Source organism: Bombina bombina, chromosome 4 (genome assembly GCF_027579735.1).
Source record: "Bombina bombina isolate aBomBom1 chromosome 4, aBomBom1.pri, whole genome shotgun sequence".
Lineage (NCBI taxonomy): Eukaryota > Metazoa > Chordata > Amphibia > Anura > Bombinatoridae > Bombina > Bombina bombina.
The window spans coordinates 610,153,939-610,298,117 of NC_069502.1; the positions used below are offsets into that span (position 1 = coordinate 610,153,939).

At 38.2% G+C, this 144,179-nt stretch overlaps 1 protein-coding gene across 1 annotated transcript; it reads right to left on the bottom strand.

The window, feature by feature from the left end:
• Window positions 1–11,597: 11,597 nt before the first annotated feature.
• On the bottom strand, window positions 11,598–71,064 carry OSTM1 (osteoclastogenesis associated transmembrane protein 1). Its single transcript, XM_053710607.1, has 6 exons — window positions 69,988–71,064; window positions 63,242–63,350; window positions 55,527–55,624; window positions 52,275–52,409; window positions 22,590–22,755; window positions 11,598–12,819 (listed from the first exon to the last, which is right to left on the bottom strand). Exons 1-6 carry the CDS (start codon window positions 70,321–70,323, stop codon window positions 12,767–12,769), a joined length of 897 nt encoding a protein of 298 aa, XP_053566582.1. The 5' UTR covers window positions 70,324–71,064; the 3' UTR covers window positions 11,598–12,766.
• Window positions 71,065–144,179: the final 73,115 nt, after the last annotated feature.

A 144,179-nucleotide genomic window follows, 5' to 3' on the forward strand; every position in this document is an offset into this window, starting at 1 on the left:
GATAGTGATCTGGATGAATCGGAATATGCAGATATGCATCCTGTAAATCTATTGTGGACATATAATGCCCTTGCTGAACAAAAGGCAGGATAGTCCTTATAGTTACCATTTTGAATGTTGGTTTCCTTACATAACGATTCAATATTTTTAGATCCAGAACTGGTCTGAAAGAATTCTCCTTCTTTGGTACAATGAAGAGATTTGAATAAAACCCCAGCCCCTGTTCCAGAACTGGAACTGGCATAATTACTCCAGCCAACTCTAGATCTGAAACACATTTCAGAAATGCTTGAGCTTTCGCTGGATTTACTGGGACACGGGAAAGAAAAAATCTCTTTGCAGGAGGCCTTATCTTGAAGCCAATTCTGTACCCTTCTGAAACAATGTTCTGAATCCAAAGATTGTGAATTGAATTGATCCAAATTTCTTTGAAAAATCGTAATCTGCCCCCTACTAGCTGGGCTGGAATGAGGGCCGCACCTTCATGTGGACTTGGGAGCTGGCTTTGGTTTTCTAAAAGGCTTGGATTTATTCCAGACTGGAGATGGTTTCCAAACTGATACCGCTCCTGTGGGTGAAGGATCAGGCTTTTGTTCCTTATTGTGACGAAAGGAACGAAAACGATTATTAGACCTAAATTTACCTTTAGATTTTTTATCCTGTGGTAAAAAAGTTCCTTTCCCTCCAGTAACAGTTGAGATAATAGAATCCAACTGAGAACCAAATAATTTATTACCCTGGAAAGAAAGGGAAAGCAAAGTTGACTTAGAAGACATATCAGCATTCCACGTTTTAAGCCATAAAGCTCTTCTAGCTAAAATAGCTAGAGACATATACCTGACATCAACTCTAATGATATCAAAGATGGCATCACAAATAAAGTTATTAGCATGTTGAAGAAGATTAACAATGCTATGAGAATTATGATCTGTTACTTGTTGCGCTAAAGCTTCTAACCAAAAAGTTGAAGCTGCAGCAACATCCGCTAAAGATATAGCAGGTCTAAGAAGATTACCTGAACATAAGTAAGCTTTTCTTAGAAAAGATTCAATCTTCCTATCTAAAGGATCCTTAAAGGAAGTACTATCTGCCGTAGGAATAGTAGTACGTTTAGCAAGAGTAGAGATAGCCCCATCAACTTTAGGGATTTTGTCCCAAATCTCTAATCTGTCAGGTGGTACAGGATATAATTGCTTAAAACGTTTAGAAGGAGTAAATGAATTACCCAAATTATTCCATTCCCTGGAGATTACTTCAGAAATAGCATCAGGGACAGGAAAAACTTCTGGAATAACTACAGGAGATTTAAAAACCTTATTTAAACGTTTAGATTTAGTATCAAGGAGGACCAGAATCCTCTATTTCTAATGCAATTAAGACTTCTTTAAGTAAAGAACGAATAAATTCCATTTTGAATAAATATGAAGATTTATCAGCATCAACCACTGAGACAGAATCCTCTGAACCAGAGGAACCATTATCAGAATCAGAATGATGATGTTCATTTAAAAATTAATCTGAAAAATGAGAAGTTTTAAAAGACCTTTTACGTTTACTAGAAGGAGGAATAACAGACATAGCCTTCTTAATGGATTTAGAAACAAAATCTCTTATGTTAACAGGAACACTCTGAGTATTAGATGTTGACTGAACAGCAACAGGTAATGTAACATTACTAAAGGAAATATTATCTGCATTAACAAGATTGTCATGACATTCATTACAAACAACAGCTGGAGGAACAGATACCACAAGTTTACAGCAGATACACTTAACTTTGGTAGATCCAGCACCAGGCAGCGTTTTTCCAGAAGTATCTTCTGACTCAGGGTCAATCTGGGACATCTTGCAATATGTAATAGAAAAAACATATAAAGCAAAATTGATCAAATTCCTTAAATGACAGTTTCAGGAATGGGAAAAAATGCCAGTGAACAAGCTTCTAGCAACCAGAAGCAATAAATAATGAGACTTAAATAATGTGGAGACAATAGTGACGCCCATATTTTTTAGCGCCAAAAAAGACGCCCACATTATTTGGCGCCTAAATGCTTTTGGCGCCAAAAATGACGCCACATCCGGAACGCCGACACTTTTGGCGCAAAAAAACTTCAAAAATGACGCAACTTCCGGCGACACGTATGAAGCCGGAAACAGAAAAAAAAATTTGCGCCAAAAAAGTCTGCGCCAAGAATGACGCAATAAAATGAAGCATTTTCAGCCCCCGCGAGCCTAACAGCCCACAGGGAAAAAAGTCAAATTTTAAGGTAAGAAAAAAATTGATTTATTCATATGCATTATCCCAAATATGAAACTGACTGTCTGAAATAAGGAATGTTTGAACATCCTGAGTCAAGGCAAATAAATGTTTAGACACATATATTTAGAACTTTATATAAAAGTGCCCAACCATAGCTTAGAGTGTCACAGAAAATAAGACTTACTTACCCCAGGACACTCATCTACATGTAGTAGAAAGCCAAACCAGTACTAAAACAAGAATCAGCAGAGGTAATGGTATATATAAGAGTATATCGTCGATCTGAAAAGGGAGGTAAGAGATGAATCTCTACGACCGATAACAGAGAACCTATGAAATAGACCCCGTAGAAGGAGATCATTGAATTCAAATAGGCAATACTCTCCTCACATCCCTCTGACATTCACTGCACGCTGAGAGGAAAACCGGGCTCCAACCTGCTGCGGAGCGCATATCAACGTAGAATCTAGCACAAACTTACTTCACCACCTCCATAGGAGGCAAAGTTTGTAAAACTGATTTGTGGGTGTGGTGAGGGGTGTATTTATAGGCATTTTGAGGTTTGAGAAACTTTGCCCCTCCTGGTAGGAATGTATATCCCATACGTCACTAGCTCATGGACTCTTGCTAATTACATGAAATATATATATATATATATATATATATATATATACACACACACACACACATATATATATATATATATATATATATATATATATATATATATATATATATATATATATATACACACACACAGATATATATATATATATATACACATACAGATATATATATATATATATATATATATATACACACACACACACATATATATATATATATATACACACACACACATATATATATATATATATATACACACACACACATATATATATATATATATATATATATATACACACACACACACACACATATATATATATATATATATACACACACACACATATATATATATATATACACACACACATATATATATATATATATATATATATATATATATATATATACACACACACACACACACATACCTTTCTGTTACATATATATATATATATATATATGTGTTAAAATTTCTATACACACACACCTGTAAACTATATATGTATATATTCATAAATATTTAAATTTTGCTGCGCGACTTACCCCCCTTTGCATGAAAACAAGGCTCCATTGAAGCCTATGGAAGTGGGTTCTTGTGAGCGCAAAGCTTTCCTGCAATGTGAACGCGAAGTCACTTTCGCATTGTGCTCAAATTGGTGGCTATGCAAACAAGACTCTTGCTATAGGCTAACCAGCTATGTTCAGCTAAGATCCAGTAGTGCATTGCGGGTTTAGGTATTTAACCCCCTTTGTAGGGTTTAAACACAGATCATTTTCTTATTATACTATTGCTTGCATGAAACGAACAAATGACATCTTCTTAGTGCAGAGATTGGTAAACATAGGTTTGTTACCAAGAGCCCACTTATTGTCATGAAAAGGTTAAAAACAGAATTTATGTTTACCTGATAAATTTCTTTCTCCAACGGTGTGTCCAGTCCACGGCTTCATCCTTACTTGTGGGATATTCTCTTCCCCTACAGGAAATGCAAAGAGAGCACCCAGCAAGAGCTGTCCATATAGCTCCCCCTCTGGCTCCGCCCCCCAGTCATTCGACCGACGGTTAGGAGAAAAAGGAGAAACTATAGGGTGCCGTGGTGACTGTAGTGTATAAAGAAAGAAATTTTTCAAACCTGATTAAAAACCAGGGCGGGCCGTGGACCGGACACACCGTTGGAGAAAGAAATTTATCAGGTAAACATAAATTCTGTTTTCTCCAACATTGGTGTGTCCGGTCCACGGCTTCATCCTTACTTGTGGGAACCAATACCAAAGCTTTAGGACACGGATGAAGGGAGGGAGCAAACCAGGTTACCTAAACGAAAGGCACCACGGCTTGCAAAACCTTTCTCCCAAAAACAGCCTCCGAAGAAGCATAAGTATCGAATTTGTAAAATTTGGCAAAAGTATGCAGAGAAGACCAAGTCGCTGCCTTACAGATCTGATCAACAGAAGCCTCGTTTTTGAAAGCCCATGTGGAAGCCACAGCTCTAGTAGAATGAGCTGTAATTCGTTCAGGAGGCTGCCGTCCGGCAGTCTCATAAGCCAATTGGATGATGCTTTTCAGCCAAAAAGAAAGAGGTAGCAGTAGCTTTCTGCCCTCTCCTCTTACCAGAATACACAACAAACAAAGATGATGTCTGTCTGAAATCCTTTTTTTGCTTCTAAATAGAACTTTAAAGCACGGACCACATCTAGATTGTGTAACAATCGTTCCTTCTTTGAAACTGGATTCGGAACAGAGAAGGAACAACAATTTCCTGGTTAATATTCCTGTTGGAAACGACCTTTGGAAGAAAACCAGGCTTGGTACGTAAAACTACCTTATCTGTATGGAATACCAGATAGGGAGAAGTACACTGCAAAGCAGATAATTCAGAAACTCTTCTAGCAGAAGAAATAGCAACCAAAAACAAAACTTTCCAAGATAGTAACTTAATATCTATGGAATGCATGGGTTCAAACGGAACCCCCTGAAGAACTGAAAGAACTAACTTTAGACTCCAAGGAGGAGTCATGGGTCTGTAAACAGGCTTGATTCTAACTAACGCCTGTACATCTGGCACTGCTGCCAGACGTTTGTGTAACAAAACAGACAGCTAGTTCCTTAAAAGGACAGATATCTGCTCTGACAAACCTTTATCCAGACCTTCTTGGAGAAAGGAAAGTATCCTAGGAATTTTAATTTTACTCCAAGGGAATCCCTTGGATTCACACCAACGGATATATTTTTGCCATATCTTATGGTAAATCTTCCTAGTTACAGGTTTTCTGGCTTGAACCAGAGTATCTATGACTGTATCTGAAAACCCATGCTTAGATAGAATCAAGCGTTCAATTTCCAAGCAGTCAGTTGGAGAGAGACTAGATTTGGATGTTCGAACTGACCTTGTACTAGAAGATACTGCCTCAAAGGTAGCTTCCATGGTGGAGCCGATGACATATTCACCAGGTCTGCATACCAAGTCCTGCATGGCCACGCAGGGGCTATTAGAATCACAGAGGCCTGCTCCTGTTTGATCCTGGCTACAAGCCTGGGAAGGAGCGGGAACGGTGGGAATACATAAGCTAGGTTGAACGACCAAGGCGCCACTAATGCATCCAGCAGTGTCGCCTTGGGATCCCTGGATCTGGACCCGTATCGAAGAACCTTTGCGTTCTGGCGAGACGCCATCAGATCCATATCTGGAATGCCCCATAGTTGAGTTAACTGGGCAAAAACCTCCGGGTGGAGTTCCCACTCCCCCGGATGAAAAGTCTGACGACTCAAATAATCCGCCTCCCAGTTGTCCACTCCTGGGATGTCAATTGCAGATAGGTGGCAGGAGTGATCCTCCGCCCATTTGATGATCTTGGATACCTCTCTCATCGCTAAGGAACTCTTTGTTCCCCCCTGATGATTGATGTACGCTACAGTCGTCATGTTGTCCGACTGAAACCTTATGAATTTGGCCTTTGCTAGGTGAGGCCACGCCAGGAGCGCATTGAATATCGCTCTCAGTTCTAAAATGTTTATCGGAAGAAGAGACTCTTCTCGAGACCATAGACCTTGAGCTTTCAGACAATCCCAGACCGCACCCCAGCCTAAGAGACTGGCGTCGGTCGTGACAATGACCCATTCTGGTCTGTGGAAACTCATTCCCTGAGACAGGTGATCGTGAGACAACCACCAGCGGAGAGAATCCCTGGTTACCTGGTCTACTTGAATCTGGGGAGACAAGTCTGCATAGTCCCCATTCCACTGATTGAGCATGCACAGTTGTAATGGTCTTAGATGAATTCGAGCAAAAGGAACTATGTCCATTGCTGCAACCATCAATCCTACTACTTCCATGCACTGAGCTATGGAAGGCTGAAGAATAGAGTGAAGAACTTGACAAGCGTTTAGAAGCTTTGACTTTCTGACCTCTGTCAGGAAGATCTTCATTTCTAAAGAATCTATTATTGTTCCCAAAAAGGGAACTCTTGTTGACGGAGACAGGGAACTCTTTTCTACGTTCACCTTCCACCCGTGAGATCTGAGAAAGGCTAGAACAATGTCTGTATGAGCCTTTGCTTTGGAAAGAGACGACGCTTGGATTAGAATGTCGTCTAGGTAAGGTGCTACAGCAATGCCCCTCGGTCGTAGAACCGCTAGAAGGGACCCTAGCACCTTTGTGAAGATTCTGGGAGCAGTGGCTAAACCGAACAGAAGAGCCACGAACTGGTAATGTTTGTCCATGAAGGCGAACCTCAGGAACTGATGATGATCTTTGTGGATAGGAATATGCAGGTACGCATCCTTTAAGTCCACAGTAATCATATATTGACCCTCCTGGATTGTTGGTAAAATTGTCCGAATGGTTTCCATTTTGAATGATGGAACTCTGAGGAATTTGTTTAGAATTTTTAGATCCAGAATTGGCCTGAAAGTTCCCTCTTTTTTGGGAACTACAAACAGGTTGGAGTAAAAACCCAGACCTTGTTCCGCTGTTGGAACTGGGTTCATCACTCCCATTTTTAAAAGGTCTCCTACGCAATGTAAGAATGCCTGTCTCTTTATCTGGTCTGAAGATAAGTGAGACATGTGGAACCTTCCCCTTGGAGGAAGTTCCTTGAACTCTAGAAGATACCCCTGAGAGACTATTTCTAGTGCCCAGGGATCCTGAACGTCTCTTGCCCAAGCCTGAGCGAAGAGAGAAAGTCTGCCCCCTACTAGATCCGGTCCCGGATCGGGGGCTACTCCTTCATGCTGTCTTGGTAGCAGCAGCAGGCTTCTTGGCCTATTTACCCTTGTTCCAGCCTTGCAATGGTTTCCATGCTGGCTTAGGCTGGGAAGAGTTGCCTTCTTGTCTGGAGGCCGCAGAGTTAGGATTCGGTCCGTTCCTGAAATTGCGAAAGGAACGAAAATTAGATTTGTTCTTAGTCTTGAAAGGCCTATCCTGTGGGAGGGCATGTCCCTTTCCACTAGTAATGTCTGAAATAATCTCTTTCAATTCCGGCCCGAAAAGGGTCGACCAGGATTTTAGCCAAAGCGCTCTGCGCGCCACTATTGCAAACCCTGAATTTTTCGCCGCTAACTTAGCCAATTGGAAAGCGGCATCCAAAATAAAGGAATTAGCCAACTTTAGTGCGTGAATTCTGTCCATGACTTCATCATATGGAGTCTCTTTTTGGAGCGAATTTTCTAGTTCCTTGAACCAAAAATACGCTGCCGAGGTGACAGGAATAATGCACGAGATTGGTTGAAGCAGGAAACCCTGCTGAACAAATATCTTTTTTAGCAATCCTTCCAATTTTTTATCCATAGGATCTTTAAAAGCGTAACTGTCCTCAATAGGAATAGTTGTGCGCTTAGCTAACGTTGACACTGCCCCCTCAACCTTAGGAACCGTTTGCCATGCGTCCCTTCTGGGGTCAACAATGGGCAACATTTTCTTGAATATAGGAGGTGGAACAAAAGGTATACCTGGCTTTTCCCACTCCTTAGTCACTATATCAGCCACCCGCTTGGGTATTGGAAAGGCATCAGCGTGCACTGGGACCTCTAAGAATTTGTCCATCTTGCACAATTTCTCTGGAATTACCAAAGAATCACAGTCATCAAGAGTAGTTAGGACCTCCTGAAGCAGGGCGCGGAGATGTTCTAACATAAATTTAAATTTTACGACATCAGTGTCTGCCTGCTGAGAAACTTTTCCTGAATCAGAAATTTCCCCCTCAGACAGGCCCTCCCTCACTGCCAATTCAGATTGATGTGAGGGTATAACTGATAAATTGTCCTCAGCGCCAACCTGCTCATCTTCTGTATTTAAAACTGAGCTGTCACGCTTTCTAGGGTAGGATGGCAGTTTGGATAACAGATTTGCTATAGAATTATCCATTACTGCTGTTAACTGTTGCATAGTAACAAGCATTGGCGCGCTAGATGTACTAGGTATCGTCTGCGCGGGCAAAACTGGTGTTGACACAGAAGGAGAGGATGAGGAACTATCCCCACTACCTTCATTAGAAGAATCATCTTGGGCAATCTTATTCAATGTGGCAGTACGCTATGTTTGGACGCTATGACACAATTTGCACAAACATTAATTGGGGGAACCACCTTGGCTTTCATACACACAGAACATAAGCCATCTGAAGGTATAGACATGTTAGACAGAATTTGGCAGGCTAATAATGCAATAAAAGCGTTTTTAAAGAAAAGCGTTACTGTCCCTTTAAATAATAAACAGGCACACTTTGTTTCTGATATATTGAAAAACAATAAAGACAATGTCCGATTTTTACAAAATTTTTACCCCAGAGTCCTAATGACCTGAAAGTATTGCACACCAAGTTTCAAGACTTTAACCCTTAAAATGAGCAAACCGGAGCTATTTGTTCAATTAGACAATTTTAGTACACTACAATCACAGCCACAGCCTTGCTGCGGCTTTTTACCTTCCCTGAGAGTTATTCAGCAATGAAATAAACCTTCCAGAGTCCGTTTTAGTATGCCACAGGACCCCTCACATGAAGCTGCATGCACTGCCATGGAAGTAAACTGCGCAATTGATGCGCGAAAACGGGGCCTCCTTCCTCTGCATACCAGAGTGAAGGGGCCTTCCTGACTGAAATAGCCGTCTAACTCAATGCCAGGCGATAAAAAACGTTCCCAAAGTGCTTTTAAGTGCACAAAACACTCTAAATGCCATTAAAATATGAAATAAAACAATCGATTTAGCCCACAATAGTGTCAACCAGTGTATAGCCCATTTGTAAGCCTTAATCTGTTATGAGTCTAAGAAAATGGCTTACTTACCCCTTAAGGGAAAACTGACAGTCTTCTACTATTAACATGTCTTGTTAGAAATATGACTGATCATACCTTGAGCAGAAAAGTCTGCAAACTGTTCCCCCCAACTGAAGTTCTCTGGGCTCAACAGTCCTGCGTGGGAACAGCAATTGATTTTAGTTACTGCTGCTAAAATCATACTCCTCTTTAAACAGAACTCTTCATCCTTTTCTGTTTTAGAGTAAATAGTACAAACCGGCACTATTTTAAAATAACAAACTCTTGATAGAAGAATAAAAAACTACAACTAACACCACATACTCTTTACCATCCCCGTGGAGATGCTACTTGTTCAGAGCGGCAAAGAGAATGACTGGGGGGGTGGAGCCAGAGGGGGAGCTATATGGACAGCTCTTGCTGGGTGCTCTCTTTGCCATTTCCTGTAGGGGAAGAGAATATCCCACAAGTAAGGATGAAGCCGTGGACCGGACACACCAATGTTGGACAAATATATTGAAATGGGATCCCCGTTTTATTTATTGTATTTGTTAATTTATTCAGAGATTTCCACCATCAAAGTCACAAAACATGAATTGAAAATGTTTTATTACACTTTTGCTCTTCTGTTACAAAATAGGTATCGTACAACATTTTTTTTTTTTTAAATTCACTAGAATCAAAAAGTGTACTAAAATTATAAAACAGTTTAAAGGGTATTCAATTAAGAGAGTTTGCATGCTGATTCAGTTGAAAAGCATTTATTATAAGGGGCAAGAGAGAAAGAAAGAGAGAGAAGAAAGAAAGAAAAAGAGAGAAAGAAAGAGAGAGAGAAAAAGAGAAAGAGAGAAAAAGAGAGAAAGAAAGAAAAAAGAGAGAGAGAAAGAAAGAAAGAAAGAGGAGGAGGGGGGAGAAGAAAGAAAGAGGAGGAGGGGGGAGAAGAAAGAAAGAGGAGGAGGGGGGAGAAGAAAGAAAGAGGAGGAGGGGGGAGAAGAGAGAGAAAGAGGAGGAGAGGGGAGAAGAAAGAAAGAGGAGGAGAGGGGAGAAGAAAGAAAGAGGAGGAGAGGGGAGAAGAGAGAGAGAGGAGGAGGGGGGAGAAGAGAGAGAGAGAGGAGGAGGGGGGAGAAGAGAGAGAGAGAGGAGGAGGGGGGAGAAGAGAGGGAGAGGAGGAGGGGGGAGAAGAAAGAGAGAGGAGGAGGAGGGGGGGAGAAGAAAGAGAGAGGAGGAGGGGGGAGAAGAAAGAGGAGGAGGGGGGAGAAGAGAGAGAGAGAGGAGGAGGGGGGAGAAGAAAGAAAGAGGAGGAGGGGGGGAGAAGAAAGAGAGGAGGAGGGGGGGAGAAGAAAGAGAGGAGGAGGGGGGAGAAGAAAGAGAGAGGAGGAGGGGGGAGAAGAAAGAGAGAGGAGGAGGGGGGAGAAGAAAGAGAGAGGAGGAGGGAGGAGAAGAAAGAGAGAGGAGGAGGGAGGAGAAGAAATAGAGGAGGAGGGGGGAGAAGAAAGAGAGAGGAGGAGGGGGGAGAAGAAAGAGAGAGGAGGAGGGGGAGAAGAAAGAGAGAGAGGAGGAGGGGGGAGAAGAAAGAGAGAGAGAAGGAGGGGGGAGAAGAGAGAGGAGGAGGGGGGAGAAGAAAGAGAGAGAGAGGAGGAGGGAGAGGAGGAGAAAGAGAAGAGAGATACTAGGGATGGGCGTTTGCAACACACTAAGATCTGTGAAAACCAGGAGGAATCTGTCTTCAAAAAGAGCTGAATTCCAAAAGTGACCGCCTTCTTCTGCATTCGGATGCTAACAAAGCATCTGAATGACCATGTCTAATATATCTCATTAATTTGAAAACACTTCATGGGGTTGATTCACAGTCAAATCAGTGCAAATATGCTACAATATATACACATTATAATATATTTGTTCCCTAAATGTTGTTTTCTCAACACAACTGGTCAGTTATTCACGCTAGCAAAACAATGGACCCTAAACTCATCTGTCATGTATTTATATTTAATTTGTACAGGGGACTGAGACAAAAAATACATGCTTTTTTATTGTCTCTGAAACACTTAAAAACCTAAATCTAATAGAAAAAAATCTAGCTGTGTCTTGCACAGAAATAACATTAAATGAATATAAAAGTCCAAAACTAAAAGGTACATGGTTCAGACAGATTGTGCAATTTTAAGAGATTTTTCAATTTACTTTTATTGTCAAATTTACTTTGTCCTATTGGTATTCTTTCGTAAACAGCATACATAGGTAGGCTAATAAGCAACAACGCATAACTGGGAGCTATCTGGTAATTGGTAGCAACACACATATACTTCTTGTCATTGGCTCACCAGATGTGTTTAGCTAGCTCCCAGTAGTGCATTGCTGTTCTGGAGATTATGTAACTATGTGTTTAATCCCTGCAAAAGGATTAAACACATATGTATATACAACCAACAGAGCAATAATCACATGCTCGAACACATTTTAACATTTTTATTGAGGATTTCACAAAGTTTTATATATTAAATAATTTGATATGTTTCAAAACAATTTTGCTTAGCTGAATAACAGAATATCAAATGTAAAAACGATAATACTTTTGCAGATCTTATTGAATAAAAAAAAAATTGGAATACACAAATTGGAATAATAAAAAAAAAGCATCTGGGAACAAACCCAGCAAAGTAAAGGAAAGCAGCTTCACTTGCAAAGCTCTTAACTGGGATATCCTGTAGTAATGACTTTCAGACCTACTTAGTCTGAATGTGCTCAAAAAGCCACTGATTACGGTATGAAAGCTGTCATTCTGTAGCTTGGCACGTATAAACTAGCTATTTATTAGCATAAATGAAAGATTGCTTTGAACAGCTCTCAATCATATGATTCGCCAGATCAAGGTAATGCTTTCAGAGTCTACATGGCAGACGGCTGCTGATCTAATCCAAATGAGTTTAAACTGGAGCACTAGGAACGTCAAAACAAAAGCCTCCAATTCACCTTCTCAATGAGATCACAAACACAAGACAAAAACCTTTATGTCAAAATGAACCATTTCTTCCAATGCCTAACATTTATGGGGTAAAATGGCAGAATATATACAAATCAGGGCTTTACATTACATGGACTTTACTTGTGGCTCTAAATGCTTTGGATTATTCTACATATATCTAATAAAAACACATTTTTCTCCCAAAAATAATATACACATTTGTCTCAATAAACATTGTGTGCGTTTTATATTATTATTTTAATAGATCATTACAGTGCAACATGTATTCAGTGTACCTAGTTATAAAATAAAATAAAAATGTCTTAATACTTTTGTAACTAATAAATTGTTTAAAAAAAAAAAAAAAAAAAAAAAAAAAAAGGATTACTCAATGAATTCCTCCAGAAGATTATTAGTAAAATAAAATGATTTCTAACTTTTTCAGTTCTGTGCTCTGTGTGGAAATATGGAATTCTATATTTGCTGCAAAAATGAATAGCAAGTCATACGCAGACAAGTGAGTATGTACAACAGAATCGGACAAGTTGTCAATAGTCGTTATTTCATCCGACTGCAGGGTCCTCATACAGGAGGGAACAGGGGCATCTGACAAAATACCATAATTTCAGTGTAAGACCGTTAGTCCAAAGTAAAAAGTTCAGCTACTTTTGTCTTGTATGTTTATCGCAGCATTCGATTTTATACGTTTGGCTGAAAAAAATAAAAATAAAAGTAAGATTACTGCTTCATAACATTTTTAACTTATTGAACTTACAATATAGAGGCAAGGGAATCGTAAAGGGACAGTGTTAGAAGGTCTCTAAGTGCCAGGGTACCACTTCATAATCTTCATAATAACAATCAGTATTCTACACTTATCACTGGAATTGAGTATTTCACATACAAGGCCACCTTGGAGAGCAAGAATCAGACATTCACACACAATAGAATTGAAGTCTGCTCTGGTTTATTCTTAGCAGGGCTGGGTTATATATTATACATCACATACATGTAACGACACAGAGGGTCTTCATACACGCCCCACTTTACAAGTTAGTTAATACAACTTAACAGACATAAGATCCTTTGCATAAGACTGGAGACATTCATACTAGTGAGGAAGATAACCAGGAATGTAAAAATGCTCTTAATTGCATGGTTACCCCTTAGTAATTAGATAAGGATGTAACTCCACAAAGAACAGATGTCATAACAAAATTAAGAAAAAACAGTTCAATATTAGTTCATCATTGGCTTCATAGATACAATATATATATATATATATATATATATATTTACATATTCTATATATTCTTACAGACAGCAAACACCTTGAGATTTTAATATAAAAGGTTTACTTAGTAAAACAAAATGCTTAGGATTATTCTAGGTAAGTGCCATAATGCTTTTAAAGGGATAGGAAAGTCAAAATTAAACTTGCATGATTCAGATAGGGCATGTAATTTTAAGACACTTTTAAATTCACTTCTATTTTTAAACATACTTTGTTCTCTTGGTATCCATTGTTGAAAAAGAATACCCACATATCCTACACTAGCGGGAGCTGCTGCTAATTGGTGCCTGCACACTTCTGTCTTTTGTGATTGGCTGACTAGATGTGTTCATCTTGCTGTCAGTAATGCAATGTTGTACCTTCAGCAAAGGATAACAAGAGAACGAAGCAAATTTGATCATGGAAGTAAATTGGAAAGTTGTTTAAAAACATAATTTATGTAAGAACTTACCTGATAAATTCATTTCTTTCATATTAGCAAGAGTCCATGAGCTAGTGACGTATGGGATATACATTCCTACCAGGAGGGGCAAAGTTTCCCAAACCTTAAAATGCCTATAAATACACCCCTCACCACACCCACAATTCAGTTTAACGAATAGCCAAGAAGTGGGGTGATAAGAAAAAAGTGCGAAAGCATATAAAATAAGGAATTGGAATAATTGTGCTTTATACAAAAAAATCAAAACCACCACAAAAAAGGGCGGGCCTCATGGACTCTTGCTAATATGAAAGAAATGAATTTATCAGGTAAGTTCTTACATAAATTATGTTTTCTTTCATGTAATTAGCAAGAGTCCATGAGCTAGTGACGTATGGGATAATGATTACCCAAGATGTGGATCTTTCCACACAAGAGTCACTAGAGAGGGAGGGATAAAATAAAGACAGCCAATTCCTGCTGAAAATAATCCACACCCAGAATAAAATTTTAATGAAAAAACATAAGCAGAAGATTCAAACTGAAACCACTGCCTGAAGTACGTTTCTACCAAAAACTGCTTCAGAAGAAGAAAACACATCAAAATGGTAGAATTTAGTAAAAGTATGCAAAGAGGACCAAGTTGCTGTTTTGCAAATCTGATCAACCGAAGCTTCATTCTTAAACGCCCAGGAAGTAGAAACTGACCTAGTAGAATGAGCTGTAATCCTTTGAGGCGGAGTGTTACCCGACTCAACATAGGCATGATGAAATAAAGATTTCAACCAAGATGCCAAAGAAATGGCAGAAGCTTTCTGGTCTTTTCTAGAACCGGAAAAGATGACAAATAGACTAGAAGTCTTTCGGAAAGACTTAGTAGCTTCAACATAATATTACAAAGCTCTAACAGCATCCAAAGAATGCAATGATTTCTCCTTAGAATTCATAGGATTAGGACATAATGAAGGAACCACAATTTCTCTACTAATGTTGTTAGAATTCACAACCTTAGGTAAAAAATTCAAAAGAAGTTCGCAGCACCGCCTTATCCTGATGCAAAATCAGAAAAGGAGACTCACAAAAAAGAGTAGATAATTCAGAGACTCTTCTGGCAGAAGAGATGGCCAAAAGAAACAAAACTTTCCAAGAAAGTAATATAACGACCAAAGAATGCATGGGTTCAAAAGGAGAAGCTTGAAGAGCCCCCAGAACCAAATTCAAACTCCAAAGAGGAGAAATTGACTTAATGACAGGTTTTATACGAACCAAAGCTTGTACAAAACAATGAATATCAGGAAGATTAGCAATCCTTCTGTGAAAAAGAACAGAAAGAGCAGAGATTTGTCTTTCAAGAAACTTGCGGACAAACCTTTATCTAAACTATCCTGAAGAAATATAAGTCTTCCAGACTCTATAATATATCTCTCTAGATACAGATTTACGAGCCTGTCACATAGTATCAATCACAGAGTCAGAGAAACCTCTTTGACCAAGAATCAAGCGTTCAAACTCCACACCTTAAAATTAAGGTTTTGAGATCCTGATGGAAAAAAGAACCTTGAGACAGAAAGACTGGTCTTAACGGAAGAGTCCACAGCTGGCAAGAGGCCATCCGGACAAGATCCGCATACCAAAAGCTGTGAGGCCATGCTGGAGCTACCAGCAGGACAAACGAGCATTCCTTTAGAATATTAGAGAATACCCTTGGAAGAAGAACTAGAGGCGGAAAGATATAGGCAGGATGACACTTGTAAGGAAGAGATAATGCATCCACTGCCTCCGCCCGAGGATCCCTGGATCCGGACAGATACCAGGGAAGTTTCTTGTTTAGATGAGAAGCCATCAGATCTATTTCTGAGAGTTCCCACATTTGAACAATCTGAGGAAATACCTCTGGGTGAAGACCATTTGCCCAGGTGCAACGTTTGGCGACTGAGATAATCCGCTTTCCAATTGTCCATACCTGGGATATGAACCGCAGAGATTAGACAGGAGCTGGATTCCGCCCAAACCAAAATTCGAGATACTTCTTTCATAGCCAGAGGACTGTGAGTCCCTCCTTGATGATTGATGTATGCCACAGTTGTGACATTGTCTGTCTGAAAACAAATGAACAACTCTCTCTTCAGAAGAGGCCAAGACTGAAGAGCTCTGAAATTGCACGGAGTTCCAAAATATTGATCGGAAATCTCACCTCCTGAGATTCCCAAACCCCTTGTGCCGTCAGATACCCCCACACAGCTCCCCAACCTGTAAGACTTGCATCTGTTGAGATTATAGTCCAGGTCGGAAGAACAAAGAAGCCCCCTGAACTAAACGATGGTGATCTGCCCACCATGTCAGAGAGTGTCGTATAATCGGTTTAAAGATATTAATGAGATATCTTTGAGTAATCCCTGCACCATTGGTTCAGCATACAGAGCTGAAGAGGTCGCATGTGAAAACGAGCAAAGGAGATCGCATCTGATGCGGCAGTCCTAAGACCTAAAATTTCCATGCATAAGGCTACCAAAGGGAATGATTGTGACTGAAGGTTTTGACAAGCTGATATCAATGTTAAACTTCTCTTGTCTGACAAGGACAGAGTCATAGACACTGAATCTATTCTAGAAACCTAAAAAGGTTACACTTGTCTGAGGAATCAATGAACTGATTGGTAAATTGATCCTCCAACCATGAACTTGAAGAAACAACACAAGTCGATTCGTATGAGATTCTTCGAAAATGAGAAGACTGAGCAAGTACCCAGATATTGTCCAATAAGGAAATACCAAAAAAACCCTGTTCTCTGATTACAGAAAGAAGGGCACCGAGAACCTTTGAAAAAAATTCTTGGAACTGAGGCTAGGCCAAACGGTAGAGCCACAAAACTGGTAATGCTTGTCTAAAAAGAGAATCTCAGACACTAAAAGTGATCTGGATGAATCGGAATATGTAGATACACATCCTGTAAATCTATTGTAGACATATAATGCTCTTGCTAAACAAAAGGCAGGACAGTCCTACAGTAACCATCTTGAATGTTGGTATCCTTACATAACGATTCAATATTGATAGATCCGGAACTGGTCTGAAGGAATTGACCTTCTTTGGTACAATGAAGAGATAAAATAAAACCCCAGCCCCTGTTCCAGAACTGGAACTGGCATAATTACTCCAGCCAACTCTAGATCTGAAACACATTTCAGAAATGCTGAGCCTTTGCTGTGTTAACTGGGACATGGGAAAGAAAAAAATCTCTTAGCAGGAGGCCTTAACTGAAGCCAATTCTGTACCTTTCTGAAACAATGTTCTGAAACCAGAAATTGAGAACGGAATTGATCAAAATTTCTTTGAAGAAAACGTAATCTGCCCCATACCAGCTGAGCTGGAATAAGGTCCGCACCTTCATGGGTACTTAGGAGCTGGCTATAGGTTTTCTAAAAGGCTTGGATATATTCCAAACTGGAAATAGTTTCCAAACTGATACCGCTCCTGAGAATGAAGGATCAGGCTTTAGTTCCTTATTGTGAGGAAAGGAACGAAATGATTATTAGACCTAAATTTACCTTAGATTTTTTATCCTTTGGAAAAAAAGTTCCCTTCCTTCCAGAAACAGTTGAAATAATAATTTATTACCCTGGAAAGAAAGGGAAAGCAAAGTTGACTTAGAAGACATATCAGTATTCCAAGTTTAATCCATAAAGCTTTTCTAGCTAAAATAGCTAGAGACATATACCTGACATCAACTCTAATGATATCAAAAGATGGTATCACCAATAAAATTATTAGCATGTTATAGAATAATAATAATGCTATAAAATTATGATCTGTTACTTGTTGCGCTAAAGCTTCTAACCAAAAAGTTGAAGCTGCAGCAACATCCGCTAAAAATATAGCAAGTCTAAGAAGATTACCTGAACATAAGTAAGCTTTTCTTAGAAGGATTCAATTTTCCTATCTAAAGGATCCTTAAATGAATTACTATCTGCCGTAGGAATAGTAGCACATTTAGCAGGAGTAGAGACAGCCCCATAACCTTAGGGATTTTGTCCCAAAAAAACTCTAATCTGTCAGATGGCACAGGATATAATTGCTTAAACGTTTAGAAGGAGTAAAAGAATTACCCAAATTATTCCATTCCCTGGAAATTACTTCAGAAATAGCATCAGGGAGATTAAACACTTCTGGAATAACTACAGGAGATTTAAAAACCTTATTTAAACATTTCGATTTAGAATCAAGAGGACCAGAATCCTCTATTTCTAATGCAATTAATACTTCTTTAAATAAAGAACGAATAAATTCCATCTTGAACAAATACAAAGATTTATCAGCATCAACCACTGAGACAGAAACCTCTGAACCAGAAGAACCATTATCAGTATCAGAATGATGATGTTCATTTAAAAATTCATCTGAAAAAAGAGAAGTTTTAAAAGACTTTTATGTAAACTAGAAGGAGAAATAACAGACATAGCCTTCTTAATGGATTTAAAAAATAAAATCTCTTATGTTTATCAGGAACACTCTGAAAATTAGATGTTGACGGAACAGCAACAGGTAATGTAACAGTACTAAAGGAAATTTTATCTGCATTAATAAGTTTGTCATGACATGCAATACAAACAACAGCTGGAGAAACAGATACCAAAAATTATAGCAGATACACTTAGCTTGGTAGCTCCAGCAGTAGACAGCGATTTTCCTGTAGTATCTTCTGACTCAGATGCAACGTGAGACATCTTGCAATATGTAAGAGAAAAAACAACATATAAAGCAAAATTGATCAAATTCCTTAAATGACAGTTTCAGGAATGGGAAAAAATGCCAAAGAACAAGCTTCTAGCAACCAGAAGCACTGAAAAAATAAGACTTAAATAATGTGGAGACAAAAGCGACGCCCTTATTTTTTAGCGCCAAATAAGACGCCCACATTATTTGGCGCCTAAATGCTTTTGGCGCCAAAAATGACGCCACATCCGGAACGCCGACATTTTTGGCGCAAAATAACATCAAAAAATGACACAACTTCCGGCGACACGTATGACGCCGGAAACAGAAAAGAATTTTTGCGCCAAAAAAGTCCGCGCCAAGAATGACGCAATAAAATGAAGCATTTTCAGCCCCCGCGAGCCTAACAGCTCACAGGAAAAAAAAAAGAGTCAAATTTTTGAAGGTAAGAAAAAATGATTAATTCAAATGCATTATCCCAAATATGAAACTGACTGTCTGAAAAATAAGGAAAGTTGAACATTCTGAGTCAAGGCAAATAAATGTTTGAATACATATATTTAGAACTTTATAAACAAAGTGCCCAACCATAGCTTAGAGTGTCACAGAAAATAAGATTTACTTACCCCAGGACACTCATCTACATGTTGTAGAAAGCCAAACCAGTACTGAAACGAGAATCAGCAGAGGTAATGGTATATATAAGAGTATATCGTCGATCTGAAAAGGGAGGTAAGAGATGAATCTCTACGACCGATAACAGAGAACCTATGAAATAGACCCCGTAGAAGGAGATCACTGCATTCAAATAGGCAATACTCTCCTCACATCCCTCTGACATTCACTGCACGCTGAGAGGAAAACCGGGCTCCAACTTGCTGCGGAGCGCATATCAACGTAGAATCTAGCACAAACTTACTTCACCACCTCCATCGGAGGCAAAGTTTGTAAAAACTGAATTGTGGGTGTGGTGAGGGGTGTATTTATAGGCATTTTGAGGTTTGGGAAACTTTGCCCCTCCTGGTAGGAATGTATATCCCATACGTCACTAGCTCATGGACTCTTGCTAATTACATGAAAGAAATTGCATGTTCTATCCAAATCATGAAAGAAAATTTTGGGGGTTTCTGTCCCTTTAACTTTAAAATAAATCCCTGCGAACAGAAGCATATTTCTGGCTTCCTTTTTTGCTCTTTGATTCAAAGCATATCTGCCATGATCTTAGATATAGAATTGTTTAACATTTTTCCAACTATATTGAAAATTTAAAATCAATAATATTTGTGCTCTGGTACCACTTTGGGGTACTCACTATTAAAATAAATAAATATATATATATATATATATATATAATATAATTATTTTCTATATTTGTTGCAGTTCATATATTCTAACACTAGGACAAGCATGAGCTACTACAGTGAAAGGGATGGGTTTTCTTTAGTTCAATAAAAGTTCTTGAAGTTGAACAATGGTGGATTTGTGAGTTCTGTGCATTCTAAAACATAAGTTTATTAGTTTATCTATGACCTAAAAAACATCTGTGAAATAAAGTCACTGGGGTTAATTTACATGCATATTTCTTAAAAGAATAATGGACAGATTAAATGAGCTTTCTATATATATTTGCTGCAAAAAATAAAATAAAATCAGTTTTCTTCCCTTTTCGAAATTTTTTTTTTTATATTGTATATAAAGTGTGTGTGTGTGTGTATATATATATATATATATATATATTATGAAATATATATATTATGAAAGAAAGTCTAGTAAACCTTTAAATGGTAGGAATGTGAGATAGTTACACTGATGCCCCATTTAAAAATCTCCTCTGTGACTTATTATTGAAAGAGATTTTACTTTTTCTAGTGGTGGAACTGCAGGGGCGTATATTGGCCAAGGCAAACAAGGCACCAGCCTAGGGAAGCAGATTAGGAGGGGGCAGCACTTTTTTGTGGCTATATTAGTAAGAAGCTTACAGTTATTTTAGAAGTATTATACAGGTATGTAAGGGAGATTTTGCCCAAAGAGCTCACATTCTAGGGGGCATAAGAGACTGCCCATGGAGCTTACAGTTTAGTGGTAGCTCTGAACCTTCCTTTTATTCAGCTAGTTATTGACTTTAGTTCTGTTGGCTACCAGCACTTAGTATTGTGTTTGGGGAAGAATTGTTTCAAGAAATCTGTGTTTGTTTTTTGTATATTGCAGCGATAGGTGTGTTTGTGTATATGTGTATATGTGTGTATGTGTAATATCTCTGTGTGTATCTGTGACTGTGTGAACATTTGATTTGAAAATGCCATAAAAAAAATCACTTTACTCCCTGACCAAAAAAAAAAAAATCACAGCTAAAAAAGGCCTAAAACCTTTTAGGGGGAGGGGGATAGGGGGCAGCAGAATTTTGAGTGCCTAGGGCAGCACAAAACCTTAATACGCCACTGATGTAAGGCATTATATATTACACTATTAGCATCCCAATCCCTCTTTTTAATTTAAAGCAAAGGCCTGTTGGATTAAAAATGCTATATTTTTCTATTGATCATATAAAGGGAGGTCATGTGTGCCTACATTTGAGAGAGGATACTTTTCTGCGAGAGGAGAGGACAGTTGTAGGAATGTAAAAATGACAATTTTTGCGTCAGCTACTTAATTTCTAGAGGAATACTGGAGACTTTTTTGGAAAGTGATTCTCTTCTTAGAAACAGGGAATTCATGTCTGGATGGTGTATGAGTTAATAAATGGCCACTAATTTGAAAGAGTATATATCTTTTTTTGTTGTTGCCAATAAAGGCATCTCATGTCAATATATTTGTAACAAGACCATGTTAATGGCTTTTTACTGTCCCACCAGGTAAAGCAGACCTGCTAATGCTTTACATGTCTAAACACAGTTACTGTATGTATTAAAATGCTACTTATGGCTGGGCACAACCACCTACTTCAGATTTTTAATGGCAAAATCAACTATTCAAAATGACAAAATAAAGGTAAATGATTGGTTTTCAAACAATTCAATACACTCTAGCAAATAAAATAGACCATTGGGAACATATTGAATTAGACATGTTTTTATAGTACAATGTCCCTTTAAGATGATGCCAAGAGTCTCTTTGCTAAAATTATATCAAAAGACCAAAATATTAGGCATGTGCATTCAGCAGTTTAGTTAGCAGCCGAATGCTTAAGGTTGCAGCCACTAGCGGCATTCAGTTCTTTTCAGAGCTGGATTTCTTCATGTGGAAGTACCACACACTAAGATCTGTGCAAATCCAGATCTTAGAGAGAGTAGCACTTTTAAAAGAAGAAATCCGGATCCAAAAAAAGCCTTTAGCAGCCAACAAACCTGCTGAATGTACATGTGTACTAAATATAATTGCACTGAAAATACAACTTTTGCTATAAGAAAAAACTAAATATCCATCCAGAAATAAAATATTTACTTATTACAGTGTATTTATTGGAGAAATATTAGTGTTTCTCAGAATGTGGCACGAGACTCGACGTGCAATATACCCAGAGAATCGGTGTGAAAGACCTAAATTAAATCATCATATCAGGAGATCCAAAGGATGCCAAGACCACTTAAAGAAACACTTGTAATTACAAGATGTCTTTATTCTTTAGCCGGACAACAGAAATCACAGAAGACACGGCTAGCCACTGACATTATATTAGTATAAACCAAGTTGTTTAAGTTATTTGCTGAAGCCAACTAGGTAGAGATAATTAGCAGGGTTAGCCTTGAGGAGTCTGAAATGTGCATTTACAGCTCTGAGAATAAGCAAATCTACACTAAATTACACAAAAAGGAGGCAAAATAAATAATTACAGAATACTGCAAGTTTGTTTTACTACCCCTAACTAAACAAAACACTGTATCTAAAGATCTCAAGATGTTTATTGTCCCTTTAAAACTCATGGCTCAGGAACAAAAAAACAGTTTTTAAATACATTTATGTAAAAAAAAAAAAAAAAGTGTAAAATCTCAAACAAAATTTGCAGACAGTAAAAGTGCTGCATATTAAATGTTTGCTCATCCAATGTGTACTTACGTAAAATGAGTTTGCGTTTCTTTTGCTCGGAATGGAGGAAACTGCTGAGATAGAAAACTACAGGCAGGAAAATAATAAATGCAGACACTGCAATAACTGGAACGGTGTCAGTACAAGGTACTGTGCAGTTGAACATTGTGCTCCAAAGATGGCGGGTGCTGTTCATCTGCAAGAACAAGTGAACAGTCATGTGGTGAACACAATTAGACAAGATAACATAATTTATGTAAGAACTTACCTGATAAATTAATTTCTTTCATATTGCCAAGAGTGCATGAGCTAGTGACGTATGGGATATACAATCCTACCAGGAGGGGGCAAATTTTCCCAAACCTCAAAATGTCTATAAATACACCCCTCACCACACCCACAATTCAGTTTAACGAATAATGGGGTGATAAAATAAGCATTAAAAAAAAAGCATACAAAGAGAGGAACTGGAAAAATAATTGTGCTTTTATACAAAAATCATAACCACCATAAAAAGGGTGGGCCTCATGGAATCTTGCCAATATGAAAGAAATTAATTTATCAGGTAAGTTCTTAAATAAATTAGGAATTCTTTCATGTAATTGGCAAGAGTCCATGAGCTAGTGACGTATGGGATAGAAATACCCAAGATGTGGAAGACCACAGAAGAGTCACTTGAGAGAGGGGGATAAAATAACAGCTATTTCCACTGAGAAATAAAATCCACACAATAATTAAGTTTTTCTCAAAAAACTTAAAGTGAATGTCAATTTTGATGCTAAAGTGCCTGGTTTTTAAAAATTCGATTAAAAACAGGGGCACTTTAATTCATCAAAATTTATATTTCACTCCTGTTGTGAAAAAAAAAAACCTTACCTTTTAATCTTCACAGCAGCTCCAGCTTCCTCCGGTAGTCGCAAGCCATTTCTGATGTCAGAAATGATGGATGGGTCATCCTCCAATCACGGCTTCCCCCCGGGGAATCTGTGTCTGATTCAACGCTGTGATTGGAGGAAGCCGGATTCCTCATTTTAGACCCAGGAAGAGCTGGAGCTGCCGTGAAGATTAAAAAGGTACTTTTTTTTTTCTCAACAGGAGTGAAATGTAAATTTTGATGAATTAAAGTGCCCCTGTTTTTAATCGATTTTTTAAAAACCGGGCACTTTAGTATCAAAATTGACATTCACTTTAAATCAAAAGCAGTGTAATCAAACTGAAACAGCTGCCTGAAGAACTTTTTCTACCAAAGACTGCTTCAGAAGAAGCAAATACAACAAAATGGTAAAAACAATAAAAGTATGCAAAGAAGACCAAATTGTTGATTTGCAAATTTGATCAACCTAAGCTTAATTCTGAAAAAGCCAAAAATGGCGACTGAGCTGCAAATCTCTGAGGCGGAGCCTGCTCTGCCTCCAAATAAGCTTTGAAAAACAAAAGCTTTAATCAGGATGCCAAAGAAATGGCAGATGCTTCTTGATCTTTTTTCTGGAACCAGAAAAACAGCAAATAGACTAGAGGTCTTCTGAAATCCTAGTAACCTTGATATAGAATTATAAAGCTCTTACCACATCCAAAGGATGTAAATAACTCTCAAAGAATTCTTTAGGATTAGGACACAAAGAAGGAACAACAATTTCTCTACAAATGTTGTTCAAATTCACAACCTTAGGAAAAAAGAAGTCCACAAAACAACTTATCCAGATAGAAAAAAGAACAGATAAGGAGACTTACAAGAGAGTGCTGATAAATCAGAAACTCTTGTAGCAGACGAGATAGTCAAAAGAAACAACACTTTCCAAGAAAGTAGATAATCTACAAAGAAAATATAGGCTCAAAAGAAAAGAGCCTGCAAAATCTTTAAACCAAAATTAGAATCCAAAAAGGAGAAATTAATAAATGAACAGGCTTGATACCAACCAAAGCCTGAACAAAACAGTGAATATCAGGAAGGTTAAACAAACTTTCTTTAAAATAAAACAGAAAGAACAGAGATTTGTCCCTGCAAAAAATTTGCAGAAACTTATCCAAACCATCCTGAAAAACTGTAAAATCCTAGGAATTCTAAAAGAATGCCAAGAGAATTTATGAGAAGAACACTATAAAATATAGGTTTTCCAAACCTAATAAAACGTGTTCCTTGAAACAGACTTATAAGCCTGCAACATAAAAAGAGGGCTGGCCAAAGAGAAAGCGGCCAAGGATGGCAACTGAATATCCAAACAAGATCCACATACCAAACTTGTGAGGCCATGCTGATGCTATCAGAAACACATAACACTGTTCCAATATGATCTTGGACATCACCTTTGGAAGAAAAAACAGAATTTATGCTTACCTGATAAATTTCTTTCCACGGATTCATCCTAACTTGTGGGACATTGTCCTTCCTGACAGGAAGTAGCAAAGAGAGCACCACAGCAGAGCGGTCTATATAGCTCCCCCCTTAACTCCACCCCCAGTCATTCGACCGAAAGCAAAGGAAGAAAAGGAGAAACTATAAGGTGCAGAGGTGACTGAAGTTTACATAAAAAATACTATCTGTCTTGAATAGACAGGGCGGGCCGTGGACTCGGTACATCGCAAAAGAAAGAAATTTATCAGCTAAGCATAAATTCTGCTTTTTTTTGCAAGATGTACCGAGTCCACGGATTCATCCTAACTTGTGGGATACCAATACCAAAGCTTTAGGACACGGATGAAGGGAGGGACAAGACAGGAACCTAAATGGAAGGCACCACTGCTTGCAAAACCTGTCTCCCAAAAATAGCCTCCGAAGAAGCAAAAGTATCAAATTTGTCAAATTTGGAAAAGGTATGAAGCGAAGACCAAGTCGCAGCCTTACAAATCTGTTCAACAGAAGCATCATTTTTAAAAGCCCATGTGGAAGCCACAGCTCTAGTGGAGTGAGCTGTAATTCTTTCAGGAGGCTGCTGTCCAGCAGTCTCATAAGCCAAACGGATTATGCTTTTCAGCCAAAAGGAAAAAAAGAGGTAGCCGTAGCCTTTTGACCTCTACGCTTTCCAGCATAGACAACAAACAAAGAAGATGATTGGCGAAAATCTTTGGTTGCCTGCAAATAAAACTTCAAGGCACGAACCACGTCCAAGTTGTGCAACAGACGGTCCTTCTTAGAAGAAGGATTAGGACACAGAGAAGGAACAACAATTTCCTGATTGATATTCCTGTTAGAAACAACCTTAGGGAGGAACCCAGGTTTGGTACGCAAAACCACCTTATCAGCATGGAAAACAAGATAAGGCGAGTCACATTGTAATGCAGATAGTTCAGAAACTCTTCGAGCTGAAGAGATAGCAACTAGAAACAGAACTTTCCAAGATAGAAGCTTAATATCTATGGAATGCATGGGTTTAAACGGAACCCCCTGAAGAACTTTAAGAACTAAATTGAGACTCCATGGCAGAGCAACAGGTTTAAACACAGGCTTAATTCTAACTAAAGCCTGACAAAAAGCCCAAACGTCTGGGACATCTGCCAGACGCTTGTGCAACAGAATAGACAAAGCAGATATCTGTCCCTTTAAGGAACTAGCGGACAATCCTTTCTCCAATCCTTCTTGGAGAAAATACAAAATCCTAGGAATCCTGATCTTACTCCATTAGTAGCCTTTGGATTCACACCAAAAAAGATATTTACGCCATATCTTATGATAGATCTTCCTGGTGACAGGCTTTCGAGCCTGAATCAAGGTATCTATGACCGACTCAGAGAAACCCCGCTTTGATAAAATCAAGCGTTCAATCTCCAAGCAGTCAGTTGCAGAGAAATTAGATTTGGATGCTTGAATGGACCTTGAATCAAAAGGTCCCGTCTCAGTGGCAGAGTCCATGGTGGCAGAGATGACATGTCCACCAGGTCTGCATACCAAGTCCTGCGTGGCCACAATCACCGAAACTCTCTCCTGTTTGATTCTGGCAATCAGACGCGGAAGGAGAGGGAATGGTGGAAACACATAAGCCAGGTTGAACGACCAGGGTACTGCTAGAGCATCTATCAGTACTGCCTGAGGATCCCTTGACCTGGATCCATAACAAGGAAGTTTGGCGTTCTGACGAGACGCCATCAGATCCAATTCTGGTGTGCCCCATTGATGAACCAATTGAGTAAACACCTCCGGATGGAGCTCCCACTCCCCCGGATGAAAAGTCTGACAACTTAGAAAATCTGCCTCCCAGTTCTCCACCCCTGGGATATAGATCGCTGATAGATGGCAAGAGTGAGTCTCTGCCCATCGGATTATCCTGGAAACTTCTATCATCGCCAAGGAACTCCTTGTTCCCCCCTGATGATTGATATAAGCTACAGTCGTGATGTTGTCCGACTGAAACCTGATGAATACGGCCGAAGCCAGCTGAGGCCATGCCTGAAGAGCATTGAATATCGCTCTTAATTCCAGAATATTTATCGGTAGGAGGGCCTCCTCCTGAGTCCACAAACCCTGTGCTTTCAGGGAATTCCAGACTGCGCCCCAGCCCAATAGGCTGGCGTCCATCGTCACAATAACCCACACTGGCCTGCGGAAACACATTCCCCTGGACAGGTGATCCTGTGACAACCACCAAAGAAGAGAGTCTCTGGTCTCTTGATCCAGATTTATCTAAGGAGATAAATCTGCATAATCCCCATTCCACTGTTTGAGCATGCATAGTTGCAGTGGTCTGAGAAGCAAGAGAGCAAACAGAACTATGTCCATTGCCGCTACCATAAGTCCGATTACCTCCATACACTGAGCCACTGACGGCCGAGGAATGGAATGAAGAGCTCGGCAGGTGGTTAAAATCTTTGATTTCCTGACCTCCGTCAGAAATATTTTCATGTCCACCGAATCTATCAGAGTTCCCAGGAATGGAACTCTTGTGAGAGGAATAAGAGAACTCTTTTTCACGTTCACCTTCCACCCATGAGATCTTAGAAAGGCCAAAACTAAGTCCGTGTGAGACTTGGCAAGTTGGAAAGTCGACGCTTGAATTAAGATGTCGTCTACATAAAGCGCCACTGCTATGCCCCTCGGCCTTAGGACCGCCAGAAGGGACCCTAGCACCTTTGTGAAGATTCTTGGCGCCGTGGCCAACCTGAAGGGAAGAGCCACAAACTGGTAATGCCTGTCCAGAAAGGCAAACCTGAGGAACTGGTGATGATCTTTGTGGATAGGAATGTGTAGATACGCATCCTTTAGATTCACGGTAGTCATATATTGACCCTCCTGGATCATTGGTAAAATAGTCCGAATGGTCTCCATCTTGAAGGATGGAACTCTGAGGAATTGGTTTAGGATCTTGAGATCAAGAATTGGTCTGAAGGTTCCCTCTTTTTTGGGAACCACAAACAGATTGGAGTAGAAACCTTGCCTCTGTTCTGTTTTCGGAACTGGGCAGATCCCTCCCATGGGAAAAAGGTCTTCTACACAGCGAAAGAACGCCTCTCTTTTTGTCTGGTTTACAGACAATTGAGAAAGATGGAACCTCCCCCTTGGAGGAGAATCTTTGAAATCTAGGAGATATCCCTGGGTTACAATTTCTACGGCCCAGGAGTCCTGAACGTCTCTTGCCCAGGCCTGAGCAAAGAGAGAAAGTCTGCAACCTACTTGATCCGGTCCCGGATCGGGGGCTACCCCTTCATGCTGTCTTAGTGGCAGCAGCAGGCTTTTTGGCCTGTTTACCCTTGTTCCAAGCCTGGTTAGGTCTCCAGGTTGGCTTGGATTGAGCAAAGTTCCCCTCTTGCTTTGCAGCAGGGGAAGAGGAAGCGGGACCACCCTTGAAGTTTCGAAAGGAACGGAAATTATTTTGTTTGGTCCTTGTCTTATTTGACTTATCAAATGACCCTTCCCTCCAGTGATGTCTGAAATGATCTCTTTCAGTGCAGGCCCGAATAGGGTCTTACCTTTGAAAGGGATGGTCAAAAGCTTAGATTTAGATGACACATCAGCTGACCAGGACTTAAGCCATAATGCTCTTTGCGCTAAAATGGCAAAACCTGAATTCTTTGCCGCTAACTTAGCAAGATGAAAAGCGGCGTCTGTAATAAAAGAATTAGCCAACTTAAGGGCCTTAATTCTGTCCAAAATATCATCTAGTGGGGTCTCCATCTGAAGAGCCTCTTCTAGAGCCTCAAGCCAAAAAGCAGCTGCAGTGGTTACCGGAACAATGCACGCTATAGGTTGAAGAAGAAAACCCTGATGAACAAAAATTTTCTTTAGGAGACCCTCTAACTTTTTATCCATAGGATCAATGAAAGCACAACTGTCTTCAATAGGTATAGTTGTACGCTTAGCCAGAGTAGAAATAGCTCCCTCCACCTTAGGGACCGTCTGCCATGAGTCCTTTATGGTGTCAGAAATGGGGAAAATTTTCTTAAAAACAGGAGGGGGAGCGAACGGAATACCTGGTCTATCCCACTCCTTAGTAACAATGTCCGAAATCCTCTTAGGGACCGGAAAAACATCAGTGTAAACAGGAACCTCTAAATATTTGTCCATTTTACACAATTTCTCTGGATCAACAATAGGGTCACAATCATCCAGAGTAGCTAAAACCTCCCTGAGCAATAAACGGAGGTGCTCTAGCTTAAATTTAAATGCCGTCATATCTGAACATCTTTCCTGAATCAGAAATCTCTCCCTCAGACAGCAAATCCCTCATCCCTACCTCAGAACATTGTGAGGGAATATCGGATACGGCTACTAAAGCGTCAGAAGGCTCAGCATTTGTTTTTAACCCAAAGCTACTGCGCTTCCCTTGCAACCCTGGCAGTTTAGATAAAACCTCTGAGGGTGGAATTCATAACTGAAGCCATATATTGCAAGGTGAAAGAATTAGACGCACTAGAAGTACTTGGCGTCGCTTGTGCGGGCGTAACTGGTTGTGACACTTGGGGAGAACTAGATGGCGAAACCTGATTTACTTCTGTCTGAGAATCATTTAATGCCAAATTCTTATAAGTCAAAATATGCTGTTTGCAATTTATAGACATATCAGTACAATTGGGACACATTCTTAGAGGGGGTTCCACAATGGCTTCTAAACAAATTGAACAATGAGTTTCCTCAGTGTCAGACATGTTTAACAGGCTAGTAATGAAGCAAGCAAGCAAGCTTGTAAAACACTTTATTTAATGAAAAAAAACACAATTTGCAAAAACGGTACTGTACCTTTAAGAGAAAAAAAAAGCATACACAAACTGCAAAACAGGTTAAAATTGCTTCAAAAATTCTGAAATTTTAACAGTGTACCCACTAAGCTTTAGAAGGATTGCACCACAAGTAAAAAAGCAATAGACCCCCAAATGAAAAAAACTGATTGATAAGTGTCTAAAACCAGTTAAAACCCCCTAAAGCACCTTGCCACAGCTCTGCTGTGGCCCTACCTGTCCTTAGGAAGCAATAATATGGGGTTTAAAGCTTCAATTAGTCCCTCAGAAGACTCTCAGGACCTCAGGAGAAGTTGCTTGCTGCTTGTAAATGTAGGCCCCGCCCACCTCACTTGATGTTGCTGGGGCCTACACAAAACAAACAAACCCTGCCTGAAAGCCATGTGGGTTATAAACAACCCCAAAGAACCCTCAAGCAAATGTCCCATAAAACAGAAAACGTTACTCCCAGACACAAAAACGTTTGTCCCAAATTCACATAACAAACTGAGTACCCACAAAAAAATTAACCCTTTATGCAAGCTAGTAAAAACCTCTAATAACACTAGGATTACTGCTTACCCTTCCCCTAATGGGGAAACTGTCAGCCTTTCTGAGTTAACACAGTCTCTGCAGAAAATATGACTGAACATACCTCATTGCTGTATAGCCAGAAACCGTTCCTCACATTGAAGTTTTCCTGTACTCCTCAGCTTCTGTGGGAACAGCAGTGGACCTTAGTTACAAATACTAAGATCATCATCCTCCAGGCAGAAATCTTCATCTATGTCCTGCCTGAGAGTAAATAGTACAACACCGGTACCATTTAAAAATAACAAACACTTGATTGAAGATAAAATAAAACTAACAGTTTAACACCTCTTCTCTTTACCCTTCCTGCTTAGAGCCAGCAAAGAGAATGGGGGGTGGAGTTAAGGGGGGAGCTATATAGACAGCTCTGCTGTGGTGCTCTCTTTGCTACTTCCTGTCAGGAAGGACAATATCCCACAAGTTAGGATGAATCCGTGGACTCGGTACATCTTGCAAAAGAAAAACAGAGGCGGAAAGATGTAGACAGGTTGCAAAACCAAGACACTGCTAATGCATCCACCATCTCCACCTGAGGAACCCTGAACCTGAAAAGGTACCTGGGAAATTGAGATAATCCACCTCTTAAATGTCTAAAATTGTAGAAAATAGACAGGAGAGGAATTCCATCTAAGAATGTATTCAAGATACTTCTTAATTGCTAAGGAACTACGAGTCCCTATTGTTGATTGACATATGCCACATTTGTGAAATTGTCTGTCTGAAATAAAAAAATTAAAAGTTATCTCCTAAAAAGAGGCCAGGCCTGAAAGAGCTCTGAAAAAATAGCACAGAGTTCTAAAATATCGATTGGAAACCTCGCCTCTTGAAGTTTCCAAACCCTGTGTGCTGTCAAAAGACCCTCAGACAGCTCCCCAACCTGTAAGACTTGTATCCATTAAGAATACAGTCCAGGTAGGACGAACAAAAGGAGGCCCCCTGTATAAAATGATGATAGACTAATCATCAAAAACAGAGAGAGTAGTGTTAGGATTTAAAAATATCAACTGTGATATCTAAAAACCATCCCTGTATCATTGATTCAGTATGCAAAGCAAAAAGAGATCTCAGATGAAAAAAGGAGCAAAGGGAACCACGCCAGATGCTGCAGTTATGAGACCAAAAACTTCCATGCATATAGCCACTGAAAGAAATGTTCTAGACTGTAAGTTAGATAGGCTAACGCCACTTACTATTGACTTACTGTATGTCTGATAAAGACAAAAACATGAACACAGAATCCATCTAAAACCCCCAAATGAAGTGACCCTTGTCTGAGGAATCACAAAACTTTTAGGTAAATTAAATCCTCTAACCATGTCTTGAAGAAACAAAACTTAATTGATTCATGAGGGATTCCACAAAAAGAAAAGTCAATATATTTGAATACTGCTCTTTCATATGTATGTATTGGGTACTTGTAAAGAGCCTCTAATCACCCGTAAGGGACTCAAGACGCTGCTCATTTAATCAACCTCGGAAAGGATGAAAGGCTAAATGGACCTCGCCGGGAATCGAACCTGCAACCCTCAGGTTGCTACAGAGCTCAGCCACAGTGCATTAGCATGCTGAGCTATATGTCCGGCTTTAATAAAAGAAAAGTTTATGCTAATACCAAGATACCATCCAAATAAAGAAGCACCACAATACCCTACTGTCTGAAGACAGAAAGAAGGGCATCAAGAACCTTTGAAAAGATTCATAAAGTTGTCACTAAACCAAAATGGAAAAGCGACAAATTGGTAAAGCTTAAAAGAAAAACTCAGAATCCACAAGTGGTCTGAATGAGCTAAGATATGAAGATAAACATCCTGAAAAATGTAGTGGACATGAAATGACCTTAACAAAAAGGCATAATAGTCCTTATAATCGCCAACTTAAAAGTTAAGACTCTAACAAAACAATATAAAAGTTTTCATATCCAAGAATGGACTGAATAAACCTTTCTTCTTAGGGACAAAGAATAGAATTGAATAGCAACCCCAATCCTGTTCCTGCAAAAAGAACTGGCATAATAACTCCTGAAAAAAATTCACAGAGTGTACTGAGAAAGAAAGATTCTTCCCATAGAAGGTCTCATTCTAAAAATCTATTCAAATCCTAAAATTAATATAGACTTTGGACTGAGTTAATCCAAAAACAATTTAATCTGCCCCCCACCATAAGGACTGGTTTGAGAACCGCACCTTCATGCAGTCTAATAACTAATAATTATAAAGCGTTTTTTTCTCCCAGGAGGATACAAAAAAAAAAAAAACGCTTCTTCAGTGCTTACACTTGGAGTTAACCAAATTAGCAGCTGATAAAAACAGTAATTATTGCCCAAATAAAGGCCAAAGAGCTGTATAACCCTGCCAGGAAATGAATCTATGATCCTTGTTTGTAGTCAGGACATTCACCAACTGATCTACAATACCGGACTAAAAGTAGGGCAGAAAAAAACAAAACAAATAAATTATTATCCTAACAAGAGAGAGATAATAAAATATATTTGAAATCCTAATAATAGATATAGTAAACATAATTAAATGTATATATCTAAAGTAAATAAACAAAGTTATATACTTAATCTGAAACTGCTTATGCTAACTGTTCAACAAAGGATGAGAGAATGTCAGCCACAGATAAAGATAAACAGTACGTGAATATGCTCTACTAAGGTTATATTAAAATTCTAAAGAATCCTGAAAACAAGTACCAATTTCCATAGAAATAGTAGTACAGTCCCAAGAGGAAATCAGAATAACTATTCTCTAGAATATAATACAGATAGTATATTAAATAGGAAAAAAACTCAAAAGCAAAAAGTTAAAATCCAGATTTAAAAAGGATTATTAACATAGTTATTAGGACTAGACTCCTAAAAGCTATAAACAGAAAATGTTCCTTAACAAATAACAAAAAATGTTCAAAAGGAAAATAAGGAGAATTTTTAACAAACTGTCTGATACAGTATCCTTTGAGCCAAAGAAACTTTCCTCAGTAGAATAAACTTAAATATGCTGTCGGTCAGAACAAAATTAAATCTCATAACCTTTTATGATATAAGCAACAACATGTGATGTTTGCAGATGAAATCAAGTACATGAACTGAATATGTAAAAAACAGTAAATGTTATTGTACATGTAGAAACATTGCTAGCATAAAACAAGATAAATAAATGCCACATAATTGAGCTGAAGAAACCACAACAATTGTGTTCCAGGGCATCATAGTTTCTACAGTAACAGAGTCAGGATCAGAATGAGACATCTCGCAAAATGTAACAGAAAAATAAAAACATTAGGCAAAACATTAAATTTCCACAATGTAACAGTTTCAGTAGAGAAAAACAAAAGCAGGCATAATAGCTTTCAATGTTCAGGAAAACAGCGAGCAACAGAGGGGCAAAATAACTAACATTTGGCCCCAAGACTGACGCAATATGCAAAAGAAGCTAAAAAAATTTGGTGCAAAACACCAGGAAATTACACAACTCGCGTCATAACAAACGCGATTTTGTGCCAAAACAACTAGCGTCTACAAAGTCACAAGAATGACACAATAAAAAACAGCATTTTGCACCTTCGCGAGCCTAGATTTGCCCGCGAAAAAATGAAAGTCAAATTAGAAAAAGACTGAACCCCAGGTAAGAAAAAAAGTTTAAATAAACTTCCCAAACATGATTCCTATACTGAAACTGTTTAGACTGCAAAGGGAAATATACATAGACCTGACTCATGGAAAAAATATAAGTAAAATACATATATTTTAAAGAAAAATTATTAATACATAAAGCGCCAAACCATAGCTGAGAGTGTCTTAAATAATGATACATACTTACCGAAAGACACCCATCCACATATAGCAGATAGCCAAACCAGTACTGAAAATCATCAGCAGAGGTAATGGTATACAAGAGTATATCGTCGATCTGAAAAGGGAGGTAGGAGATGAATCCCTACGACCGATAACAGAGAACCCTTGAAAATATTTCCCGTGAGGAAAACCATAAAAACAATATGCGATACTATTTTCACATCCCTCTGACAAACACTGTACTCAGAGGAATTGGGCTTCAGAATGCTTAGAAGCGCTTATCATAGAAGAAATAATAAAAAAAACAAGCACAAACTTACTTCACCACCTCCATAGGAGGCAAAGTTTGTAAAATTGAATTGTGGGTGTGGTGAGGGGTGTATTTATAGGCATTTTGAGGTTTGGGAAACTTTGCCCCTCCTTGTAGGATTGTATATCCCATATGTCACTAGCTCATGTACTCTCTTGCCAATTACATGAAAGAAATGCTCAACATTCTCATTACCAATATTGAAAATCACAATTGAAAATTTTTCATTAAAGGGACACTGAACCCAATTTTTTTCATTTGTAATTCAGAAAGAGCATGCAATTTTAAGCAACTTTCTAATTTACTCCTATTATCAATTTTTCTTCGTTCTCTTGCTATCATTATTTGAAAAAGAAGGCATCTAAGGTTTTTTTTTGGTTTCAGTACTCTGGACAGCACTTTTTTATTCTATGTATTCGTCAGCACAGGCATACATAGTTACCTTCCTTAATACCTTGCAAATTTATACAGCAACTACACTTTAAGTCTCGTTACCAGATTTGCAGTTTAATTCACCTTCTCTTTGTATCACTACAACAGAGAAGAGAAAAAAAAAAAAAAAAAAAGGAAGAAGAATCCCCTCTCCTCTCACTCCCCATCTCCTCACCCCCACCAAAACCCTGCAGTAACTTCTTATATTTGTTTATGCTTAGATTAAGCATGAAATTGGTTATTTATTTCCCTTTCCTCCTCTGTCTACATTGCAAGTCAATACCATTCAGTTGGAAAGACATTTGACAGAATCAGAGTCTCAAAAAATTCCGTTCTACGGAAATTACGAATAAGGAGAAATTGAATAGCCAGTGGATAAGTTAAGATAACTCTTAGCCATTTCAGAAAGAAATCTTTGATCTTTTTCTCCTCTTGGGGGGGTATATTCATTTGTTCAAAGATTATCTGGGCGTATATGGAATTTATAAAACAGGGCAGTGTAGGGGCTTTTTTATTCTTCCAGTCTTTTAATATGAGGTTACGACCAAGCATAATTACAGTATTAATAAGATTGGTATTAGCTCTGTTCTGCTCTGTATTAAAAAGAAAAAAAATATGTTTAGAGTGAATTTTTAATCTAAAGTCTAATACCTTGTTAAGCCAGAATTCTACTTTACTCCAAAACTGAATTATTTTAGGGCAATTCCAGAAACAGTGAATTATATCTGGACGTGAGTTATTACATCTTGGACACTTATCTACAGAGTTCGTATACCATTTGGCTATTTTCCAGGGTGTCAGGTACGCATTGTTAAGTAATTTTATGTGTGATTCTTTCCAAACTGTAGAGATAATCACTCCCTGGACCCATTTGAAACTTGCAATCAAAGTTTCTGGTGAGATGTCCGTAAAGTAAGGATTCCAATTCTGGATTAGGTTATCCCTTAGCAGTTGGCCCTGCTTTGCCAGCATGATTTTATATAACAGAGCTATACTATGTTTACCTGACTTATAGCTTGTTATATATTTTTCGATTTCCCCCCATCCGATCCTATCTGAATTTGGTTTTTTAATTCCTGTTATAAAATGTCTGACCTGAAGGTAAGCAAAAAAATTCTTATTAGGAAGGCAAAATTCTCCAGCAATGTCCTCAAAAGTTCTTATTTGGGACATATTATTTAGACATTGATGTACATAAAGCAAACCTTTTTGCATCCAATTCTTATAAATTTCATGGCATAGACCAGGGATAAATTTTGGGTTACCTCGTATCGGAAGAAATGGAGAGATCTCAAAATTAACTTTAAACATTATATTAAGTTTTTGCCATGCCTCAATAGTAATAAATAATGTCTTTATATTTTTAATATGGCTTGGTAATTGTGATGATGGACAATGTAACAGGGCTTTCAGTGAAAATGGTGCAGTCAAGTATTCCTCCATTGATAGGAGTGTGAGATGGTTGGCTTCTGTTAGCCAATCAACTGCAAAACGGGCTAAAGTAGCGATATTATACTTTTTGATATCTGGAAAAGATAGACCTCCTTCATCTAATCTAGGTGTTAATTTTGCTATAGAAAGCATGTGTCTTTTATTGTTCCAAAGGAATTTGGCACACTCTACATTAAAACCTTTAATATCTTGACTCAATATAAACAGTGGAATATTTTGCATAATATACATCAATTGTGGGAATAGAATAGATTTAATGATCATTACTTTAGCAGAAAGAGAGATGGGGAAGGTACTCCATCGTTGTAATTTTTCTGTTGCTTTTTTAAAAAAAGCAGTGTAATTTAATCTGTACCATTGTTTTTGATCAGCATGAAAATATATTCCTAAATATTTAATACTAGGGGACTCTAGAAAAGGGTGTTCTTGTAGGCTATTTTTATTTTTATGTATCCATAAAATTTCAGATTTATTGGCATTGATTTTATAGCCCGAAAAGGAACTAAACACATCAATAATATTTAGGGCCTGAGGTATATTTTTCTTAGTATTTTTAACAAATAGTAGCAAGTCATCTGCATATAAGGATAGTACTAATTTTTGTTCCCCAAACCCGATTCCTTGTAAATCTTGACGTAACATTATAGCAAGCGGCTCTATAGCCACATTAAATAATAAAGGGGAGAGTGGGCATCCTTGCCTCGTCCCCCTGTATAATGTTAGATTCGCAGTATAGCTACCATTTATTAGTATGTTGGACCTCGGATGGTTGTATATAATTTTGATGAATTGAAGAAAGTGCCCTGTAAAGCCAAATTGGTTTAATGCAGAGACCAGATGGTCCCAGATTATGGCATCGAACGCCTTTTCAGCATCGATTGTGATTAACGCAAGATCCTGCTTAATTGTTATTTTTTCAGAGAGTTTATTCCGGAAATATTCTAGTACTAAAGCTACCTTCCGTATATTTTTAGTTGAGGATCTCTGGTGCATAAAGCCCGACTGATCAAGGTGTATAATGGAGTCTAGACATGGTTTCAATCGATTGGCAATAATATGAGTTAATAGCTTATAGTCTACATTAAGCAATGAGATAGGTCTGTATGACTTAGGATCTAATGTACATTTCCCTTTTTTCAATATCAGTGATATAGTAGACTCAGAAAAATATTTTGACATATTTTTGCCATCAATGAAATATCCATTAAACAATTGTACTAGAACATCGACTAGCTCTATTTTAAGTATTTTGTACATTTCAGCAGGTATCTGGTCCGGACCAGGGGCTTTATTAGACTTGGCATTTTTAATAGCTTCCAATACTTCCTCTCTAGTTATTGGCCTATTTAGGTCATTAACCATTTCTTGCGTGATCTTAGGGAGCGTGATTTTATGCCAAAAATTTGTCTTATTATCAGTGTTGATTTCTTTAGCCGAATATAACTTTTGATAATATTCTAAAAAAACGCTTTTAATTTTGGCTTGGTCAGTAACTCTATCTGTCCCGTCATTAATAGCTTCTATTATATTAGATTTTTTCCTGGCTTTGTCCAACCTGGATAAGAACTTAGCTGACTTCCCATATTGGCCTTTGTATTTAGCACTTATCTTTAATTCTTCCCAAGCGACCTTCTGTTTAATAAAGATATCCCTTTCTGTTTTAGCCCCTTTATATTTATCTCTTAGTCTCCTAGAGGGATTGCTTATATATTTACTATATGCGTTCTGAACTTGTTTGGATAACTGAGTTTCCCTCATCTGCAACTTCTTTTTTTTTTAGATCATATATGCTTTAATATCTCCTCTTAAACAAGCCTTTGCGGCTTCCCAAAATATTTCTATTTTTTCCCTATATAACCTATTTAGATACGCAAATTCTCTCCATTTATGTTTTAACCAGTTGTTAAATTCTAAATTGTTTGCTAAAAATTTTGGAAAGAAAAAATTATTTCTTTCATTTCTCTGAAAAGGTTGTACATGTATATCTAAAGAAATAATTGCATGATCAGAGATCAAAATATCAAATATCTTTGTTTGAATTTCTAATTTAATCAATGAACTAGATAACAAGAAAAAATCTATTCGAGAAAAAGAACCATAAGCTTTTGAATCACAGGTGAAGGACCTCGTATCTGGGTATTGTAATCGCCAGATATCGTGTAGTTTCAGATTTTTGCATATTTGCTTAAATATTTTAGCCTTCTGATTAGAGAAAGTGGAATACCTAGGGCTAAATTTGTCTAAAGTTTCTGTTGGTATTAAATTAAAATCACCCGCTAAGATTATATTTTGATCCAGATAATTGGTTAACATAAATACTAAACTATTCCAAAAGGTGGGGTCTGTTTTATTAGGGCCGTACACGTTACAGATCACCACCTTAAAGCCGTCCACCTGAATCTCCAAGAGCACCCATCTCTCATCAGGATCTAGAGTTATTTTTATGATATTATATGTTAAATTTTTGTTTATCAAGAAAGCTACTCCTTTTTTCCTTCGAGAGCAAGGGGTGGCAATCACCTCCCCAACCCATTTACTTTTAAGCTTAACAACTTCCTCCTGCTTTAAGTGTGTTTCTTGTATTAAAGCTATATCAGGATTATGTTTACCCAGCTGTCTAATTATTATTTTCCTCTTGATTGGGGAGGTGATGCCACCCACATTCCAGGAAAGCAGTCTAATATTACCTTTCATCCGTATAATATATCATACATATCTAGAGGGGAGTAGGGGGGAGAGCAAGAACAGGAGGGTGGAGGAGAAAGAGAAAAAATAAATAAATAAATAAATAAATATATACCCAAAAGGAAAAATATCATCCAAACAAAACACATATACAACAAAACCTTATCAACCGAAGCAAGATGCACTTTTGGCCGCAATTGCAGCCTACGAATCCAGTTAATAAATGACATTCTTATCTCTCTTTCCTTATACAATTTTTCCATTTTAAGAGAATGTATTGCCACACTACCTAGCAGGCTCTTACAAATTACCTTTTATAACTGTCTCAGAACTCATGTAAGTGTTAGCTTATGTTCTTTAAAATAAACTTTGGCTTCTTCTACATTGTCTAATCTGACTATGCCTTCCTTCTCTTCTATGATAATCCTTGCAGGGTACAGTAATTTTGCTAAAAAGCCTTCTTGTATCAGCTTGGTGCAGAAAGGGGCCATTTCTTTTCTCCTGAAAGCAGTATCAGTAGAGTAATCTTGAAACAGTAAAATTCTATTTTCTCCTAGGTGAAAATTATCTGCTTTCCTATATAGACTGAGAATGTTTATCTTATCTTGGAAATTTAAATTTTTTACCAGAATTGGTCTATGAATATTTTTTCCATTGGCTCTACTTCTAGGAGGTCCCAGTCTATGCGCCCTTTCTACCGCTATTGGTAGCTGAACATGTTCTGCACCTAAGGCTTGGGGAAGTATTGTTGTGGCAAAATGTAGCAAGTCTTTAAATTGATCTGACTCAGGAACCCCTATGATTTTTAAGTTATTCCGCCTTGAGCGGTCTTCAAGGTCATCTATCCTGGCAGTCAAAGTCATGTTTTTCTTTTCTAATTCTAAAATTTTTTGAGACTGATTATTGGATATATCTTCCACTGCTGAAATTCTATCTTCTTCTTCTGTAAGTCTGTTAGCAAATAATTTTAGTTCTGACGATAGACTAGATATTTGAGTTTTAAGACATTCAAATTGGGGTAGAAAGAGGTCACTAAGTTGGGTGATTAGTGGTTGCAAGTCTGTCTTCTGATTTAGTCCTTCGTTAGTGTTTTCAGTCATAATGTCAGATGTACGCGGCCTTCTATCCTTAATTTTAGGAGGCATGGTCTGAGGAGATGTGCTGTGTGGGAGGAGAAATCTTTCCATCAATTTCTCGTGATAGTGGGGGAGGGGAAGCAGAACAAAAAAAAAAAAGGGGCTAAAAAAAGTGACAAATCGTGATTTTTAGAGGGGAAAGACCCCGTGTAAATAAATATATGTAATCCTGACGTGTAGTTAAAAAAAATAGGAAAGCAATAAAGATAGTGGACAGTGATCTGAGTGAGTTAAGTGACCGTGCCTGTGGGTAGATGTACGTACAAAGAGAACAGCAGCTCTTCGTTCTCCTTAGTGGCCTGTACCTTCTAGATTTAGACCTGGTACCTTTGATTCAGGCAGCAGGGTCTACTATTTTACATTATAATCACTAAGAGTTGCTATAGTTGCAGTAATTATGTTTAGCCTATTGCAAGAATTCAAACCAGCAATTATGAAACAGTGAATCACAGTGCAATCCGCTTCTCAAACAATAGTATTCTGGTACAAGTAGCAAACTGGAAAACAAGGAGAAATATATGTTGCACAAGCCAGATAGGAACTAGTAGAAAACCATAAACATAAATTGCAGCACTTAATATAAACCCATGTAGTTTCTGGTCAGCAAAAAAGATTTCACTGCTAACGACTAACAGATGACAGATACTAAATAGTACAGTCGAAGCCACTCCCTGTATGTTCTTTACGTCTGCCCCAAATCAATAAAACATTCAGATGGCTATTTAACAATATAGAGAGGTCTCACTCTCGTAAGTACTGACTGTGTGATCATATAGCACCCAAAAAAAAAAAAAAAAAAAAAAAAAAAAAGCAGAAAAAAATACTTGCACGCTTTAAAAATTCTATGTAAGCTTGCTGAAATTTCTTTAGTAGAGTAGTGTCCCGAAAAATATTTACAGTCCTGACCAACTGTAGGAGTCTATGATAGATGTGCAGGGAGCTTAACCACAAGCAGCTTGTTTTATCCAGCAAATGATTCGGTAGCCCCGCACTTGTAAGAAAGAAAGTCTCTAGCACCTAATGCGGCTGTAATCTCCAACCTAGTTGTTTGGTCAAGATTAACTGGAATCCTGAAATCCTTCGGGACTCCTATTCCCCCAGCGACGGCAGTATATAGACCACAATATCTCTACTTTCGAGCGTTTCTGTTTCCGCCTCACTCTAAACGACAGGGAATCTCTATCCTTTGACCCAGGAAAGCATATGAGTGTAGCAAATTATGCCACGTTGATCGGCTATGGTGCTGAAATATAATCCTGTGTATGTACAGCTTTAAGACTGTAAATCCGGGTCTTGATGGCTCAGGACTCTTTGCCTTATAAAAAGCTATATCATCACTATTATAGATGATGGTTGTATATAATAGTGTGGTATAGAGAATACAAATAGAGTGGAGTTCTATGAACAATTCTCAATGGGCTTTGCAGAGACTTCCACAGATACTTAAGTCGCTTTAGCAAATGACAAAGTTTCTAGAAACACTGTATTTATAGATGATATGGCATATGGCAAATTAACTTCAATGCAGATGAAATGCCAGGTTTATTAACAGCACAGAAACAAAGCTAGGTACTTTAAGAATGTCTCTTTAGTAGCATGCAGGCAACAAACTGAGTGATAATAAACAGTGTGGTTCACAGCGTCACTTTCCTGATAAACACCGATTGATGAGAAGCTGTAAAACATGCAGCGTATTGTATAGCAGAAGTATTCAGTCAGTGTGTATGTCTCTTTAATAGCAGGCAAGCAGGCTGAGTGCTAGTAAGCAGTGTGGTTCACAGCGTAGTTTTCCTGGCAAGAAGCTGTAAAACATGCAGCGTATTGTATAGCAGAAGTATTCAGTCAGTGTGTATGTCTCTTTAGTAGCAAGCAAGCAGAGTGCTAATAGGCAGTGTGGTTCACAGCGTAACTTTCTTTAGCAAGCACTGATTAATAAGTATTGTATAGCAGAGACATTCAGCCAGAATATGTGGCTTTTTAATAGCAGGCAAGCAGCAAACTGTGCGCTAATAAACAATATGATTCACAGCGTAGCTTTTCTCCCACACAATGATTAGTAGAGAGCTGTAAACCTTGCAGCGTATTGTAAAGCCAAAAGCATACAGTCAGTAACACATTTTAATCATCAGTGATTACCTTTACAAGCATTCAAATTCTTACCCCAGAGCCAGACGGTTGTAATGAGGCGAGCGGCAGGTAATCCCAGCATCCGTAGATGGAGCACACAGAAGGCATTACAGTGTAGAGCCAAAACTGCTTAGGAGTGCAGAGACATAGAAACATTCCCAGTGCTTGGCTGCCGATGGTAACATGTGAAGAGAGAGAAGATCTTTGCGGCGTGAATTCAAAGTGCTTACCTCTGCTTAAAAGCGGGCATAAGGGATTAGAGTTATCCGGCAGATTCTAGATGCATAAGTGGACGTAGCGACTTGAAGTACAGCAATAAATTGTTCCAGCTCCCAAGCTTGCTTATTCTCTCATGATAGTATCGTTAGCAGTAATTTGCCTGGAAATTGGTCCGGTTCTCCGTCAGAAGAGTCAGCCAGAGAGTTTGCGAGTCTCGTGATTAGAAATGTCCTCGCCACTTAAGCAGCCTTTAATATTACTGCTCCTTACCCCTTGTATTAGTGAGAGGGTAAATGTCTCCTGGGTTGGGATTAGTACTTTCTGTACTGCGGTTTCCCTCTCCGCTCTCAGATGTTTGGAGCTGGAGTATAATAACTGCATCGGTTGCGGCTCAAGCGAATGAGCCCTTGACGGCTTCTGCTGTGCTTCCAAGTCTGACCCTAAAAACCATAGGGTAGTGTCCTAGGGAGTGTAAGATGTACTCCAACAATGGACCTCGACGGGAGTTAGCTCTTCATCGAGCTCCTGCAGGTAACACGCTACTTTCTCGTGTTCCTGCTAGCTCCTCCTCCTACAGGAAGCACCTCGCACTTTTTTATTGGTGGATGAATTTATCCACCAATCAGCAAGGACAACCCAGGTTGTTCACCAAAAATGGGCCGGCATCTAAACTTACATTCTTGCATTTCAAATAAAGATAACAAGAGAATGAAGAAAATTTGATAATAGGAGTAAATTAGAAAGTTGCTTAAAATTTCATGCTCAATCTGAATCACGAAAGAAAATTTTTGGGTACAGTGTCCCTTTAATTATTAAAAACGCTTTAGAATAGGGCTGTGGGAAAGTCTATGGACCAGGCCTATGACTCACATCTGTCTGAATTAACAAAGAAAAATAAATATTTTCACATAGAACTTAAAGGGAAAGACAGGTCAAAATTGAAATGAGCATGAATGCATTTCAATTTTAAATAGAATTTTTACAATATACTTCTATTAGCAAAAATGCTTCTAGTAAAAGTTATTACTGTTTCAGCAGCATACACACATATGCTACATGTGAATAGAGGATCAGGATAGCAGTGTATATTGTATAAGTGAACACAATTTGTGTCATACAAACCACAGCTGATTCTCTGAGATGTGATGTTTGAATACCGATGGATGGAACACTCACAGCATACATGTGTATACCACTTTAAAAACAGTAGTAACTTTTCGTAGAAGCATTTCTGCTTATGGAAGTAAATTGCAAAACTGTTTTCATTTACAATTTGAATATACACATGCACATTTAAAATTTTAACCTTTCTATCCCTTTAAGTACATGAAAGCTATACTAGCTCAAATTATTAAAGCAGCTTTGCATCGAGATTAAATTTTTCTTTCACAGGCAACATTTGGTAATGTTGGAACATTCAGTTAATTTAACTTCTAGTATGCATATATTAATTTTGATTTTAAAAATGTCAGGAAGTTCACATCTGTATGAAGCTGGTATGAGTGATAGACGCCTACTGGCTCATAAACACAAATCCCACAAATCTATAAAGTAAACAGTGACCCACAACAAAAAATAAAAAGTATAATTTTCAGCACAAGAAAACCCCTGTTTTACATAATAGTTTGTCATTCTCCACACTTAAGAGGTTAAAGAAAGTGTTATCCTCTGTTTTCATAGAGGATCCCATTATGTCATACTCTGTGAGTGGCACTAATTCCATGTGGATATAAGAGGTACTCCACGTAACCCCAAGATGGTTTGGATCCTCTGACATCATTACTTGGAGTGATGGAACCACACACAGCTAGGAAGCACCCAGAAGTGTAAGGGGGTTCTTACACTCATACAGCCCCTTAAATGAGGGGATACAAGCTGTAAAATATAAAGAAAATAAATAACCTGGGTCACAAACTAACATCACTGTCTGTAACAATCTGGAAATCTGCCTTCATATAGTAATGAAGCACTGATCATGCTCTTTTACCATATGAGGGCAGATGCTGGAAACCCACAAGCAGCAAGTCTCGGTTGTCACTTGACATGTTAAACCTAGATCTAGAATGGATTAAGTACCACATGACGTAGATCTACATCCAAATTACTTAAAGTGAATGTAAATTTTTAAAAATACTATCAAAAACAGGGGCACTTTCATTCATTAAAATTTACATTGAAGCATTTTTTTTATTTTTTTATATTTACCTTTTTCTTTAGGAAAACCAGACCGGCGATCCTCCGCTCGCTTCTCATGCTGTACTTAGCATATCGATGACGAAACTGGCTTCCTCCAATCGTTGCGTGACCTCATGAGCTGGACGCCTTGGAGGAAGCCGGTTTCGTCATTGAGGTGCTAAGTACAGAGGAGCGCCAGTCTGGTTTTATTAAAAAAAAAAAAAATGCTTCAATGTAAATTTTTAAGTATGAAAGGGCCCCTGTATTTAATAATATTTTTAAAAATCAGGCACTTATTCATTCAAATTTACATTAACTTTAACCTCTTAAGGACATATGACGGAATTTTTCCGTCATAAAACAATTGAGCAAACTGAAAGCTGTGTCCTTAAAGGGTTAAGGGGGTAATTTAATCACTTGGAAAAAAAAAAAAAAAAAACATATGCACATAAAACAAAAACATAAAAATAACAAATATCTCAAGGCTTTGGTAGCAAAGTACCCTATTACACCTTTCACCCTCATTTGAACAATTTGTGTTCCACATCTAAATAATGACCTTATAGCTGTGATCATCACAATAATATCGATCACCTGGCAACAACTATTAGCCTCTTTTTATTGTGTAATTTCATTGATCTTTGTTCAGAATTTTAAATGCTGCCATTTTGAAAAGTCAATCTGATGCAATTTGTTACCATGATAGCTACAAAAACAATAACTCCCATGCTGGCGTTTACCGTGTGCGCTATAGATAATGGCTATACGTCTCATGAAAAAAACAGCACTACAATTGGGGACCATGCTGAAAATAAAGCACATTCTAGCCCTAAGACTTCTTAGAGGATTTTCCATTTGTTTCTGTTGTCTGTGAGATCAACTAAAATAGGCTTGGGGGCGGAGCTTGTGGTCTCCCATGATGGCCGCACTTGCTTAGAGCTCCAAGCACAAAAGTGACGGAGTCGGCGGCAAAACATAATACAAACCCGACTTAAGCACATAAAACAGGAGCATACTGAAGACAACAGACCGGAGACCTGGCTGGAACATTTTTAAACCAACACCGCAGTCTTACAACAGCAGAAAGAGGGCACGATTGTCAGCAGTAATTGGGCCGTAACTGAAGCACGCACCAGAAGTGCACTGAAAGATCCTGCTCGAAGTTAAATGAGAATGCCTAGAATATCTGCTCTTTGATGCACTTGCAGCAAGCACACTGTAAAAATCATCAAATGATGTTAAGACTAAACCGCCATTACGCACTATAACGCTATCACAGACCCATCCACCGAGTATAATAAAAGCTTAAATGCTGCTACTATACGTATTTAGCAACCAAATCCATGCTTTACCTGGCAAATGAAAAGTCTGTAACACTAAAGCCTGGCTGCTAAGAAGCAATGTAAAAATGAAACAGAGAACAAACAGCTTGACATTTAATAGCACATGGCCTGAAGCCTATAACATACCAAACACCACAAACAAGGCCTAAGAAAGTCTATCCATTACCCCTAACTCACTAAGTTCTGCAATCTGCATTTATTAAAGGGACACTGAACTCAAATTTTATTTTATTTCACAATTCAAAAAGTGCATGAAATTTTAATAAACTTTCTAATTTACTCAGATTATCAATTTTTCTTCATTCTCTTGCTATCTTTATTTTAAAAGCAGGCACGTAAATCTTAGCAGCCAGCCCATTTTAGGTTCAGCACCATGGATAGTGCTTGCTTATTGGAGGCTTACATTTACCCACCAATAAGCAAGCATAACCCAGGTTCTCAACCAAAAATGGGCCGGCTCCTATGCATCACATTCCTGCTTTTTAAATAAAGATAGCAAGAGAACAAATAAAAATTGAATATAGGAGTAAATTAGAAAGTTGTTTAAAATTGCATGCTCTATCTGAATCATGAAAGAAAAAAATTGGTTTTAGTGTACTTTTAACTTTGAGCTAAATACCAAATCTTACAAAACAAGACTAAAGCACCAAATGTACACGGCGTCAATATTGCGCAACGCAGAACAACTAAAGAAGACAAACTCACTAAACCCGTGACTCTAGCAGCAAGCTCTATGAATACCTATTTCAAAAACATAGAAAAACAGAGATATAAACAAATCATCTGTAGAAGAATCACAGACTCAATCCCACCACCTGAACACCCCAGTTCAACAGCTAAAACAATACAAGAAGAAGACAATCCAGTTACGCTGAAAGCTATAGAGGCCTTGATCAGCCAAGTGAAAACCTGCATCAGAGAGGAATATGCTGACCTCAAAAGAGAACTTAATGAACTGGGGTTCAGGGTAGAGGCACTGGAAGACAACAGGGAAGAGCTAGTTAAAAGACATGGATGAGATGTCACACACTATAACTAACCAACAACAATAACTGACAGATCTGGAAAACAAACTTGATATCGAAAACAGAATGCGTAGAAACAACCTCAGAATACGGGGTATTCCAGAAACCATCAATAGGGAGGATATACCAGACCATCTTCAAAGCTTGTTCCAGTCACTAGCAATAGCTAACTCAATAGTGATGGATGAGGTACCCTTAGAAAGAGCACATCGTTTATGTTTATGTTAGTTTTGTTGCATTCACTTAATTTAGCAAAAACAGTACAATTTTAGTTTGCCACTAGCTCGTTAATTTAGTCAGATCTCTAGCTGCAAATGTTAGCCTAGCCAGACCATTATGTTATGGACAAATGTGCTTATAACTTAATTGTATAATCTACTGCCCATGTTGGGCATTTAAAAATGTTATATTTAATGTTTACCCACTTTGGTTGCGGACTCCATCCACCTGTGTAAATACCCCTTTTGACACACGGGTCTTTCCCAAGAACTCCATACATCACAGCTCTAACCTTACACCCTCCTTCCTCCCCATTTTACCCAACCCATATCCCTTCCTATAACACATCTAAAACAATATAGTTCAGAAACAAATCTCCACAAACAAAACCACTCTAGAATCCGAAACACAAGACTTATCACTATAGACTAACATATGCCACCACGACCTCTCATGACCAATTTAATATAGCTACTCAGAACCTAAAAGGATTCCTATCAGCTGAAAAGCGCTCAACTGCGTTCTTTGACTTCTACAAACGTAGAATAGACATTATATTGTTACAGAAAACACACTTTACAAAAAACAAAGAGCCGACTCTATCCAAATTATACTATGACCAACACTAAGTTCAGGGGGGGCGGGAAACCCCCCTTTGAGCTACTACATAAAAAGTACTGACACAGAAGGCAGACTCCTAATCTTGGTAGGACTCTTCTACGGTAGACCATCGACACTGGTTAACATTTACGCACCTAATCAACGACCACCCTCCTTTTTTTACTCAGTTACCAACTGCATACTAGACATAGCTAAAAGACCGATCATTTTTAGAGGGGGACCATAACTTGCCGATAGACCCAACTCTTGACACCTCAACAGGCCATACATATATGCGTAATAGACAAATTAAAGCAAATTGGGCAGAATTACGATCTATCCCTCTTCATGACACATGGAGGATCTCCCACCCCACAACCAGGGACTACACCTTCTTCTCTAACCCCCAACACACATACTCCCGAATAGATTATATCTTTTGCGACCAAAACACATTGTCATCATTAATTCAATCACGAATATCCCACACAGTATGGACAGACCATAGCATGGTACTCCGCACCTTTACATGGTTTTCAAAACCACCCAATAAGAATACCTGGAGGCTGAGTGACTATATACTAACAGACCCACTATTGATTACCAAAATCACAGAATTCTTCACCCACAATGACCCCAATCAGACATCACCCTCTATCAACTGGGAGGCTTACAAATGCTAGATAAGAGGCATCCAACACACACACACACACCGACAATGATCACTCTCTAATCAACTCCTATTAACAGAAGACGCACATAAGATAAACCCTAACTCGCAGCCACTCCTCACGTAGCTACAAAACTCCAGAGAAGCACTAAATAACTATCGAATCAAAAATGCACACCTAAGAGCCCTTACAAAAAGAACCAAATATTTGCTGAAATTAACAAAGCAGGTCAATTAATGGCCAGATCCTTAAAGAAAAAATGTCAGGGACAAAAAACAAAATATACTCCAGTAGTACTGACATAGGAACCCAATTTGCCAACTACTACACCTCCTTATATAATCTAACCCCATTAGAATGGGATAAAAATAATAAAAGTAATCCAATCTTATTTAACTAAACTACAACTCCCTACCCTATCACCGGAACAATCGACAGAACTTGAATCACCTATTACTATCCAAGAAATCCACCAAGCCATAAAACTATTGCCAACAGGCAAAGCCCCAGGCCCAGATGGCTTTACCTCCAAATTTTGCCAAATATTTAGACAATCAATTAGCCCCCATTTATAAGAGTTATATCAATCAATTGACCAATCCACTACATTTTCTAAACCTATGCTAGAAGCCACAATATCAGTTATCCCAAAACAAGGAAAAATCACCCGATCAAGTCACTAATTACCGACCCATTTCATTACTTAATGTAGACGTGAAACTATATGCCAAAATATTATCGCAAAGACTAAACAGAATCTTACCTGACCTATTCATACCAACCAAGTGGGCTTTATCCCTGGAAGGGAGACCAAAGATCATACCATACGAGTATTACAAACTCTATTACATGCCTCAACCAATAAATCCCCACTAGTATTGATCACCACCAATGCAGAGAAAGCCTTCAACAGGGTGGACTGGGAGTTTGTGGTCCACCCTGCCGAAATTTGTCATCGCAACAGCCTTCCTTACTTGAATTAAAGCACTTTACACAGAACCCACGGCTAAAGTAAGAGCTAATGGAATTCTATCACCTAGTTTCCCCATCTCAAATGGTACCCAACAGGGTTGTCACCTATCACCACTCCTCTTCACTCTCACAGTCGAAATCCTTGCTACTTATATAAAGATAAAACCCAGACATCAAAGGAATAGACATCGGCCCCATACACCAAAAGTGTCTGCTTTACGCTGATGACATTTACTGTACAATCCCCAATCGACTCCATCCTGCACTACTCACAGAATTTCATAAATTCAACAAGGTTTCAAATTTCTCCATAAACATGGACAAGTCAGTATTGTTACCAGTCAACCTACCCAACTCAGACATACAATTTATTACCAGAAACAGACTTTTTAATTAAACCCACAATAAAATATTTAGGGATCAACATTACAACACAAATATCAGAACTATATAATCTAAACTATATCTCATTGTAAAAAGAAGCCAACTGTTAGAATCATGGTACATCTATCATGGGACAGGAAGAGCACACGCAATTAAAATTACTATACCAAAATATCTATACATATTTCAAGCTCTGCCCCTAGACTTGCCCAAATGTTATCTCCACACATAACAAAAATTGCTTGAGTCTTTAATATGGTCCAGGCGCAAAGCACGAATCCCGAAAGAGACTTTGTATCAAACCAAAGAAAACGGAGGTATAGAAGCCCCTTGTATTCTACATTATTATAGAGCTAATCATTTAGCCCGAATTGTTGCATGGAATCATACTTCCCTGCAAAACCATTGACATACCTGGAGGCCCAGATGATAGGAAGAAAAAGTCTAGGTGAGCTATGCTGGACAACACTAAAACATAGACCCTCCAACACACACATCAATTACTATATAGCAGGCACACTAAAAGTGTAGGACACCACAATCTCCATTAACCATACAATATCAACACGAATCTCACCAATGACAACTCTTATTGATAACCCATTATTCAGTCAACTTAAATTCGCACAAGACCCTAAAATAAATGGCATCAAAAACAAAAATACCGGCACATTAGCTCTTCTCTGAGGGGCAAATGCGTACACAAATAGATATAGCAGAAAAATTAGGCCCTCCCTTTCAAACACGGTACCCCTACTTTCAAGTGAGGCATGCTATCAATACCAGCCCACATAAGGCAGATCTAACGAGAGCACTCGCACCATACGAAGTGCTTTGCAAAAATCCTAAAATTCATCAGCCACTCATAAATTACTACAACGTCCATTCCCAGATTACAGACCAACTTGTGTCCTAAAATGGGAAACTAAACATCACACTACCTGATGAGAAATGGGAAAAAATCTCCCTGACTATCAAAAAATCATCCTTATCCCAAAACAGAATAGAAATGAATTACAAACTACTATCTAGATGGTACCTGATGCCCCATAGGTTACACAGCATATACCCACAATCCTCCCCACACTGTTGGAGACAGTATGGGGAGATAGGGACTTTGTCCCACATTTGGTGGTCCTGTCCACTAATCCAATAATATTGGAAATATATCAATAGAAGCCTCAATAACATACTCCAGACCAACATTGAAATAACACCCACATTGTTACTAGTCAATGCACACGTGTCGGTCCCAAACAATGGAGACTGCACATATTCAGGCTACCATGTTTGCTCTACCCAGGTACAACAACCTTATATGTCATGCATAATGAGGAGACCAAAGGGTTTGGCAGCAATAAGAATTTTATCAGTAAAATACAGGTAGACAAAAAAGCATTGCTAATACATGTTATTTGCATATTATAAATGTTTTATACAATATTTTGTGTTTCCTATGCAGAGGCGGACTGATCAGCTGGGCAAATAGAATCGGACCGAAGGACCAGCCTGTAGGGGGGCCCAAAAATGGCATCTCCATGTAGCCTAGTGTGCTGCTTAAGCAGCTGCCCTATCAGTAACTAAGCAGTTAAGTATGGGTTTAGTGGGTGCTTCTTGGGTGGTAACTAGCCATAGAACAAGCCATTATGCTATTGTTCATTCCCAGGTTGAGCGCTTCTCTCTTTTTATTAATGCAAATTATGACATTTAGGGAAGTCTCCCTAAGTGTGATGCAGTAATCCAGACGTGGACCCGTTGCTCAGTGTGCCTAGAGGGATATGGCTGCACAATAGGCCCACAATAGGCTGAAACGTACCCACAAGGCCCACAATAGGCTGAAAAGTACATCCGGGGTTTTGCTGTTTCTCTCGTTCAGAGAGGGATTGCCTGGTATTTTGGGGCTGGACTGTACTGTGAAGTCAGGATTAGACTGATATGCTTCAGGAAAGTTCTTCTCTGTGAAAGGCACATATTGAGCAAAAAGAGGCTGCTTCTTGGGTGGTAACTAGCCACAGAACAAGTTATTATGCTATTGTTTATTCCCATGTTGAGCGCTTCTCTCTTTTTATTTATGGGTTTAGTGGGGGCCTTATGCCTGGATGTGCTGTTTGTTACTTGTGGGCTCTAGAGTGTAGGGGGGTCCTGTTGCTGTAAGGGCTAGGGAGTGTGGGGTTTGCCCTGGAGGTTGGGAGCCCTGTCTCTGGCCCTTGATGTTGGGGGTTCTAGGGGGGGGGCAGGGCAGGAAGGCTACCATGTTCATGTGCATAAATTTGAATACATTTGGGTCAGTGTGGGCCCTTCCCGAATTCTTGCCGGGGCCCTGATTGGTCTCAGTCCGGCCCTGTGCCTATGCCTTTAACATGAGCAGTTTAACATGGTAGATACATTTTAATAGTGAAGACACGTAACAAATATATACTTTTAACAGTACTTACTGCATCTTCCAGGTCTATGCACAACTCATTTGCGTTTTCTAGCTCGCTGTACAAAGCACTGAGATTTTTGTAAATGGCACTACAGTTTGCACATACTCTTGAGAGATTTCGTTGTTGCACATAAACTGAAGGCGCCTGAAAAAAAAAAAAAAAGAATCCCATTTTCATTAGTCAAAATATAAAACTAAAAACGGTATAATAAAGTGTCTGTGAATAACCGGGGTCTGTGGTATTTAGATATCAGTTCATACTTCTAGAGTGGGAAGTTTTATTTTTAGAAAACAGGATATATACAAGTGCAAAATGAAAATTCTCGTATGTGTTATTATTATTGGTATATATGCTACTTTGTATCTTGATTTTTCAATAAAACTGATCTTTAAAAATACAAGATTTTATTATTGCACTATTACTTGCAGAAAACACAGTCAGCTACACAGCAGCAATGCACTACTGGCATCATAAACACATCTGGTGGGCCAATGACAAATGGGTGTAGCTACTAATCACCAGCTAACTCCCAGTAGTGCATTGCTGCTGAGAATATGTACATTTCAAAGGATAGAAAAAGAACTAAGTAGATTTGATAACAGAAGTAATTTAAAAGTGTTTTAAAAATGACATGCGCTATCTAAATCCTTCAAGTTTTAATTTTGACTTTGTCTCGAAGAAAATCCCATATTTTCATATACAGAACCACTGCATATTCACCAATGGTTACTGAACTTCATGCCACTTGGAGTCAGAAAGAAACTTGGGAAAATTCTTTAGTGTACTCGGATTGCCATATAAAATTACTCTCCCCATCCTGCAGAAACTTCCCTTAAAGGGACACGATACCCAAATGTTGAAACAATTTAAAGTGATGCAGCATAGCTGGAAAAGACTAACTAGAAAATATCACCTGAACATAACTATGTAAAAAAGAAAGACTTTTTACCTCAAAATGTCTTAAAGGGACAGTATACTCTAAAATAGTTTTTCCCTTAATGTGTTTCCAATTGAGTATAAAATGTATGAGATTTGCTTTTTAAGGTTTATTTGTGTATATGAATTAGCTGATTTTGTGTTTTGAAGCCACAACCTAATAAAATGGGTTGAGATTGTAGGTATAATCAGATCTCATTACTTTATCACATTGTGTAAATATACCTGTTTTTTTAATCTTATATCTGTCCATAAACCAATCACCAATACTTGGAGAGAACAATGGAAAATTTAAATTTTATTACCTTATCTCTTCTATAGCCCACTGGGAGTGTAATTTCTTCTACTGGCTGTGTTAATACAGCTTGGCCTCGTGGCCAAAAACTTTCAGGATGGGTGGGGATACCACAGGCTAAATACACTAATTGAAATGCCAATATAAGGTTAATGGGATACTTGTACACAATTTAATACACTCCAGCAGGTAAAGTGGATCATTGGGAACAAATTAAAGGGGAGAACATTTTTGAGTAAACTGTCCCTTTAAGTATTCACACCCCAGTGTCCCGGGAACTGCTGTGCCTCATGCACACTCAGGTTGTTTCCCTATTTATTTTAAGTAAGTTTACTATGAAAACTCATGAGAGTTAAGTGAAATCTCATGAGATCACAGTAAAACACTTTATGACCTCAGCACTGTTGATTGGCTGCTGTTCATTTCTTCCTTTTTTTTTTTTTTTACCTGCAGCTGGGCAAGTAACTGAAGTATAACTTTTTACACAGCACTTACTCTGGTGAGCTGAGGAAATTGTGAGGTAAAATATCTTCCTTTTTTACATAGAGATGTTCAGGCGATATTTTCTTGTCAGCTTTTTACAGTTATGCTGCATCACTTTCAAGTGATTTAGCATATAGGTAATATATAAGTATTATGTCCATTTAAATGACACTCTGCCCAATGCAGTACTAACTCTGTTAATGTCATACTGCAAATACCTCTTTTACAACTTATGCACCATAACGCTGATAAAACTCCCACACACTGAAATAACTATTTTTTGAGTGACAAAATTGCTCCGATCTCCATTTTGTTTCTGTGATTACAGTCCAGTTTCAGTGGAGAAAATGTCTCCCTTGGGAATGTCTTAACAATCAGAAATAGTGGGACAGATGAATCTTTTTGGAATAAACCCATACAGTTGCAACCTCCCTTAGAAACCTGACAAGGTGAAAACAACTTTTGTAACCAAGAAGAAAAAGGTTACTATGCAGTGATAAGCTGAGGTAGAATGTAAACCTTGCATGACCTTTACTGCTCCTTGATTATGTCTGGCTAACATCATACAACATAGGCCAGTCTGATCGGATTAATGTAAAATGAGCTACAATGAATGCGGAAAAACAAATTATACCCAAAACATCTTGAAATTATTAAAGGGATACGAAACCCAAATTATTTATTTTATGATACAGATCGATCATGCAATTTTAAGCAACTTTCTAATTTATTCCTATTATCAATTTTTCTTCGTTCTCTTGGTATGTTTATTTGATAAAGCAGTAACGTAAGCTTAGGAGTCAGCCCATTTTTTGTTCAGCACCCTGGGTAGGGCTTGCTGATTGGTGGCTTTGGGGTCAAATTCCTCAGATCAAGGGTGATCTGACCCCGAAAATGCTCTATACAATAAAATAATTATTTGTGTTCAAGCCCAAAGAGTGCGGATTGTGCTTCTATTCCATGTTACATGTGATTCCTGACACCCTGGCAGATGTATAAGGAGGTGAGAGTGTATGTATGTAGAATATATATATTATATATACATACATACATACATACATACAAGAGTATTGCATTGAGCAATGATACTTTTTTTAATTGGACTAACTATACATTTATAAGTTGACAAGCTTTCGGAAGAGTCTGTCTGGAGAAATACTGTCCAATTCAATGGAATTTACAGATTATATCTTAAAACACAAAATAGCTAAGAAGACAGAAAGTGCAGGGAGAGGAGGAGGTGTCGTAAAAATCATGAGGGGGCTTAGGTAATAGGTTACCTAAGCCCCCCTCATGCAATACTCTTGTTATTTTGATATCTAAATCTCTGGACTAACACGGCTACTCCAATCAACGTATATATATATATATATATATATATATATATATATATATATATATATATATATATATATATATATATATATATATATATATATATATATATATATATACACACACACACACATTATATATACACATACAAACAAAAGAGAATGAGTGCAGCATTAACCTATTTAAATAAATAAGAAAAAGTATACAATTACCTGCATGTTGTTGTGAAAGCATGTATTCACTTCATCAAATAATGCCATAAATTTTATGGTGCTTGTTAACATAGCTGTGCTATTTTTCTCCAAACACTCTAGAAATAAACAAATATGATTAATGAGAAAATAAACCCACCTAAAATGTATTTATATAATAAGATTGTTATATATTGTTTATGTCAGCTGTGCCCTTACAGTAGTGATAAGAAAAAAAAGAGAAAGAGTTTTGAGAAATGTGCGTGGTTTTGGAATCCTAGTACAAACCCCATGAAAAACCTTCTGAATAATGTTAAAGAGACATTAAGCACTAAATACTTTTCATGCAACTCCCTCTAATTATGGGTGCCGCCACACACACACACACACACACGTGTCAGCACGAACATTAACATTGTGGCACCCATAATTAGAGGGAAGCAGAGAATAACCTAAACATATGGGTCCAAAAATATCCACCCTGGGGGAGTCACATGTTTTGTTGTTTTTTTTAGCTTTTTAGAGGTCTAGGAGTGTGCACAGTAAGAATTCTTCCACCAATAGGGGGCGCCAAAATCAATAACAAAAATACATAAATTACAAAAAGTCTACAAATGATAGTCCATATCAATAAGGTGACCACTTCCACAAGATGTTCACAGATAAACCATCAAAACCGGTAGCTCTTCAAAAATTCCATCTTTAAAAGGGACAGTCTACACCAAAAAGACTTACTTTATTAGAATCCTTGTCCACTGATGATACCGTAGAACATTATCCCAAAGAACAGTCATTTTTTTTCCATGCAATCAAAAAAGTTTCTTTTACATAATTTTTCACTTAAAGATCGTTCCTACTTTTATCCGGTCCAAGCCAGAAGCCCCAGTATTGAGATGTACCAAGAAGCAGTACAGAGGTATATCCTACTATTAAAATGACACTTTGAGAGAATCACACACCACAATTAAACACAACATCTCCCACTCAGAAAGAATGGCTCTCAAGCAATTATAAGAGAATCCAAACATTGTGGTCACCCAGGCGGATAAAGGAGGGGCTGTAGTAATACTAAATACTTGTGACTACATCAATGAAGCCACCTCCCAACTGAGTGATCCCAATACCTACATTAAACTTGGTTTTGATCCCACTTACTTAACTGCTCTAATCTTACGGAATATAGAACGCAGGCCAACCTCATTACCTCTCGTTTACAAGAGAGAGGTTATAATAAAAAAAAAAAAAATGACCAAAATAGGCAATGAAGTCAGTAAAATAGACAGACAAAGCCTATTATCTGGTATTAATAATAAAAACAAAAAAAACCATGAAGCAGGCATCCGATAGCATAGTGTTCTCCACTCAATATAGCAGACAGTTTCACAATATCTGTGACATAGTACTCAAATATCTCCCGATACTACAGAGTGACAATAAGCTAAATACCATATCCAAAAACCAAATTAAATGTGTAGCAAAAAAAGCCCCCACAGTGGGTGATAAAGTTAAAAAAACATATTTTTTTAATAAACCTACCCAGCCTTCTAACTGGCTTACAGCAGCAAAAGGTTTATTCAGATGTGGCCACACTTGTAAAAGTTGCTCTTATACCAGCAAAACTGATCATTTTATATCCTCCCAAACGGATAAAGTCTTTTATATTAACAATAGGATTGACTGTATTAGTGACTATGTGGTGTACCTCATCACATGCCAGCAGTGCTCCCTTCAATATGTGGGCCTCACTACACGCCCCCTCAAAAATCGCATTAGGGAGCATTTGCTGTCATTAGATGAGGAGACCCCGAAAACCCCTGTGGCCAAGCATTTTCGTTCCCATGGTACCCGCACTAAACATCTCTTTCACTTTGTGGGTATTGATCTTATTAGGAGAGATATTGGGGGGGTGATAGAATAGGCAAATTATTAAGGAAAGAAGCCTATTGGATCTTCACCTTACAAACCAAAATTCCCTAGGGGCATAAATATGAGACACAACTTAGACCTATTTATAGACTAAAGCCCCCTTCCCATCTATCACTCCATTACTGTCCATTAGTTATACATTTTTAACATAATGGTGCAGCATTTCTCCCTAGGTTCCTTATGTTACTACCCCCCCCCCCCCAGTGTTCCTTTTCTATTCACTTATTCCTACATTTAGGTTTTTCCATATTGTCCTATTATTTGCATTTTATGTTGTATTTTACTATTATGGTATATGTCACTCATTTTTTATTATTCTTATTTTAGGCTCCTGACTTTATTATATTTGTATCATATGTTTTTTGCAGAATTTTTTTATGTCCCTTGTTCCCCTAGCCTCGATTCTTTTGTCCGCTGACTTCACATTGTAGCCAGCTTGGCCCAGCCTACCCAGTAGCGCTTCTAGTCTTTAACTATGTATTTATTTTGTAATGATTTTACAAAAACCTTCTATACATATTAGTCCTGTTAGCCATTTAGTGCTACCTTTAGAATGAATTATTTTGTCACATCATGCTTCCCTAATGGGCTATCCTTATATCGCTTACGGTTTCATTTTGTAACATTATCCATCATTCTGTAGCACATGTATTTCCATCAGTTAATATCATGACCAGTGCACTTCTCCCTATATGTAAGGCATCCTTTTGGCATTACTTTGCAAGAAATTTCTGTATGATACTTTGAACATACACACACATATATCCTCAGCTGCCAGGGTGCTGTAGAAATATCCAAAGATAAATAAGCACTCACTGGACTTTGGTCATCTGTGCAAACAAAAAGTATTTATTTGTGACGTTTCGGGACACCAAACAGTCCCTTCCTCTGACAAGCAACAATACAAAAATGGCAAACTTTTAAAGGTGAAAAGAACCCTCCCCTGTTCATTAAACCAATCAGTGCAAGTGTTTGTGTAAAGACAGGAGAAACAAACCCCCTGATAGGATCATCTAAGGTAGAAACAGCCTGATAGGCTGAAGCCTATGTGTCTACTGTGTATTGTGAGTGAAAATTAAGAAATGAGTGAATGAAATTTATCCGCTTGGACCGCAGAGACTATTGACAAATAGAACACAAGGTCTAAATGTATATAGCTAGATACCACGTTCAAACACAAATGCGTGTAGTGACAAGCAATGGCTATGGATTTTTTTGAACATATATATATATATATATATATATATATATATATATATATATATATATATATATATATATATATATATACACACACACAGGTATACCTCACTTTACAGCGCTTCACTTTACAGCGCTTCGCTTATACAGCGCTTTGTGGAGCTGAAGTTCAACCTCCAAATATTTGAAACAGTGCTGTAATCTTCGTGAGATTGCGAGATAAGTGACTGACACCATTTTGATATGTGCAGTTCACTTTGTTTACAGCATTACAGTGCAATCTGTGTCTCAGTGTTATATAGTCTGGCATATTTTACTACAGTAATTGTCACTATTTTACAGGTACAGTATTTATTTAATACTGTGCTGAGCTAGTGTTAAACTAAAGATAGCAATATTGCACCTCTAATATATGTTAGTTTAAACATGTTTTTAAACACACTGGCAAGTGAAAAGATAGCTAAAACTGCCTTGTTTCACTTTAAGGCGGTTTTCACTTTACAGCGGGGCTCCGGTCCCTAACCCGCTGTATGAGCTGGATATACCTGTATGTATATATATATATATATATATATATATATATATATATATATATATATATATATATATATATATATATATATATATATATATATATATATATATATATATATATATATATATATATATACATACACACACACACACACATCTGAGCATGCGCGAAACACGTCAGATCCCTTGCACCTGTCTTGTACACTGAATAGTGCTTCACCTTAGCAGCTTAAATAAACCACAATGGTTACCAGTTACTGTGAGCCCTCACTTTTTTTTTTCCTTGTATACGTCTACGGCTGAGCTAGCTTAGAGGACCGGAACCCTGCAACGAGCACCCAGCTCTGTTCCCAGCAGTGATGTGTTTTTTTTTATGCATTCCCCTGTTTCACGCGAGTATCTACTCTTACCTGCCGTGCCTTTCTGACGTCACTAATAGGAGGAGCTTGGACGTGGCACGGCTATGGACAGCTGATCAGGTGCGGTCACATCTACCACACACAGCAGCCGCTGACAGGCAAACTTGCCTCTTTTCCGTAAAGCTACCTTGCTCGCTAGTGTATGAACACTCCAGACTGACACCGAGGACGGATGTACGTGACTGCTGTACTTTACCTTATTGAATGGGTTTAACGCATTTATCACTTTACAACAGTGTTGTGACTTTAATTATCATGTTTCACTAATACTGCACCACGATTTGTGCAGTGCCTACTTTCATACTACACTGCTGGGTTACACACTCATTTCATTGGACTGAGTTAATACTTTTTCCCTTTCCTTTACATCATTTGCCGTTTTAAAATGGCAGCCGGACTACTTTTTTCAGTGACTTCATCATGTACAAAGGAGTAGCGGTTGTTCATGAGCACTCGCTCCCATGCTTGAGGGTGTTTGATTTGCGCATGATCACTAAGTCTTCAGGCAGATAGTGCCACTTCTTGCACCCTGCAAATATACAGCTGTTGTCCCTGCTCTAAACTGGGCACTCAGCCGATTTAGACTGCAGGGATCCAGGATATAGACAGCAACGATTCTTGTTCTAAAAGGCTGGCAGAGAGTAAGAGAAACTTTTTTTTCCGACTGCTTAGAAATAATGACTGCTCCTTCGGATAATGTTCTACAGTGTCATCAATGGGCAAGGATTCCAATAAAGTAAGTCTCTTTTTGGTGTAGACTATCCCTTTAAGCAAAACTCTGAAATACAAAAACAGTAGAAGTAGCCTCCTAGTACAGAACAGTCAAACAATTACAATCTTCTAAAACAGAAGAAAGCAGCTTGTATACTCACAAACGGAGCACCACTCCAGTGTGCTGTTAGATGCAGACACGTTTCTCACATGTGATGAAACAGAACACCAGCTGAGAAACGCTTTGCAGCATTGCTACTGCATGTGTAATATTAATGATTTTAAACACTTTGATGTTTTTAAAAAAATCTTTTTTAACACTGGAGAAAAGTGAAAGTGTGATATGTGGAGCCGATACCAGGAGTAGCTGAGTGGGCTGGGACACTTTGATTACCCAGTCTGCGTTTAACAGCACAATAGACTGCTACTCCATTTATGACTATACAAGCTGCTTTCTTCTGTTTTACAAGATGGTAATAACTTAAATACTCTACTTATAGAATGTATTTTGGGCTAGATTACAAGTGGAGCGCTATTTTATTGCGGGCATGCGATAAATAACCAGCCCTTACAAGTGGCTGGTTATTGCTACCGCAAGCTCACGGTAGCAATTAGTGCTTACAAAATTAACCAGAGATCAGATCTCTAGTTAATTTTATAAATGTGCCCCATATGCCCCCAAAATACAGTGGTTTGTATTTCATTAAAAAAAAATTGTAGCATTTTTATGTTTTAATAAAATAACTGCACAGGCAGTATTTTGGGGCTAAAGTGTGCAGGTGTGGGGTGTTAGAAAAAAAAAAGCACTGAAAAGTGCCTTTATATACATATTTACAATGTGTTGCCCATTGCTGCGCGACATACCCCTTCACTGCTCTAGCTCTCATGCCGTGTCTTATGGCATGAAAACAAGGATCCCATTGGAGCTTATGGAATCACGCTCTTGTGAGCATAATGCTTCCCAGCAATGTGAATGCGAGGTCACGTTTGCATTGCGGATAACTTGTAATACCAGCGCAAATTTACGATATTTTCGCTCCACTTGTAATCTGGCCCTTAGTCTTTAATGTCCCGTTCATGTTAATTCCTTTACCATAGCCAATTATGGACATAATATAAACAAGCTGGGTTTTGCATTCCAAAAAATGCGCTCCAACTTTTTTGGGGAGGGGGTAATGGAAACAATGTTCTGAGTTAAATTACAAGAAAATCATGCAAAATAATGTGTATTACAGAGTATTTTAATTATGCATATTTCGGTTATTAAATTTTAAATATAATGTCCCATTAATATAAAATAATATTAGAGACTTGATTTGAGCAAACTGTAACAACTCAATTGTAATCTACTTGTGTGTTCACCCAAAATAAAATTTACTTGTGCTAAACCAATATTTACACATACAAAACACTTGTTTAAAGACTGTAATAGTGTTTCAGAAAATACATTTACAAAAGATATTCACTGCATTTTTAATTTGATAACATAGTTGCACTTATGAGTGAAGGGACACAGGGAAATCACACAACAAAGTCATCAAGATCTAGAGCTCAGCATTCAGAGACCTGATACATGAAGAAGTTGTACCTCATTAATGCATACCACACCAGCAGTGCACATCAATGCATACCACACCAGCAGTGCACATCAATGCATACCACACCAGCAGTGCACATCAATGCATACCACACCAGCAGTGCACATCAATGCATACCACACCAGCAGTGCACATCAATGCATACCACACCAGCAGTGCACATCAATGCATACCACACCAGCAGTGCACATCAATGCATACCACACCAGCAGTGCACATCAATGCATACCACACTAGCAGTGCACATCAATGCATACCACACCAGCAGTGCACATAAATGCATACCACACCAGCAGTGCAGATCCTTTTACCGTTTGTCTTTGACCCATGTAACAATTTGAATTAAAAGAAACAAGAAATCCACCTTCTCCATAAGCTCTAAATTATAGGTAAGTGGGAAGTATTAGCCTGTTAAAGGGACACTGAACCCAAATTTTTTATTTTGTGATTCAGATAGAGCATGACATTTTAAGCAACTTTCTAATTTACTCCTTTTATCAAATTGTCTTCATTCTCTTGGTATCTTTATTTGAAATGCAAGAATGTAAGTTTAGATGTCAGACCATTTTTGGTGCACAACCTGGGTTGTCCTTGCTGATTGGAGGATAAATTCATCCACCAATAAAAAAGTGCTGTCCACAGTTTTGAACCAAAAAAAGCTTAGATGCCTTCTTTTTCATGTAAAGATAGCAATAGAACGAAGAAAAATTGATAATAGGAGTCAATTAGAAAGTTGCATGCTCTATCTGAATCATGAAAGAAAAAAATTGGGTTCAGTGTCCCTTTAAATATGGTATAGTTATTTTTAAATTAATTGCTTACAGACAAGTATAATATAAATACATTAAGGAGGGTCAGTGAACATCTTGTAATTATAAGACATTTATGTTGTGTTGCTGTAGATAGAATATTATATCATCCCAGTCTTAACATTTTAAAACAAATTAATATTCTTTATACAGCATTTTTTTATTATTAGCCAAACTCTAACCACCATTTGCCATATTTGGAGGAGACAATCTGGGCTTTAATCCACAAACAAGGCTAGTCATGGTCATAAAGTTAGTATAAATTAAATTGTTTTGCAGTTGTCATCTGATAAAGCCAATCAGGTACAGATATGTAGCAGAGTTATCCACGATAAGGCAGCAGGGTGCATTCCATGTTCATAGAATTAGAAATTGCTCAGTAAGAGGGGACCCAATGAACCCTAGCATCTCCCACACTGTTATGGTTGTGTATTGGTTTGCCTGTGTTAGAAAATGTGGGTATTTCTGTTTACAAATGCAGTTTCTTTTACTTTTTATCATCTAAAGGGTAATAAACATATAACAATGAGAATACATACGTGTGCACTTGGAATCCGACCATGTTTGCTCAAAGAATTCATTCATAATCACAAGCAACTGAACCCGGTCAGACTGCAGGAGGCTTTTTGCACAACTGTCAGAGGTATTCTGTCAAGATACGTAAATGATAATAGAAATGAAACGCTGATAATAATACTTGTTATTTATATAAGGGAAGATTATAATCATAGTGGAAGAAGACACTTGGTAGAAGAAAAACATTGCAGATCTCTGATGTAGAGTAGCTGAAACTGACCAGCACTCCAAGAGCATAGTAGCGTTTAAGACAGGAGGGAAACAAGCAATATGCATAATGAAGTCAAGATCATTGCTAGATCTATGGTTGGCTGAAAGCAAATAGGCAGATAGCCTATTATGTAGGTGCAGGAAAAAAAGTAGCATGGAGAAAATAAGCAGAAACAAAGGGTACAAACTCTAGTGCAGGGTGGAAAATCTATGGCATGAGTGCCCAAGGTTGAACCCCAAACAAATTTGCTTGGTACCACTTACTCCAATTACACTTAATAAATTATTTCTGCTGCTATGGTATATATCAATGATTAAACATCTTTTTTTTTTTGGGGGGGGGGGTTTATACCATTAGCACAAGATAGCATCTTTTTAAAAGGTTATCACCAAATTAGGCACGCACTCAAATATTTGCCACCCATCTCCATATAACTATTTATAAGCTTGAGCATTTGTTTGCAATCTGTTTACTACTTGGCTTTGACATTATTGAAGCATGTCCCTTTCCCCCTCTTAATCGTGGGTTACCATCTTCAAAAGGAAATGACTGCAAATTGTTAAAGGGACAGTAAATACATTTCTGTTATCTTCCTTTAGATTAACATATCAAACAAGTCTATTTTTTAAAAAAAAACAAATATCTTGTTCTCTCTGTTGAAATTGCAGTGGAAAATTGGGCTTCCCCCCCCCTATCTATGAGTGGTCTAGTAAATGTCCTCCCCTGACTAGGGAACAGTGATCTATTTCCACCCATATTTGTTTATATATTATGTGATCATCTCCACATATTCCAACGACTGGAGAACTAAGTGGAATATTGCAAAACAAATACCCTAAGCTTGTATTACTCACCTTCCTCTTTCCATCTAAACCATGCATATTATTACATTTTATTTTAGTCTGATACAGTTCTCAAAGCCAGGGCAATAGCATACAACATGGATTATACCAACTGACAAACTTTCATTTTTTTTAATTTTCATAATCTAAATAACAGCAACAATACGGTATGTCTAAAATATTGAATGGTTTTCTTCATGACACAATGCAGTGTCTTATCACTCAAAGAGCTAACGCTAGTGATAACCAGATTTACAGGCAAGGGTTTGAACTGCAAGCAGCCGTCAACGGCTTACAATAAAACATGACATCTTCAATTTAAAAGTGATGGTAAACTATCCCCTTTGTATAAACAGATCCATAATGTTAGTGATATTTTAGATGGAGTTTAATTAATCAATTGTAATGAAAATGTGCAATAGCTTTATTTTTAATATAGATATGAAATACAAATGCCCTGCACTCCAGCCATTCACTTCAAAAGTTGGTGAGCTAACAGTTTGAACTGTTCTCCAATAAGCACTCTAGCCATATGGCTCTCACACAATTTATTTTTGTGGCTAGAGCACGGATTGGAGAACAGTGTGTGAAATATCTGCCCTACTAAGTGCTATTATTGTGAAGTAAAAGCATCTAAGATCAACAGCAGCCAAGCCACAAAGTGGCAGACCATGCAAACTAACAAAGTGGGCTGCCAAGTGCTGAAGAGTGTAGTACATAAATCTTGCCCATTATCTGTTGCATCGCTCACTACAGAGCTCCAAACTGCACTTGGAAACATTAGCACAATTTCAACATACAAAATGCCAAGCACCCGCCACTGGACTATGGAGCATTGGAAACATGTTCACTGGAGAGATGAATCACATTCCACTGTTTGATGGAAGAGGCCGAGTGTGACATAACAAGAGAACTCTATATACCGAAATGCATAGTGCCTACTGTAAAGTTCAGTGGCGCAGCAATAATGTTCTGGGGCTGCTTCTTAGGGTCTGGGCTAGGCCCATTAGTTCCAGTGAAAGGGAATCTTAAAAAGGGACAGTCAAGTCCAAAATAAACTTTCATGATTCAAATAGGGCATGTAATTTTTAACAACTTTCCAATTTACTTTTATCACCAATCTTGCTTTGTTCTTTTGGTATTCTTAGTTGAAAGCTAAACCTAGGAGGTTCATATGCTAATTTCTTAGACCTTGAAGGCCGCCTCTAAGCAGAATGCATTTTAAACACTAGAGGGCGTTAGTTCATGTGTTTCATATAGATAACATTGAGATCATGCATGTGAATTTATCGAGGAGTGAGCACTGATTGGCTAAAATGCAAGAACTGAAATACGTGGGCAGTTTGCAAAGGTAAAAAGTGTATTATAACTGTATTGGATATGCACAACTGGGGAATGGGTAATTAAGGGATTATCTATCTTTTAAAACCAAAAATCTGGTGTTGACTGTCTCTTTAATGCTATAGGATACAAAGACATTTTAGACAACTAGGTGTATACTTTTGGCCATATAATGTATATGTAAGAAATGCATAGAGAAGTTTTATTCCATTTGACTAGCCTACAAACGTATTACATCATAACTGTTGTGTCCTGAAATTTTACCTTTTTACTTTGATCTATATGTAATAAGACTTTTTTTTAAAAGTATATTGAATGTTGCTGTTGTCATTTTGGATTTTGATTTACAATTTTTTAAATAGTATAACTTCCTGATCAGTGGTCAAAAGAACTGAAATAAAAGGGTAGTCTGCAGAGTCTTAGATACAAGGCAATCACAGAGAAAAAAGTGTATTAACATAACTGTGTTGATTACGTAAAACTGGGGAATGGGTAATAAAAGGATTATCTATCTTCTTAAACAAAAACAATTTTGGAGTAGACTGACCCTTTAAAAGGGACATTCCAGTCAAAATGTAAATGCACATAGATAAATTACATCTTTAAATATAAACATATTTGCAATTTACATGTATTAACTAAAATGCTTCTAGAAAAAGTTAGCACTGTTTTAGTGTTAACATTTTTGCTGCACGTGCATGTGAAGCATAGCTAGATATTCTCAATGTACCAGCATTTTAAACACTACAGCTGCTCAGAGCACCAGTGGGGATTGTATCATGTGAGCAATTAACAAATTGAGTAATTAACAGTGCTGCGTTTAAAATGCTGGTGCACGGTTCATAATTAAATACACTTTTGAAACAGCTATAGTTTTTATTAGAAGCATTTTTGCTAATACATATATTACAAAAATGCTTCTAATTAAAATCTGAAATACATTCAAGTGTATTCCAATTTTGTCTGGAATGTCCCTTTAAGTACATCATACCTCAGAGAGATATTTTGAATGAATGTTTATTTACAGTCTTAGGACAGTGCCATTAAAATGAGTAAGGTCAGAAAATTCAAGCCCCAAGCAATTATAAGCTCTCACAGATAGCATGTGACAAATATCTGCCTTTTAATATGTCATCTGACAAGCAGCCTGATAGCATAGGATGTGGTCTCTTAGTGAAAACAAAACAGTATGATGAGCGTCCAATTCTCCACAAAATATATACATTTACAATTAGTATGTATGTTTTAATAAGTTGCAAGTTTTGATTTCAGTATATTAAAACGTAACATACTAATTTTTAGGTATCTCACACAAAACATTTCAGATACAATATCTAATAAAAATTGTGCCCATCTCATGCTGCCAAGAGTAAAATAACTTTCCCAGAGTTTTCCCCGTCTAATTAGCATCTTCTCAGATTATTGCATTTGTAATGCATCTAATGGACAGTGAGATACAATAATTTAAAGGGACACTGAACCCAAAAATGTTCTTTCGTGATTCAGATAGAGCATGCAATTTTAAGCAACTTTCTAATTTACTCCTATTATCAATGTTTCTTCTTTAGCTTGCTATCTTTATATGAAAAAGAAGGCATCTAAGCTTTTTTCTTGGTTCAGTCCTCTGGACAGCAGTTTTTGATTGGTGGATGAATTTATCCACCAATCAGCAAGGACAACCTAGGTTGTTCACCAAAAATGGTCCGGCATCTAAACTTACATTCTCGCATTTCAAATAAAGATACCAAGAGAATAAAGAACATTTGATAATAGGAATAAATTAGAGCATGACATTTTAAGCAACTTTCTATCTGAATCACAAAAGAAAAAATTTGGTTACAGTGTCCTTTTAACTGAGACAAAATCTAAAATCAGTCTTTCAACCTGACTTTAAGACTTATTCCCTTTAATTGGTAATACAGAGAAGAGTATGTATAACTTCAGTCCTCAAGGGTAGCAGCCATGATTCTGAGCATGGTTAGTTTGATAAACTTACCTGGGCATCATAGGAAGTATAGTCAAAGCCTAGTCCTAAAGGGATATCCCAGCCAAAATTGAAATCCTCATGGATGCATTTCAGTTTTGAACAGAAGCATTTTTGTAATATACATGTATTAGCAAAAATGCTTCTAATAAAAGCTATAGCTGTTTCAAAGTTGTATTTAAAGGACCAGTCAACACAGATTTGCATAATCAACAAATGCCAGATAACAAGACAATGCAATAGCACTTAGTCTGAACTTCAAATGAGTAGATTTTTTTCTGACAGATTTAAAAGTGGTCTTTTTCCACCACCCCCATACCATGTGACAGCCATCAGCCAATCACAAATGCATACATGTACCATGTGACAGCCATCAGCCATTCACAAATGCATACACACTTATTCTTGCACATGCTCAGTAGGAGCTGGTGACTCAAAAAGTTTAAACATAAAAAGACTGTGCACATTTAGTTAATGGAAGTAAATTGGAAAGTTGTTTAAAATAGCATTCTCTATCTGAATAATGAAAGTCTAATTTTGATTGAGTGTCCCTTTAAGTATCCATCGTGCACCAGCATTTTAACCCCTTAGTGACCAGACCATTTTTTAATGTTCTTACTATTAAGGTCCATGTCTATTTTTTACATTTCTGCTGTGTTTGTTTTTAGCTGTAATTTTCCTCTTACTCATTTACTGTACCCACACATATTATATACCGTTTTTCTCGCTATTAAATGGACTTTCTAAACATACCATTATTTTAATCATGTTATAAGTTTACTATATAATTTTTTTTATAAAATATAAAGAAAACATTGGGGGGGGAAAAACACACACTTTTTTTTTTAACTTTGACCCCCAAATTCTGTTACACCTCTACAACCACCAAAAAACACCCATGCTAAATAGTTTCTAAATTTTGCCATGAGTTTAGAAATACCCAATGTTTACATGTTCTTTGCAAGTTATAGGGCAATAAGGACAAGTAGCACTTTGCTATTTACAAACCCTTTTTTTTTCTTCAAAATTAGCAATGGTTACATTTTAACACCGATATCTGTCAGGAATCCCTGAATAACCCTTCACATATATGTATGTATTTTACAAACAGCTTTGGCAATTATGTCAGAAATAGTTGTAAATGCTTCTCTGGGATCCCCTTTGTTCAGAAATAGACATATATGGCTTTGGCATTGCTTTTGGTAATTAGATGGCCGCTAAATGCCCCTGCGCCCCACACTTGTATTATGCCCAGCAGTGAAGGGGTTAATTAGGTAGCATGTAGGGTAAATTTTAGCTTTAGTGTAGAGATCAGCCTCCCACCTGACACATCCCACCCCTGATCCCTCCATGACCCCTCTCAAGCAGCCCTCTTCCCTCCCCCACCTCACAATTGTCACTGCCATCTTAAGTACTGGCAGAAATTCTGCCAGTATAAAAATAAAGGTGTTTTTTTTTTATAATTTTATTTTTTCTGAAGTGTAGGATCCCCCATTACCCCCCAACCAGCTCTCAAAGCCTTCCCCCTCGACCTATTGGCCCCCATCTTAGGTACTGGCAGCTGTCTGCCAGCACCCAGTTTACTAAAAAAATTGCACTTTTTTTTTATAAAAAAAAAAAAAAAAACCCAATTTTCTGTAGTGTAGCTGTCCCCCGCCCTCAATACCCTACCCCTCCACCTCCCAGATCCCTTTCCCAATAATTATAAATCCCTCTCTCTCCTTCCCTTTATCTACAGATGTCCCTCTCGGCTTAAAAAGGGTATTGCACGATGCCTTAATAGAGGCATTGCTGCAATACCCTGAAAGCGTTCAGGAACGCTTCCAGCGCTTGTAACCCCAGAGGACGTGCCAAGCACGTCCTTGGTCATTAATGACCGTTTTTTGTAGGACGTGCCTGGCACGTCCTTGGTCGTTAAGGCGTTAAACACAGCACTTGCTCAGATAGCCTAAGGTGCTTGTATCACCTGGTAATGACTCAATTTGTTAATTGCTGACATGATACAAGCCCCATTGGAGCTCTGAACAGCTGTAGTATTTAAAATGTTGGTGCACTGAGAATACTTAGTTATGCTTCACACGCAGAGAAAAATGTTAGCACTAAAACAGTGATACCTTTTTCTAGAAGCATTTTTGCCAATACATCTATATTGCAAATATGTTTCTATTCAAAGATGTAATTCATCTATGTGCATTTAAATTTTGACCGGAATGTCCCTTTAAAGAGAAGAACTGAATAACCACATTCTATTATAAAAGAAGGCTTTTTCCCCCTCAATCATTGTTATACACTATAGGTTCCCATTAACCTCCCCAATGCCCTTTAACAAACCTGAAACTTCTGATTTATCTTCTGCATGATTCCTACAAGTTGCACGTAGTTTTGGTAGCAGCCTTGACAAAGCCGGGCTGGTCTAGCTCTCAGTACCAGACACCCACTGAGCGCAGCACTGACATTAGCAAATTCAGGGAGAAGTTGAGAGCAATTGTGCGGGTCCTGGAAAACATCTGGAGACTGGAAATAAGGGATCTCAGAGAGAGAGACTTCCTCTGCCCATGGTGAAAGAGGCATGAAGTCTACACTCAGTAATATATCCTCATTATGGGAGGTCAAACACAGACCACATGCAATCAAGCATAGCACAAGGGGTCTACAAACAAACATCATGTAAACAAACAAACTACTGCTCTGGTTGGAGAGAAGTTATAAATACTAGTCACTGATAATGTGTATTGTGCAAGATTGTCAATTATTATTATTCTAAAGCCAGAACACATATGAAGCTCTACAGAGGCATCAGTTATTAAACAGATATTGAGATAAGCTATATAATATTGCTAAGCTCTACAAAGCCTAGCACTTACCCACTGATAATGAGTACTGCACACTCAGCAGATGCTGATATAAACACAGCACAGTCACATCTAGAGCTATGCAAAACCCGCGGCTGGCATAGGAAAACTCAATAGAGGATACAATTTTACAAGGGTAAAACAAGGAAGTTAATTACAAAGTAATGACTTCGAGCAAACAAAAAATATACTATTGCACACGAATTAAAACGATCTAGTTTCAAGAACGTTTGCAAAGTACAGAAAAACACACTAAAGCTGTAAGAACATTAAAGTTATATATAAAGTAAATAAGAACGGGTTTAGATAGGGAGAAACAATGCAAACAAACCTAACATCCCTATACTGTCTGAAAAGATACTTCCTCAAATCACTAGCAATGGGAAAGCAATACACAAAAACAAAATCACACTTTTTACAAAAATCCTCAGAATAGTGACAGCTATTACACACAAGCAGAGCTTAGTGTGTATATAACACAAAATAACTACTCAACACACAGCACAGCAACAACTACAACACAGTGTTCAGCACGGTAGCGGCTAGATTCCATCCAGTAAAGGACCTTCTGACGTCACAGCAGTCACATGACTGCAGTGATCACATGATTAAAGGAGTTGAGGAAGCAGATGTGCGGGCGACTCAAATTAAGACACTTTTTTTTGTGTGTTTATTTTACTTAATCCCGTAGCTGAATGCTTGGCCAGAAGGATTTGTTATTTGGGCTTTATGTGGAAGATGAAAAAAGCACGAATGTGGCAAAAGAGTGCAAAGAATACGTGTTTTCATGTTTTTTTCTTGAAGCAAGAAGCTGGGATTCTGATTAGAGTTTTATATCAGCCAGCCAGAGATTTTGAGATTTTCATTTAACAGCTCTGAATACTAGGAACATCGTTTGTGCCGTAGAAGATATGTACTAGAAGCATGAATACCTGGGTGTGGGAGATTACACATGCAGCCCAATATTTGTTTTAATTCAAGTTTTTATTTATTTTGCACCGGGTTGCCACCTCAGCCTTGTTTTCCTGGACACTTATGAGTTACACATGCTGCAGGGAGGAACATGTATTGTGTTTCTGGACAGCACTATTCATATTCCTCCCTGCACACCCTGCATCATGTATAACTCATAAGTGTTCTATTTTTTTAAGGGATCCATTTTGTCATTCACGCTTGTCATTCCTTTTATTATTTTAGTAATTTCCCATTGTTCTTTTGCAATTCCACATAACAGGCTAGCTGTTATCTGGAATTGCAAAAGAACAATGGGAAATTACTAAAAGGAATGACCAGCATGAATGACAAAATGGAATGTCCATAGACTTTAATGGGATTTAAAGTGATATAGCAACAAAACTGAGACATATCAAATAGATATCTGATTTTTTTAAATATGTTCCCCAGGTACAGTTTCATATTCTGAAAGTGAGATTTATAGCTGCTTTATATGGAATTATAAAGATTAAAGACAAATGGAGTGCCCATAGACTTTAAAGGGACAGTCTAGTCAGTCGGCCGGACCGCACCAAAAATATCAACATTACATGATAAAGCATTGTATATTCTCCTGAACAGCGCCAAGCAGACGATACCTAGACTATGGAAGGAGAAAAGAGCTCCCACAATAACAGAATGGAAGACACAAATAAAATTCTTAGTATCAATGGAAAAACTTCACTATCAATTGAAGAATCAGATGGACCTATACTATGATATAGTGAATATTTTACAAATAAATATATAAGAAGATTTTTATGGTATGAAGTTAAAAAGGGAATAAAATAGGAAGAGAAAGGTCTGGGATTCTGCATTGCTGAAGATACCATACCATATTATTCTAAGCTAAGCCTGATTCAGACGAGTTTAGGAACATAAAAACAACGAGGAAAAAAAAAAGGAAAATCAATATATTATGAATAGAAAGATTTAGAGTTATTTAATTTTGAGCTTTACTTATACACTTTGAAATGTTGGTAAATATGGATTATTTTTGTTAAGTAGAAATTATCCGACAACGACAACAGGAGTTATGGAAATCTACAAAAACTGTTATCTAAGGATAAAGGAAAATACATGATCGAAACTTGAGTTAATTTTGATAGATTATCACGTTTTGTGTTGTTTATTTGTATGCTAAAGTGTTGAATAAAGCTTTTAAAAATGAAAAAAAAAGAAAAGAATTAAACTTTCATGATTCAGATAGGGCATGTAATTTTAAACAACATTCCAATTTACTTCTATTATCTAATTTTCTCAATTCTTTAGATATCCTTTGTTGAAGAAATAGCAATGCACATGTGTGAGCCAATCACACAAGGCCTCTGTGCAGCAACCAATCAGCAGCTACTGAGCATATCTAGATATGCGTTTCAGCAAGTGATATCAAGAGAATGAAGCAAATTAGATAATAGAAGTAAATTAGAAAGTTGTTTAAAATTACATGCTCTTTCTAAATCACAAAAGAAAAAAAATGGGTTTCATGTCCCTTTAATGGCATTACATTTAAAAGTGCTATAGCAACAAAACTGAGATATATTAAATAGATATTTACCAGATATGTTCCCCAGGCACAGCAGCATATTCTAAAAGTGAGATTACGTCAGATTATAGCTGCTTTCTATGGAATGACAATGATGAATGACAAAATGGAATGCCCATATACTTTAATGGGATTTAAAGTTCAAAGTGCTATAGCAACAAAAATATGAGACATATGTAATAGCCATTTATCAGATATGTTACCCAGGTACAGTAGCACATTCTGAAAGTGAGATTATAGCTGCTTTCTATGGAATGACAAGGGTGAATGACAAGATGGAATGCCCAGACGTTAATGGGATGTAAATCAAAAGCTATAGCAACAGAACTGTGAGACATATCACATAGATATATTTCCCAAGTACAGTAGAAGACTCGGAAGGAGAGATAACGTGAGAGTATCGCTGCTGTCTATAGAATGAGGTTTAATGACAAAAAGGAATGCCAATAGAGTTTAATGGGGTATAAAATAAAAAATCTCGTAGAAGCAATTTGATGACGTCGCATAGATATGTACTAAAAATATTCCCCAAGTACAGTACCAGGTTTTGAGATTAGTTGGGATTATAGCTGCTTTCTATGGAATAACAAGGGTGAAAGACAGAACTGAATGCCTGAAGTTTTTAATGAGATGCACGTTATTTGCTAAGAGGTGAAAACGTCACCTCTTAGCAAAACGGCATTCTGCAGTGGGCAAATAAAGGAGCTTTCTGCATGTAGTATTTCATACTTCATGAATGAAAGTCCCCTTTATTTGTTTCAATGGTCAGTCCTAGCGTTTCACAAACGCTAGGATTGACTTTCACTTTAATCACTACACTATGATTGACACCAAGGGATTACAAAAGGGAAGGTGTTATTAGCTGTTCTGTGCCTTATTGTCTTCTGTGGGGGATACACTAAAATAAATGACAAAGGCTGAATGACAAAATAGAATGCCCATAGACTTTATTGGGATGTAAAGTTAAAAGTGTTATAGAAACAAAACTATGAGACATTACACAAAGATGTTTATCAGATATATTCCCCAAGTACAGTAGTATATACTGAAAGTGAGATTTTTTGGGATTATAGCTGCTTTCTGTGGAATGACAAAGGTGAACTACAAAATGTAATGCCCATACATATTAATGGAATGTAATATTAAAAGTTCAATAGCAACTAAACGGATATATCAAATAGATATTTACCAGAAATGTTCCACAAGTACAGTAGCATATACTAAAAGTGAGATTACGTGGGATTGATAAGGGTGATTGGCAAAATGGAATGCCCATAGACGTTTAATAAATTGTAAAGTTAAAAGTGTTATAGTAACCAAACTATTAGACATATTAATTAGATACAGTGGGTATTGAAAATAATCACCCACCACCCATTGAAAAGAACCACATTTTGTTGCTTTGCAGCCTGAAATAAAAACAGACAGTTTTTGTTTATCCAGTTGTAATTAATCAGTGCAATTTATAACATCCAAGTGAAAGATAAAATACCAACATGTCATGCAAAAATAAAGACAATTTAAAAACAGAATCATTGAGTTGCAAAAAGGATCACCCCCTCCTAAAATTACTTGTAAACTCAATCAGGTGTAGCTAATCACCTTCTCACGGCACACACAAAGCCATTTGACCTTCAACTGTGATCAGCTGTGGGCATATTGAGTAGCTCAGCATGAAAAGAGCTTTCCTGTAGCATCTCAGTCCCTGGTAGTGCAACTGAAGCAAACAACTACGGGTAGCAACTTGCAAGGCACTGTCAAAAGATCTCCAGAATAATGTTGTGGACAGGCACAAGTCAGGAGATGGATACAAGAAAATATCAAAGACTTTATGAATGTCTAGAAGCATAGTGAAGTCAATTATTAAGAAGTGGAAGGTATTTGGTACAGACCCTCTCTGGATCAGGACGTCACTCCAAACTGGATGAAAGAGCCAGAAGGAAACTAATCAATGAGGCTACCAAGAGGCCCACAGCAACTCTGAAACAGTTGCAGGAATTTATGACAAAGTGGTCATTGTGTGCATGTGACAACAATATCACAAATTCTCCACAAATGTGGCTTGTATGGGAGGGTTGCAAGAAAAAAGCCACTCCTCAAGAAAGGTCACATGCAGTCATGACTGAACTTTGCCATAACACACCTAGGAGATTCTGAGGCTACATGGAAAAAGGTGTTAAGGTCAGATAAGACTAAAATTTTATTATTTGGCCTCAACACCAAATGATATGTCTGGAGGAAATCCAATACAGCTCACCATCCAAATAACACCATACCTACAGTAAAGTATGGACGTAGTAATATCCTGTTATGGGGTGTTTCTCTGCAGCAGGCACTGGAGCACTTATCAAGATAGAAGGAATAAGGTAAGGGGCAAAATACAGTCAAATTATTGAGGAAAATCTGCTGCCCTCTGCCAGAAAGTTGCCAATGGGAAGGTTTACCTTCCAACATGACCATGACCCAAAGCACACAGCAAAAATGACTACACAGTGGTTGAAGGAGAAAAAGGTGATGTCCTTGCATGGCCTATATAGAGCTCAGACCTAAACCCCATTGAATATCTGTGGCATGACTTAAAGATTGCAGTCCACAAACAGTCACCATCAAATGTAATGGAACTGGAGCAGTTCTGCAAAGAAGAGTGGGCAAATATTGTACAGTCTAGATGTGCAAAGATAGTAGAGACATATCCCAACAGACCAAAGGCTGTAATTAAAGCAAAAGGTGGTTCAACAAAATACTGACACAAGGGGGTAATCATTTTTGCAACTCAATGATTCTGTTTTTGAATTGTCTTTATTTTTGCCTGACATGTTGGTGTTATATCTTTCACTTCGATGTTATAAATTGCACTGAGTAATTACAACGGGATAAACAAAAACTGTGTCTGTCTTTATTTCAGGCTGCAAAGCAACAAAATGTGATTATTTTCAATGGAGGTTATTCTTTTCAATACCCACTGCATCAAACAGATATATTTCCCAAGTATAGAAGCAATTTTTAAAACTGAGATTGCCTGGAATTATAGCTGCTTTCTATGGAATAACAAGGGTAAATGGGAAAAAATGATGAACTATAGACTTTAAAGGGATGTAAAACTGAAACATATCTCATAGATATGTATTAGATATATTCCCCTAGTATAGTAGCAGTTTCTAAAATTAGACTACATGGAAATATAGTTGTTTTCTATGGAATGACAAGGTGAGTGACAAAATGTTATGTCCTTAGGGGTCTATATATATATATGTGCGGACAGACATGATCCACTATAGCGAACCATGTCCGCCGCACATCGATAAATGCCGACAGCATACGCTATCTACATTTATAATTGCACAAGCAGTTCTTGTGAACTGCTGGTGTATAACGGCCCCCTGCGGATTCGCGGCCAATCGGCCGCTAGCAGGGGGTGTCAATCAGCCCGATCGTACATGATCGGGCGGATTACTATACGTCGCCTCAGAGGAGGCGTATGAGTTTAGGAGCAGCGTTCTTAAGACCGCTGCTTCTTAACTCCTGAAGGCTTGCGCGGAAACAAAGGGAACAGGGGCCATTAGGCCCTTGTTAAATAGACCCCTTAGACTTTAATGGGATGTGAATTATAAAAGTGTTATAGTAACCTATGAGACATATCACATAGCCATTTACCAAAATATATTCCCCCAAGTACAGTAGTAGACTCAAAAAGTGAAAGTATAGCTGCTTTCTATAAATTACAAGGGTGAATAACAAAATTGAATGCCCATAGACTTTAATGGGATGTAAAGTTAAAGGGACAATCTAGTCCAAATTAAACTTCCAGTATTTCCAATTTACTTTTATCATCAAATTTGCTTTATCTTGGCATTCTTAGTTGAAAACTAAGCATTGTTAGGCTCATGCTAATTTCTAAGGCCTTGAAGGCCGCCTCTCATCTCAGTGCATTTGGAAAGTTTTTCACAGCTAGACAGTGCTAGTTCACGTGTGTCATATATATTACATTGTGATCACTCCTGTGGATATACCTATGAGTCAGCACTGATTGGCTAAAATGCCAGTCTGTCAAAAGAACTGAAATAAGGGGGCAGTCTGCAGAGGCTTAGATACAAGGTAATCACAGAGGTAAAAAGTATATTAATATAATTGTGTTGGTTATGCAAAACTGGGAAATTTTATCTATCTTTTAAAAAAATAAAAAATCTGGAGTAGACTGTCCCTTTAAATGTACTATAACAACAAAACTATGAGACCTATCGCATAGGTATTTACCAGATATTTTTCTCAAGTACAGAAGCAGATTCTGAAATTGAGATTATGTGGGATTATAGCTGCTTTCTATGGAATGATAAAGGGAATGACCATAGACTTTAATGAGATGTGAAGTTAAAGTGCTATAGCAACAAAACTATGATATATATCACATTTATATTTACCAGATATATTCCCCAAGTACAGTAGTGGTGCGAGATTATGTGGAATTATACTTGCTTTCTATGGAATGACAAGGTTGCATTTTATAACTAGCAACAAAAATATGAGACAAATGACATATAAGTACAGTTACATATTTTGAATGTGAGATTATGTGGGATTATAGCTGCTTTCTATGGCATTACAAGGGTGAATGACACACCATCACCACCATTTTAGCTACTGGCAGACAGTCTGCCAGTATTAAAGGGGACAGTCAACACCAAAATTGTTATTGTTTAAAAATATAGGAAATTCCTTTATTTACTATTCCCCAGTTTTGCATAACAAACACTGTTAAATTAATATACTTTTTACCTCTATCATTACCTTGTATTTAAGATTCTGCAGACAGCCTCCTTATCTCAGATCTGTTGAGTTGAATTTTAGACAATTAGTGCTGACTCTTAATTAACTCCACGAGAATAAGCACAATTTTATAAATATGGTAAAGCTAATCAAACAGTACGTTATTAGCTATTCACAGCCTTTAAGCCTCCCGAGGTATAGCCTTTAATAAAAAACAGAAAAAAGCAAATTTGATGATAAAAATAAATTGGAAAGTTGTTTAAAATTACATGCCCTATCTGAATCATGAACATTTAATTTGGACTTTACTGCCCCTTTAAGTTTTAGGGCTTTTTTATATAATTGTATTTATTTCTTTTTTCTGCAGTGTAGGATACCCCCTTACCCTCCAAACTTCATGAACCCTCCCAATATTTGCCGCTATTTTAGGAACTTGCAGCTGTCTGCCAGCGCCAAGTTTACATTTATTAAAACATTTTTCTGTAGTATAGCTATTCCCCCTCACCTGCCCCTTTCCCCATCTCAAAAGCCACTTTGTGCATATTTCCCACTCCCTTTTCTGTAGTGTAGGGGACCCTCCCTCTTTCCCTGCACACCGCCTCTGCAGCAGATACAGACAGTGACACTGGCGATCTGGTTTTATATGGTAAAGGAAGCACTATCAGTGCTCCCTTACCATATGAAGGCAGATGCATTCTTCTACATCCATATGGCAACAGTGGCTAAACACTTTACTATTGTATTATAAAATGTTTAATTATGTATAGTAAAACAACTTTGCAATATACTTACTTTCATTGTTTATCTTGTACCCTTTTCTTGTCAAATTCTGAAATATGTGAGCTTTGCAATGCCTGATAAAAGTGTAGACTATTCCACAGTTGCTGTTTGACCCATTTATAACTGCTCTTATTTGGCTTCAGCAGAGAATGAAATCTAGGTTATAACATGGCAGCACCATTGCTTTATGAGAATTAAAACTTTACTCTTACATTTAGTTGGTTTAGTATTGAAAAAAAACATTATTGAGTGTTGGCTGCTTCTCAATTTAATATTTTTGCTTATTTCAATATATTTCAATTTACGTTATTGTGATTTAAATACAAATGTATCTTGGCCCTCCTTGGTAGTAATACCTACTAGTGAGAACCTCTTTCAGTAGGGTCGTGGACAGAACTGCCCACTCCCCTAATTACATATAGGTGACTCTCAGACAGTACCCCATCCTCCTCCTAGTTCTGTCCAGCCTCCTGTCTCTCTCCATGAGAAAATTGTTTTTGTTTCAGTCTGGACAGCCTTCATTTTGAATTCAGTCTTCCATGTGAGGTATTCACTTACCGCTTTGAGCACTCTGGCTAATACTTTGTCCCTTGTGGCACTGAAAGCGGCATGCAGCAGTGGATGCTCCGTCCTGAGTTTTCCTGTGGGGGCTGCCATCTTTACCGGGCTTCGTCTGAGGGCTGCTTCTGGTGTGCGAGTGCTCATCTTTCAAAGCCTCGGCGTGGGCCATAATGTTGCGATCCTAATCTATGCTTACTGCTTGCTGTAAATCCCATGAAGATTGTTGCTTCTGTGTGAAATTGTTTGTGTCTGTCTCCTACTACGCTGGGCCTTAAGAAACTTATATGGCTATATTGCCTATATTTTTTGGGAAGCTCTGAGCATGCAAATTATATTTTATTGCTTGCATTTAGTTTATGATAACAGATGCTATTATGGAGGATGTTACTTTTACTCCACAAGCTGTGACTGCCCAGGATACGTCCAATATGGATATAAAGTGTGCTTTATATTTATATGTTTGCACATTGTGTTTTTTAGCTTGGGCTTTGAAATGTATTAATCTATATGCTGGCTTGTTTTTATAATAAAAAGCCTCAGCCTAAGCTCACCTTTTCCCTTTGTACAAATGTCTGTTGGCAAGATAACTTATGTTAACCCCTTAATGACCAGCGCTGTACCCTGCAGGAGGAAGGGGAGGGTCTAATAGTATGGTCTTGCCACTCACGGCAAGACCCGTGCTATTACAACCAGACAAATCCTTAACGACCAGCGACGTACAGGGTATGTCACGGCCGTTAAGGGGTTAAACTTGCTTTGGGAAAGCCCTTGTTGACAAAATAAAAAGGTATGCAAAGTATATATTGCACACATTTATGTTGGTTGCTTTGCCACAAATTCTGTACCTTAGAATTCTGCTAAATGTCTTTCCTGTATCTGAGGCTATTAAGTCAATTTAATGGTTTTAGTTTTGCTAAATATGAGAAGCAGCTTTTTACACCTGATATAGGGCTAGATTACAAGTGTAGCGTTAAATTATCCTGCGCCCACTAACGACGCATTTAAATAGATAAATAACCAGCCATTACAATATTAGATCTTTGTTTAATTTGTCCCAAATACCCTCACAATAGAGGGCATTATGGTTTTTATGTAAAAAAAAATTTAGCTTTTTTTTTTTTTTTTAAATAAAAAAAAACTGCACTTAGCAATTTTTGGGCTTTAAAGTTGGTGGGTGTGGTTTGTTAGAAAAAACCAAAACGGCAGTAAAAAGTGCCTTTACATTGCGGTCTATGGGAAGTGTGTGTCTAGTAAATATATATGTATATGCTTATATACATATATATTTATGTGTTAATTTGTGTGTATATACAGGCAGTCCCCAGGTTACAGATATCCGACTTAAGTACAACTCATACTTACAAACAAAGAAAATAGAGCTTTATCGCCAATCCTTCTTTCCAGGATAACCCAAAATACTCAAAATCCAATTGTCACAAGGATAGAATGTGATGTGAAATTTTCTGAACAGGGGCAAATATAGCAAAACAAACTTTTCCCTGTGCTATCCAAAACTAAAAAAAATGTTTGTCTAGAGCTTCACCTAAATAAAGTGCCTGTTCCAACTTACATACAAATTCAACTTAAAGTGAATGTAAATTTTGATGAACCAGTGGCACTTTCATTCATCAAACTTTACATTGCACTGGTTTTGTTAAAATACTTACCTTTTCTTCGTAAAAGCCGCTGCAGCGCTTCCCCCACCCGTCGCAAGCCTCTTCCTACATCAGAAATGACGATACCAGCCTTCCTCCAATCACGGCGTTGCTTTAGGCAATGATTTCCCGGGGGGGGAAGCAGTGATTGGAGGATGCTGGAATCGTCATTGCTGATGTATGAAGAGGCTTGCGACGGGCTGGAGAAGAGCTGGAGTGGCTTTCAAGAAGAAAAGGTAAGTATTTTAACAAAACCAGTGAAATGTAAAGTTTGATGAATGAAAGTGCCCCTGTTTTTAATAGGATTTTTAAAAACTGGGCACTCATTCCGCAAACTTTACATTCACTTTAAGAACAAACCTACAGAACCTATCAGCATATACATATATATTTACAAATTGCTGCCATCGCTGCACTACTTACCCCCTGCTGTCAGGGTATCTGTGAATGTCAGTAGACAATACATATATATATATATATATATATATAATAAGATAAAATAAGTATGCAACCTATCAAATATTACATTTGAGCATGCTCATCTTATCGCTGAATACATTCAGTGTATTGCAATTCTGAGGTCAGACATGAGATGCCTTGCTGACTACACATCAAAATTCAATCCTCCCCACTCAACATGCAAAATTACACAGAACAAAGGATTTAGACCTTTTTATAGATAAGACCAGTGGGCCACCTCAAAGTAAATGTTAACATATGGAGTCCTCAGATGTATATGCCCATATATGGGTTTCCTGCCCAAGATGGGTAATAAAACTTACAAGCCCCTGGAATATACAAACATTCTCAATAGATGTGGCTCATATCATCTAAGTGTAAATTGTCCCCTGCAGAGTTTCCCATATGCATCTCCTAGACAAGCTGACATTTCAAGTCTCTGTATGACATGGGAAACTAGATCTCAGATAAAGGAATTGAGCCTAATTTTCATGTAGTTTAAGATACTCGAATATATATATATTCAGACACATATTAAATATGAACATATGAATCTGGGAGATTGTCTATGCCTAAGAAGGGTAATATTGGAAGCTGAAAGCCTAAGAATCAAGATTTCAACATGTCTTAATCTATGTATTTTTGAAAACATAGAAGTCGTAAGGATTTGAAGTTTGGACAAATCATATATATAATTTTCAAACATTAAATATGTGCCTCAGACTGTCCAAATAATAGGTACAAATAAATCTATATGAGATTGTCTATTTGTATAAAATTAAATATGAATATTTGCTGAATTTAATAAGTAGCCATACAGTCAATTTAAAATGTCCAACTTGTTTTAAAATGGATAACATATTCTTATATTTTTCAGACATCTAATAAGTACATATATAATTGGTGCTGTAAATAATATCATATGTTTCTAGATACTCAGCAAGAGATATACAGATATGCAATATTTTTATTAATATGGGATAGTAATCCAATATAGATATAATTATGTAAAACTACATCTGATTGCTGATCTCAAGGTATGTATGTGATATTAAGATGATAACTGAGAAAGTAATTGAGTCCATGATCAAGGTATTATAATCCTTTTAAATCTTTTTATAGAAAATATGATTTTTAAACACATTTTTAAGATATTATAAGTGGAGTATATTCATGTTTAATCTTGAAATACTCAGGGTAAATAGAATAAAATAACCCCATCTATATTAAACATGTAAGTTATTAATGCTGGAAACTAAAGTGTATTTAATAAACATTTTAAGATTATACAGACTGTTAGCAGTATTGAAAATAAAACTGTTTTGTCTTTGCTGCCTTCGATAGCCTAAATCCAGTATTACAACCAAAAGGCATTTGGCTGTTAAAAATGGAATCTCCCAGTAGCCAATCAGAGAAGAATGCGTAACCAAATCTATCGAATGATTAAGAAATGGGGAGGAGTTTTGTCTCAGACAAAAACTCACTGCACACAGAGAAATAAGAAAAGTTGGCTAAAAATTTTTCTTGGTAACTGTTGCAATCCCGCTTGCTGCTATTTTTGCTTATAGAGAGACCAGTGTGCGAACACAGTTTTCTGTAAGACAAATACGTTGGGACACTCTTTGTGGATAAGAGACTATCAAGATTAATTCTCTTACAAATGTGCATACTTCTCCTAAAACGTATGACTATAGACATATTTGGATATTAACTGAATTCTCAAACTGGTGATCTGATAAAGTATAAGCAACTGTATATTAATATTTTAAATCAAAGATATTCTAAAGCTTTAGTTATATTGTAGTAAGTATACTGGTATTACATATTAATGTTTAGAAAGAATTTTGTATTTTAATATCATAAATTAATTACAGTTATTGCTATATATATATATATATATATATATATATATATATTAGAATTTGCCTTATTGTAGCTAAATAAGAGGTTATTTCAGTTCAAATAAATTGTCATATCAATTGGATGTTAAAGTATTTTGTTATATTGTATAACTAAGCATTGTTATGTTAACGGTCCATACACTGGTATTTTATTGTGGCATTTTAATGCAATTATTGTGAGTAATTTAATTTTAAGGGTATATCTTTTATGATCTTTGTAAAGAATATTATAACAGCATAAGCGTGTATAATTTGATTCATAATCTGGTCTCTACATAAATATATTGCAATGTGTATATACATTTTAACTACCGGTAATATAAAGAATTTAGGAATAATTATTAATTTTAATTGTTTCATATATACATTTTAATTGGGGGTTTATTTTAAAGAATAATAACAAATAAATAGTATTATAACCCTGGTATATACTGACACTGCGCTGCGTGAGTTCTCATGCTGTGAGACACAAGGCTCCCATTTGAGCCTATGGAAGGACTCTCTCGTGAGCGCAATGCTTCCCAGGAATGTGAACTCAATCATTTGCATTGCTTTCGACTTGTAATACCAGTGCACATTAGTCAAGAAAGCAATCTTTTGCACTCCACTTTTATTCTGGCAAAAATTAAAACTGTTTCCATTACCCAATTTTATACATGCTCAGTTTTAAACTTTCCTTAAAGGGACACTAAACCAAAAATTTTTTTCTTTCGTGATTCAGATGGAGTATGCAATTTTAAGCAACTTTCTAATTTACACCTATTATCAAATGTTCTTCATTCTCTTGGTATCTTTATTTGAAATGCAAGAATGTAAGTTTAGATGCCGGACCATTTTTGGTGAACAATCTGGGTTGTTCTTGCTGATTGGTGGATAAATTCATCCACCAATGAGCAAGTGCTTTCCAGAGTTCTGAACCAAACAAATAGCTTAGATGCCTTCTTTTTCAAATAAAGATAGCAAGAGAATGAAGAAAAGTTGATAATAGGAGTAAATTAGAAAGTAGCATAAAATTGCATGCATGCTCTATCTGAATCACGAAAGAAAACATTTGGGTTCATTGTCCCTTTAAATATAATTTTGGTTGCAGTACTGTTACCCTTTTTTTTCATGATCATTATGTGTTTATTTAACTATCCAAAGTTATGTTTTTGTGGGGCTTGAGCTGTGTGTTATATAAGATGTACACTTTTAAATATTGCGAGTCATGTTAAGATATTTCTATTTTACAATTTGCCACTATAGTTATTCTGTACTTCAGTCTAAGTACTAATGTACACACGGCAGGACTATCTATTTGTAAGCTGTATTTTTACTAATTGTTTGCACTTTATATTATTTCATTAACATTTATAAGTGCAAGATATATAATTTGAATTTCTCTCTTTTTTGTTTTGTATTTTAATAGTCAGACTTTGTTTAAAGTGACCACTGACAAGCCGTGCACATCCATGTGTACCATCCCATAGACTCAGAAAACAAAACTCTGCACACCTTACTCACATTCCTCTTGCATCTAAAGCCACTACCCCTTTCACTTGTGCACTCTGGAACTCTAGCGTTGTTTGCAACAAGCTCACTTCTATACATGACCTCTTCATCTCCCACTCCCTCAACCTTCTGGCCCTAACAGAAACCTGGCTCTCTCCCCTAGACACAGCATCCACTGCTGCTCTGTCACATGGGGGTCTCCACTTCAGCCACACTCCTAGGTCTGGTAACAGACAAGGAGATGGTGTAGGTATTTTACTTTCCTCCCGTTGCACCTTTCAACAAATACATCCTATCTCTTCCCTCACTTTTCCCTCATTTGAAACCCACATGATTCGCTTATTCTCCCCTCTCTCTGTACGTGTTGCAGTCATATACTGACCCCCTGGCTCCTCAACTCATTTTCTAGATCACTTGGCTGCCTGGCTACCCTATTTCCTTTCCTCAGACACCCCTGCCCTCATTCTTGGCGACTTCAACACCCCCCTTAACAATCCCACTGCCTCATCTGCTAAATAACTTCTGCAACTCACTTCCTCTTTTGGTCTGTCACAATGGACTGATTCTCAAACTCACAAAGACGGTCACTCTCTTGACCTGATCTTTAGCTATCGATGCACTCTCTCAAACTTCTCAAACTCCCCTTTTCCTCTTTCTGACCACCATCTCCTTACTTGCAACATATCATCCCTTCCTACAACTCTCCCTCCTTCTACTCCTCATACCAAACTTCACAGAAGCATTATGTCTTTAGATCAGCAACAACTTGCTAATTCCCTTAAACCACTCCTCTCATCCTTCTCCTCCTTTTCCTGCCCTGAACAATCTATTTGCCACTATAATTCCACCCTTATATCCGTCCTTGACAATCTCTCCCCTCTTACCATTGCTCGGAAATCACACACTCATCCCCAGCCCTGGCATACTCCTCTGACACGGTACCTACGCAGATGTTCCCGTACTGCTGAATGGCATTGGAGAAAATCATGGAGTTCAGCTGATTTTCTTCATTACAAATTCATCTTGAACTCCTACTATTGTGCCCTTAATCTCCGCAAGCAACACTACTTCTCTACTCTTATCTCTAATCTTTCTTCAAACCCAAAATGTCTGTTCTCCACTTTCAATACTCTCCTTCGCCCTTCCCCACTTCCTAATACAACTTCTCTGTCAGCTCAATTCTTTGCCAGTCACTTCATTAACAAAATTGACTCCATCAGACATGAAATCAGCTCTCAACATAATTCCATTCTCTCCCCCCCTCAAATACTCTCACTCAACCACAACCCTCATAACCTGAAACCTAGTTCATTCTCCCCTGTTACTGAGGAAGAAGTTTCGGCACTTATACTGCGCTCTCACCTCACTACCTGTCCCCTTGACCCTATCCCCTCACAGCTACTCCCCTCCCTCTTTGCTACCCTTACCCCTATACTAACACACATTTTCAATCTCTCCCTCAGCACTGGTACATTTCCCTCATCAATGAAACATGCACTGGTCACACCTATCCTCAAAAAACCTTCCCTTGATCCTACCTCCCCATCCAACTACCACCATATTTCCCTCCTCCCTCTTGCTTCAAAGCTTCTCAAAAAACTAGTATATGCACGCCTATCCCATTTCCTTACGTTAAACTCCCTTCTTGACCCGCTGCAATCTGTATTTCGTCCCTATTACTCCACAGAGACAGCTACAGTTAAGGTCACCAAAGACCTACTTACAGCAAAATCAAAAGGCCACTTCTCTCTGCTTATCCTCCTTGATCTGTCCGCAGCCTTTGACACTGTCGACCACCCTCTTTTGCTCCAAACCCTCCAATCCTTCGGCATCTGTGACACAGCCCTTTTGTGGCTCTCTTCCTACCTATCAAACCGTACCTTCAGTGTAGCCTTCTCTGGGGCCTCCTCTGCCCCCTCACCACTTTCTGTTGGAGTACCGCAAGGCTCTGTCCTCTGTCCCCTTCTCTTCTCAATCTATACATCATCACTAGCCTCCCTAATTAAGTCCCACGGTTTCCAATATCATTTGTATGCCGATGACACCCAAATCTACTTCTCTGCACCAGACCTATCTCCTTCCTTGCTAACCCGTGTCACTAACTGTCTTTCTCACATCTCTTCCTGGATGTCCTCCCACTACCTCAAGCTAAATCTCTCCAAAACATTTCTTCCAAAATCTCCACCCCCAATATCTCTATAACTTTCGACAACTCCATCATTACCCCTACCCCGCATGCCCGATGTCTCGGGGTCACATTTGACTCAGATCTTTCCATCACTCCTCACATTCAGTCCTTGGCTAAAGCCTGCCGCTTCCACCTTAAAAACATCTCCAAAATTAGACACTTCCTTACACAAGAAACAACTAAGATTTTAATCCACTCTCTCATTCTTTCCCGTCTTCATTACTGCAACTCTGTCCTCTATGGTCTCCCCACCTGCCACCTAGCTCCCTTACAATCCATAATGAATGCCTCTGCCAGACTCATCTTCCTTACACGTCGCTCTTCATCTGCTGCTCCTCTCTGCCAATCCCTTCACTGGCTTCCTCTTGCCTCTAGGATCAAACACAAAATTCTCACTCTGACATACAAAGCCCTCAACTGCACTGCTCCCCCCTATATCTCAGACCTTGTCTCCAGATACTCTCCCTCCCGTCCCCTTCGCTCTGCTCATGACCTCCTACTCTCCTCCTCTCTGGTTACCTCATCGCACTCCCGTTTACAGGACTTCTCCAGACTGGCTCCCATCTTGTGGAACTCTCTGCCTCACCCCACAAGACTCTTTCCTAGTTTTGAAAGCTTCAAGCGCTCCCTAAAGACTCTACTGTTCAAGGATGCATACAACCTATGCTAACCTTACTTTATAACAGTTCCACTCCTCCATTGCTATCCCCTGAAACCCTTAGCATGTAAGCCTAAGAGTCCAGCTGTTTGTAGATCACCTTCTCAAGAATGAATTACAACAGTGCAACTCTTGGCAGGGCCCTCTACCCATTTGATCCCTTTAATTGTTTTGTTGTACTCCCCTTTGTTTATAGCGCTGCGGAATCTGTTGGCGCTCTACAAATAACCAATAATAATAATAATAATAAAAAGTGAGTAAAAAAAAAGTATATATATATATATATACTGTTCACATTGTTACACATAATCCACTTTATGGATAAATTCATTACCTGTCACAAGACTACACCAATTATGCCGCCCAAAAGCAGAGATAAGAAAAGCAGACTTAGTACTGACAGTCTTACTGGCTTCTCTTCCAATAGTAAACAATTAGAGATAACGATACCAGAACAACATGAAATAGTTAAGCAAATTACAAAGTGTATGATGCCGCAATTTGAACTGATAAAAACTGATATAATGAATCTTTCTGCTGAAGTTAAGCAATTTACACATAGATTGAATGAAGTAGAGCAAAGAGTCTCTGATATAGAGGATGCAAACTCTCTCCAGAAGGAAATTATTATGCAACACACAAAAGATATCACTGATATGCAACAGAAAATAAATGAGATTGAAGACCGAGCAAAGAGGAATAATCTAAGATTTTTAGGCATACCTGAATCTATTACACAGCAAGAATTATCTAATTATGTTTCAGTCTTACTACCGCAGTCCCTAGGTTTTGAAGGGAGCTTACTACCATTGGTAGTGGAGAGGGTGCATCGTATAGGCCCAGTAAAAACCTTACCCAATGGCAGTACTAAAAACAGGCCAGTGATTGCCAAATTTTACAAAAACCCAAACCCAGATTACAACACTATTATATGCAGATGACTTGCTCATATTTTTATCCAATTCTCAAGTAACCATCGCCCGTTTTCCATGGGCGACAATAAAATTTTAATGTTCCAAGATTTTTCTAATGAAACCTCCCTAAAGTGAAAAGAAATGGTGCCCTTTTGGGTATGAAGGCTACAATTGTATACCCTGCAACACTTAAATTTTTTTCGGAAAATGATCAGATGGTGTTGAGGGAAACAAAAGAAGTGAAAGAATATTTTAAGCAAAAAGGGATTCCCTTTTAATTTGATGGCAGGCCAAGTATACTTACTGCATAGGTATTATTTCTAAAGATTAAAATGAGGGATAAAGTAACAGTCAAGAGTATAGTGGTTATACCCATTATGTTTGTTGATATCTCTGTGTGGAGTTCTATAATTTTTTTATACAGGTAGGGGTGTTCTGTGTTTTGTGCTCGCAACACCCCCCCCCCTTCCCCACTCCCCCCCCCTTCTCCCTCGGTGGTCTCCGTTTTTTTTTTTTTTTTTCCTCTTCCCCCCCCCCTTTTTTTTTTTTTTTTTTTTTCTCCAGGCCCCCATGTGCTGCCCTTCCCTCTGGTGGAAGATAGAGCAGATTGAAGGTGTAAATTACTGTATTATATCTAATTTTAGGATAAGTTGATGAAGGGCCATATAGCTATGGCCTCCTGGAATGTAGGAGGCATTACATCACCTCAAAAGCGGAAAAAGATACTATCACAACTTAAAAAACACAAACTTGACATAGTCTTCCTACAGGAGACTCACCTAAAGGAGGTAGAACTAGCTAAGTTAAATACAGGATGGGTAGGGGAGGTTGTGGGAACTCTCTGCACGCAGAGGAAGAAAGGGGTCGCATTTTTATTGAATAAAAATTTGCACTATAAAATTTTACAGACGGAAATGGACCCAGGGGAAAGATTTATTATTCTCCAAATAGAGGTAGAGGGAATAGACTTAACATTATGTAATATCTATGGGCCAAACAAACCGGATATAGCATTCTGGGATAGGTTACAAGTTAAACATTTACCATTCTGCATGAAAAATCTAATTATAGCCGGGGACTTCAACCGGACTCTATACCCTGCATTAGATAGACTGTCACAGAAGACAAATAGAAATATACAAAGGGAAGCCAGAATAGCTAAATTGTTTAATAAAACACTCAGGGTCAAAGACATATGGAGGTCGCAGAACCCAGATGTAAAAATGTATACATGCGAATCCCAGGCCCATCAAACAATGTCCAGACTGGACTATTTTTTGATAGCAGAGAAATTGTATAAGTATGAGATAGTGACAGATATTAAAGAAATCTTAATTTCAGATCATGCTATTGTTACTATAGATATAAAAACGCGGAGTATTCAAGCAACTGCCAATAGTTTTTTTTTCAATAAATACTTAGCGTCTAACGTGCAGTTTAAAGCCTGGCTTAAGATAAAATGGAGGGAATACTATAAATTTAACTATGATCCAGAAATTCGCACTGAAACTTTATGGGAAGCATTTAAAGCTGTGATAAGGGGAGAAATTAAGGGATATCTAGTTACACAAAAACGTCTATTTTCAGCTAGAGATATACAATTGGCGAACCAGCTCCGCAATGCATGTAATAGTTATATTAGTGACCCATCTCAGATAAGATGGGACTCCTACCAGAGGAAGAAGAAAGAAAGGGAGATATTTCTGGCACAAAAACAGGCACGGGAAGAGCTAAGGACTAGGTTCTCCTTCTATAGACACAGGGGTAAAGCAGGTCAATTTCTGGCCAACCTAATCAAAATTAAACAAAAAAAAACTTTTGATTGAATCTCTTAAAAAACCCCATGGCAAAATCACTAATAGTAAAAGAAAAGAAGATTTTATACTTTATACTACAATTTTATAAGAATTTATATGCAGCACAAGAACTAAATTTAGAAAGTAAAGAGAATTTTTGGAGAGAATTAAAGACCCCCAAGCTAGAGAGAGTGAATTTAGTAGAGTTAAACAAGCCTATCTCCCTGCAAGAAGTTATGTCTTCCATTAAGAAAGCACTAGCTAATAAAGCTGCTGGACCGGAACAGATCCCGGCAGAACTTTATAAATGTCTGTAATTATTACATAGATGGTATACCATGCTCTAAATATTTCTCAGCATCTCTAATAGCTTTAATTTAAAAAAAAGGGAAAGATAAAGAAGAGATAAGCTCTTATAGACCGATCTCGCTCTTAAACAATGACTATAAACTACTGACAAGTATTATAGCAAGCAGGTTTAAACTAGCTATTGACCCACTTATTCACAGGGATCAAGTGGGTTTTATGCCAGGCAGAAATTCATCACGCAACATTAGGAAAATCCAATTGATCTTGAACCACTATTATAATATATCACTGAAAAAAAATGGAGACAGAATAGCGGATGCAGCAATAGTAACCCTAGATGCAGAGAAGGCCTTCGACTCCATTACTTGGGATCATCTGTATACTACTCTTAACAGGTTTGGAGTCGAGGGCCCGCTCGCAAAATTTGTGGAGACAATTTACCATTTCCCTAATGCTGCTATTATAATTAATGATAGGATCACGGAAAACTTTCAATTATCTCGAGGTACAAGACAGGGTTGCCCTTTATCGCCATACTTATTTAATCTGGCATTAGAACCATTGGCTATTCGCCTTAGAGAGGAGATTGAAGGTATCAGATTCAATACAACCCAGATTACAACACTATTATATGCAGATGACTTGCTCATATTTTTATCCAATTCTCAAGTAACCATCCCCAGGCTTTTACTAATCCTGTATGAGTTTAGTGCCTTTTCAGGCTATAAAGTAAATACGATGAAATCAGAGATCTACTGGTTAAGGAAACAAGCAATTTCTTACCTCTGCTCGCAGTTTAAAGATGCTGGCGAAGCATTTACTTATTTGGGAATTAAATTATCCAAAGACAGTAATGATTGGTACAATCTTAACTATACCCCGCTTTTTCCTAAAATTTTTAAAGACCTCCAAAATTGGGCGAAATTTAAACTATCGTTATCAGGTAAAATAAACTTGATTAAGATGATTATATTTCCAAAACTGATGTACCTGATGCAAAATATTCCGTTGTTTATAAAACGTCAGGATTTAATTCTATTTAAACAAGCATGCCTCCAGTTTTTCTGGGGAGATAAACGTAGAGCCGTTGCCTTTAAGACAATAACACTTGCTAGGGCGGATGGAGGAATGGCACTACCAGATTTAGAGATTTATAATTTAACAACGATAGCAAAAATAGCACTTGATTGGCTAACGGATGCGGAGTACTACGTATCACAGGAGTTTGAAAAATATTTTGTATATCCATATGAGCTTACGGCTCTTCTTCACTGTCCAGCTATTGATGCCCCGCGCAAGGTTAAGCAAATCCCTAGCATTTACAATGTTATAAGGGCTTGGCAAAAAATACTTGGAAAAATAAATGTCAATAGCAATTTTTCTGAATATTTATATATAACGGGCAACCCTGCCTTTATCCCGGCAATTGATTCTAAAATTTTCAGAGAATGGGCATCGAAAGGGCTTAAGTATATATCCCAAATTATAGATCATAACTTAGGGAGATGTAGGACATTTTCTGACTTAAAAAATGAGTTTGGACTCAGAAATAAAGAATTTTATGCCTTTTTACAGGCACATCATTATATACAGACTTTGATGATAACAGCCAATGGCAAGGAGGACTGGGGTATGGTGGAACCAGTAATTAAACTATTTAGGGCTGGGAAATACTCCATTTCCTTTTTTTATAGGATAGTTTTAAGGTTCATGGGCCAGAGTCATCTGCAGAAGATTGCACAGGCCTGGCAAGTTACAGCAGAGATGGTACAGAAAAGTGTCCAACTAGCTGATACTGCAATATGTTCGTCATCATGGAGAGAGTCACACTTTAAATTAATAAATAGATCCTACATCACCCCTAAGATACATGCTTACTGGGATGAGGCAGGGGCGTGTTGCTATAAATGTAAAATTAGAAAGGCAGACTTACGTCACTGTTTTTGGAGTTGCTATAAAATAAAGAAATTCTGGTACAAGGTAAACTATTGGCTTAATGTAGTAAATTCGAATCAAGTTAGAATAACAGAGAATCAGGTCTTCTTTTTAGTAGACAACCATAATGAGAATCAACTTCGAAATAATCGACAGATGAATGCGGTAATAATATTGTGTAGACTATTAATTTTGAAATACTGGAAATCTAAAAAGGTGCCCAACTTGCTGAAACAGAAAATATAAAATTTAATAATTATTGAACAGATGGATACCTCTACTAACTCAGAATCTCAAATTAAGCACTTCTTCCATAAATGGAAGAATATTATTCTAGCATATCCTATAGAAACTCAAAAACAACTTATTGCCCCTTTCAAGGGCACGGTATATTTAGAGCTTGCCATTATGGACAACGTATTCCCAGATATATAGAGGCCGGAGAGGGACCCATTAGATGAGACAGCGCCTGGGGGTCTTTACGGAAAGGAGGGATTGGGTGGTCGAGGTTCCCATGTCCCAATTCCCACCCCGTTTTTTTTTTGTTTTTTTCCCTTTTTCCCTTATTTTGTAAGTTTTTTTTTTTTTTTGTGTATGTGATATATGTGTTTAAAAAAGGAAAAAAACAGCAGCAATATATTTAAGGTACTGAGTGCATGAAACTTAATTGACTATGCTAATCTATTGATATATCTTTTTTTGTTGTTTCTTTTTTGTTTTGTTTCTATGCTTGTATAATGGTATATGCTGCTGGTCATAAATAAATAATTTAAAGCTGTTTGTAGATCACCTTCTCAAGAATGAATTACAATAGTGCAACTCTTGGCAGGGCCCTTTACCCATTTGATCCCTTTAATTGTTTTGTTGTACTCCCCTTTGTTTATAGCGCTGCGGAATCTGTTGGCGCTCTACAAATAACCAATAATAATAATAATAAATAAATAATAATAAAAAGTGAAAGTCAATCCTAGCGTTGTAAAAATGCTAGGATTGACTATTGAAACAAATAAAGGGGGCTTTCATTCATGAAGTATAAGATACTTAATGTAGAAAGGTCCTTTATTTGTTTCAACTGATCGCCGTTCTTAGCATGGGTGCCAAGCCAGATTTACTGCACGGCTATTGGCTAAGAGGTGAAAACGTCACCTCTTAGCAAAAAGTTTTTAGCCGTGGGCTGCTGTAGCAGCTAAGAACGGCGATCGGTTGAAACAAATAAAGGAGCTTTCTACATGAAATATCTTACACTTCATGAATGAAAGTCCCCTTTATTTGTTTCAATAGTCAATCCTACCATTTGTACAATGCTAGGATTGACTTTCACTTTAAATAAATTTAAAAAAAATCAAAAATGTACCTGCTTTCAGCAGGGAGTCAGAATTATATTTAGTTATTTTAACTTTTACGTTGAATTTATAGTTTCCACAGATCTGGTAAGAATGGATTTATGGATCAGCTATTTTTAATCTGATTATGTCTCAGAAGTTAACTTATTTTTTTCCTTTTTGGAAAACTTACATGGTTTAGTTATAAGGAATGTTTTACAGTTATAACACCACACATAAACGTGGTTCAAATGATAGTAACACCACTGAAAAATAGTTTATTTTACAAAACTAGTGCTTTTAGTGTATTTTAATTATAAGATAAATCAAAACTGCTTTTCTTTACACGCAAAGAAAGTCAGAATTTAGGTTCTTTATACAGAATTACATGAGTAAATGTTGAAGGCTGGTTTATGGTCTGATCTAGAATAAACCTTTTTCCTGTAGTCCTATTGTAGTTTAGGGTATAGGGAATTCTCTCTAGTCACATTATTCACTGTCATAATTAACATACCTGTCTCACACAATAAAATAAGTTTCTTTTTATTTTCAAGATTGAGATTCTCTGTCCCAGACTAGGGGCAAGAGGGGTGGTTTTCCATTTCAGCTCTTGGGTTTTCCATTACAGCTCTTCATGTTTTTCAATCCTATTTAATTGTTCAGGTGCCTCTGCTTGCAGGCAACTTCCAAGTTTGGAGACATTTAAACTAGATTTTCTTATTGCTTTGGTATATTACCATCTCTGAAATTGGAGGTTAAATTTCAGTTCATAAGAAGATTTTGAACAAGCTAGGGGATATATATTTTCCAGTATTTTAATCTGTTATTTCTAGACATCTAGCTCTTTTCCCCCTGCAGCCTCCCTTTTCATTTGTACTGAAGAGGCTCTTATTTAGTGGATTCAGAATTTAAATCTGTCCAGGAGTCTACTCCTGTTAAAGCCAGATTGGTTAATTTTGCAATGGAGAAACAAGAAGCCAGTTAGTCCTGAAGGACTATATTTGTATGGGTACAACGTAAGCTTCTGATAGCCATTCACATTTCTGGTTCTATAAATTTCAGTGCAGACTTCCTTTTGAGGAAGTAGGTCTTACCAACAGAATGGCAAGTTCACAATTCAGCTTTTTCAGAAGATTGTAGACAAGTGGAGCATTCCATAGATGGATCTATGGCTTCTGGTCTCTATTGTCAGATTCCACACTATATCTGTTTTTCCCAGATGTTCAAGCTCTAGGAGTGAATACTCTGTATTGAGAGTTTATTTTGATCTATGTGTTATCTCTATTTCCTCTCATTCCCTATCCACTAAAGATAATCTTGAAGGAAAAGGTAACATTTATTGTAATTCTTTCAGTTTTGGTCTTGCAAACCTTGGTTTCTTCTAATGCAAAGGCTGACAATTCAACTTCAATAGATATTTCCAATATCACAAGACATGCTGTTGCATCCAAACTTAGAGTTTTAGGTTTAAGGCATGGCTGCTGAAAGCATCTGTTTGGTGCAGTTGAATTGTTCAGCCTTAGTGTTTTTAACACTCTTGCAAACCAACAACTATTGCTTTTTACAGATTCTGGATCTATTTTTTCCTCTGTATTATATCAGTTTAACACATTGTCATTACCAGATAATATAAGCACTTTAGGCTCTCTGAGTAAGTGCTGTGTTGCTGGTGCACTACAAATACTAAACTACTCTCTTGAAACGGCTATAGCTTTTACTAGAAGCATTTTTGCTAACACATGTATATTGCAAAAATGTTCCTATAGAAAAGTGAAATGCATCTGTGTCCATTCCAATTTTGTCTGTAATATCCCTTTAAATGTGACTGAAATTAAAACAATTTGGCTGCTAAGCCATTTCCAACTTGTGTGCTAAGCTGGTTTTGAGCTTTTTGTTGCAGTTCACGTTTAAACACTTTTAGAAGTAAAGTCCTCATTCGGCCTGTCACAATGGATTGACTCGCCCACTCACAAAGATGGTCACTCCTTTGATCTGATTTACAGCTATCGATGCACTATCTCAAACTTCACAAACTCACCTTTTCCTCTTTCTGACCGCCACCAGTCCTCACTTGTAACATCACCTCCCTCCCTACAACTCTCCCTCCTTCTATCCCTCAGACTAAACTTCACAGAAGTATCAAGTCACTAGATCAGCAACAGCTCGCTAGCTCTCTTGAACCTCTTCTCTCTTCCATCCCCTCTTTTCCTGTCCTGATGAATCTATCTGCCACTATAACTCCACCCTTACATCGGTCCTTGATAACCTGGTCCCACCTACCATAGCTTGGAAAACATACACTCATCCTCAGCTCTGGCATACTCCTCTGACATGGTACCTACGTAGATGTTCCCGTACTGCTGAGCGACACTGGAGGAAATCTCGGATTTCTGCTGACTTTCTTCACTATAAATTCATCTTGAACTCTTACTATTCTGCCCTTAATCTATATAAGCAACATTACTTCTCCACTCTTATCTCTACTCTTTCTTCAAACCCAAAACGTCTGTTCTCCACATTCAATACTCTTCTCTGCCCACCCCCACATCCCACCACAACTTTTCTCTCAGCTCAAGATTTTGCCAGCTACTTCAACAACAAAATCTATTCCATCAGAAATTAAATCAGCTCTCAACATACTACCGGTCTCCCACCCCCTCAAAAGCTCACAATCATACAAAACCCACATAGCCATAAATGTAGCTCTTTTGCCCCTGTTACAGAGGATGAAGTTTCTGCTCTTATACTATCCTCTCACCTCACTACCTGTCCCCTAGACCCCATCCCCTCACAACTACTCCCCTCCCTCTCTTCTACCCTTACCCCTATACTCACACACATCTTCAACCTCTCCCTCATCACTGGTGTAGTTCCCACATCTCTTAAACATGCATTAGTCACACCTATCCTCAAAAAACTCTCGATCCAACCTCCCCATCCAAATTCCACCCTATTTCCCTACTCCCTCTTGCCTCAAAGCTTCTTGAAAAGCTAGTATATGCACATCTATCCATTTCCTTACATTAAACTCCCTCCTTGATCCACTGCAATCTGGATTTCATCCCCTTCTCTCAACAGAGACAGCAATTGTTAAGGTTACCAACGACCTACTTACAGCAAAATCCAAAGGCCACTTCTCTCTACTTATCCTCCTTGATCTGTCTGCAGCCTTTGATACTGTCGACCACCCTCTTTTGCTTTATACCCTCCAATCCTTAGGCATCTGCGACATGGCTCTCTCTTGGTTCTCTTCCTATCTTTCTAACCGTACCTTTAGTGTAGCCTTCTCTGGGGCATCCTCAGCCCCATTACCTCTTTCTGTTGGGGAACCGCAAGGCTCTGTCCTCGGTCCCCTTCTCTTCTCAATCTACACATCATCATTAGGTTCCTTAATAAAGTCCCACGGGTTTCACTATCATCTGTATGCAAACGATACCCAAATCTACCTCTCTGCCCCAGAACTATCTCCTTCCTTGCTAACCCGTGTCACTAACTGTCTCTCTCATATCTCATCTTGGATGTCCTCTCACTACTTCAAGCTAAATCTCTCCAAAACGGAGCTCCTTATTTTCCCCCTTCTTCCAAAATCTCCACACCCCATGTCTCTATAACTGTTGATAACTCCATCATTACCGTAACCTCACATGCCCAATGTCTTAGGCCTAGATTTGGAGTTTGGCGGTAGAAGGACTGTTAACGCTCCGCAGGCTTTTTTCTGGCCGCACCATAAATTTAACTCTGGTATCGAGAGTTCAAACAAATGCTGCGTTAGGCTCCAAAAAAGGAGCGTAGAGCATTTTTACCGCAAATGCAACTCTCGATACCAGAGTTGCTTACGGACGCGGCCAGCCTCAAAAACGTGCTCGTGCACGATTCCCCCATAGGAAACAATGGGGCTGTTTGAGCTGAAAAAAAACCTAACACCTGCAAAAAAGCAGCGTTCAGCTCCTAACGCAGCCCCATTGTTTCCTATGGGGAAACACATCCTAGTCTACACCTAACACTCTAACATGTACCCCGAGTCTAAACACCCCTAACCTTACACTTATTAACCCCTAATCTGCTGCCCCCGCTATCGCTGACCCCTGCATATTTTTTTTAACCCCTAATCTGCCGCTCCGTAAACCGCCGCAACCTACGTTATCCCTATGTACCCCTAATCTGCTGCCCTAACATCGCCGACCCCTATATTATATTTATTAACCCCTAATCTGCCCCCCACAACGTCGCCGACACCTGCCTACACTTATTAACCCCTAATCTGCCGAGCGGACCTGAGCGCTACTATAATAAAGTTATTAACCCCTAATCCGCCTCACTAACCCTATCATAAATAGTATTAACCCCTAATCTGCCCTCCCTAACATCGCCGACACCTAACTTCAATTATTAACCCCTAATCTGACGACCGGAGCTCACCACTACTATAATAAATGGATTAACCCCTAAAGCTAAGTCTAATCCTAACACTAACACCCCCCTAAATTAAATATAATTTAAATCTAACGAAATAAATTAACTCTTATTAAATAAATTATTCCTATTTAAAGCTAAATACTTACCTGTAAAATAAACCCTAATATAGCTACAATATAAATTATAATTATATTATAGCTATTTTAGGATTTATATTTAGTTTACAGGCAACTTGGTAATTATTTTAACCAGGTGCAATAGCTATTTAATAGTTACCTAGTTAAAATAATAACAAATTTACCTGTAAAATAAATCCTAACCTAAGATATAATTAAACCTAACACTACCCTATCAATAAATTAATTAAATAAACTACCTACAATTACCTACAATTAACCTAACACTACACTATCAATAAATTAATTAAACACAATTCCTACAAATAAATACAATTAAATAAACTAACTAAAGTACAAAAAATAAAAAAGAACTAAGTTACAAAAAATAAAAAAATATTTACAAACATAAGAAAAATATTACAAAAATTTTAAACTAATTACACCTACTCTAAGCCCCCTAATAAAATAACAAAGCCCCCCAAAATAAAAAATTCCCTACCCTATTCTAAATTAAAAAAGGTAAAAGCTCTTTTACCTTACCAGCCCTGAACAGGGCCCTTTGCGGGGCATGCCCCAAGAATTTCAGCTCTTTTGCCTGTAAAAAAAAACATACAATACCCCCCCAACATTACAACCCACCACCCACATACCCCTAATCTAACCCAAACCCCCCTTAAATAAACCTAACACTAAGCCCCTGAAGATCTTCCTACCTTGTCTTCACCATCCAGGTTCACAGATCCGTCCTGAAGAGCTCCTCCGATGTCCTGATCCAAGCCCAAGCGGGGGGCTGAAGAGGTCCATGATCCGGTCAAAGTCTTCATCCAAGCGGGGCAGAAGAGGATCTTCCATCCGATTGAAGTCTTCATCCAGGCGGCATCTTCTATGGTCTTCTATCCGGAGCGAAGCGGCAGGATCCTGAAGACCTCCAGCGCGGAACATCCATCCGGCCCGACGACTGAACGACGAATGACTGTTCCTTTAAGGGACGTCATCCAAGATGGCGTCCCTCGAATTCCGATTGGCTGATAGGATTCTATCAGCCAATCGGAATTAAGGTAGGAATTTTCTGATTGGCTGATGGAATCAGCCAATCAGAATCAAGTTCAATCCGATTGGCTGATCCAATCAGCCAATCAGATTGAGCTCGCATTCTATTTTCTGTTCCGATCAGCCAATAGAATGCGAGCTCAATCTGATAGGCTGATTGGATCAGCCAATCGGATTGAACTTGATTTTGATTGGCTGATTCCATCAGCCAATCAGAAAATTCCTACCTTAATTCCGATTGGCTGATAGAATCCTATCAGCCAATCGGAATTCGAGGGACGCCATCTTGGATGACGTCCCTTAAAGGAACAGTCATTCGTCGTTCAGTCGTCGGGCCGGATGGATGTTCCGCGCTGGAGGTCTTCAGGATCCTGCCGCTTCGCTCCGGATAGAAGACCATAGAAGATGCCGCCTGGATGAAGACTTCAATCGGATGGAAGATCCTCTTCTGCCCCGCTTGGATGAAGACTTTGACCGGATCATGGACCTCTTCAGCCCCCCGCTTGGGCTTGGATCAGGACATCGGAGGAGCTCTTCAGGACGGATCGGTGAACCTGGATGGTGAAGACAAGGTAGGAAGATCTTCAGGGGCTTAGTGTTAGGTTTATTTAAGGGGGGTTTGGGTTAGATTAGGGGTATGTGGTTGGTGGGTTGTAATGTTGGGGGGGGGGTATTGTATGTTTTTTTTTACAGGCAAAAGAGCTGAAATTCTTGGGGCATGCCCCGCAAAGGGCCCTGTTCAGGGCTGGTAAGGTAAAAGAGCTTTTACCTTTTTTAATTTAGAATAGGGTAGGGAATTTTTTATTTTGGGGGGCTTTGTTATTTTATTAGGGGGCTTAGAGTAGGTGTAATTAGTTTAAAATTGTTGTAATATTTTTCTTATGTTTGTAAATATTTTTTTATTTTTTGTAACTTAGTTCTTTTTTATTTTTTGTACTTTAGCTAGTTTATTTAATTGTATTTATTTGTAGGAATTGTGTTTAATTAATTTATTGATAGTGTAGTGTTAGGTTAATTGTAGGTAATTGTAGGTAGTTTATTTAATTAATTTATTGATAGGGTAGTGTTAGGTTTAATTATATCTTAGGTTAGGATTTATTTTACAGGTAAATTTGTTATTATTTTAACTAGGTAACTATTAAATAGCTATTGTACCTGGTTAAAATAATTACCAAGTTGCCTGTAAAATAAATATAAATCCTAAAATAGCTACAATGTAATTATAATTTATATTGTAGCTATATTAGGATGTATTTTACAGGTAAGTATTTAGCTTTAAATAGGAATAATTTATTTAATAAGAGTTAATTTATTTCGTTAGATTTAAATTATATTTAACTTAGGGGGGTGTTAGAGTTAGGGTTAGACTTAGCTTTAGAGGTTAATCCATTTATTATAGTAGCGGTGAGCTCCGGTCGTCAGATTAGGGGTTAATAATTGAAGTTAGGTGTCGACGATGTTAGGGAGGGCAGATTAGGGGTTAATACTATTTATTATAGGGTTAGTGAGGCGGATTAGGGGTTAATACATTTATTATAGTAGCGCTCAGGTCCGCTCGGCAGATTAGGGGTTAATAAGTGTAGGCAGGTGTCGGCGACGTTGAGGGGGGCAGATTAGGGGTTAATAAATATAATATAGGGGTCGGCGGTGTTAGGGGCAGCAGATTAGGGGTACATAAGTATAACGTAGGTGGCGGTCGGCAGATTAGGGGTTAAAAAATTTAAATCGAGTGGCGGCGATGTGGGGGGACCTCGGTTTAGGGGTACATAGGTAGTTTATGGGTGTTAGTGTACTTTAGGGTACAGTAGTTAAGAGCTCTATGAACCGGCGTTAGCCCAGAAAGCTCTTAACTCCTGCTATTTTCCGGCGGCTGGAGTTTTGTCGTTAGAGCTCTAACGCTCACTTCAGAAACGACTCTAAATACCAGCGTTAGAAAGATCCCATTGAAAAGATAGGATACGCAATTGACGTAAGGGGATCTGCGGTATGGAAAAGTCGCGGCTGAAAAGTGAGCGTTAGACCCTTTAATCACTGACTCCAAATACCGGCGGTAGCCTAAAACCAGCGTTAGGAGCCTCTAACGCTGGTTTTCACGGCTACCGCCGAACTCCAAATCTAGGCCTTAGAGTCACACCTGACTCAGATCTTTCTTTCACTCCTCACATTCAGTCCTTGGCTAAAGCCTGCCGATTCCACCTTAAAAACATCGCTAAAATCAAACATTTCCTTACACAAGACACAACTAAGATTTTAATCCACTCTCTCATCCTTTCCTGCCTTGACTACTGCAACTCCATCTTCTCTGGTCTCCCTAGCTGCTGCCTAGCTCCTTTACAATCCATAATGAATGCATCTGCCAGGCTCATCTTCCTTACACGTCGCTCTTCATCTGCCGCACCTCTCTGCCAATCCTTTCACTGGCTTTCTCTTGCCTCCAGGATTAAACACAAAATTCTCACTCTGACTTATAAAGCCCTCAATTGCATTGCTCCCCCCTACATCTCAGACCTTGTCTTCAGATACTCTCCAACCCGACCCCTTCGCTCCGCTCATGATCTCCTACTCTCCTCCTCTCTTGTTACCTCCTCACATTCCCGTTTACAAGATTTCTCCAGACTGGCTCCCATCTTATGGAACTCTCTGCCTCGCTCCACAAGACTCTCCTCTAGTTTTAAAAGCTTCAAGTGCTCCCTGAAGACTCTACTATTCAGGGACGCATACAACCTACATTAACTTTCCTATCTCCACTGCTATCCCCTTAAACCCCATAACATGTAAGCCTATGAGCCCAGCTGTTTGTAGTCCACCTTCATAAGAGCCAACTACAACAGTGCAACTCTCGGCAGGACCCTCAACCCATTTGATCCCTGTAATTGTTTTTATATACCACCTATGTTCATAGCGCTGCGGAACATGTTAGCGCTCTACAAATACCTGATAATAATAATAATAATATGAATAAACTATACAAACAAAATATTGTTTTTTTCAGCAGATTCAGAATATACCATTATTATATGTGTATGTATCATCAGATTTTTAAAAAAAATACAGCATAAAATGTGAAAAAAAAGTGTATTTTTTTACGCCTGACTCAATAAATAATAGTATGTAATTTTATTATTCTAAGTTCTATCATCAAAACCTGTGTGGATAAATAGCTGTAGTAAGTAACCTGTCTGAAATAATCAGAAATTAACAACATTTCACTGTTTTTCTCCACTGTTTTATTGCAGGCATGTCAATTTAATAAATTATCAAAAACAGCATCTTAGAATTTACTGTACTGTTTTCAGCAATTCACGGGGGGGGGGGGGGAGCCAACTTTAGAAGCGACAAGACGCATATCTGTGGAGCTCCGGAGCTTAGACTTATAATTTACCTTTTTTAATGTGTTGAAGCATAGCTATTAAAACGAAAACAACACAGGTGGTAGCAGAAAATCTACACATACTACCATGGAAATATAGGGGCAGATTAACTGACTAAAAACATGAACTAAGGCCCTTAAGAGAGAGACACGCAAACACAGCCACTTGGGCCTTGGATATCCCTTTTATTAGAGATCCGTGTAGCTGAGACTCTTGCATGCAGCCCTCTCAGTCAATTAGGTAGCGAAGTGTAAAAAAACCTTTAGACTTATCAAGGTTATAGCAGTATCCTAGGGAAGGAAAAAAAGGAAAAAGAAAAAAAACTTTCTCTCCGCATTGCCCAGCTGCCTTGTGCTTGGGGTAAGAACCCATAATGGAGTCTGGCAAGTTTGTTCTGCCCGACTTATGCGGCCTAATAGACACCTACCAAGCCATGAGCTGAGAGCAGAATTTCATCCCTTGGATAACCCTACTTTGGAGCCAGCTTTTAAGCCAAGCCCTGTTTTGATGGAGATGAAGGATGAATATGCGTGGTCCCGATGCAATCTGCATACCGAAGCCATAACCTGGAGAGACCCAAAGCTGATCCACTTGGTGGCGGCTGAGATGCCGAGATCCTTGGAGATTTCTGCTCCCGAAGAGGACTTTGCTCAGACTGAGGTGGACTCAGCTTGGGGAAGACAGAAGGTTGAGAGAGCCATCTGAAACACACGGATTGGCGGCTGATTCAGAAGTCCGGCAGACACACTGGCTTTTGCCCAATATTATCAGAGCACTCACTACAAGCGGGTTACATTTTCCAGCACTGCTCTTCTACCAAAATCCAGAATCTCACCATATTTTTTTAGGTAGACCTAACATTTCATGAGGTTGGGATCAGATAAATTATCTGAAAAGGTATAGGTCCTTCCAACATTTTTCAAACGGGACACAATATGTTAAAGGGACAGAAAAGCGGTTTATATTTCTCTGATCGAAGAGACTTTATTTAAATTATATGGTGTGTTAGAGTTTATATTTCACTTTTCAATATTTCAATGTTGTTCAATATTTATGCTGTTTGTAGTATGTACCAAGATTTTAAGAGATAACATTTTATAGATAACAAGCTCTGGGCTTCTAGAGTATATTGATATGTGATCTCATATAGTGCGGTTCTGGAACTATTATCCTCTATGTTCTTTATTCTCAGTGGAGTCACTCTCTCATTATTAAAGGGACACTGTTCCCAAAAAAATTCTTTCGTGATTCAGATTGAGCATGAAATTTTAAGCAACTTTCTAATTTACTTTGAAGATGGCTCCGCTCCACTCCGGATGGATGAAGATTGAAGACGCCTCCTGGATGAAGACTTCTGCTGGATGGAGGACCTCCTCTGCGCACCTTGGATGAAGATTTTGGCCCGGTTGGGTGAAGACGGCTCCAGGTAGGGTGATCTTCAGGGGGTTAGTGTTAGTTTTTTTTTAAGGGGGGTTTGGGTGGGTTAGAGTAGGGGTATGTGGGTGGTGGGTTTTAATGTTGGGGGGGGGGTTGTATTTTTTTTACAGGTAAAAGAACTGATTACTTTGGGGCAATGCCCCGCAAAAAGCCCTTTTAAGGGCTGGTAAAAGAGCTGGTTACTTTGTAATTTAGAATAGGGTAGGGCATTTTTTTATTTAAGGGGGCTTTATTATTTTATTAGGGGGCTTAGATTAGGTGTAATTAGTTTAAACCTCTTGTAATTCTTTTTTATTTTCTGTAATTTAGTGTTTTTGTTTTTTTTTTGTACTATAGTTTAGGTTATTTAATTTAATTTTAGGTAATTGTAGGTAATTTATTTAATTTATTTAATAATAGTGTAGTGTTAGGTTTAATTGTAACTTAGGTTAGGCTTTATTTTACAGGTAATTGTGTAAGTATTTTAGCTAGGTAGCTATTAAATAGTTATTAACTATTTAATAGCTATTGTACCTAGTTAAAATAAATACAAAGTTGCCTGTAAAATAAAAATAAATCCTAAAATAGCTACAATATAATTATTAGTTATATTGTAGCTATCTTAGGGTTTATTTTAAAGGTAAGTATTTACTTTTAAATAGGATTAATTTAGTTAATACGAGTAATATGTATTTAGATTTATTAAAATAATATTTAAGTTAGGGGGGGTTAGGGTTAGTCTTAGACTTAGGTTTAGGGGTAAATAATTTTAATATAGGTGGCGGTGGTATAGGGGGGCAGGATAGGGGTTAATAACTTTAATATAGGTGGCGGCGGGGTCCGGGAGCGGCGGTTTAGGGGTTAAACCATTTATTTAGTTGCGGCCGGGTCCGGGATCCGCAGGATAGGGATTAATAAATTTATGTAGGTGGCGGCGGTATAGGGGGCAGCAGATTAGGGGTTAATATGTATAATGTAGGTGGTGGCGGGGTCCAGGAGCGGTGGTTTAGGGGTTAATATGTTTATTATAGTTGCGGAGGGCTCCGGGAGCAGCGGTTTAGGGGGTAATAAATTTAGTTGCGGCGTTGTAGGGAGGGGCAGATTAGGGGTGTTTAGACTCGGGGTACATGTTAGGGTGTTAGGTGTAGACGTTTCCCATAGGAATCCATGGGATATCGGGCAGCAGCGAACATGAGCTTTCGCTATGGTCAGAGTCAGACTCCCATTGATTCCTATGAGATCTGCCGGATTGAAATCCAGGTACGCTGGGCCGGAAAAGTGCCGAGCGTACCTGGTAGTAGTTTGATAACTACCAAAAGTAGTCAGATTGTGCCGAACTTGCGTTCACAACATCTGTAGTGACGTAACCATCGATCTGTGTCGGACTGAGTCCGGCGGATCAAAGCTTACGTCACTATATTCTACTTTTGCCGGGCAGTAGGGGTTGATAACTACGGCGAATCAGCCTCGCCACAAATACGCTGCGGAATTCCACCGTATTTGCGGTTGACGGCTTGATAACTAGAGGCCAGTATCTCTCTGTTGGTGTGATTGCCTCTTTAGATTTGGAGATACGCCAAAGATAGTTAACATTTGTAATTTTTTCATACTACTCATTTGCATGTTCAATTTTATAAACTCAAGTTTGTGTTTTTTTTCTTTTATTTTTTTTTAAAAACGTTGATTTGTTGTGAATTGAGTAATACTCCTATTGACTTCTGTGAGTTTTAATACAACTGCCAATTATTATTCTCTAGAATGACAGCCCCATGTCTATTAGTGGATAGACAACAGCTACCTAGCAGCTTAATACACCTGAGTACCCCTTTTGTACTATTATACTCCAGAACTATTGCTTAACTGTTATTACTAGCCAAAGCATGACATACCATATACGGCAATATAAGTTGGAATACCATTAAGGAGGACCCTATAAGGTTCTATATTGGCACCTTTGTGCATCATTTGAGGGGCTACAAGTATTTCTAGCATGAATTTGGGCTGCGCAGCAATTAATGGAATAAGTTGCATTGCTTACAAATTCCACTTAAGCAAAGAGCCATATTCCACTTAATAGTACATTGTCTGTTTTTGTGCTAGCAATACCTGTAGCCCCTAATTTGATGCACCAAAGTGTGTACTTTCCACAAATGTGTAGTTTATTCAATGTATCTTAGTTTCCCAGGTTTCTACAGCTGTCTGATTGCCGACATAATCCATAAAAGTTGAAAGGCTATTTTTTTAGAACATTTCAAGATTGCCATGTCTGCAATTAAAAGAAAAAGAGGTTATGTCACTTTGCGCTGATATAATAGATACTATTAGGCAAGTGGGAAAAGGAGATTCCCCAACCTCCAAACAACAGTCTAAAAACAATAATTAAGATCCCAATCAAATAGAGAAGGATATTAAACCCACAGTGCTGTGAACACAGCTTAAAATAGTGACTAAAATACGATATAGTGCTGTTAACACAGCTAAATAGCTAAAAAGATTGTATCAAGTTTTATCAATAGATATAAGTTGCAAATATGTGTAAAATATGACAATATTAGCGACTCAATGAGTGAGTAATACAATGGCCTAAACAAATGCTCCATGTAGTAAAAAATGTATTTATTAATTAATACAGTCTAACAAAAAATATAAAACATATACACATAAAATCAGCAAAAAATACGTTGGTCAGGCGTACTAAATGCTATCAGTGCAGCATCCAAAGTTGATCCAATAAATAAATTAACTTTCACATACAAAAGCGGTAAAAGACATGAAGGTCCGGTTATAGTCACTGGAAATCCAAAAATCGGCAAGTTTCCCTTGGAGTCAGGAGAACCTGAAATGAGAAGCTGTTTCAACTGTTTAAGACAGTTGAAACAAATGCTTTCCTTTTCACAGCTGAGCAATGATTGTATCCCCGTGGCTGCTAGAAATATTTAAATCAGTAATTTTGCCTCTTTGACTGCCAGTGACATACACATCAGTGATTTGACCATTACCTTGACTGCCAGGAGCACAAATAGAGAAGCAATGTTACCCCAGTGGCTACATGTAACATTCAAAGAGCTGCTTTTAATACCCCTAATATTTCCTGTCTATAAATCAGTCCAGATTGGAATGCATAGAAAGAACTGTTTGCAGAAAAATGCTAGTGAAGTCTGTGTTGTGTGATTATTTTATTAGGTTTATAATGCTGTTTAGCAAATGTTTTTGTTCATTTAACTTAGTTTAATTATATATTCTGTGTTGTGTGATTATTTTATTAGGTTTAGAATGCTGTTTAGCATTTAAAGTCTTCATTTCAAAGCTTTAAAAAATAATGTATTAGGTGTTACTTATGACAATTTTGAGAGGGGCCTGGAACCTATCTCCCTACTGCCTCATCTGTCTTGCTGCAGTTCCTCACATAACACTATCATATATGATTAGAAATTACAGAGGCCTAGATTTAGAGTTCGGCGGTAGCCGTGAAAACCAGCGTTAGAGGCTCCTAACGCTGGTTTTGGCCGCCCGCTGGTATTTGGAGTCAGTGATTAAAGGGTCTAACGCTCACTTTTCATCCGCGACTTTTCCATACCGCAGATCCCCTTACGTCAATTGCGTATCCTATCTTTTCAATGGGATCTTTCTAACGCCGGTATTTAGAGTCGTTTCTGAAGTGAGCGTTAGAGCTCTAACGACAAAACTCCAGCCGCCGGAAAATAGCAGGAGTTAAGAGCTTTCTGGGCTAACGCCGGTTCATAAAGCTCTTAACTACTGTACCCTAAAGTACACTAACACCCATAAACTACCTATGTACCCCTAAACCGAGGTCCCCCCACATCGCCGCCACTCGATTTAAATTTTTTAACCCCTAATCTGCCGACCGCCACCTACGTTATACTTGTACCCCTAATCTGCTGCCCCTAACCCCGCCGACCCCTGTATTACATTTATTAACCCCTAACCTGCCCCCCACAACGTCGCCGCCAGCTACTTACAATAATTAACCCCTAATCTTCCGACCGCAAAGCGCCGCCACCTACGTTATCCTTATGTACCCCTAATCTGCTGCCCCTAACACCGCCGACCCCTATATTATATTTATTAACCCCTAATCTGCCCCCCTCAACGTCGCCGACACCTGCCTACACTTATTAACCCCTAATCTGCCGAGCGGACCTGAGCGCTACTATAATAAAGTTATTAACCCCTAATCCGCCTCACTAACCCTATCATAAATAGTATTAACCCCTAATCTGCCCTCCCTAACATCGCCGACACCTACCTTCAATTATTAACCCCTAATCTGACGACCTGAGCTCATCGCTACTATAATAAATGGATTAACCCCTAAAGCTAAGTCTAACCCTAACACTAACACCCCCCTAACTTAAATATAATTTACATCTAACGAAATTAATTAACTCTTATTAAATAACTTATTCCTATTTAAAGCTAAATACTTACCTGTAAAATAAATCCTAATATAGCTACAATATAAATTATAATTATATTATAGCTATTTTAGGATTAATATTTATTTTACAGGCAACTTTGTAATTATTTTAACCAGGTACAATAGCTATTAAATAGTTAAGAACTATTTAATAGTTACCTAGTTAAAATAATAACAAATTTACCTGTAAAATAAATCCTAACCTAAGATATAATTAAACCTAACACTACCCTATCAATAAATTAATTAAATAAACTACCTACAATTACCTACAATTAACCTAACACTACACTATCAATAAATTAATTAAACACAATTCCTACAAATAAATACAATTAAATAAACTAGCTAAAGTACAAAAAAATAAAAAAGAACTAAGTTACAAAAAATAAAAAAATATTTACAAACATCAGAAAATTATTACAACAATTTTAAACTAATTACACCTACTCTAAGCCCCCTAATAAAATAACAAAGACCCCCAAAATAAAAAATTCCCTACCCTATTCTAAATTAAAAAAGTTAAAAGCTCTTTTACCTTACCAGCCCTGAACAGGGCCCTTTGCGGGGCATGCCCCAAGAATTTCAGCTCTTTTGCCTGTAAAAAAAACACATACAATACCCCCCCAACATTACAACCCACCACCCACATACCCCTAATCTAACCCCAACCCCCCTTAAATAAACCTAACACTAAGCCCCTGAAGATCTTCCTACCTTGTCTTCACCATCCAGGTATCACCGATCCGTCCTGGCTCCAACATCTTCATCCAACCCAAGCGGGGGTTGGCGATCCATCATCCGGTGGCTGAAGAGGTCCAGAAGAGGCTCCAAAGTCTTCCTCCTATCCGGCAAGAAGAGGACATCCGGACCGGCAAACATCTTCTCCAAGCGGCATCTTCGATCTTCTTGCATCCGGTGCGGAGCGGGTCCATCTTGAAGCAGGCTACGCGGATCCATCCTCTTCTTCCGTTGTCTCCCGACGAATGACGGTTCCTTTAAGGGATGTCATCCAAGATGGCGTCCCTTGAATTCCGATTGGCTGATAGGATTCTATCAGCCAATCGGAATTAAGGTAGGAATATTCTGATTGGCTGATGGAATCAGCCAATCAGAATCAAGTTCAATCCTATTGGCTGATCCAATCAGCCAATCAGATTGAGCTCGCATTCTATTGGCTGATCGGAACAGCCAATAGAATGCGAGCTCAATCTGATTGGCTGATTGGATCAGCCAATCGGATTGAACTTGATTCTGATTGGCTGATTCCATCAGCCAATCAGAATATTCCTACCTTAATTCCGATTGGCTGATAGAATCCTATCAGCCAATCGGAATTAAAGGGACGCCATCTTGGATGACGTCCCTTAAAGGAACCGTCATTCGTCGGGAGACAACGGAAGAAGAGGATGGATCCGCGTCGCCTGCTTCAAGATGGACCCGCTTCGCACCGGATGCAAGAAGATCGAAGATGCCGCTTGGAGAAGATGTTTGCCGGTCCGGATGTCCTCTTCTTGCCGGATAGGAGGAAGACTTTGGAGCCTCTTCTGGACCTCTTCAGCCACCGGATGATGGATCGCCAACCCCCGCTTGGGTTGGATGAAGATGTTGGAGCCAGGACGGATCGGTGATACCTGGATGGTGAAGACAAGGTAGGAAGATCTTCAGGGGCTTAGTGTTAGGTTTATTTAAGGGGGGTTTGGGTTAGATTAGGGGTATGTGGGTGGTGGGTTGTAATGTTGGGGGGGGGTATTGTATGTGTTTTTTTTACAGGCAAAAGAGCTGAAATTCTTGGGGCATGCCCCGCAAAGGGCCCTGTTCAGGGCTGGTAAGGTAAAAGAGCTTTTAACTTTTTTAATTTAGAATAGGGTAGGGAATTTTTTATTTTGGGGGTCTTTGTTATTTTATTAGGGGGCTTAGAGTAGGTGTAATTAGTTTAAAATTGTTGTAATAATTTTCTGATGTTTGTAAATATTTTTTTATTTTTTGTAACTTAGTTCTTTTTTATTTTTTGTACTTTAGCTAGTTTATTTAATTGTATTTATTTGTAGGAATTGTGTTTAATTAATTTTTTGATAGTGTAGTGTTAGGTTAATTGTAGGTAATTGTAGGTAGTTTATTTAATTAATTTATTGATAGGGTAGTGTTAGGTTTAATTATATCTTAGGTTAGGATTTATTTTACAGGTAAATTTGTTATTATTTTAACTAGGTAACTATTAAATAGTTCTTAACTATTTAATAGCTATTGTACCTGGTTAAAATAATTACAAAGTTGCCTGTAAAATAAATATTAATCCTAAAATAGCTATAATATAATTATAATTTATATTGTAGCTATATTAGGATTTATTTTACAGGTAAGTATTTAGCTTTAAATAGGAATAAGTTATTTAATAAGAGTTAATTAATTTCGTTAGATGTAAATTATATTTAAGTTAGGGGGTTGTTAGTGTTAGGGTTAGACTTAGCTTTAGGGGTTAATCCATTTATTATAGTAGCGATGAGCTCCGGTCGTCAGATTAGGGGTTAATAATTGAAGTTAGGTGTCGGCGATGTTAGGGAGGGCAGATTAGGGGTTAATACTATTTATGATAGGGTTAGTGAGGCGGGTTAGGGGTTAATAACTTTATTATAGTAGCGGTGCGGTCCGCTCGGCAGATTAGGGGTTAATAAGTGTAGGCAGGTGTCGGCGACGTTGTGGGGGGCAGATTAGGGGTTAATAAATATAATATAGGGGTCGGCGATGTTAGGGCAGCAGATTAGGGGTACATAGGGATAACGTAGGTTGCGGCGGTTTACGGAGCGGCAGATTAGGGGTTAAAAAAAATATGCAGGGGTCAGCGATAGCGGGAGCGGCAGATTAGGGGTTAATAAGTGTAAGGTTAGGGGTGTTTAGACTCGGGGTACATGTTAGAGTGTTAGGTGCAGACTTAGGGAGTGTTTCCCCATAGGAAACAATGGGGCTGCGTTAGGAGCTGAACGCTGCTTTTTTGCAGGTGTTAGGTTTTTTTTCAGCTCAAACAGCCCCATTGTTTCCTATGGGGATATCGTGCACGAGCACGTTTTTGAGGCTGGCCGCGTCCGTAAGCAACTCTGGTATCGAGAGTTTCATTTGCGGTAAAAATGCTCTACGCTCCTTTTTTGGAGCCTAACGCAGCATTTGTTTGAACTCTCGATACCAGAGTTAAATTTATGGTGCGGCCAGAAAAAAGCCCGCGGAGCGTTAACAGCCCTTCTACCGCCAAACTCCAAATCTAGGCCAGAGATAGTAAACACCAAAAATGTTATTGTTTACAAAGATAGATAATCCCTTTATTTACCATTCCCCAGTTTTGCATAACCAACACTGTTATAGAAATATAAGGCTAGATTACGAGTTTTGCGTTAGAGGCTGTGCGGTGCTAACGAGCAGTTTTCCCTCACCACTCACTTACCTACAGCGCTGGTATTACGAGTTTTCAGAAACTCGTCGTTAAAAGACAAGAAGTGAGCGTTGAGCAAAATTTTGCTCCAAATCTCACTCCAATACCAGCGCTGCTTAAGTCAGCGGTGAGCTGGTATAACGCGCTTGTGCACGATTTCCCCATAGGAATCAACGGGGAGAGCCGGCTGAAAAAAAGTCTAACACCTGCAAAAAAGCAGCGTATAACTCACTAACGCAGCCCCATTGATTCCTATGGGGAAATAAAATGTATGTCTACACCTAACACCCTAACATGAACCCCGAGTCTAAACACCCCTAATCTTACACTTATTAAACCCTAATCTGCCGTCCCCAACATCGTCGACACCTACATTATAATTATTAACCCCTAATCTGCTGCCCCCAACATCACCGAACCCTACATTATATTTATTAACCCCTACTCTGCCACCCCCAATGTCGTCACCACCTACCTACACTTATTAACCCCTAATGTGCCGCCCCCAATGTTGCCGCCACTGTAATAAACATATTGACCCCTAAACCGCCGCACTCCCGCCTCGCAAACATTAGTTAAATATTATTAACCCCTAATCTGCCAGCCCTAACATCGCCGCCACCTACCTACATTTATTAACCCCTAATCTGCCACCCCCAACGTCACCGCCACTGTATTAAAGTTATTAACCCCTAAACCTAAGTTTAACCCTAAACCTAACACCCCCTAACTTAAATATAATTACAATAAATCTAAATAAATATTCCTATCATTAACGAAATTATTCCTATTTAAAACTAAATACTTACCTATAAAATAAACCCTTAGCTAGCTACAATATAACTAATAGTTACATTGTAGCTAGCTTAGTGTTTATTTTTATTTTACAGGCAAGTTTGTATTTATTTTAACTAGGTAGAATAGTTACTAAATAGTTATTAACTATTTAATAACTACCTAGCTAAAATAAATACAAAAGTACCTGTAAAATAAAACCTAACCTAAATTACAATTACACCTAACACTACACTATAATTAAATTAATTCCCTAAATTAAATACAATTAAATACAATTAAATTATATTATCTAAAGTACAAAAAAAACCAAACACTAAATTACAGAAAATAATAAACAAATTACAAGATTTTTAAACTAATTACACCTAATGTAATCCCCCTAACAAAATAAAAAAGCCCTACCGTACACTAAATTACAAATAGCCCTTAAAAGGGCCTTTTGCGGGGCATTGCCCCAAAGTAATCAGCTCTTTTACCTGTAAAAAAAATTACAAATGGATGAAGACTTCTACCCGTCTGGAGGACCACTTCGCCAGGCTTGGATGAAGACTTCTCCCGGCTTCGTTGAGGACTTTGGCCGGTTGGATGAAGACTTCTCCCGGTAAGGTGATCTTCAAGGGGTTAGTGTTAGGTTTTTTTTAAGTGGTATTGGGTGGGTTTTAGAGTAGGGTTGGTTGTGTGGGTGGTGGGTTTTAATGTTGAGGGGGATTTGTAAATTTTTTTACAGGTAAAAGAGCTGATTACTTTGGGGCAATGCCCCGCAAAAGGCCCTTTTAAGGGCTATTTGTAATTTAGTGTAGGGTAGGGCTTTTTTTTATTTTGGGGGGGCTTTTTTATTTTTTTAGGGGGATTACATTAGGTGTAATTAGTTTAAAAATCTTGTAATTTGTTTATTATTTTCTGTAATTTAGTGTTTGTTTTTTGGTACTTTAGCTAATTTTATTTAATTGTATTTAATTTAGGGAATTAATTTAATTATAGTGTAGTGTTCGGTGTAATTGTAACTTAGGTTAGGTTTTATTTTACAGGTACTTTTGTATTTATTTTAGCTAGGTAGTTATTAAATAGTTAATAACTATTTAGTAACTATTCTACCTAGTTAAAATAAATACAAACTTGCCTGTAAAATAAAAATAAACCATAAGCTAGCTACAATGTAACTATTAGTTATATTGTAGCTAGCTTAGGGTTTATTTTATAGGTAAGTATTTAGTTTTAAATAGGAACATTTTAGTTAATGATAGGAATATTTATTTAGATTTCTTTTAATTATATTTAAGTTAGGGGGTGTTAGGGTTAGGGTTAGACGTAGATTTAGGGGTTAATAACTTTAGTATAGTGGCGGCGACGTTGGGGGCGGCAGATTAGGGGTTAATAAATGTAGGTAGGTGTCGGCAATGTTAGGGATGGCAGATTAGGGGTTAATAACATTTAACTAATGTTTGCGAGGTGGGAGTGCAGCGGTTTAGGGGTTAATAGGTAGTTTATGGGTGTTAGTGTACTGTTTAGCACTTTAGTTAAGAGTTTTATGCTACGGCGTTGTAGTGTAAAACTCTTAACTACTGACTTTAAAATGCAGTACCAGTCTTGACAGGAGAGGGTGTACCGTTCACTTTTTGGCAGACTCGTAATACCGAAGCTATGCAAGTCCCATTGAAAAAATAGGATACGCAATTTACGTAAGTGGATTTGCAGTATTTCCAAGTCTGACCAAAAAAATGAGCGGTGAGCCTGTACCTTCAAGACTCGTAATAGCAGCGGGCGTTAAAAAGCAGCGTTAGGACCTCTTAACGCTGCTTTTTAAGCCTAACGCACAAGTCGTAATCTAGCCGATACTTTTTACCTCTGTAATTGCCTTGTATCAAAGCTTTTGCTGACTGCCTCCTTATCTCAGATCTTTTGACAGACTTGCATTTCAGGCAATTAGTGCTGACTCTTAAATAACTTCACATGCATGAGCACAATGGTATCTATGTGAAACACATGAACTAACACCCTCTAGCTGTGAAAAACTGTCAAATGCATTCAGATAATAGGCGGCCTTCAAGGGCTTAGTAATTAGCATATGAGCCTTCCTAGATTTAGCTTCCAACTAAGAATAACAAGATAACAAAGCAAATTTGATGATAAAAGTAAATTAGAAAGTTATTTAAAATGACATGCCCCATCTGAGTCAGAAAAGTTTAATTTGGACATTACTATCCCTTTATATTTCCAGTTTACCTATGCACTTTCCAAAAGTGTCACAGGTTAGCAAAGCCAATATCGCAGATTTACATCCTTTATCATGCTCAGCATGTATACAGTACTCAAAGGAAAAAATACAGGTCTGATTCCATACCTCCCAACATTTGTTGCTAGGTATTAACGACTCAGGAGGTGGTGGGGGTTCATCACCATTATATCTGAGATTTGTTAGTATGTCTATTTTACAGTATGCTGTCCCTTTAAGTTTAACCCTATGTTATGTATCATTCTAAAACACCAAAAGTTATCAAATGTGTCACAATATCAAGCCTTCTCGTAATTTGGGAATAAAACAGAAAGGCTTGATTGACAATTTATATTTTTTAGAATCGTTTTGTTATGATCATCTGTGAAACACTTTTGTGGTGAGCCCAACACTAGCCCTAAAGCATTTTTGGTCCTTGGTAATGCCGCAGGCTACCCTGATAATTTAGACACACTTCAAATTTGCATTCCTGTAGAAGTGGCTAATCTTCCTCCCAACTCCACCTTATTAATATAAGATGGGTCAATAGAGTATTATCTATTTTTAATGCCTACTAGTCTACCTCCATTGCACATTCTAGAAACCAACTGGAGACTGTTGGTGAAGATAAACAATCCATAAGGCAACTCTGGACTTTAAAATTATGTATGCAGATGATAACATCAAACTAGTCTGGAAAGAAGTAACTAAATTACATGAAAGAAATGTGGATGAAGCTGTGACCAAGTATATGCAGCAGCTTGAAGGACGTTGAGGCTGAATTGATCATCCTAAACCTTTTTTGAACTGACTAATGGAGCTGGATTTAAAGATGATGTCAAGTAACTGTTGCGGTCTAATATCAAGGGCCTTATCAATTAAAGCTTTGAGAAATAGCAGAGCAACCTACCCTAAGTGAAACTACAGCCCCTGATGCAGAAGAGTAACCAGCATTTTTCAGGAACAATATTACCATGATCACACAATCATGGACCAGTTCAATGATCATGACTATGAATAGATCTCTAAAATAAAATGAAAATTATGTCCTACTTCTAAGAACTGCTGTGTGAGAAAAAAATCAAGAAAAGACAAACAATACTACATCCAGAAGAAGCCAATGTTTCTGGAATTCCCACAGCCCTGTCCCTCTAACACATTCCTTTTTCTTTAGAACAGGTACAGTACACATTCCAGCAGAGTACGGCAAAACAGGTTTAGTTTATAGTCAGGATCATGATCTATGTACATATATATATCATATATGTTTATAGTCAGGATCATGATCTATGTACATATATATATCATATATGTTTTTCTTTCATCTAAACAAAATCTTTAAAATAACCTTTTGTATACAGTACAGTATACTGTACAATTATTTTAAAAAACATTTTTTGTATTTTTTTAGTGTTGTTAGTCAGTGTGCATATTTTGATTAATGCAAATAAATTAAAGTACAGTGCTCCACAAAATGATGCAGCTCTACGGTACAGGTTTAACATATGTAATTATGCTGTTAGGTAGTAGCCATGTTTGAAAAGTTGCTGCTGGTTTTGAAATAGTGTAATGCTTTAGAGGCCTTAGAAATCTGACATTAAGAGGATTGATGGACAAAGACTTGTCAGACTCATTTGCTAGCTTAGACTTGACCCACAAGCTATCCCCAACTGATCCCCTTATAATAAACCAGTTACAAAAAGCTAGACTCGCGTTGGATAGCGTCTTACAAGTTGAATATCAAACGCTGCGCACAAAAACAAATAGCATGTTCTCTTACGAAAGCAATAGATCAGGTAAGCTGTTAGCAAGGGCATTGAAAAGAAGAGACTAAAGTCACACATATACGAAATCCAATAACCCAATTCCTCAACTACCCTTAAAACTACCAAAGATATCCTTCAGTCCTTTCACGACTACTACTCCTCTTTTTATAATATACAAACAGACATATCAACACATCTACCCTCCCTGTCCATGACTGACTATGTTTCCAGTGCACAGTTACCTACAATTTCATCTGACCAACTTAAGGATCTCAATAAGCCCAATTCCCACCAAGAATTACTTGCAGCCATTAAATCATTAAACAACGAGAAAAGTCCATGCCCTGATGGCCTTTAAGTTAAATACTATCACACATTTTCATCAACACTTGTACCTCATCTCACACACCTTTTTAGCAAGGTGTCCCACAATAACCACTTCCCACAATCCATGTTAGAAGCACAAGTAGTCGTAATCCCCAAACCAGGCAAACCACCTACCATACCTGCGAATTTTCGCCCAATATCCCTTATAAACACAGATATCAAAATATATGCAAATATACTCACCACCTGCATAAACACTATTCTACCATCTTTAATCCATTTAAATCAGGCAGGTTTTACCCCTCACAGAGAAACCAAGGGTAAAACTACCAAAATTCTGCACCTAATGGAATATGCCTATAATCACAAAATACCCTCTCTATGGATGCAGAGAAAACCTTTGATAGGCTAAATTGGCTATTCCTGCAAACGACACTCATAAAATTTGGGTTTGACCAGACCTTCATAGGAAAAATCTTCTCTTTATACAATAAACCACAAGCAAAAGTCAAACTAAACGACGCCTTATCACACCCATTTCAGATCTCCAATGGCACAAGACAGGGCTGTCCCCTCTCCCCCATACTATTTGTCCTTGCCATGGAAGTTCTGGCCACCCATATTAGAAATAATACCGCTATACCGCTATCCGAGGATTCAAATTTGACCAATATGAATATAAAACTTCTCTATATGCGGACAACATTTTCCTAACACTCACATAGCCAATCTCCTTGATTTCCCCCTCATTCAAATGATCCACACCTATGGTTCCTATTCTAATTTTAAAATTTTTATTTTTAAATCGGAATTACTTACCATTAGACTTCAGGACGATGAACTGTAAACAATACAATCACTAGCTCACTTCCGCACGCAACAACAATCTATCAAATACCTAGGAATTTACATATCCCCTTACAAGACCACATTATTAGACGCACATTTTAAAGCCATATCCACTGCGACACAAGCTCTTCTGCGCTCCTGGAGTAACAAACCTGTCTCATGGATAGTTAGGATTAACGCTGTTAAAATGATTCTCCTCCCTAAACTATTATACCTTTTTCAGACCCTCCCAATCCTGTTACGATACCATTAACACACAATCTACAAAAATTGATCACAAAATATATCTGGCAACATAAACAGCCCCGAATTGCTACCGCAACACTCTACCGCCCAAGGGACTCGGGAGGCTTAGATTGGCTACCTTTCTTACCAGAATTATCAATTGGTGCAAACATTCATCCCACAAAGAGTGGGTTCTTTTAGAACATCACCTATCCAACAATAGCCGTCTTGGCAGTAAGTGTTGGCTCTCCTCAAAATCGAGGCACTTACTGGATCATCTTCTGACAATAATTGCAGAAAACTTTCACTTATGGGATACATTAACTAAAAAGCATAGTTACATATCTACAATACCCTCCCCACTGACCCCCATAATGGAAAACTTAGATTTCCTTTTTGAGCGACCAGTTCAAGCAATACTGAATACTCACATAGCCAAATCTATTCCTTGTCACATTCTTACACAAAATGGTAAGCCCAAACTTCAGTCAGAGATTATCCCCCTTATGGGTAACACATATAACAACTGGTTCCGATATAATCAGCTGTCAGACTTCCTCACGAGAAATCCTCATAAAACCCAACTCACGCGTAATTTAACCAATTTCGAAAGCATCTGTTTCCGTGACTCCCTACACCGGGGCCTCCTATCAACCTCATATCAATTACTTATGCATCCACATACTACTTCACTCCCTTCCTATGTAGATAAGTGGGGGGAAAAAAATGATATACATCTGTCCCATATAGAAGGGTTGCAAATCTTCTCCTCCATGACCAAAGCCTCATCCTCTATATATACATTAGAGATGAATACGGTACACACCGTCCTGATGACACATCATCTTCCCCACATTCTCCCAAGATTGCTGGAGAGGTTGCAACACGGAAGGCACCCCCACTCACATTTGGTGGGCCTGTCCTATTGCTCAATCATACTGGTTAGCGATCAAGACTGAAATTGAAAAAGCACTCTCCATGACCCTTGACCTAAATATTTGTTTTTTCCGCTTTAATAATTTCACCCAGGTAAAGTGTAAATTGAGACTCATATTGCTGACCATTATGGTCAACTCAGCGAAAAGGCTTATTCCGAAAACTGGAAGTCTAAGCATTTCCCATTGGTTAATATTTGGGGCGCGATCCAATATAGATCGCAGTTTGCGGCGCAAGCGAGGGAACCCACGTCGCCCGCAGTTTCAGCTCGCAACTCGAGCCATCCAATATGCGGCGCCGTCACTTGCTAAAGTGGCGCAAGTCTCACAAACCAGCGATGTCCAGAAATCTGTGTAAGTACAGATTTTTGGAGTCGCCAGTGACTTGCGCCACGTTAGAAAATAAAACCTGACTAAAGTCTAAATCACCCGCACTGTCTAACACGCCTCCTAAACATAGCCCAACACGTCTAACCCTCTATCCCTCTATCCGCTATCCCCCCTCACTATCCTAACAACCTAACCTAATAAAGTTATTAACCCCTAAACCGTCGCTCCCGTACCCCGCCGCCAGCTATATTATATCTATAATCCCCTAAAGTGAGCCCCTAACACCGCCGCCATCTATATTAAAATTATTAACCCCTAATGTAAGCCCCTAACACCGCCGCCATCTCTATTAAAATGATAAACCCCTAATTTAATCTACCTACCCCGCCGCCAGCTATATTATCTATATTAACCCTAAGTATATTATAGTTAATATAGGTATTACATTATATATATTAACTATATTAACCCTAATTATATTAGGGTTAATATAGTTAATATAGTTACTATAGTATTTATATTAACTATATTAACTCTATCTAACCCTAACACCCCTAACTAAATTTATATTAAATTAATCTAATTCATTTATAAACTAAAATATTCCTATTTAAATCTAAATACTTACCTATAAAATAAATCCTAAGATAGCTACAATATAATTAATAATTACATTGTAGCTATGTTAGGGTTAATATTTATTTTACAGGTAAATTGTTAATTATTTTAACTAGGTATAATAGCTATTAAATAGTTATTAACTATTTAATATCTACCTAGTTAAAATAATTACCCAATTACCTGTAAAATAAATCCTAACCTAAGTTACAAATACACCTACACTATCAATAAATTAAATAAACTACAAACATCTATCTAAAAATACAATTAAATTAACTAAACTAAATTACAAAAAAAAAAACAACACTAAATTACAAAAAATAAAAAAAAGATTACAAGATTTTTAAGCTAATTACACCTATTCTAAGCCCCCTAATAAAATAATAAACCCCCAAAATAAAAAAAATTCCTGCCCTATTCTAAATTTAAAAAAGTTCAAAGCTCTTGCCCCAAAGAATTCAGCTCTTTTGCATACAAATACAATACCCCCCCCATTACAACCCACCACCCACATACCCCTATTCTAAAACCACCCAAACCCCCCTTAAAAAAGCCTAACACTACCCCCCTGAAGATCTCCCTACCTTGTCTTCACCACACCGGGCCGAACTCCTGATCCGATCCGGGCGATGTCTTCCTCCAAGCGGCAAAGAAGAATTCTTCCTCCGGCGATGTCTTCCTCCAAGCGGCAAAGAAGAATTCTTCCTCCGGCGATGTCTTCCTCCAAGCGGCAAAGAAGAATTCTTCCTCCGGCGACGTCTTCCTCCAAGCGGCAGCAAAGTCGTCATTCTTCCGGCGGCATCTTCAATCTTCTTTCTTCGCTCCGCCGCCGCGGAGCATCCATCCCGGCCGACGACTGAACGACGAATGAGGTACCTTTAAATGACGTCATCCAAGATGGCGTCCGCCGAATTCCGATTGGCTGATAGGATTCTATCAGCCAATCGGAATTAAGTTAGAAAAATCTGATTGGCTGATTGAATCAGCCAATCAGATTCAAGTTCAATCCGATTGGCTGATCCAATCAGCCAATCAGATTGAGCTCGCATTCTATTGGGTGTTCCGATCAGCCAATAGAATGCAAGCTCAATCTGATTGGCTGATTGGATCAGCCAATCGGATTGAACTTGAATCTGATTGGCTGATTCAATCAGCCAATCAGATTTTTCAAACTTAATTCCGATTGGCTGATAGAATCCTATCAGCCAATCGGAATTCGGCGGACGCCATCTTGGATGACGTCATTTAAAGGTACCTCATTCGTCGTTCAGTCGTCGGCCGGGATGGATGCTCCGCGGCGGCGGAGCGAAGAAAGAAGATTGAAGATGCCGCCGGAAGAATGAAGACTTTGCTGCCGCTTGGAGGAAGACATCGCCGGAGGAAGAATTCTTCTTTGCCGCTTGGAGGAAGACATCGCCGGAGGAAGAATTCTTCTTTGCCGCTTGGAGGAAGACATCGCCGGAGGAAGAATTCTTCTTTGCCGCTTGGAGGAAGACATCGCCCGGATCGGATCAGGAGTTCGGCCCGGTGTGGTGAAGACAAGGTAGGGAGATCTTCAGGGGGGTAGTGTTAGGCTTTTTTAAGGGGGGGTTGGGTGGTTTTAGAATAGGGGTATGTGGGTGGTGGGTTGTAATGGGGGGGGGGTATTGTATTTGTATGCAAAAGAGCTGAATTCTTTGGGGCATGCCCCACAAAAGGCCCTTTTAAGGGCTGGTAAGGTAAAGAGCTTTGAACTTTTTTTAATTTAGAATAGGGCAGGGAATTGTTTTTATTTTGGGGGTTTAGTATTTTATTAGGGGGCTTAGAATAGGTGTAATTAGCTTAAAAATCTTGTAATCTTTTTTTTATTTTTTGTAATTTAGTGTTTGTTTGTTTTTTTAATTTAGTTTAGTTAATTTAATTGTATTTTTAGATAGATGTTTGTAGTTTATTTAATTTATTGATAGTGTAGGTGTATTTGTAACTTAGGTTAGGATTTATTTTACAGGTAATTGGGTAATTATTTTAACTAGGTAGATATTAAATAGTTAATAACTATTTAATAGCTATTATACCTAGTTAAAATAATTAACAATTTACCTGTAAAAAAAATATTAACCCTTACATAGCTACAATGTAATTATTAATTATATTGTAGCTATTTAAGGGTTTATTTTATAGGTAAGTATTTAGATTTAAATAGGAATATTTTAGTTTATAAATGAATTAGATTAATTTAATATAAATTTAGTTAGGGGTGTTAGGGTTAGATAGAGTTAATATAGTTAATATAAATACTATAGTAACTATATTAACTATATTAACCCTAATATAATTAGGGTTAATATAGTTAATATATATAATGTAATACCTATATTAACTATAATATACTTAGGGTTAATATAGATAATATAGCTGGCGGCGGGGTAGGTAGATTAAATTAGGGGTTAATCATTTTAATAGAGATGGCGACGGTGTAAGGGGCTTACATTAGGGGTTAATAATATTAATATAGCTGGCGGCGGTATAGGGGGATTAGATTAGGGGTTAATAATTTTTATATAGGTGGCGGCGGTGTAAGGGGTCAGATTAGGGGATAGATAAGGTAGATGACAGCGGTGTAAGGGGTTCTAATTAGGGGATAGATAAGGTAGATGGCGGCGGTTTTAGGGGCTCACAGTAGGGGGTTAGTTTATGTAGATGGTGGCGGGGTCCGGGAGCGGCGGTTTAGGGGTTAATAACTTTATTAGGGATTTTGGGGGGGGGATCGCGGTTGACAGGTAGATAGACATTGCGCATGCGTTAGGTGTTAGGTTTATTTTAGAAGATCGCGGTTGACAGGGAGATAGACTGCGCATGCGTTAGGTGTTAGGTTTATTTTAGAAGATCGCGGTTGACAGGGAGATAGACATTGCGCATGCGTTAGGTTTATTTTAGCAGCCAGTTTAGGGAGTTACGGGGCTCCAATAGTCAGCGTAAGGCTTCTTACGGCTGCTTTTTGTGGCGAGGTGAAAATGGAGTAAGTTTTCTCCATTTTCGCCACGTAAGTCCTTACGCTGCATATTGGATACCAAACTGCGCTGGTTTGGTATACCTGCCTATGGCCCAAAAAACTACGGGCGACGGCAGAAATATACGCGCGTAACTTCTAGGTTACGCCGTATATGTGATACCAAACCAGCGTAAATATTGGCGTCGCCGGCTTTTGCGGGTGACGATTTTTATCGGATCGACCCCTTGGAGAGAGGTAACCTCCCTATCTCTCCAATTGGAAAAATATCACTACACACACAGTAAGCGTTTAAATGACTATCACTCCATTTGTTTCCTCTGGGAGGAATACTTGAACACGTGTCACCGCCAATATGACTATATTTTAAACCCATTAGGTCTCCCCCTATACCCACAAACATTTCAAAACAAAAGAATGTACAATTTCTCCACCACCTGCTCAGCCGTTCAAAATTCAGATGGCATCAGACACATTACTAATAAGTCAGATGGGTGTTTATCCTTCCCGTCACTAATCCACAATTTATTTAATCTCTTCCACAACCGATACTCATATGTCTTCCTGCGAGAACAGTAATTCACGATGTATATCTTATGTTGTTCTTGTTTTTTTATGTTATACACTGTTTACTAACAAACAATTTTGTTATGCAAACTCTACTCAGATTGACATTGTCACACAGTGCTCTCTGGAATGATTTCCTTTATTTGCTGATACTGTTTGCTTCGTCTTCAATAAAGTTTTTTTTAAAAAAAAAAAGAGAATTGATGAAAGCAATTTCTCACCTACGCAGGCCCAGGACAGGTGCACATGAGGATAGACAGTAGATGAGCAGCAGCAGTAGATTAGCAGAGAGTAAGGTAGTCAGTAGCAAGACCAGGATTCAATACCTGATTAGCAGACAGGAACCAGACAACACAGCAAAAGGTTGAGGCAGAAGAATAATGCAAATTTTGTTCCAAAGGTCAGTAGCCATTTAATTAGTCCAACAAGCACAGGCAAGGATGAGGCAAGAAACATAAACCAGGATACAAGTTAGGGTAAACCCTTGAAGTTGAAATACCTGCAGGGTAATTTATGATGCTAGAGTCGCAAATAGCACTACCCTTACCACAGGGCACTGTATCCTAAATTCCATTCACTTGAAAAGGAGCCACAGCCTAGGTATTCTTAGCACCGGTCACAGTATCCCTATCGCCAGCAACTTCAGTGGGACTCTATCCATAGCACAACCTTGTTTAACCACTATGTTAACTTTAGCGCTGCAGACTCATACAGTAGAACATGCCAGGAGAGAGACAGTGCATACCAAATCAGCGACCTTGCTAAGCTGCTTCTTCTTAGTGTGCCCAGACGAGCTATGCACAAGTAGCAGAGCCTGACATATATGGTGTCATAAAACCATAGAATTTATTAACAGAATATTATTATTATACTTGATTTATGAAGCGCCAACATATTTCGTAGTGCTGTCCATGGGTACAATTCATTTAAATAAAACAATGATATAAAACTTGTAAAAAACAAAATTTGACAAACACAAACAGGCGAAATTGAGGGCCCTATTCCTGTGGGAACTTACAATCTAGAAGGGAAGGAGGTTGAGAAACAGGAGGTGAGGACTAAAAGAGTGAGAAAGCTGTTAATACAGAGTTAGATGAGGGACATTTTAGGTAAGTGGAATTAATTTATTACTGAGTTGGGTGGTAGGCTTATCTGAACAAAAAGTCTTCAGGGAGCATTTAAAATATGAAAGATCTTTTAAACCTTTCCACTTAAAATGGTACTGCAACCATCCCCTGTGGATGCGAGAATCCAGACTCTTCTCTAATTCAAAATGTTTTGATCCTCCACAGAAACAGAGGGAGGAGGAGGAGGACAATGAGGTAATGGATTAGGTATACCAGTGTTTCTCAACCACGGTTCTCAAGAACCCCCAACAGGCCAGGTTTTCATTATAGCTGAACTAGAGCCTGGTTTCTCAACAGCCGGGCCGTGGCCCAGTACCGGGCCGTGATAGCCCTGCTGGTGGGCCCTGACCTGTCATGCCCCCACTGCACACTCTTACCCCACTGCACACCAGGGGCAGACTGAGACCAATCAAGGCCCCAGGAAAACTGTCTCACACTGACCCAAATGTATTCAAATTTATGCAAATGAACATGGTAGCCTCCCTGTCCTAATCCCAACAGGCCCATCAACCTCCAGAGCCAGGACCCCCAACATTAAGGGCCAAAGAAAGGGCCCCCAACCTCCAGGGCCAGACCTCACACTCCATGGCCCTCACAGTGACAGACCCTCGGCAGGACCCCCCACACTCCAGGGCCCCCACTAAACCCACACTGAACTGCTTAGTTACTGATAGGGCAAATCCCTGCTGCTTACTATATATATATATATATATATATATATAATCTATCTACCGGGCCCTGGACATGTCCAGCTAAAATTTACCGGGCCTTGAGGTCACTTTGGTTGAGAACCACTGAACTAGAGCACAGGTGAAATAATCAGCTGATCAGTTAGCATGGTTACTAACCTGCTCTCACCCACCAGCTGATTATTTCACCTGTGCTCTAGTTCAGCTGTCATGAAAGCCTGGCCTGTTGGGGGTACTTGAGGACAGTCAGTGGTTGTATATCTAATATACAACATTTAAGCTAACATGAAAAACTGGATGAATGCAATAGAAGAAAGATCCAGTATTACTGTAACAGGATTAACAATTTGCGTAATCTTGCCCCCAATTTCTGAGATGGGCAGGACACCTTTAAATTAAGGGTAGAAAGCCAAACCTTGTCACCACATTAATAAGGGGGAAAAAGGAGAACAAGACTTGTCTAAAACCTTTTTGTTCCCAATTATCTATTTTACCTGCTGGAGTGTACTAAATTGTTTACAAATAGCTCCTTAGGAGGGTAGTTATCAACGCGTCTACTTTACCTGCCTTCGCTGGCCCAATACGCCCGCCTAAGCTCGCCTACCATCGCCGCCGCGGACCTGAAAAATTTCGCCTAAGTTATCAATAAAGCTGTCAAAAAGCCGTGCACCAAGTACGGGGTGATGAGCAGCGGACTGTGATAGTTATCACTCATCTGATCTCGCTGCTCTTCGGCTTTTTCCCAGCTTTATTGCTAGCCTGTCACTAAGCACCCACACTAACTACACTGTTCTACCCCCTATACCGGTGCCCCCGGAGCCCCCCGCAACTCAATAAAGTTATTAACCCCTAAACCGCCGCTCCTAGAGCCCGCCGCAACTCTTATAAATGTATTAACCCCTAAACCGCCGCTCCCGGGCACCGCCGCCACCTACATTATACCTAGTAACCCCTATCCTGTCCCCCCTATACCGTCGCCACCTATAATAAAGTTATTAACCCCTATCTAACCCCTATCTATCTAAGTCTAACACTAACCCTAAAACCCCCCTAACTTAAATATTAATTAAATAAATCTAAATAATATTTCTCTTATTAAATAAATTAATCCTATTTAAAACTAAATACTTACCTATAAAATAAACTCTAAGATAGCTACAATATAAATAATAATTATATTGTAGCTATCTTAGGATTTATTTTTATTTTACTGGTAACTTTGTATTTATTTTAGCTAGTTAGAATAGTTATTAAATAGTTATTAACTATTTAATAACTACCTAGCTAAAAGAAATACAAAATCACCTGTAAAATAAATCCTAACCTAAGTTACAATTAAACCTAACACTACACTATCATTAAATAAATTAAATAAATTACCTACATATAACTACAATTTAATTCCTTTTAATTTTTTTTTTTTCCTTTCTCTTTCTCTCTTTTCTCCTCTCCCCTCCTGCCTCCACCCTCCACACTCCTCTCTCAACTGTAACTCTACAGATCAATAAAGATAAAATGGTTTAGACATGTATAACTTGGTTTCGTGGAATGTGGGAGGGGTCACCTCCCCAATTAAGAGGAAAAACATCCTGAATTTACTGAAAAAACAAAAAGCAGACATTATGTTCCTACAGGAACTCCATTTGAAAGGCCCAGAAATTGTAAAACTTAAGGGTAATTGGCTGAAAAAGATTATTGCTACACCTTGCGATAAGCGTTGTCGTGGAGTAGCCATTTTATTTCGTAGAGAGCTAGAATATGAGATAATCAAAAGTGAACTCGACCCTGAAGGCCGCTATATCATATTACAGTTACGATTGGACAACCGCATCTGGTCTTTCTGTAATATTTACGGACCTAATAAAACTGATAAAAAAATTTGGGACAAGATAGAGAAAAAATTATTTCCGCTAAGAGGGCAAAACCTAATTATTATGGGAGATTTTAACATGACCTTAAACCCGGTAACTGACAGATTTAGACAATTAAACAAGCAAGTCTATAGACAAGAGGCTAAAATGTTCGGCAACTTTGTGAAGAAGCTAGAGGTTGAGTACATATGGAGGATACAACACCCTGATGAGTGCAGCTTCTCCTGTGAATCCAGAGCTTTTAAAAAAAATTCCCGTATAGATTTATTTTTGGTGGATAGATCATTGTTAAAACTTGATATGGATGCTACGATTAATGAGATCATATTATCAGACCATGCGATTATAGGTTTAAAAATCAAAGGCAGAAAAATAGGGTCTTCCAACAACTTCTACTTCCCCAAATACATGAGTAATAATAGTAAATTTTGTAATTGGCTAACGAACACTTGGAGGATCTTTTTAAAAAATAATTCTAATTATGTAGATAAACCCGAGATTCTCTGGGAAACAGGAAAGGCTGTACTCCGTGGGGAGATAGTGGCCTATATGTCTAGGTTAAAAAAAAAGATTAAACTACGAGAGATACAATTAGCAAACCAACTTAAAAACGCATATATAATTCCTATCTAATCCACAGTCGACTACATGGGATAAATATAAACACTCAAGAGAGGAAAGAGAAACTTTTTTAAAACAGAAATGGACAATGGAAGATCTTAAAGTCAGGGCTACCTTTCAAGGTCCAAAGGGTATATCTGCGGGGTACTTGGCAAAAATGATTAAAGTAAAAGGTAGTAAGAATATAATTTCTAGTATAAGGGAAGGAGATAGCCATCATATACATGCGTCTGATGTTAGACAAGCCTTTTATAGATACTATCAAAAATTGTATTCAACTGAAGTAATTGACATAGATGCTAAAAACAAATTCTGGCAAAATATCAAAGTTCCTAGAATCACAACGGAAGCACTTAATGAGATTAACCAAAAAATATCTGAAAGTGAAATTGATATGGCTATAAAAAGCTGAAAAATAATAAAGCACCGGGTCCTGACGGGCTTCCAGCCGAATTTTACAAAAGTATCAGAGTAGATATTGTAGCCACGTTAGGCAAACTATATAATGATTATTATGTTAATAACAACAAACAATCAAAATACTTCACTGACTCTATTGTGACATTGATCCACAAGAAAGGTAAGAATCGTGAAGAACTTGGGTCTTACAGACCGATATCTCTGTTAAAACGTAGATTATAAGCTTTTAATGACAATAGTGGCAAATAGACTAAAAAAGGTACTAGGTGAAGTTATACATCAAGACCAGTCAGGCTTTATGCCAGGTAGGAACGTGGTTAGAAACATCAGACGCATTTTGATAACTTTAGACTACTACTATAATAAAGCCAGGAATAATAAGAAGCAGTTTCGAGGAGATATGGCCCTCCTTGCAATTGACGCGGAAAAAGCATTTGATGCTATTACATGGGACCACCTATTCACTGCACTTGATAAATTTGGTTTACAAGGAAACCTCCTCAATCTAACTAAAGCAATTTATAACAACCCTAGATCCCAACTTTTAGTAAACTCAGAACTCTCCCAATACATTACACTTTATAAAGGGACGAGACAAGGCTGCCCACTATCGCCACTTTTATTTAATATTTCCCTCGAACCACTGGCAATCCTTTTAAGACAAGAGCTAACAGGGATTCGAATTGGTAGACATAATCTAAAAATCTCATTATACGCAGATGATTTGCTACTGTATCTATATAATACGGCTGAAAGTATACCAAAATGTCTAGATTTAATAGGAGCATACAGTAAATTTTCCGGGTATAGAATGAACTTGCGAAAATCCGAGATATTATGGTTACAAAAAAATAACAAAAGTTATGTCAAACATGGCCTTCATGAAGTACAACAGTTAAAATATCTAGGCATAAATATATGTAAAGATCCGAACGATTGGTATAAAATTAATTTTGAAAATCTATTTAATAAATTACCTCAGGATTTAGCAAAATGGAGTATGTATAAACTGTCATTATCAGCAAAGATAATGGTAATCAAAACAATAATTTTTCCAAAATTTTTATTTATGTTACAGAACCTGCCCCTTTTTATAATAAAATCAGATTTACATAGGTTCAATAAAACAATCTCTTGGTTTCTTTGGAACAATGGTAAATCTCGGATGGCAATAAATAAGCTTGTTCATCGTAAAAAAGATGGGGGTTTTGCACTTCCCTGCCTTAAAACATATAATCTGGTGACATTAGTTAAATTCGTTGTAGATTGGCTAGATGAGGGGGAGTACGTTACATATTATAACCTGGAATCAGAACTAGTCTCTCCTTACGATCTCAAGGCAATACTTCATACAGATAAAAAAACTAATCCCTAAGAATGTTTCTAAACTACTTACAATTAAGAATGTTATCTTAGTCTGGCAGAAATTCTGTACGCTTTTAAATTGCCAATATCATATTTCGAAATACTGTCCTATCATAGGTATGCCGGACTTTCTACCCGGCCTTTCAGACCCGGTATATAAAAAATGGAAGGAGAAAGGATTAAAGAGATGGATTCAGCTTAAACAAGAAGAGACAATTTATATAAAATCATTCCCTGAAGTTATGAACGAGTTTCAAATACAATCTCAAAATTTTTATGCCTATTTACAGAGCAGGAGTTATTTCAGCCAAGTGTGCCAGACCCCCGGGACAGAGTGGGAGTGGATAGAAATAGAATCTGGATTAAAATTATACAAGGGGGGGGAAAGATCAATTTCTATATGGTACAATATGTTATGTGATAAATCTGGACCATTGCAAGTTGAAAAGATTACAACATATATTAATAGGCTTTTCCCACAGACACAAGCACAAGACATTAGAAAATGTTTTAAGATGTTAGAAACTGCCACGACAGTGTATAGTTGGAGGGAGTCACAATATAAATTACTGAATAATTATTACCTAACCCCTGACAAGATCAATAAATGGGCAGACATAGTATCACCCTGTAAATGTTATAAATGTAAAGCTGAGAAAGCTGACATCAAACACTGTCTTTGGGATTGCCCTAAGATTCTGCAGTTTTGGGGTAAAATTAATTACTGGCTCAATAAATTTCTACGCTCTAGAATATCCCTGACTGCAGTCAACGTTTTTTTGTTATATGATGTAGGTGAATACAGAGCAGATAAACTTCTTGTAAACTTGGCTATCTTGGCGGCGCGTAATATAATATTTAAAAAATGGAAATCGACGGCAGGGCCTAGCCTGAAATAATTTATTAATAGTATGAATATACAGATGACTATAGAGCTATTTAATATTAAACCTTATTAAGAAAAAAAACTTACAGTCTTTTTTGCAAAGTGGTTAAACATAATCAGGGATAAACCATTAATAGCACAAAAACAATTTATATCACCTCTACAAAATTCTCCAGAATTCATGTTACTCATGTTAAAGAATGTTCTACCCCAAGAGTGGGGCTAAGCTATCTCAATAACCTGAAAAAATTTGGCTATAGGGGGTGATAACTGGATGTTGGAGGTGGGGGGCGGGGGGGAGTGGGTTTTTTTTTTTTTTTTTTTCTTCTCTCTCCTTCATTTTTTTCCTTCTTTTTCCCTTTTGTCTGGGGTTTGTGATTAGATGTTTGATTTAAACTTGGAATTAAGAAAAAAGAAAAAAAAACAAACAGTAGTGTTTATAAAGTACGAAGGGCTTTTGTTAATTAATCTAATATCTTGTCTGTGTGCCTCTTTGCTTTTTTTCGTTTTTTTTTCTGCATTGGCCCTGCGTGGTGCAATTCATGAAATATATTTTTGTTTATTGTACGCTACTGGTTACGAATAAATAAACATTTAGATTTTTTTGTTCCAAAAAAAAAATAAAAATAAATAATAATTATATTGTAGCTATTTTAAGATTTATTTTTATTTTACAGGCATCTTTCAATTTATTTTAACTAGGTACAATAGCTATTAAATAGTTATTAACTATTTAATAGCTACCTAGCTAAAATAAAGAGAAATTGACCTGTAAAATAAAAACTAACCTAAGTTACAATTACACCTAACACTACACTATACTTAAATAAATGAATCCTATTTAAAACTAAATACTTACCTGTAAAATAAACCCTAAGATATCTACAATATAAATAATAATTATATTGTAGCTATTTTAGGATTTATATTTATTTTACAGGTAACTTTGTATTTATTTTAGCTAGTTAGAATAGTTATTAAATACTTATTAACTATTTAACAACTACCTAGCTAAAAGAAATACAAAATTACCTGTAAAATAAATCCTAACCTAAGTTACAATTAAACCTAACAATACACTATCATTAAATTAATTAAATAAATTAGTTACAAATAACTACAATTAAGTTAAATTAAATAAACTAACTAAAGTACAAAAAATAAAAAAAGCTAAGTTACAAAAAATAAAAAAAATAAGTTACAAACATTTAAAAAATATTACAACAATTTTAAGCTACTTACACCTAATCTAAGCCCCCTAATAAAATAACAAAGCCCCCCAAAATAAAAAAAATGCCCTACCCTATTCTAAATTAAAAAAGTTCAAAGCTCTTTTACCTTACCAGCTCTTAAAAGGGCCTTTTGCGGGGCATGCCCCAAAGAATTCTGCTCTTTTGCCTGTAAAAGAAAAATACAACCCCCCCAACATTAAAACCCACCACCCACATACCCCTAATCTAACCCAAACCCCCCTTAAATAAACCTAACACTACCCCCTGAAGATCATCCTACCTTGAGTCGTCTTCAGCCAGCCGACCCACCGATGGAACCGAAGAGGAGATCCGGAGCGGAAGAAGTCATCATCCAGGCGGCGCTGAAGAAGTCTTCCATCCGATGAAGTCATCATCCAGGCGGCGCTGAAAAAGTCTTCCATCCGATAGAAGTCTTCATCCAGGCGGCGTCTTCAATCTTCATCCATCCGGAGCAGAGCCATCTTCAGACGAGCCGACGCGGAGCCATCCTCTTCTTCCCGACGACTAACGAAAAATGGATATTTCTTTAAGGGACGTCATCCAAGATGGCGTCCTTTCAATTCCGATTGGCTGATAGGATTCTATCAGCCATTCGGAATTAAGGTAAGAAAAATCTGATTGGCTTATTGAATCAGCCAATCAGATTCAAGTTCAATCCGATTGGCTGATCCAATCAGCCAATCAGATTGAGCTTGCATTCTATTGGCTGATAGACTTAGGTTTAGGGGTTAATAATTTTATTACAGTGGCGGCGGTGTAGGGGGGGCAGGATAGGGGTTAATACATTTATTATAGGTGGCGACGGTGTAGGGGGGGCAGATTAGGGGTTAATAACTTTAATATAGGTTGTGGCGGGGTCCGGGAGCGGCAGTTTAGGGGTTAAACTATTTATTTAGTTGCGGCGAGGTCCGGGATCCGCAGGATAGGGGTAATAACTTTATTATAGGTGGCGACGGTATAGGGGGGGCAGGATAGGGGTTAATAAGTATAATGTAGGTGGTGGCGGGGTCCGGGAGCGGCGGTTTAGGGGTTAATACATATATTATAGTTGCGGCGGGCACCGGGAGCAGCGGTTTAAGGGTTAATACATATATTATAGTTGCGGTGGGCACCGGGAGCAGCGGTTTAGGGGTTAACATATTTAGTATAGCTTGCGGTGGGCTCCGGGAGCGGCGGTTTAGGGGGTAATACATTTATTTAGTTGCGGCGGTGTAGGGGGGACAGATTAGGGGTGTTTAGACTCGGGGTACATGTTCGGGTGTTAGGTGTAGACAGCTCCCATAGGAATCAATGGGATATCTGGCAGCAGCGAACATGAACTTTCGCTATGGTCAGACTCCCATTGATTCCTATGGGATCCGCCGCCTCCAGGGCGGCGGATTGAAAACCAGGTACGCTGGGCCGGAGAAGTGCCAAGCGTACCTGCTTATTTTTTGATAACTAGCAAAAGTAGTCAGATTGTGCCGCACTTGTGTGCGGAACATCTGGAGTGACGTAAGAATCGATCTGTGTCGGACTGAGTCCGGCGGATCGAAGCTTACGTCACAAAATTCTACTTTTGCCGGTATCTAGGGCTTGATAACTAAGGCGAATCAGCCTCGCCACAAATACGCTGCGGAATTCCAGCGTATTTGAGGTTGACGGCTTGATAACTAGGCCCCCATGTCTTTATATTGGCATTTGAAACAGCTGATTTAGCCTGTAGTATCCCTACCTATATTGAAATACCTAGGTATAGGCTACTGAGAAACTTTGTAAACTCAGCCAGCAGAAGAAATTACACTCACAGTGAGAGGTGGAAGAGATAATGCTCTAAAATGTTCATTTTCAATTTTTATTTCTAAGTATTGTACAGGGACAGAGAAAAGAAAGGGAAGCATTTAAGAGAAGATAATGATATCTGATCTGTCAGCAAGCCAAACCTATTTTATTGGCTGTGGTTTCAACAAGCTAATCTAACAATTATTGCAAAATGAAGCATAAATTAGCAACTTCTCATACATTTTATATGTTGCAGCTGGTATAACAAGTCATGGGGAACACGTTTAGGGAAAAACAATTTTACAATGAACTGTCCCTTTAATAACTTGAAATTTTTATGTTGAAATAATTTTTATTAGGGAAGAATAAACCTGGAAAGAAGCAATCCAAAAAAGGAAAGGAAAAAAAAAAGGAAGAAAAAAGGAATACAAATATATGGGTTTCCCCGTGTACATAGTTAAATGAGCATACTGAATCAATGATTACACAGGTTTGTCATTTACAAATTCTGTACTAGTTATTCCTAGTCTCATATATAAACATTGAAACACAATATTTCCTGACCAAAAGTCTAAAAAATAAATTCACTGTGTCTAGATTCTTCCCTAAGTTTGATAATAAAAAATTAAATAGTAAGGAAGAAATCGAGTGAGAGAAAAAAAAAAAGGGGGTAAAAAATAAATAAGATTGAAATACTGTAGCTGCTTATTTTATTGTTTCCTTTGTCGTTAGGGTTCTTCGGCCAGACCACCGGATCCTCCTCCCTGTCTCTGTCACTGTCAAATGAGCGTCCCATTCCCCCCCCCCCTCAACCTTAGATGCCAATGTTCCACTGCTACTTGTTTGTCTTGTACATTATCCAATAAAACCATACATATTATAAAAGTATCTGATTTTGTTAATAATCTCTTCTTTTGTGGGTGATTCTTCTTTCCAATGGCTTGCAATACAGTACATATTCTAGCTGCTGTACAAACTATTCTAATAAATTGATTTATATGTTTATTAAATTTCTTGTTATATTCATGAAGTAGTGCCTGAGGTAATGTCAATCGTATTGGTTCCTCTAGTATGGAGTTAAGAAGGTTAGAGAGGTCTTTCCAAACCTCCCTAGGATGTGGGCAGGCCCGCCACATATGTTTATATGTACCTACTGCTCCACAACCTCTATAGCAAAGGTTGGAGCAATTGATTACAGTATGTGATGTAATAACCTGTGTTAGGTACCATCTTGATATAGTTTTGAAACAATTTTCGATCATGTCAGCACTTAAAGGGACAGTAAACCTTAAAAATAATGTTATACAGGGAGTGCAGAATTATTAGGCAAGTTGTATTTTTGAGGATTCATTTTATTATTGAACAACAACCATGTTCTCAATGAACCCAAAAAACTCATTAATATCAAAGCTGAGTAGTTTTGGAAGTAGTTTTTAGTTTGTTTTTAGTTATAGCTATTTTAGTTGAAATATTTTTTATTGAGTACAAATCATAATGACAGAGAAGTAAGAAACATTTCCAAACATTAACACTTAGTAAGTCCCCCAGCGTTGGGTTTTCTGAACTAACAAATTTTTGGTCTTGAATAGTCCCATATGCAGTGAGAGGGAGAGATTTCAGAAACATCTCCAACATCTGTCGCTTGATATTCCCCCCCAACATAGGTCCGAAGCAGAAAATAGTCTCTTTGTGATCTTGGTGGGTCCTTTATGTGGAGTAGTGTCCTATTGGTTCAACTGATTATAACTCATTTTACAGAAAAAGAAAAAAAAAAGAATTTTCAATATAATATCCATAGCATTGTCCCTGTAAAAAACCTCTTGTAAGTATATAGTAGCTGGATATATAAAGAAAAAGGGAAGGAAAGAAAAAAAAAAGAATCTTTCCCAGAAAAAAACAGTACTTAACAATATTGGCCGCTGTGTTCCCAGTTCCCTAGTTCACATTTATGTATTATCTCAAATACCTCTTTCCCCTTATCTACCCAGAGCCCTCAATAATTCCAAACCTAATTGTTGTCGTAATTAACCCCCTCCATTATCCAATAGAACCATATTTTGCCATAAGCATCCGTGGTGTTTTGTAAGTGGGCCACTGTCTCGTACATTGCACATGTGTGTTTAATTTTAAGGATAATCTCTGACCACTCTGGGGCCCCTGTCTTCCAATATTTAGCGATGGAGGTCCTAACAATAGTGTATATAATCCTAAGGAATGTATTGATATGTGCATTATAAGTCTTGTTTCTGACGTGTAGTAAAGCTTGAGGGGCCGTAACTCTTACCTGATCTCCCAATAGTCTGGTCAGAAGGTCTGACACTCGATCCCAAATCATCTTAACCCTGGGACAGTCCCACCACATGTGCATGTAGGTTCCCTTGTCTTTACATCCCCTATAACAGGTGTTTGATCTTTCTATAGCTGAGTGTGCTGTCCTCTCCGGTGTCAGGTACCACCAGAACGTTGATTTAATACTGTTTTCCCTTAAATCTGCGCTTAATAAACCTCTACTGGCCTCATTTGCGTTTGATTCCCATTCTTCCTCCGAGATGTCTAGTTCTAGATCTGCCTCCCACCTATTAATAATAGAAGATTTGCCTTTGATTTTGGATGACTGGATAGCTAGGTACATGTTGGATATTGCTTGTTTGGGCCTAATCTCTGCATTACATTGCTTCTCAAGTGTTGTGGTCTGGGTTCTAGGTCCCTTTTGAATGTAATTACGAACCGCAGACAATAACTGCAGGTACAGGAACCAGTGCAGTGGAAGCGGGTGTATTTTTTCCTGCAACTGAGTAAAAGTGAGTGGGGATCCTCTGTGTAGGAAGTCAGCCACTCTGTAAAGGCCTTTGTTTTCCCATTTGTCAAGGATGGTGCAGCTATCCTTCGGTATAATGTATTTTAGTGGTCGTATGCTAGTGTTTGCTGGGATCAATCTGTCTATAGTAGTTGATCTATTCCATTGCTGGTGTGCTAGTATTAGGGCTCGTGGTTTGTATCCCACCCCAGCCCCTCCCAAGTCCTTCCTCCATAGGACATCCTCTGGTGAAGTAAGTCCTCCCATTGAGGCTTCCAAAATGGGCCACACTATATCACTACTCCGTCTCCCAAGAATTGAGTTTTGCGCTAGTCTAGAAGCTTGGTAATAATCCCATAAGTTAGGGAATCCCACTCCCCCCAACCTTCTGTGTCGTGTAAGGATTTGACAGGGAATCCTAGCATGTCTGTTACCCCGAAGATAAGAAAGGAGCGTTGCCTGCAAGGTATCTAAGTCCTTTTTATGAACTTTAATCTGCAGTGTCCTGAAAAGATACAGCAACCTAGGTAAAAGGGTCATCTTAACCGCAGACAGTTTCCCATACCATGAAAAGTTATACTGTTGCCATTTAACAATCTCTTTTCTTATATTTTTGAAAAGTGCTAAGAAGTTAATTTGGTATAGTTTATCATAATCCGGCGTCAGCTTAACTCCTAAATACTGTATATGATCTTTCGCCCACCTGAAGTCAAAGTTGGCCTCAATAAGTTTAACCGTATGGTTAGGGATATTTATAGGAAGGGCCTCACATTTGTCTGTATTGATCTTGTATCCTGAGATGGTAGAAAATCTGTCTAAGATGTGATATACTACAGGTAGAGTTGTCAGTGGTCTGGTCAAGGTCAATAAAACGTTGTCTGCGAATAATGTTATTTTATAAGATTGTCCTCCCACCTCTAAACCCTTGATGTCTGTCTCTTTGCGGATATATTCAGCTAGTGGTTCCATGCATAGTGCGAAAAGCAAGGGGGACAGTGGGCACCCCTGCCTGGTACCATTTAATATATTAAAAGTGTGTGATTGGTGGCCGATCACTCTGACGAATGCAGTGGGGAAGGAGTACAGCGTTTTAATTGCAGACACGAAAGGACCATCAAATCCTACCTCTCTCAGAACCGTCAGCATGTAATTCCAGTCCACTCTATCGAATGCCTTCTCCGCATCCAGTGATAGGAGCAGAGAAGGCACCCCATGAGCCCCGAGATAGTCCAATACCGACACCATCTTTCTAATATTGTCTGGGGCCTCCCTATCCTTAATAAAACCCACTTGGTCGGGATGTATAATAGTAGGGAGAATCTGTTTTAGTCTGTTTGCTAATATTTTCGTTACAATTTTGATGTCCTGGTTTATGAGGGAGATCGGTCTATAGCTTGAACAGTATTTCGGGTTTTTCCCCAGTTTTGGGATAACAACTATTTTGGCTTGGAGTAGATCTTTGGGTAAGGGACTGCCCTCTAGGATGTGGTTTGCAAATTTGGTAAGATGTGGGACAAGGGAGGCCGCAAACAATTTGTAATATTCCCCCGGCAGCCCATCTGGACCCGGTGCCTTCCCAGGTTTAAGGTCCTTAATAGCCTGGGAGACTTCCTTAGTGGTAACAATGGCATTTAACTGATCTCTGTCTGAGTCTGCTATTTTCTTTAAGTTTGCCTTGGCTAGAAAGTCCTTGAGTAAGTCTTTAGTGGATGAAGTGTGGTTTACTTTTTTGCCATCATAAAGCTCTCCATAATATGAAGCAAAGGCATCAACTATCTCTTGGGGGTGGGATGTTTCCACCCCATCTGCTCTGCATAGTACAGGAATGGATGTGGCCATATAGTTATCTCTGATCTTTTTGGCTAGGAATTTGTCAGGTTTGTTGGCATATAGAAAGTAGTGTGTTTTCATTCTATGGGCATATTTTACCGACTGTTCTCTAAGTATCGTGTCAAGCTGTTGTCTTTTTTGTTGTATCTGTTTCAAAATGGGTGGTGCCAGTGTCAGTTTGTGTTGTTTCTCCAGTATCTCAATGTCTTTTGTGAGGGAGTTAATTGTGGAGTTTCTTTTTTTAATAAGTGTCGATTTCTTTTATTAGTAAACCTCTAAGTACCGTCTTATGTGCCGCCCATACCGACACTGGGCTTACAGTAGACCCCAGGTTAATATTCCAATATTCTCCCATAGCTTTAAGTGTGTTGGTTTTAGTCTGCGGGTCTCGGAGGCACGTAGGGTCATATGTCCAGGTCTTAGTCCTGTCTCTGTCTTTTACACTGTTGAGTAGAATCTGCGTGATCGAGTGGTCTGACCAAGTGCAAATGTGGATGTTAGCTGATACTAATAAAGGGCATAGAATCTGGCTAATCAGAATATAGTCTAACTTGGAATAGCTGTTGTGTGCCGTTGAGAAATATGTGGTGTCGGATGTGGTCCCATATAGATATTTCCATGTATCTGTGAGGGTATGTGGTGAAAGAAGTTGTAAAACTGTATTAGCCATTGTTCTTGCCCGGGTTTGTTTTTTGGATAGGTGCACGTTTGTCCTGTACTTAAGTGCCTGTAAGTCAATGTTGAAGTCCCCGGCTAAGATTATCCGTGTTTGTGACCAGTCTGTTAGCAAGTGTGTGATTTCCCTAAAGAACACGTCTTGTCGGTCATTTGGGGCATAGACATTACATAATAACACATCCACTCCCTGCATCCGGCCCTGCACCAACAGGTATCTACCCTCCTTGTCTGCAATTGTTTTAGTGTGTGTAAAGTGTAGTGAAGAGTGTATTAATATTGAAACTCCCCTTTTTTTGTGTCTGCTGTAGAATGGTAGGACTGCTGGAAGTTCCTGCCCCAATATTTAGGTATATGTGGTTTGGTGAGGTGGGTTTCTTGCAAGAAGATCACATTTGCCTGTAGTTTTCTATAGTGATTAAATGCGGTGCGCCTTTTACAGTCTGAGTTCAACCCTCTCACATTGTGTGAGACTAAATTAAGTGTTGGGATAGCCATGTACATGTAAATATTGTCTAGTACCTGATCTCTGTAAGTGAGTGTGCAAGTATAAAGGTTTTGGCAATATAGAAGCATTTACCCGTAGGCATAACCAAAACCATTCACGGGACTGGGCAAGGGAGCAAAGGATGGGGAACTGTTCCCACAGCGACCAATTCTTATACTATAATAAATAAAAATTAAATAAAACATATATACATATGAAACTGCAGTGCTAGCCCAGGCATCTAACTGCCCAGACATGTAATGAAATTCCATATAAATAAGTGCAGATGATTTAAATAAAACATGTAAAGCAACATTTTGATATCAATAATGCTAACAAGTTTAAATCAATGTAAAGACTAAACCCTAGCCTTTAATTAGCTTCTTGAGTTCTTATATTTTTTCACACACAATATTACCCAGAATGAACATTCAGGTCTTGAGTTTTTTCTTGTTTGAGACTCTTGTCCATCTGGATTTCCGTGCAGATGCTTGTGGGCTCCTAGGGCCAAGTTGCGATGGGGGAGATGAATCTTGTTGAGTCTCTGGTGGTTCGATGTTCAGGTAACTGCAGATCTCCGGGATATCCTTGTCAGATTTGAGAGTGAGTACCCGGTTGTTGTGAGAGAGGTGCAGGGCGAAGGGGTACCCCCATCTGTAAAGAATTTTCTGTTTCCGCAGCAGAGAAGTGAGAGGGCGGAGGGCATATCTCCGTTGAAGAGTGCGTATGCACAAATCTTGGAAAAACTGGATAATGTTCCCTTTGTATTTGAAGGTTTGATGTTTTCTGGCGGCTGACATGATGGTTTCTCTATCTGTAAATCTCAGCATCCGAACTATGACATCCCTAGGTGGGAGGCTTTCTTTCGGTTTAGGCTTCAGGGCCCTGTGGGCTCTTTCTATCGGGAATTCTGGGTCCCCCTCATCTCCAGTGATAGCTCTGAACAGGTGGGCGAGGTAGGAATGTAGATCAGTGGCTTCTATAGACTCTGGAACACCTTTAAGTCTAATGTTGTTTCTTCTGTTTCGATTTTCAAGGTCCTCCATCTTGTCTTGGAGGTCCTGAATTTGTTGTTGGTGTTGTGAAACGTTCTCAGTGGTCGTTGCTATGTCTTCTGCCAGGGTTTCGTGATCATTCTCTACCGCCTCCACTCTGTCCCCTAGATCAGATATGTCCTGTTTAATTTCGGCTAAGCTGTTGGTAACCGAGGTATGGAGGTTATCTATTTTGCTCATTAGCTTTTCGAAGCTGACCGTCATGTCAGCCTTTGAAACTAGTGCCTGAAGGTCAGCCTTTATGACAGCAGTCGAGGCCGCTGCAGCATCCTGTTGAATGTCAGCTAGTGTATTAACCTCTTCACCTTCCCTCTCCAATGTCTCTGACATGCTAAAACTTTTATATTGTTTCAAAAAGTTTTCCATAGCCGTAGATTTTATCCCTTTGTCTGATTTAGTGTTCTTTCTGGCTGACATATCTGTGATATTATAAGCCTAGTCGCCACGTGTGCCGCGATGTGTGTCCTGATCTGATGTAAAGAAGATATTAGGCCTTGTCCCCAATAAATGCACCTCTTCGTAAGTGGGGAGTTAAAATTGTCTCTCAAATATTCCTCAGTCAAGCAAGCAATAGTTAACTCTGCGCAGTATTATACAAGCTACCTCCGTAGTTTGAGGTCTGTTGATTTTAGGTTAATAACCACCTCCCCAGGCCTTTTTTCAAAAATAAAATGTCCAGTAATCTGTTATCTGGCCTTTTGATATCTGATTAGAAAATGGGAATATTTGTCTATATCAAGTCATGCTGTGCGAGTCGGCTGTTATAGTGGTATCAGCACTACCGCACTCATTTCCTCTGTCATGATCCTTTAAGCTTTGCTTTGTCACATATGGCTTACCATCTTGATAATGTCCATCTTCGTTTCTGCTACACCGCTTACCAGCCTAACTGTGTCCCTGTCTGACACTGCGTGTCGGTAGCGGCTAGAGGAGTGAGCTTGATCGTGCAGGGAGCGCCTCCTGTTTGGCGCGTATTAACTGCTACAGAGGATTCCGCCGTTGTTAGGCCTCTGAGTCCGGACCTCGGCACTTGCGTGTAATGTTGCACCAAAGTTTGCCATCTGGGTGACCACTGCCTTGTCAAAGGTATCGCTGCTCAAGTATTGCTTGTTAGCTGGTTATATGAACAAGTTTTGCTAAGTGTAGCTCATATTCTGCACGGAGCTCCCAAGCTAAGCTGCCATGCTGGAGCTCAGTCAGCTAGTTATAGCTATTTTAGGGGGATATCTGTGTGTGCAGGTGACTATTACTGTGCATAATTATTAGGCAACTTAACAAAAAACAAATATATACCCATTTCAATTATTTATTTTTACCAGTGAAACCAATATAACGTCTCAACATTCACAAATATACATTTCTGACATTCAAAAACAAAACAAAAACAAATCAGTGACCAATATAGCCACCTTTCTTTGCAAGGACACTCAAAAGCCTGCCATCCATGGATTCTGTCAGTGTTTTGATCTGTTCACCATCAACATTGCTTGCAGCAGCAACCACAGCCTCCCAGACACTGTTCAGAGAGGTGTACTGTTTTCCCTCCTTGTAAATCTCACATTTGATGAGGGACCACAGGTTCTCAATGGGGTTCAGATCAGGTGAACAAGGAGGCCATGTCATTAGATTATACCCTTTCTTGCCAGCCACGCTGTGGAGTACTTGGACACGTGTGATGGAGCATTGTCCTGCATGAAAATCATGTTTTTCTTGAAGGATGCAGACTTCTTCCTGTACCACTGCTTGAAGAAGGTGTCTTCCAGAAACTGGCAGTAGGACTGGGAGTTGAGCTTGACTCCATCCTCAACCCGAAAAGGCCCCACAAGCTCATCTTTGATGATACCAGCCCAAACCAGTACTCCCCCTCCACCTTGCTGGCATCTGAGTCGGACTGGAGCTCTCTGCCCTTTACCAATCCAGCCACGGGCCCATCCATCTGGCCCATCAAGACTCACTCTCATTTCATCAGTCCATAAAACCTTAGAAAAATCAGTCTTGAGATATTTCTTGGCCCAGTCTTGGCGTTTCAGCTTGTGTGTCTTGTTCAGTGGTGGTCGTCTTTCAGCCTTTCTTACCTTGGCCATGTCTCTGAGTATTGCACACCTTGTGCTTTTGGGCACTCCAGTGATGTTGCAGCTCTGAAATATGGCCAAACTGGTGGCAAGTGGCATCTTGGCAGCTGCACGCTTGACTTTTCTCAGTTCATGGGCAGTTATTTTGCGCCTTGGTTTTTCCACACGCTTCTTGCGACCCTGTTGACTATTTTGAATGAAACGCTTGATTGTTCGATGATCACGCTTCAGAAGCTTTGCAATTTTAAGAGTGCTGCATCCCTCTGCAAGATATCTCACTATTTTTGACTTTTCTGAGCCTGTCAAGTCCTTCTTTTGACCCATTTTGCCAAAGGAAAGGAAGTTGCCTAATAATTATGCACACCTGATATAGGGTGTTGATGTCATTAGACCACACCCCTTCTCATTACAGAGATGCACATCACCTAATATGCTTAATTGGTAGTAGGCTTTCGAGCCTATACAGCTTGGAGTAAGACAACATGCATAAAGAGGATGATGTGGTCAAAATACTCATTTGCCTAATAATTCTGCACTCCCTGTATAATTCTGCACATAGTGCAGAATTATATAACATTATATTAGCGCAATCTTTATAAAACAAATTTTTTTTTTTATAAAGATTGCGCTAATATAATGTTATATAATTCTGCACTATGTGCAGAATTATATAACATTATTTTTAATGTTTACTGACACTTTAAGAGTCCCCTACATGAGTTATATAATAGTTGGTTCCACTCCTCTCTATTTATTTCCGTTTCTAAGTCCAGTACCCATTTATTATACAATGATGGATCAGTTCTATTTGCACTTTGAATAATTAAATAGAGTTGTGATATTTCTTTTTTTTGCCTCCTTCCTAGTTTACAAAGATTTTCTAATTGTGTTGAAGTCACATCTCTTGACTTTGTTAAGAATGTATATAGGTTGGATAATAATTGTAAATATTGGTACCAGTATTTGAGTGGGTTAATTTTTTCTTGTAGCTTAGTGTATGGCATAATTCTCCCTTTTTCTAGTATGTCTGCTATTCGGTATAGGCTTTTATTCTCCCATTTGGTTATTACAGAGGGTGGGATAACTGTTATTACACAATTTAGTGGTGTATGAAGGGAGTTAGTGGGTAGGAGAGACAAGGTTTTCATCACTTTAGCCCATTGTGTATACATGTGTGTCATTACTGGTTATGTTGTATGTGTTTTAGTAGTCATATTGTGATTGCCCCAGATCTTTTAGAAGTTTTTTGGTATGATTTAGGAGTTTAATAGCCATAGCTTCACAATTGTGAATGTTAACTTTATAGTCTGATATAGATGAGAATTGTGTTAGAATGGTATATAAATTAGGTAGCAAAATTAGTGGTTTGGTTAATGAAAGTAACACGTCATCAGCGAAAAGAGCTATCTTATACTCCTCTTCACTGATTCGTATTCCTGTAATATCTGGGGATTGTCTAATCTGTAATTCTAATAGTTCAATACATATGGCAAATAGCAATGATGAAAGCGGGCATCCCTGTCTACTACCATTCAAAATGGGGAATCCCCTAGATTGATGGCCCATCTCTCTCACCCAAGCTGAAGGGTAGGAATATATGTTTTGAAGTGCAGTCATAAATTGGCCCTTGAAACCCA

What these genes read in the sequence shown, in the direction of transcription:
- OSTM1 (XM_053710607.1), bottom strand. Translation starts at nt 70,323, where the DNA reads ATGATGTTTGTTTGTAGACCCCTTGTGCTATGCTTGATTGCATGTGGT. An exon ending in AGATAAATCAGAAGTTTCAG is followed by an intron (nt 63,351 to 69,987) that starts GTTTGTTAAAGG and finishes GTATCTTGACAG; the next exon opens with AATACCTCTGACAGTTGTGC. An exon ending in GCATAGACCTGGAAGATGCA is followed by an intron (nt 22,756 to 52,274) that starts GTAAGTACTGTT and finishes TTGTTCTTGCAG; the next exon opens with ATGAACAGCACCCGCCATCT.